Source organism: Sturnus vulgaris, chromosome 1 (assembly GCF_052056855.1).
Source record: "Sturnus vulgaris isolate bStuVul1 chromosome 1, bStuVul1.hap1, whole genome shotgun sequence".
Classification (NCBI taxonomy): Eukaryota; Metazoa; Chordata; class Aves; order Passeriformes; family Sturnidae; genus Sturnus; species Sturnus vulgaris.
This window is the reverse complement of record NC_142243.1, coordinates 111,528,623-111,672,801: the sequence shown is the minus strand read 5'-3', so window position 1 is coordinate 111,672,801 and position 144,179 is coordinate 111,528,623. Positions and strand designations below refer to the sequence as shown.

Here is a 144,179-nt window from a genome sequence, read left to right as displayed (position 1 = left end):
TTACCACAAGGGGTCAGTAGAAATCAGTGAGAAATATTCCCTCCTTCTCCACCCCAGAAACTATGAAAAGCTCACAGCCACTATGTCATTCCCTGTTAATTTCAGGAATCCAGCGAGGGAAAACCAGACGTGATTATTTTTTCCTTTATAACTAGACAGCTTTCTCCACTAAAATGTATGAGTGGTTTTCTGTATATATATATATATATAAAATATAATTTTTTTTCCAGTATAATTTTTCTCTGCATTTGTTCACTACGATTGTTAAAATAAGTGCTTCCAACATGGCACAGATTCATGATCAGGGAGCAAAATTTTTGTTTCTTCTAAACTAGGTTTAGAAGGATTATTCTTTCTTTCTAAGTTAATAAGATTGAATTTAAAATAGATTTTAAATTAAATTAAATCATATGTTCTTGCAACTAAGCAAGTATTTGAGAGCAGTTGCATGTATTTTCTCTCCAAATGCTTATGTAACTCTTTTCTATTTCATTCATGACTGCCCCATGAAAACTATTCATCACACTTGCACTGTATCACATTCCTTTCATTCCAAAGGATGCTGGAGAAAAGTGGGGGGAAAAAAGATCACCGATTTGAGGTTTGATTCTCTGTCACTTCTGTGACAAAGCTGTACACGCAGGGAGCATTCCAGTCATAAATGACAGCAAATTAAAGACCTGCCTACACCTCAGTGGGAGCCTCCATCTCATAAACTTTACCAAATACCATCTGACCATTTTCCTTCAGGCAGGTAGCAGGTCAAGCTGATGTCAGTTAATCTTATACTGCAGTGGTACACTAGGTAGTGTTCATGGAGCCCTTGAAATTCCTCTCACCTTTTCTTGCTGTAGACATTCACCCTGAACAGTCCAAACATAATGCAGGGAAATAAATTTGGAAATATTCAGATTTTAATTTATTGCAGACATGCAGGAAAAGGCTCAAAATACTGTTAGAAAAGAAGCCTAGTGGTTGAAGCTGTCAGGGAATTATGGGTTTGTAGAGTCATTTTCTGGAAGTATTATTGTACTTTGGTTCATTTATTTGATACAGACAGAATAAGCGGTAGAAAATTAAACTAGATGGGGAATTTTGCCTCCAACAAATCAGAGTTTGGCCAGTCCTGTTGATGCTTCAAAAAGAAATTTCAATTGGTATCACTGTGCTTTGTTCAGAGCTGGTGTATAATGAATGTATGTTCAGCGTGTTGTGCAGAAAGAGTATGTAGAGTGAAAAAGGCTGATTTTTTTTTGCATATTGCAAAACCAAAGCAACATTACTCTTTTAACCCAGGCATTGACATTCCCTAAGCCTCTTGTGGCTAATATGTGCAGCAAGCAGAGGCTCTGAAACATTATTTTTCTTTTGCAACACTTGCAATTCATTATGACTAAAATGCATGCTCATCAAAAACAGTTTAAAAAACCTAATTGCAGCTGAATACTGCAGATTTAGAGCTGCATTCTGTTTTGTGCATTGAATGTTGTGGGAAATCCTGCTGAAAATGTAGCAGAAACTGGTCCCAATCTAGGTTGGAGGGCAAAAAGGGCAAATTTCTGCCACGTGCAGTGTGAGAGGCTGATCAGCCCATGGCAGATGGAAGTGGGATTGTGGCATTGGGATGCTGCTTGCACATGCTGCATTCAGCTGAAACCTATAAGAAATCACTTCCTTCCCTCCTCCCAAGGGAACCTGGAGAGTCACCTCTATGGATGATAGTAAAGGAAAAGTGAAAATGAAATCAGGAGGCCCACAGCTATCAGTGGCAAGGGAGTGCTGTGTCTGCTGCTTGTCATCAAGAGAGGTGTACAGAAAAAGGAAGTCATGTCTTGGATACAGAAGATAATAAAATGTTTTTTATTTTTTATTTATAAGAGAAAATACTATTTCCTTTTTTTTTTTTTATTTTTTTATTTTTTTAGTATGATATCCTGGAAAACCTAAACCCAGATTTTTTTGGTCACAAGAACTCATTTCCTCCACTGTGCAGAACGTAATTCTTACTTGTCTGTGAAGATCTAATCAAAGTCCTAGGGTTCAAAAAGCTTTTTAAGGAATGGTTATGTCTGGAGGCCCAAAGTGAGACTGGACCCTTGATATTCTACCTGCTGCAAATAAATACTGGAAGTGGTAGCTCATCTACTATGGACTGAATAACCATGGTGAAGATAAACTCTACTTGGAGAGTCGAGATACAGGTAATGACTAAATGACTTGCCTCAAGTCACATCAGAGCTCGAAACTGAATTTCAACATCCTGAATCTGCTTTCTGCCTCTTAAACATCCTGTCTTTGTCTACTTACCCCTGCAGTCATGATCCTGACTGACACGTGTACCTGACTGAGGAGGGACATTGTGCTGGTGTCCTTGGAGAAAGGTAGAGGGAGACCTCTGGATTAGAGCTCCAGTATGACAGGAGCTCAAAAAAGAGCTCAGGTTGAAAGCTTCAAAAGAGCTGTGAGGTGAGGGAAAAAGAGGAAAAGTTTATACTCGGTAGGGGGGGAAAGGAAACTCTCTTGATAAATACAAACTCAAAGCATATTTAGAAGCTGGGTATGCAAGCTGAACATTCCCTGGGGCTAATTGCTGTAATGGCATGTTAAATAAATCCTTTCTAAACTTGGCTGTGCCACATGAACACTGTTTAAATAACACAGTGCTCATGGACAAATTATCAAAAGTATTAGGCAAAACCAGGCTTTTATTTAACTGGAATTAAAATACATGGTGGGTTTTTTTCCATCTAGTTATTGTGACCATCACAAATCAGTTTTTTGGGGTTTTTTTCTGTTAATCTCGGTGCTTCCTCTCTTTTTGCTGTCCTGGTTAACCACAAATACAACACATGCTTTTCTTCTTTGCAGTTTTGTACTGTTCCATGGCAGACACAAGAATGTTCTTTCTCCCTTATTGAGCAGTCGGTAACTCCTGGGCCTTTCTTTTTCCATTGTGCATACTCAAAACAAGGCAAAGCGGCTGGGAAATGGAAGATATTTATTAAATAGTAGTTTCTATGCCAAGCTTCTTGAGGAAGACACTTCAGCTGATAAGTTAGAACAATCTGTGCCCCAATGAAATATGAATGATGGTGGTCCATTCTTAGAAAAATATAAAAGGAAAAAACAGAGTAGTAGAGGATATTTCTGCAACCTAAAATTCTTAAATACGGAAAGTTTCTCTCATTCTAGGTATATGGAAATAACTAGATTTCTATATACAAATCTATATGTATAAATTTATAAATAATTATAAGCATGAGCTCATAATTTTAGATATTATATATGCAATACATAAATTTATACTATTTTTATCTACTACATATCCATGTATATTTATATATTCTATAAAAATATAGAAATAACTAAATTACCAGTCAAAGATGTCTTGTCATGCTTATTGCAGTGGAAAATGACTCTAAAAAAGAGTGCAGGGGCTCAAACGCCTGAATGCACCTGAGGACTAACAGACTGCTAGTGGAACTCTATGTCTTTTTAAAGGCTTCCCTAGTCAATGAAATGGTAGGAACGACCACCCTAATTGGAGAACCCTAAGTGTTAGTTGCAAAAACACCCTGTAAAAGGAGGTGCTTTGTAGTGGTTCACCCCATTCCTTACCTGTTTGGTGGTCACTTGTGCTGCGGTAAAGCAGCAGAATCACCATTTAAAATATGTGCACATGAAGGGTCCTTGCAAGTGGTAAGAAGAATAAGCTCTTCTGATATTCACCTTCATGATCAGACATGATGTAATCACAGAAAATCTCAAGTTGGAAAGGACCCATAAGGATCATCAGGTCCAAATCTCTACTCCTCACAGGACTACCTCACACTAAACCATGAGAATGAGTGTCCTCCAGACAGGCTTGGTGACACCACACAGAAGAAACCTTGCAGATTCCTATCTTTTAGTGTTCAAAGTTTTTAGTGTTCAAAAGTTCACAACTTTTAGTTTATTTAAGTAAATGTAAGGTAAAATTAGGAATGTATACATCCACAGTGTAAAAATGTAAGTTATGTTTGGTGGCTTTTTTATCTGGGAACATACACAACATTTAATTTAATACTTTTGATAAAATATTTCCTTCAAGTGTTTTCAGAAGACAGAAGAAATAAAAGTATATGATTTTTCTAAGCCTTAGAATAATGTGTTTACATATCAAGGAATCTCTTTCACAGAAATCAATATCTTTTCACCTTGGGAAAAATAATATTAGACATTTGTTGATTCTTGGCTTTCTTAACACTTGTCTGCAAAGAGAAACAAAAAATTTTACAGCAGCTTCCAAGAAAGCATATATTAGATCTTTATACTTAACTGCATTTCCTCACAAACATTGATTTGCTGCTGTTGTTGTTGTGAATGCATCCAGGTGGTCATATAGTTTGAAAGAAATAGGCAATTAAGTTGATGTCACTAAGTTGTACTTGGTATATTTGCACCTGGCTAGGTCTCGGACTGAAAAGCAAATAATTTGATTTTTCTTCAGAAATAGGAAACTCAATTCCCTCTTATGAACTTCTTGACTGTTAACAACCATCAGGAGCAATAGAGAGGGAGGTACCATGGGGCCAGCAGAGTGGTAGACATCCTCATTTAGATTCCCATATACATTCCAAAAACTGCCATTATCCCAGCATGGCTTGGGATGGGGGAAAGAAAGGAGTGTGAAGCAGAGGAGCTGGGACAAGGCATTGTAAAACTCTGAACGTGCTCCTCAAAGTGCTTCCCACTTCCCACTTCCACCAGGAGTCTGGGCACTCTGAACCAGAGGGCCAGGTCCCTTGACAAAATGAACTATAGAAACAACTTTGTATTCCTTCTGCCCAGAGGCAGCTGCAGTCAGTGGATAACTGGTTGTACGTGTACTTTCACCAGGAATTCTTTCCACGCAGAAACTATATATAAAGTATTGATGAAAGCTTTCTTTCAGAAATCGTTTTTCTGTCTGAAAAATATCTTCCTCTAAACATGCCCAGCCAACTCCATTGTGTATTTGTTAAAGATGTGAATGCATATGCATTTTTGTTTTATTATTATTAGACTTTTCTGTCTCTTGACCTTTATTCTGTGTCTGTTCTAATATCAGACTTGCAAAGACCATGTGATGTGAATATTTAAGTACACTACTTAGAATGCATTAAAAGAGCCTGAATTTCAGAAATCTGGGGCTGTGGTTTCCCAACATCAGCCTCATTTAGAAGTTTTGCAGTCCATTTGAGCTTTCAGGCAACTCCATCCATTTTTACACAGGTTGCAGCAAGGACATGAATTTTAGTTTTCTCCAAATATCCCTGTGGATTTTAATTGCAGAGTAATAGGATATGATATTCTTTCTTCTGAAAGGTTTGTTCTTACACATTAACATTGATCACAGTCGTCAGAAGTCCTGTCCAAGAAATAATCATTTAAACCAGGCCTTAAGTCTGTGGTCTCTGGATGAAAACCCGATCAGGTGCAAGGTTATGGCACCTTGTCTTTCTTCTGCTGCTGCAGGACATCTCTGCCCACACTGAAGGGCAGTGTGAGAGGATCAGCTTTGTGCAGAACAAATCTCATTGAAAATTCATGCATTTTATTCTTCCTGCGGGACCGTGATCCTGCTGATAGAACACGCTGTGCAGCGTGTCCAGCCACGGCTGGACACTGAACAGTCTGAGAGCAGGGATGGCTTCCACTGCACAGCTGCCTTGGCACTGCCCTCAGCCATCCATCCTGGCTGCAGCTGCAGCTTGCCACCTGTGCCACGCACAAACACGAGGCTCCATGGGCAGGGGCAGGGGCCATGGGATGAGGTACCATGGGCAGAAAGGTCAGGCACTCCTGCCCGTGGGTCTGGGCACGCAGAGACCACGCGTGCAGCGCGCTGAGCTCGCCGCGCTTCAACTCACTCAGAGTTAACTTCACTCAAGAGAAAACTATGCCAGATTCTGGCCTTTGAAGATTTCGGTAAGCTTCTTTTTCAGGGAAAAAGGGTTGCCAACTGGGATTTTTGCGAGTTGACTGCTTTTCAAAGATCTTTGTGAAGGGGCTTGGTTAAGGGCATTGCTGGGGGAAACCAATTATAATTTTTAAATATGTTAGACTTAAATAAACATTTAATTAAAATAAGACCAGCTTTTTCAGTCATTGCCTGTCTTCTCCTGTTTGTAGAGTTCGGGAGTTCTGGGGAATTCCTGATACTACACATTTTTTGAGAGCATCAGCAAACTTCTCAAACTAACCTTCAATACTTCCTTTCCTTTCTCTTCCCTCCCTCCCAACCCTTTTCCTTAGACACTTTAACCTACTTTTTAGTCTCTCATTTGGCTGTTTTCCCCTATTTCTTGAAATATCAAATTTTCTTTTAACATTTTCCTCTTTGCCCATTTCTCCCTGGTCCTTTTTCCATTAATCTTCTCCTCCAGTTCAACTGAACCTCACCACAAACCATGTTATCTCCCATGTTTTCTAGCCCCTTCCTAATGATGGAGGGAAATACCCTGGGACATCAGATTTCAGCAGCTGGGAGCCAGGAGGGTATAGGTGGCATGACTTTTCATCTCCCACCTCAATCTGTGTAATACTTCTTCAAAAGTCTGCCTACCTTTGGTGGCACCAAGAGATGTATCTGGGCTAGCAAGAGGAAGAATGAAAAAAGAAGATGACTTCATCACTTGAGCAGCTCTAAACCACTGTATTTATTTATGGCATTATCAGCATTGTTACCACAACAGAGAGTGCTGCATTAGATGCTGAGTGTGAGTCTTTGCACTTATTAAAAGCTATAAATATTCTTGATAAAAGCAAAGGGAAAATATTTGCCACACGAGGATTTTATTTCCAAATCATCCAATTGATATTAGTTTGACCTAGGTTGAAAGTTCCCTCACCTGCCAAAATAATTTAATTCCAAATTGTCCTGCTCTTTTCTTTCCTTTTTCTTTTTCCCACTCTTCTTCAGTGTCTTCCACTGCTTAAGTGTTCTTGCTTGATAGGACACAATTAAGGAGCACCATACCACATTGAGATAAACTCTCAACAGTATTTTCTCCCTATTTTGCTGAGAGACAAACATGATATTGTGCAGCAACTTTACCCTTGATGCTATTGGACTATCCTGGTTTTGTCTGGAATAGAGTTAACTTTCCTCCTAGCAATGTGTTTTGGATTCAGTATGAGAATAATGTTGATAAAACACTGATATTTTAGTTGTTGCTAAACAGTGCTTACCCTAAGTCAAGAACTGTTCAGTTTCTCAACCTCTGCCACTGAGTAGGTGTGCAAGAAAATGGGAGGAGCACGGGCAGAACAGGTGACCTCAACTGGCCAGGGGGATATTTCACAGTACAGGACATTTTGCTCAGTAGCTAAAGTGGGGTAGGGGGTGGCAGTGGGGCTGGCTGCTACTGGGAGACAAGCTGGGCATCCATCAGTGGCTGGTGAGCAACTTTTCTCTCTTTTCATTATAATTGCCGACTTTGTTCTATTTTGCTCTCTTTCAGTTATTAAACTGTTCTTATCTAAGCCTGTGGCTTTTACCTTTTTCTGAATCTCCTCCTCACCTCGCTGGGGGAGTGAATGAGTGGCTGCATGATGTTTCATTGCCAGTGGAATTAAACCACAGCAAAGACAGGCATTGACACAATAAACCATCCTAATTTTTTACATGGCTTCAACAACACGCAAAAGTAGAGCTTAGCAAACATGGGAAGCAAATACAAATGTTTACTAACTGCAAACAAATAAAGCATAGCTTTAGCCTTTCCCACAATTTGGAGTTATGGCATTTTTTGCAAAATAAAAATTAATAGCTAAAATAGCCCAATAAAAAGATACAATTCTATTGAAAAGTGAGAATGAATTCTTATACACCCATGCACATTTCTGCTCAGATTTGTCTTTCTTTGGCTCCATGCTAGGCATCAAACATTACTTTTTTCCCCCTATTTTAAAGTATGCAAAAAAAATATACAAAAAGTCCTGTATACTTTGCCTGTAGACCTCAACTTCTAGGCTTTCCTAACTTTTAAATGTTTTCTCTCATAAATGTAGTTTACCACCAATCTCAGCATTCTTATCCTTGTACTGTAATTAAGATTTTAGAGATATTTTGCTTTACATCTGTGGGTATTCTGTGAACTATCACTTTTTCACTTGTCAATTCACTCTTAAAAGCCAAAGTTCTTTTTAAATTTTCATAATGTAGAAAAGTTACTTCAGGGAGATTCAGCAGACTGAGGATTCAGTGGCAGTCTAATTTAATCTGGATCAGGTGAGAAAGTGCTTTCAGAGTCACACCATGAATGCCAGCCTGCTTACAAATTCTGTTTCAGCTGTAAGCAGAGCACTCAGACTAGAGGCATTTCAAAAGCGAAGAAAACATTTAGATCCTACTAAAGATAAACAATTTCTAGGCATCAAGAAAAAATGTAAAATCATATTCAAAGTGACAGGTTCCTCTGCCAATTAAAATTCTTGAATAGAACTGGAAAGAAAAGCCCGGGTGGAGATCACATACAATGTTGTTTGTGTCATGTATTTGATAATGGTGCTCTGAATTTTGGAAAGCTAATAGTTGCTAGATTGGAGGTTTGGCTGCAGGCATCGTTCTCTTTTCACACAAACAGAAAAAATCTGTAAAAAACCCAGCTTTATGATAATTTTTAGGAGATCTATGTTTAGCTGTAATAAAAAATCCAAAATATTATATTTCCCATTAATCTTCTCCACACCACGAGACAAATACTACCAGTTTCTACATAACTCCTGTCCTCTGATAAGGATTAAATTGTGCCATCTGTTAAAATACAAAATGTAGCATAATTTAAAAACTCATATAAAAAAAAGACATTAAGCATAACTCCTGTTTTTCAGTTTCAAAGATAAATTGATCTATAATCAGTGTGGGAATTTTAGTCTCATTCAGTTTTTCTTTTCAATCACTTCAATTTTCTCTGCTTTTCAAACACCATTAAAATACAGATTCAGTGTTCTATAAATGGAATTAAATTATTCATTATACCTATTAATATACATATGCATTACCTTGAATTGCTCATACTGGTTATTACATAGTTCAGACAAATCACTAAATATTTAGTATATTGTATTACTTTTTCACCTATGGAAAAAAATCCAATGCATGACATTTACCAAACTACAGAAATTAGATACACTAAGCATGTCTGAAAGTCTGCCCTGTCTGATCAAATCATCAAACTAATGATGCGACCATGCAAAATGTCTCCTTCTACTTAAAATTTTCATCATCTCTTAATAGGCATTTTATATGTCATGTCCATCATTTAGAGGAGATAATTTCCATACAAGCTATGAAAAAAAAACCAAACCATTTTTCTTTTATTTAGTTTTACAGGTCTTCATCTCCTATCTACTCCTTACTACTAAGAATTCATGCATGTGAGTAAAGAATAGCATCCTTACTCAATTTTTAAGACTCTAAACATCTTCCCCAATGTAATGAATTAATGGCCAGTGGGATTTGCTGTATCTTAAAATATGAATTAAGACACAGAACTTCATCTGAGAAATTAGACTTTATATGCCATATTTTTCCAGATTTGTATATTTTTATATCTTTCTATTTTGTTATAAAAGTTCAGATAATATTTTATCCATCTCCAAGGATGTGTTTTACTTTGCTCTGAAGTGTCTGCATTCATATTTCACTTATGACACTTTCCAAAAATAGGAAAAGGTTGCCTTCAGCAGCCTGAGAGCCAAAGCAGAGGGGTGGCTCCAAGAATGGGAATTATGGGAGTTTTCTTTTACTACCCCATAACTGCATTTCAGCTCTCATCGGTCAGAGGATACCACCCCCACCCCCAACATTTTAGATGTGTCTTGCAAAGTTGTAAATGACACTGCTGTTTGTGAAGCCAGACTTTTCGATGGTGAACCCTGTGTTGTGAACTACAGAACAGTCTTTAGCTATTAAAAGGCCCACTGGGTTGTCAAATCACTAAACTTGTGCTAAATTCTGACTGCTGGCAGAAAGGCATCTCAATCAATGCTCATGTGACTCTAAGATTTTGTCCTTAAAAGAAGAGGTGATGTTGGCTAAGTTTTGTCTTAGTCATATGCAGTAGTGACAGATGTTCTTGGCAATTGTTAAATGAGCTCCAGATGGTAGCTTAGAAGCTTGACCTTAAACATTTTCTCTCCTTCAACCATAATTTTTAAATGAAGAGATGTGTAGAGCTTGTTAAGTTTTTCTCCAGGATTTAGACTGAAGATAAAATGATGAGGCTCATCAAGAAGATGGATGATGATATTATCTTGTCTTGAATTCATTGCAAGTGAAGTTTGACAGAATCATCTGTTCACCATTATCTAAAAAAAGATATTAAGGGAAAAGAAACAGCTCAGTAATTTTGTTCTTTTTAGACCTCTTAGAAACAAAAAAAAAACATTTTCTGTTTGAATCTTTTATTCATTGTTTGATAAAATTTCGTCTATTTATGCAGATTGTTTTCTGCTAGGCTGCTCAGGGTAAACCCTAACATGATGTGTTTATCCTAACAGAGAACAAACGACTCTGCTCTGAGATTTAAAGAACTCATGTAAAACTTCCTTTCTACTTCAAAAGACGATGTACGTATTTTTAGATCATTTACTACTCTTATCACAGTAATCACCAGACAGTTTGTCAGAGACTGCAAGTTCATCTCCACAAGAAGCTTTATAATTTAGAAAATAACATCTTAAATCATGAAACTCTCCTGCCTGCTGGATTTATTTTCTACACCCAAGGTTAAAGGAGGACAACTCATTGTTCATTTCCTCATTAGAAAAGAAAACAACGTGTCATTGCAGTAAAACTTCGGTATGCTACTTCTAGAATGGGCGTGTGTGATTTTTGAATGCACAATAGACGTGTGCTGTAAAATCATCATCTGATTTAATTTTCTCCAATAATTTCTTTTCACTCTAATGGACACACAGTTGTACAATTTACACTGAAAATTGTACTCCAGAGTCACATATCTTCTGGCAGAGAGTAGGTAAAAGTCCATCTCAGAAGGGCAGCAGCCTCAGGGCAGGAGTTGAATCTTTTTGGGGCACAGGCACAAGATCAGAGCTGTGGGGGCACAGCTTGGCTGGGCTCTGCATGCCCCACTTCCCTCCCATGGATTTGATGGTGGTGCAAGCAGGCAGGGCTATATCCATGTCTTATCCCAAGGTGGGCTTGAAAGCACAGTGGAAATGTCTGTATGGACAGGACTCTACATTAATAACACATCTGGTTGTTTAGATATAGTCATAAAAATAAAAACATCAGATATGGTGTGGACTTGCAGAACTCCTTGGCTAACTTGCTCTCCTTGTAGGACAGGATGACACACTTAGTGGATGAGAGGAACACGGCAGATGTTTTCTAACTACAACTTTGGTGAAGCCTTGACAGTATTTCTCACAGTGTTCTTCTGGAGAAACTGGTTCTTCATGGCTTGGATGAGGAATGCTTTAGTGAGTCACCTGGATGGCCAGGCCAGAGTGGTGAAGAACAGAGTTAAATCCAGTTGGTGGCCACTCACAAGTGGCAATCCTCGGGGCTCAGTGTTCGAGTTGGTGCTGTTTAATAACCATCAGTGAGTTCACAGAAAATACAAGTTGGGTGGGAGATGTTGAGTGCTGATGTCCTGGAGGGCAGGAAGGCTCTACAGAGGGATCTAGATAGGCTGGATTGACGGGCTGAGGCCAATTGTATGAGGTTGAAAAGGCATAATGTTGGGTCCTGCACTTGGGTCACAATAACACCATGCAGAGCTGCAGGCTAGGGGAGAGCAGCTGGAAAATTATCTGAAGTAAAAAGCCCTGGGAGTGCTGATTGGTATCCAGCTGAACATGAGCCAGCATTGCTTTGACTGGCTTGTATCAGAAATGATGTGTCCAGGAGGACCAGGGCAGTGCTTGTCGCCCTGTACTCAGCACTGGTGAGACACATGTTGAATTCTGTTCAGTCCTCTCTACAAGAAAGACTTTGAGGGCTGGAGTGTATCCAGAGAAGGGCAACGGAACTGGTGAAGGGTCTGAAGCCCCAGTCTTACAGGGCTGAGGGAGCTGGGTTGTGTAGCCTGGAGAAAAAGAGGATGAGGGAAGATCTTATTGCTCTCTACAACTACCAGAAAGAAGGTTGTAGTTAAGTGGGAGTAGGCTTTTCTCCCAGGTAACAAGAAATGGGACAAGAGGAAACGGCCTCCAGTAGCATCAAGAAAGGTTTAGATTGGATATGGGGAAAAATTTTTCAGTAGAAGGTTTACCAAGCACTGGAGCAGGCTGTTAAGGGCCTGAGATCTCTGAAGGTATTTAGAAGTCTTATAAATGTGGTGCTTACAGATATGGCTTAATGGTGGACTTGGCACTGCTGGGTTAACTGTGCAACTTGATGACTTTAAAGGTCTTTTCAAACTTAAATGATTCTATTATTCTATATCCTACTGCTTCAACCATTTGTGGCACCAGAACTTCAGGACTCAAATTAATGAACTTTAGAAGAAAGAAAGAGAAGGCTAAATAAAGCTGGCAAGTAGAATCTGAACCTTCAATTGTGAAACACTTCTAGGTCCTTTTGAATGAATAAATCCCTGGAAATATTGACTTGGAAATATTTAAAGGCTGTCATTGATCATATATATGATCTATAGATAATTTAAGAAAATAAGATCTAATAACATATCTTATTAAAGCTGAGGAATGTAATCAGTAGTTTTCAGCCTGACTGAATATTGAATATTCCTTTAGATAGCAATAACTCAAAAGAGTAGGGAGTCATTGCCCAAGGTAAGTGGAAATAAAACCATGAGGCCAAAAAGGATTCCTTAAAGTTAATTACAAAACAGTCGGGCTGTGGTATTGATTTATGCAAATGCCCATTCCTGTATGTGCATCAGACAGGCAGGGGTACATTTCCCAGAGAGTGACCCTGGGAGCAGGCAGAGAGGTTTGGGACAATCCCAGGTGGCTGGAACAGGCACCTTGGTGCCTATCATCCATGCCTTATGACTTCAGGGGGTAAAGGGGGGCCCATAACACCAAGTAGCACCTGGATGTAACCTGCAGGTAGAAGATTTTTCTGGTCTTTGATGAAATATAAGAAAAGTACAGTTAATCTAATCACCATCCACTGTAGACATACTCATCTTTGGGTTCAGACAAACAAAATTAACTCTTCTTTTCTGCCTTTTCTCCCCAGAGTTGTCATGAGATGCAGGCTAAGGCCAGCTGACTGCTACAGTACAGTGAATATGACACAAGTTTGGCCTGTGCAGAAGGGAAAAAAAGCAGTTTGTTTCTTTTTCAAAGTGCTGGAGAATAGAAGTTTGTATATCGATAGCCATGATGAATTCATCTTGTGTAATTTGAAACCAGCCCGATCTAAAATGGTCCAGAAGACTGTTAAAATCAATGTAACTATGGAGTGAATAATTTGAATTCAATCAACAGGGAAACGTGCTGATTCTTAAGATACAGAAATCAATATATAGTATGGGAGAAATCATAAATTGTAATGGCTACATTCAGAAGGCAACCTGCTCTGTACTTTTAAGATTACCAAATAAATACATCTTTCACTCCTTCTGTGGGTATCTACCCAGTACACACAAAGCTCTCTCTAGATATACTTCGAATTTTTTTCCTTAATCATGGAAATTTGGCTCATGATAAATGTTTTTAATGTTCTGGTCAACTTTGGAAAAATGTTAATTTAAAACGAAAAAAGCAAATAGACACAAAGACAGCTTTCTTCATGCAAATGAAGAATTCACTCATGAAAAATTTAATAATTATGTTAACCATTAAGGTAAATACAAGGATTTAGTCTGAAGGTATCATATCAGAAAATTTGTTCTGTAGGTATTTCAGTGATTCAGAGCCCTGCCTAGAGGTTCTAACAGGTCTATAACGGGCCTAGAGGTGTGGAGATGGTAACTAAAATGGTTACTACCTCAGAGTAGCAACTTGGGTGTAGAAAGTCATCAGAATTTAAGTACAAAGCATGCAATATCTGAAGCTGTTAAAATACCCATCTTAGATTTCAGGAAGAATGTATTGAGAAGCAGATGTTTTCATCAAAGCTTCACAGTAAAGCTTTGACACAAGCTTCTGTGGTTTATTTTTGGGTTTTGATACAAATCCCACTTACAATAAAAGCACAGCAAACCATGTGAAATAATAAGCAAATACATTGTACTATCTCTATTAAGCCACCTCATTAAAGATGAGCAATAATATATTTGGGAGGCTTTCTGAGAAAGGCCCACCAACTTCAGTGGCTAAAATTAAGCTCTGGAATGCAGCAGAAAAGCAAGCAAACAAGTTACTGGAATAAAATAAGCAGAAAAGAGAAGTGACATGTATTATGTTGACCTAAAAAATTGCTAAGTAATAGATTTTATTTCTGTTATCTGTAGGTGATCCTCAGTTCATCTGCACATGGTTTTGCTTATAAAACAAAAAATCCATTTCTCAATCCTGCAAGCTAAGCTTAGCAGCTACTCCATCTGCTGAGCTACAGCAGCAGGCAGAGGCTGTACTCGGTGGCTGGGTGTTATTCGTATCCAGGGTACAGTGTAAGATTGGAATTGCAGGCAGTGACCTCCTTTCCGGCTCTCTGCATGGGAATTTGTACGAGGGACCTCCAGACAGAGGCAGCATTTTGTAGGTGGGCCCTGCCATAATTTTTTTTTTTCCATGGGGACAGGGGAAAAAAAGATCAGTGGGTTACAAGTAGGTGCTGAATTTCTGTCCTGGGCTGGTCAAGTGATGCTTTCCTTTAGTCCAGGGTATAAAGCCTTGCTTCTTTGCAACTCATCAGTCTCCAGTTCAGGTCAACTGCGTGACCAGAGGCTGCTCTGAGCAATCATGGGAAGTTATTGCTGATCCCAGGATGCCCCGGTTTGGTATAAAGAGTAACCATTTTAGTAATCTAATATAAATCTCAGTTTTGTGTGTGTCTTCAGCTTTGTCCTGAAGAGAAGCATTTAAATCCTTTATGAGTCTCTGCCATTTAATATTATAGTATATAGGCTCAGCTTGCAAAAAGGAAAGTACATTGGCAACTAGTTCCTTTTTTATCACTGCTAAATATCAGGCTGACAAGACGGATAATCTTTCTTGATTACTTCCCTCAAGTTTTATTAGAACATGCTCCTGCATTCATTCAGATATTTAATTTCACTATTGATGGCTGCTTCCTAAAACATAAACAACTCTGTCTTTGTTTGAAAAAAGGTTTATATGATATCCAATAATTGCCTAAAGTGCCAGAAACTACTAGCTCAATGCATTCTCCAAGGTTACTGGACTCCACAGCATTTTCAACTACTAATTGTTTTTCTTCATGATTCTTCGTTTTTCCTTTAGTCTGGTAATTAATTTCATCATTCCTTCCTCAGGTTTTCATGTTCAAACACTAATTTTCTCCCTCAAGCTCCTGAAATCTTTTTGTATACCTTAACCTTTGGATAAAGACACCATCCTCCTGAGCATGCACCCCATTTCTTATGTGGGGCTCTGCTAAATGAAGTAATTCTAGGGCTGTCGTGAAAGCTCAGAAGGGATCCTGCAGATTTACACAGGTATGATTAAATGTGGGGTTAGTTGTTCACAGATAAAATACTTTTTCCCTTGCAGTTCCATTAAGCACTTGGCATTTGATTGCTACATGAACTGGTAAGCTCTAAACTTTTTACACTGGCTTCCTGGCTGGCCACTATCTCATCGGAGAGAGCCTGAGGATCTCTTCCTTCGCTGCTTGAGAAAGGAATTGACAACAGCTAAAGGGAAATTCTGAATAATCATAGCATCATCAGCTGGGCTTACACTGCCTCTGAGAAACAGATAGAGATCTAGATGCTCTCAAAGAGGAAGTAGCAATGAATTGCAGTGGCTGCCACTTTCTGTGGAAATAGCAACTTGGTCTCTATGAATGTGGAGGAGGGTGCTGGGTTGGGTGGTGGCAGTGAGACACAGCCACCACTGGCTTCAGGACTCTTATCCCAAAGGTTCTGGCAGCATTAACCTGACAGTTACTCATGCTCATGCAGGAGAGCACAGACATGTCAGAACAAAATGCCTTGCCTGTGCCCATTAGAAGCTGTTAGTTGGCATCAGGATCTCATTCTCCCAGCACCATAAACTGCTGCTTCTGCCATGACATGTGCTCCCTATGGGTTTTGCAATAGCTGTTTGTAAAAATTTCAAAATGACTGACTTACAAGACCACTGTAGGCAGTGAAAATCAGAAATGTGAAATTTATGACGTCAAATTCAAATTCTGATAAGTGCTCAAATGCAAAAGTGTGTATTTCTGGAATACAGGATGTTTCATTATCACATTTAGAGGAAAAATGTTTGTTATGAAGCATCAGTGTTGGTCCTTGTGACTAGAAGAAAGCCATTTGGTCTGAATGAACCTACCCATACACTGTAAGCTACCATACATGAAACAGATGGAGAATATATTTCATCTGCTCACTTCAGGATACTAAATTGTATGTACTTGATATAGCAGCTTTTGCTGTCAAATTATCCCATCTTTTGGTGGTGATAGGGGTAATGGTGGTGGTTCTGGCTTTCTAGCACTCTGCTAGGGGAAGAAAATACCTTAGTGAAGCAAAAAGTGCGACCATAACAATGTAGAAATGAAAAAGGATGTTCAGGGGCAAGTGTAATACCTGAAAGGTGTTATAATTCAGTTATTGAAAATGACCAGGTTTCGTGCTCTCATCATCTTCTTAAAGTATTGAATTCAGTCCTCTTTGATGGCTTAGAAGTCTCTTTTTCTATACAATGTAACCTTTATAGGCAGCTGCTACAGAATGCACCATAATGAAGGCAGGTGCTGAATATAAGATACATTTATGTTATAAGGTGAATTTCCTACATTTTATTTGAAGTTGATCTATCAATTGCAAACCATGATCTGATGTAGATAAATGAGAGGCCCCATTTTGCTGGTGGGGTGGCAGAACGGAAATTGTAACTACAGATTGCAGACCCAGAATAGTATTACAGCACTATGCATAGTTTTTGGGGATGAGGAGGCCTGAGCAAACTTTGTTAACTCACTTGTTCTGACTGCTTATAGAGGATAAGTTACCCCTATGTTAAAAATGTACTCTAAAAGCATATATGCAGAAACTTAGAAAGAAAAGATTATCTGAAGAACAAAAACTGTCCCCTATCTCATTTGCTAAATATCATATATTTCCTTTATTAAAACCTCTCTTCTCTCCCCCATCCCAATGTAAATTTGAAGTTGGTGATAGTAAGACCAGTGGTTCAGTGAGAGCCTGAATTTTTCCATCTTCTAAGTTCCTTTTGATGGTTTGAGGGCTGTCCACTGTAAAATCTGGTTGTTTCACAGCTGGCTACCAGCGGCTGGCTAGTTAGCCCATCTGGAAGAAGGGATGTGGCAGTAATTTTGTGCAGGTCCTGGACTGGGAGAAAAGGAATCAACTGGGAGAAGAGGAAGAAGGTGAAGAATCTGGCTGAACACACAACAGTTTTATGTTATGGAGCTCAGAAATTCTAGGTTAATAAATCCAAACTGTAGTGAGAGAATTTATTTGCTTCTGTGTCATGTATGGACCTCTGACAGCAGGGTGTCTGTGGGATTTGCTAATAATGGTTTCCCTGTAAACTACCTAACATATGGAGTTTTTTTAACTGCAGATGATCCTGAAAATCCTGACTACTTCAATTTATTTGCTTTTGACATAACTTGGCAGTCAGTGTTATTACACTGACACAAGCAGCAACTGTGTACCTCACACCAATTTGAAATTAAGGAAAACAAAAAAATTCCTCATATTTTAATTCACTGCTGGAAATTTCAATTGTTTTTATAAGCTAAGCTCTTTTTAGATGACTTGCAAATCTGAAACAAAGGAACACACAGTTCCTTGGATACAAATGCATCATGTATGCATATAGACTTAAATGTGCTGACTTTAATATGCACAATAAAAAATAGTTTGATGTCAACTCACGAATGTTTGGTCAAGGATGTTCCTATGTGTGTACAGGGCCCACATTTCTTGCAGTTTCTGCTCCTGTCTAATGTTGAAATAAAAAGACTTCCAGCTCTACTGACCAAGAAATTCACAGTTTATAAACAAAATAAATAGTGGTATCTGTGCTTTAGTTCTACAAATACTGTCATATATCTGCCATGATGACTGTAAAGTTTTCCTGAGCAATATATTTTGTACCTAAGCATTTCGCTTTAAAGGAGTAATTACGAAGCAGAGTATTTATTTGTAAAGCACACAAGAGAATAACAGGCTGCTTTGTTTGTTCTTTAGCTGTTTTCCTATAGTAATTAAGATAATCCCAAAAATTACAAAACAGAAACATTAATGCTTTTCCATTTCCAAAATTAGATTTAATTCTCAAGCACACATTATTTTAAAAAAATACTTACAGCAAGTATAAACAACCACTGCATTTATGCAGCCCAGATCAGGTGTGTACTGGGAAAGGCACTTGAGAATATGTCCCTCAGGGTCACAAGTCTTGCCAGCAAACCTGCTCCAGTTTGGAATGTGGGCTTCTCTCCATATTTCCACAGGTCCTGCCAGGAGCCTGCTCCAGCACAGGCTTCCCATGAGGTCACAGCCTCCTTCAGGCATCCACCTGCTCTGGTGTGGGGTCCTGCACAGGCTGCACATGGATTTCTGTTCCACCATGGATTTCCATGGGCTGTAGGGGCACAGCTGCCTTACCATGATCTGCACCATGGGCTGCAGGGGAATCTCAACCCTAGTGCCCAGAGCACTTCTTACCCCTCCTTCTTCACTGACCTTGGTGTCTGAAGAGTTGTTCCTCTCACATATTCTCCTTTCTCTGTTTTCCAGCTACAACCTGCTCCTATGAAGCAACTTATTTCCCTTCTTAACTCTGTTACCCCAGAAGTGCTACCACTCTCACTTATGGTCTCAGCCTTGGGCAGTGGTGTGTCTGTCTTGGAGTTAGCTGACATCCGCCCTGTCAGACTTGAGGAAAGCTTCTAGCAGCTTCTCACAGAAGCCATCCCTGTAGCCTGCCTCCCCCTGTCCCCAGATACTGCCATGCAAACCCAATGCAGGGTGACAGATCACATTTCCCTCTCCAGATGTGGAGTAACAGTCTCTAGCAATGAAAGCACTGCATGAGTGTAGTTGTGGAAGTTCATGATCTGTCCCAAGTTACTTATTAAGTATTCTTACATTTCATTCCAAAGATAGAAGGGTGGAAAATTATGATACCATCTGGAAAAGATGAGTTTAGTAGCCGAAAGCCTAAAGAAAGTCCTAGAGAATGGGTTATTTAAAGCATCCTTAAGAAAGTCACCTTTGTTCAGCAGCTTACAATGAGACACGGACAGAAAGAAGGTGGCTTGCACTGGATTAATGAGATAAATTCATTGCAGAATTCAAACATAAGGTGAATGATGCTTGTTTCCTATAAAGGGAACAATATGCTGTGAGCTGTGGTTTCCTTGGTAGGAATTTACCATATAATATTCTCACAAAAAAGGCAGTGAACTATCCTGTGTCCTTTGGGAACAGAACAAGAAGAAAAGTGCATGAAATAAACAGGGGGAAACTATATTGGTTATGAGGGAAAGTTTCCTAAAAATAAAGAAAAACCTTCCTGTGAAACTTAATTACTAAGAGAAAGTAAGCCAAATCCTGGAGAGCATGGTTTATATACAGTTGAGCTGAGCCGAGCCAAGGGAAATTAGCAGGAATCCTGTGAGATGTGTTAGGATTTTATGATCCTGAGGCTCCATCATGGCGTTCACTTGCATTTTTTTTTGTACAGCATTTTGCAGCAGTGGGGCTTGAAGGCAGGAAAAACGGCTGTGGGTATGTGACAGAAGGGAAATGCCGCTGGCTAGAGAATTTTCTGCCATTACCCACATTTCCAGAATTGCTGCAAGCCTAGCTCCCAGCCTGAGCTGACATAGCTCTTCCACATCTCTTTCTCTTTGAAGAGTCCAACATTAGAGGCATGTTAGTTTTCCCAGGCTACTCTTCCATTTAGTGTGTGAAGTTATACACTTTAGTGTTTGGAAAGCTTGATCATGCTGTTATGAAGATGAAGAGTTTTATTGCCCGTGCATGCTGCTGACTCCCAAATCCATCTCATAGCCCAGTCTTAATGAAGAGTTTCAAATTCACGAGGCTATTCCCAGAATGAGGAGCACAATTCCAAACTAGGAACTGGCTAGGAAAAGGGTTAAGAGAATGAAATGTGCAGCTTTATCTACCCTGCTAGATCTTATGTTAAAGAGCACCACATGATGGTCAACCACCAAATATTGCCAGCAGATTTAGCTACATTAGCACAGTTAGACTAAAATTTTATAGCTAAAAGAAGATGACCCACCAGAGAAATCATCACTGTCTCAGTGAAATATCTTCATCTAAAAACCCAGCTGTGAGAATATTTTGGGGGATAAAACAGGCAATAATAGGTTAAGCATCTTGGTTGTGCCCCTTGAAAAATTGTCTTTTGTTTTATATGTACCTCAGGCTCTAGCTAAAGGGAGGTGTGTGATAAGCAGTGAAATTACTTGCAAATCTTAGGCTGGCCAGCATGTGTCCTACATCTGGGATAGAATATTTGACCTCATTTTCCTTAGACTGACAGTGTAATAATACCTTGTGGAGTACAACATTTGGCCATATATGAACCATTAGACCACGACCAAACACTTGGAACCAATGTTCACGCGAGATTTTGGATAATCTTTAATCTCTAGTTATTTTTCTATCTCTTACATACTATGGTTGCCAGTCTGCCTAGTATTTATTCTACTTTCCACCTTCATTTGTCTCAGAATTTCTCAGGAACTTTATTTTTTTATGGCACATATGAATACCATAATGTCATAATTTGCTCAGTGTTTGAATCCAAGCTGTCAGAATGGGTTCAAGATATGTCCATTGGTCTCAATAAACAATGCAAACATTGAGTGCATAGTCCAATGCTGACACTGGTGAAAAAAAAGCCATCCTGTTTTATTTCATTCAGTCCTCCTTTATCTTCAGGACAGCTGCTAGACTGTCATGTCACCGTATTTCTGCTTTCGTTCCAGGTATTTTAGGGTGCAAGAGGAACCAGAACACTGGAATTGTTTACTGGTATGGTGTCTCATTTCAACAGATTGTGAATTACTTTGGAGGCACCCCCAGTTTCATGAATCAATTTGTTTCTCTGTCGATTTATATAGACAGCTTGTCAACAGATGTTGAATTAGTGTAGAACTCTGTACTATCAAGAGTGCTATTGGGAGCAAGGGAATTTTTTTGTCTCACATTTGGGGGATGTGCAGAGACCAAAGGGCAATATGTAGAATTTGCTTCTCTGACATTTAGTAGTCATGTGAAAGATAGTAAAATTGGTCTAAAAGAAGTTTTTGTAAGGGTTTTTTTCAGTCTTTGTAGTATCTAAGAGCAATCAGTTGTAGCTGAGAAATCTGGATGCCACAGTAAAGATGGAGGTCAGCAGTATCCCTTAGTGAAAACTGGAACACAAGAAAATACCCTTCAAGATCTTTATGGATGCTTTTAAAGCATTTAAATTACACTGTTAAGGATTTTTTTTTCAACTCATTTTGTGGGGCCACTATGATACCAATAACTGAAAGACCAAAGAAACTGTCTCCCAGCTCAGCACTCTGATACAATAGGCTATTCTATTCCAGGAGGTACCATAATCAAGCATTATTTGGTGGAACAAAGATGAATGTTTCATCTTCTTTAGAACGAGACAAACTAGAAATTACAACGTTACATAGCTTTTACAAACATATTTCAAAAGGCCTGGAAGAATAGACTTTTTTTTTTTTTTCAGAGGGACCTCCTCCTTTACAAACCACATTTCAACAGAAATCCTTCTGACACTAATTAAGGACCTCATTCAGCCATTTCATCCATTTGTGTCTGTGATTCTGTGGAGGGTATTCAAACATCACTTTTGTAGTGAGATGAGACCATTCTGGGGAAAGTGTGACCTGATTTTTAGATGAGTTATCCAGGAAAAGAGCATAGGACAACTCACGGAGGATGGGATCATAGGAAACCTCCAGCACATGACTGGGTCAGCCATGGGGTCAGGCTAGGTTGCTCAGAGGTTTATCCAGTCAATAAATGCATCATATAACAGCATGAATTTTCACATAAACCCTGCTCATGAAGAGCTGGGGCAGAGGGAGTAAGACAAGGGGAGCTAATCTCAACTTTTCCATTTATACCTGTTAATGGAATTCCTCACCAGTCACTCAAACACAGAATTAATTAACTTTTTTTTTCCCCCCAGAAATAAAGTTCTCAGGACATCCTAAGGCATTTTGCAGCCCTGAAGAACCTGACAGAGTAGCATCTGCTATTTGAAGAACATTTTAGAATTGGAGTAAGATAATGCACCAACCTTCAGAAAAAAAAAATTGCTCCTACTATTTACTTTTGGCTGCCTTCTGAGAACAGGAGACCATTAGGATAAAATAGCTTCACAGAACTCATTGAAGTGTTTAAGTTAAGTTTTTGGAGACTGCTTAAAAACAAAACTTTGTAATAGCTGAAGCACCACAGACACTTTGAATTGCCTAATATTTTTGAATGAGCACACAGCTTGCTTAGAAAGGCTTTGATAATTACCCCAGCATACGCTACTGAGCAAATGAATTTTGTACCAAGTTGCTAGCAGTTTTTTTAAAGAACAAAGCAAATCCCCCATAGCAATGCTTGGTAGAGGCAAATTTTAGCCTCCTAACTGAGGAAAGGGGAATGTTTTAGGTGGTGTATTTCTAGCTAATTAGCTGAAAATGAAAAAAGCTCAAGGAAATAAAATGAAACTACTTGCTGAAAGGTTTGTACCCTGGAGCAAAAGACACCTTCATAATGATAAAATGTTTTTAATCACCAAAGGCTTGTTTAATGGGCTCTATATTTATATATAACACACTGAAACTATGCCAGTGTGGCCTGTCCTAAAAGTCAGTGCAGCAAATGATAACAGCACTTGGAATGAATTTGGCTAATCTAAAAATGTCTCTAAAGGTCTAATCCTACTCCTTTGGAAAAAGATGAGGCCAAACAGGCACAGTTTTGTCACTGCTGCTACTTGAGCCAGAGTTTTTCTATTACATTTTTCTTTAAACATAAGAATCTCAAATTCTGACTCCTTGAAATGTGCAGATGGCTGTGCTAGCTTTGCAGAAAATTTTGAAAAATGACAAATGGAAACCTAGGCTGGCTGGAAAGTTCAGCAAGTGAGGAGCATTTCTTAACAGCTTACAGCAATGATATATATGGTTTCTTCCCCATGGCTTGAGCACCCACAAACTTAGGGGTGCCATACACAGTGCACATTCCACAGAGAAGCAGCTCTGACTGTGGATTACTGTGACCTACCTACCTACCTACCCTCTGCACCAAACTATCTTCCATGGCTGTTCTTGAGAATCTACACAGGAAATGTGTGTAAAGAGCCTCAATTGGTCTCATTGTAGAGTAAAGGTGGTTTTATTTCAGAAAATTGACCTCTAATTTTTAGCAGGTGGCAGGTTTGATTCACAACCTGTTGCCTTTCTTCTCTAAGTGCAGTGACTGCTCCTGTTCCTGCGAGAAGGCATCAACACCTGGCTGTTGTCTCACTGCTTTCAGAGGATGCTGCTGCTTCTTTAACTCTTGAGCTACTCGTCTACCAGAACATGCAGAAACCTGCCAAGAATAGAGTTTATGATGTAGGCGCTGGCTCCACACCAGCCCTGCTGACACAGACAGACTGCCGCCACCCTTTTGTAATTTGTTTCTTTTTTGCTACATGTCAGGCTTCAGAAGGCGCTGATCACAATTACGTAGATGATAAGTTTCCTAATCTAGTGTCTAATTTCACCTGCATGTTGAATTTTTAATCTTTAATCTGGTAAAGATTCTTATATCAATGGCTGGACTATACCCTCTGCACCACGAGAATCTGCATGGAGCAAGTATTATCAAAACTAAGCGCACTAGTCTGGAATTCTTTGTGGTTTGGCATTTTTTTGTTCGGTTAGTTTTTTTACTTGATTGTAAAAGAAGACTTGGCTTTATCCCAAAGGAATTTATTTATTCTGTTAACTGAAGAAAAATTAAAAATAAAGACATCCAATCTATTCAGTTTTATACATAAATTTAATTAGTTGATGGATGCAGGCTGAGTAGATCAATCTGAAAAAATATGTTTGCTGCATGTACTTACTGAGTGAAATTAAACCTATAACACCCAGAAGGTTAACCTGTATATCCTTACTAAAAGCTTCAGTGACCTTCATTACAATCTTCTGAGTGTATTACATCAGGAAACTAAAATTCAATTGTTCTCCAAAATCTCACTGGCCATCAGGGATTAATAGATCTGTAATTTAAAAATTAGATTGCTTTTTTTTTTTTTTTTTAAGGCATATGGTTAACATAGAATCACATCCCTGCCAGGTTGTCTAAAAGGGGAAATGTGCTCAACTCACCTGAAATTGCAAAAAACTGCCATATTCTACTTCACACTACCCTTCCTCTCCTTTTATTTCTACTAGGCGCCCAGACAAGCTACAGGTGTGAGGGATAGTCTTTACTCACTAGAACTTTAAAATGGATCCATGGTTGACTTTAAGGGAAAAATCTTTTCTCCCTGGCCTTTTTTCTGAGCTGCTAGCTCCTATAATGAACTGTGACTAGGGAGACCCTTAAGTGAGATAAACCAGAGAAAATTTATAGCACCACGGTGAGGTTATATGTATTCACACAACCCAAACTAAGCAGGAGCAGGGCAGTTTAGCACCTGGATTGAAAATCCAAGGGAACACTCCTGCTCACAGGTCTTGGCTGCCTACGGCTGTTACAGATTCTGGAGCACTTTCCAACCAACATCTAAGCTTTGGACAGGATAATTACACTCTGCCTGGCTAACCCCCCTTGGAAATCTGAGCAGCACCCAGCTCTCTATGCTCTGCTCTGAAACACTTGATTTCAGCTGGTGGGGCTTGTTCAGCTCCCTGCCGAAGGCAGTGCTGCTCTGGCTGGGGAAGGTAAGGAGTCTGTGCGCTGTCTCAACAGTGCGTGAGATGATTTGGGACCTGTTGGAGTAAAAGATGTTGCAAAAACATGAATGGTTACATTACTGTTACTCCAGGAGAGGCCTCAATGCCGTAAGTGAGCAATGGGCAGTGAATCCAGGAGCATTTTAGAAGTATGTCTTCTGGGGTAGTTTTAGGAACACAGCAATGCAGCGAGATGCCTAAAGGAGAGAGACAGAAGGACAGAAGTCGTTTGAGCGCAGCTTTGGAAAGTCGGAACTCCTCTGTGCTTACCCCACCTTAGCAAGGGCCAGAGCTATTTCTTCCCAAGGACTTCCCTGAAGAAATATAAGCAAAGAGATATTCCTGTTAAATAGAGATAATGCCATTTATTTACGTGGCTGGTCTATTGTCACAATATGCAGATAAGGTTTGCAAGGCACACGTGAAGCTCCGATTTACACTAATTAAACATTTTTCTCTGTCATCCTATTTCCCATAGACGACAATAAAGTTTCTACGCTACCTGTTTTAGTAGCTAATTAAAGCTATGAGTTGCCTCTGCCTGGCAGCTCAGACATATTTATTCGCTAGCACAGGGAGAGCTACCCCTGGATGTGTAACAGCAAACAAAACCTTTTAGCAAAGCTCTTCATCCCCGGGCGGCGGGGCGGGACCGCGATGTCACGGGCGGTGCGGGCGCACACGGGGGTGGCCGGGGGGACTCACCTGCCCCGCGGGGACCCTCCCGCTGGGGCCGGGGGTGTCCCTCGCCGCCGGGGCCCCTCCCCAGCCCGCCCGGCCCCGAAGTTTGGCGAGCAAAGTTTGTGAGTAGGCGCCGCTGCGGAAGCGCCTCCCGGGAGCGGCGGGCAGGTGAGGGGCTGCCGCCGAGCACCCACCTGGGACGGGCGTGGGGGCGAGCGGGAGGGCGGGCGAGCTTGCGGCGGGATCTCCGGGGCGGCCCCGGCAGCAGCCGCTCGCCGCCGGCACCGCCCAGCCCCGCGGAGCAGCCGGGACTCGGAGCGGCGGAGCCGGAGGCGGCGGCACGGCCGTCCCGGTGCGCTCGGCGCCGACCGGCCCTGGGGACGAGGGTCAACCCCGGTTCCCGGCGTGTCCGTGGCGAGCGGCTCCAGCGCCGGGAGCGGCCCCGAGGGGTGCGGCGCGTCCCCAGAAGTTGGGGACATTGCAGAGCCCCCGCTGCGGCACGGCGCGGGGCTGCGCTCCGCACAGCGAGCAACTTTTCTGCTGACTCCCTACGGCCACACACCCCCCCTTTCCTTCGTCACACACTGGGAATCGGGAATTCGTGGCACGTCTCCAAAATAAAAAAATGGGCTGGTGTTTTGCCTGTGCGTTTTCTAGCAGTAGAGTGAATGACTGGGGCAGGCTGCGGGTCCTGTTGGCATGCTGATAGCGCTTCACTTCACTGCAGCCCGTAAACAAGACCGTGTCATTTCAACAGTTCAAAAAAGGGGAGATCTGGCTTTGACACACTCCTTTTGCTAATGTTCCTTATCCTGAGAGTGGGAAGAAGTCCCACCTATAATCTTGTTAAGAAGATTGAAAGCCATCAAGTTGCTGTCTTGTGAGCAGTGGTTTTTTTTAACTTCCCAAAATCCAGGCGACTTTCATGGGACTGCTTGCTGGCTCCCAGGAGTGCTTCAGACAGGTAAGAGCTAAGCATGCCAAACTTGCCTTTTTCTGCTGAGGTCCCTGAGTCCTGACTGGGAAATGTTCCTAGGAATAATAATTATTTTTCCTTTTTGAAGCGAGATGTCCAGCAGCTGTAGGATGAAACCCTTGAAACTGAATATCTTGGTGAACTGGTGAAGTTCCAGACCTGATGCTTTCAGTGTCTTCTCTGTTGTCTGTAAGTAACCAAAACTTTCCATGATGCTGATGTGTCAACGTGCATAAACATGGGTAGGACAACTTGGCATTTATCTGTTCTTAACACAAGCACAACTTTTGTTTGTTTAAAACTGCAGCTTTAAATTAATCTACAAGTGTCTGAGGCAAGTTGCTATGTGCATTAAACCAACATGGTCTAAAGTTTAGTAGGGTTTGTGGTTGAGGAGCAGGACCAGGTAAGTGGTGTGCATGTTCTCAGAAGCAATGATTCTTGCTTATGCCCATTGTTTCACTAAATTGATTTTTTCCCTTTGGAAATATATCAAAAGGATAATGAGGAACTAGTGATGTTAATAGACTAAAATTGCAAAATCAAATGCAAACCATATTTTCTTATGTAATTAATTTTGTATAATATTTTGTATGTTATAAAGTGCATTTAAACCAAAATGTAATTGCTATAACAGCATTGTGGTCTGCTGTATAACCAGGGAGAGAGAACTTGAAAAATGTTAAATATGTACAAGTTAACTGGGTGGGAATTACTTTGGTGATCTAGGTATTTAGAATTTCCTGACTGCTGTTAAAATTTAAATTTTTAAGCTCTATTTTTAAAGGGGCTTTATTGTTTCATAACTGGCAGTGGGTGAGTGAAGAATGCTCACTTTGATAAAAACAGGTCTCTCCTTTGAAGAAAAATCCTTATATATGTCATAAAAAAATATTTCATTATTTGTGTCTTATGGAACTCTAACAGAATTCTCTTAAGTTGATTTGCAGTGTTGGTAGGTAGTAATCTTCTATTATTGCCAGTAATAAAAGTTGTGCAGGCCAGATGGTGTCTTCAATTATACTTCTACACAGCCTTCTTATAAGCAGCTCTTCAGGTGAAGAAGTTGCTGAGGTATCAGCAGGAGTGATGTAACATTGGGCCTGTATGCTGTCTGTATACAGCTAGTAAATTCCTATGGACAGGAAAAACTCCATTATGGGCATTTTGGGTTTTGTTGTTTGTTTGGGTTTTTTTCAGGGGGATACCTGGTGAGGGGTTCATTGGTTCAGTTTTTTTTATTTTTACAGACTTTCTCAGCACCACTGTTTGACTATCTTGATCTGCTTACTCACTTAATTCAAATTTCTGTAAGGCCTTTGACTTCACCCAGCCATAACACTCAGTGTAACTTGCTGGAGATAGAAAATGGCAAATACTGTGCGTTTATTTCTGGCAACCTTTGTAATACACCAGAGCAAGAAGCAGTACTACTGCCTGGTATGAGGAACTGTGCGAGCATTGTTAAGAGCTGGAGCTCTGCCTTGTGCTAGTTGTTGTGAAGCCAGAAAGTTGAGATGTGGACAGTGGAAAGGTGATCCTGGAGGATCATCTGCGTGTGAAGTAGGACATGAGCTAACAGATGAGAAGTGAGGGAGGAGGGGGAGCGTTGAAGTGAGAAGATATCCTTGCCTCCTTCTACTGACTGAGCTGCAAGTAGTCTGGGCCAGTGTCCAGCTGAACATTCCTCACCGCAAAATTTTCTTGCCATAATAACATCGGTGGAGGTATCAGAAAGTGCAGTGCTTCTTGAGGTAAGGAAGGAGGAAAGAAAATGAAAAAAAAAAAAAACCAAAAAACAAAACCGTGCAGTTGCAGTAGTTTTCTGTGCTCTTTTTCTTATTTTGTTTTCATTAATTCAGTAGTGTCTAAGGAGATACTGAGTAGGTGGGAATTTGTAGCATCCCACAGTAATATGAATGTTTTGACCATAATATTGTCTGGGTTTTTTCATGTGTATTCTGCTGGCTAACCCTGCATCTTGATATACTTTATTTCCAGGTGAAGGAAAAAAAGCTGGAATTAAAAGGAAAGGTTTCTAAATAGTTGGAGGTAACCTAATGTTTCATGTTTGTATGTACTTGATTTTGGAACTCAGTGATGGTGAGGGTTATGGTGGCAAGAAAATCTAAAGTTAGCCATACATACTGACCAGATGCTGTTGGTTTTGTGTGGTCTAGAATAGGAAGGAGCCTGGAATGGTACCTGACTGCTGAGGTGCCTCTCCTCAGCTGCAGGTATATTTGACTGCAGGGAAGAAAAATTGGATGATGTCCTGAAAGGAGGAACTATGCCAAAAGCAGGAGGTACACTCTTCCCCATTTTTATGTGGCTGTGTTATTTCAATTGGTTGTGTTGGCCCTGTACAGGAATGTACCTATTTGAACCCAAAACACAAAGGGAAAATGCAAGGCTTTTATATCAGTAGAATGAGGATTCTTGAAACTCTTAATATTTAACAAATGTTAAACAATTTTGTCTCAGAAGTGAATGACTATAGACCTGTAAAATTTCTAAATTTTTGCTGTGTTTGTCATCTAAGGCACATAGCACAATTGTCTCCCAGATTTACTGCTTCTCCAGGATAGATAAGGATAGGTAGTAGTCTCTCTTCAGTACTCAAAAGAACTTGAAATTTTAGGGTGTGTGGCTTGAGTTGAAACAGGTGGGACATTGGGGTCCATGCATCCCAAAGAGATGGGGTGATGTTGGGCAGAAGCAAAAATCTAGTTCAGCATGTGTGGAAGGCACAGAGCATTTTCTCAGGCTACATTAGCTCCCTCATAGCAAGAACCATCCAGCAGGATGGTCAAGGTATCACCCAGGGGAGCCATGTCACCCAGGACTGGAAGCAAAAAAAAGATTCACAGCTTTAGCAGGGATGCTGAACCTCTGTCTGGAAATGGCTAATTTCCTTTGAAAATACTTGGGTGGGTTGAAAGTAATTGTTTCTTGGCCTTTCACAGTCACCAGAAAGCATTTATCTTGATTAAAAAATATTTGCAGGTATTTCCTCTTGCCCAGGATGCCTGAGAGTGTAATCCATGACCATTGCTTTTTAATACAAAAGGAGCAAATTTGTCAGTGTTGTGCAGCCATTTTTCAAGTTCTACAAGAAGATTCACAGACACGGACTTTTTAAAATGTCACTATAATTTTTTCATATGTGGGTTACAAATCGCTGTGTTAAATAAATTAAACTACTCATTCAAGCTGAAAAGCCTTTAAAATCTTATAAGGTAGCAGAATAGTTTGGTTTGATGTATTTAGATTCTAACCGAAGCTAAAATCAGTCGTCTTAATTTAAAGTAATGTTACTCTTGTTTAAAACTAATCTTAAAACTTAGCCAACATATAAATGAAGAAGACAGTTTCATATAAATTAAATTTAAATAAATTAAACTAATTGCAAGCAGCATGTAAACTCTTGATACAAAGATAATTATAGCGACTGTGATGGTGGAGTGAATCTGCCTTAGGGTGTGTTTGGTAGTTCAAAACAAAAAAAAAAAAAGAAAAACACCTTGAACTGTTGTTTCCTTTTACAAACCTTTCCACTCAAAACCAAAACTAACCTAGTAGAAAAACATCTGTTTTCTTATTAACAGATTAAGTTGCTTAAAAGTGCTCCTTATTTTACTGTGCATTTTCATCATCACCTTTCAAGGCTTATAGATGATGCTGCTGCATGCAACCACGATGGTGTTTGGGCAAGGCCTGCTCTATATCCTGTGCTGCCATGGGTCATCGATGCATGTGATACCAGCTACTGCTAAAGGAAAAAAACACTTGCACCGTTTCTTGGGTAAATCCTTTGTGGGCTGTAATTTGGTTAAACTTGGTCAGAAAGCCCTCAAGAGCTGGGCAGGCAGGGAGGATGAGAGCAAGTGGATGGAGAGAGCAGCAGTGCCAGCCTACAAGTGTCAGAAATGTTCATGGAGGCGTGGTGTGACATACTTTGCTTTCAGCATCATCCACGTGGCCTGAGAAAGCTTTCCTTGCCCACTCAAGGACACAGTCTTTCAGGAAGAAGGGCTGAATATATGGGAGATGTGTTTAATCAGAGATGGAAGAAAGTAGCATCATGAAAATTGGCTTATTTGGAAGCATGCATACTGTCATTGTATGTGTCTGGATTCCTCACCTTTTTATTATGAGGGAAACTTGTGAATCCCAAACAGCAAGAAACTGATTCCTGCTTTCTAGTACTAATTTAAGTAATTTATTTCAAAGATAGATTCAGACTCTCATATCTTATTTATTTCTTGGGGTTTTTTTTCCTCTTAATCCATGTTGTCAATGTCCTGTTACATGAACAACACAGCTTTTGTTTGCAGGAAAACAGAAGAGGTTTGTATTCATCGATTGTATGACTGGTGGTTCTTGAAGCATTGCTTATGCTGGGAAGCTTCTGTCTCATCAGTAGAGTGACTTCTAAAGACATGCAGACAGTGCATTTGCTGCAGCACTGGAGTTAGGTACAAAGCTCTAAGTAGCCTTGTAGCATAGATAAAGAGCACTGCAAGTCTGAGAGTGCTGAGAGGAAGAAAAGATGCAAGTGATAACAGCTAATGAAGAGCAGGGTGAAAGGAGGCTCCACTACCCACACATATTCAAAAAGTATTTTGCAGCATTCCACAGCACTTTCTTTGTTTTTGCCCAATTTTCATTGCTTCCTTCCAATCATGTGCATCATCACAGCAGCTGCAAACAGGTACTTGTATATAACATATAGGAAATTCCCTCTCTATAGAATCAAAGCAGAAAAAGCAAGGTTAAGAATAAAGCCTCTATCACCTTCCTTTCATGTGCCTGGTTCAAACCAGTTGCCTTATGACCCTTATGAAAAAGACTTCAGACAGAATATTTACATTCTGTTAATGTCTAGCTATCTATCTTCTACAGAACAATTACACATCAAATTATTAATATTTAAACCGTGGCTTACATTTTCTGCAGGCAAGTTTGTGCTTAGGAGAATTGTATAGTTTAATGGTACATAATTGGAAAAACATCTGAAAGTCCTGAACAGTTTTGTTGTTCTTGAAACCTATTGCGTCTTTCTAACATAGTTACTTTGTTCATTCAACAGCTGTTTTTAATGGGAGTTCCTGCTGAGCTTTATGTGTACTGTATTTTTAGAAACTCAGGAATTATAGATGTAATAGCGTTGAGTTATTAAAAAATGCAAACTGTGGAAAATGAAGTACTTGTATGATTCAGAATAACTGTTAAGCGCCTGCATTTTCTTTTCTGTGTATTTAACAGATTTATCTTTCAAATACCTTCCAGTAAGCTGTATTCCTTTAAAAACTTGAGTTTTCCTAGCATTCTTTGTGGTTGTTCATCAGGCACTTCTGTCATATGCACTGGCAACAGTGTCCATTATGTTGAATTTTCAGGCATTTTCTTTTGCTGTGCAGGCCAGTTTCAACAACTGCTCTTCAGCTTCTAGTAATGCACTTTCAAAGTGAGCACATTCTCATTCAGGTTAAGGAGTTGTCCTCAAGTGATCCACAGTGTCTTCATGTTCTGATGTTATAAAATGAATTTTATGACACCTTTGTGGCAGATGCAGGGTATCAGGTAAATTACTTCCTCTGGGCCCACTGCTGTTCAATAAAGTAATATTTTTGATAAGTTTTTACAGTTGAGCTCGTTTCCATTAAACTTAGTAGCAAGAATTGAGTTCCTGAAAAGTCCCTCTCCATATTGCAAAAGAGAGCTGAATAAAAAGATGAGAGCCATTAATTAATTTTCTGCTCTGTTACTGATACCATCTTATGCTGACATTTCCTAATCCTGCAAAACTCAACTTGGGTTCATATGTGAGGTTGAACAGCATTGCAGGACTCCTCGATGCACAGGCTGAACAGACAGCGAGACTCTTTGAGCAGAGTGGTCGTGTTGTGGGGTGACCCATCCTTAAGGACACATGATCATACAGTCCAGAAGCAGAGCTGCTGGGTTGCCCATCACAGAGGGCTGGCAGCCTCCTGGAGTGTGACCCAGCCACCTGGGAGGCTCCAGCTCCTTGCTGTAGCTTCCCAGCTGTGATGGTTGGTGGGCAGAGTGGGGCATCGGTGTGACACCCAGTGTCCTCGTTTGGGTCATTGCCTCCCTCTGTATGACAGCAGGTGATGTTTGCTCTTCTGGAGGTAGAATGGTCTTTTCAGCCACTCTGAGAAACACATCTGCTTGGAACTCATCTGGGAGTAGGAAGAACATCGAGACTGTGAGCAGAGGTATAAGCACTGAAAGCAATAGCTTGTGAGAGTTCCAGCTTGTATAAAGTACACTGTTAACACAGTCTCTGGTGAAGACTAAAAATGTAACACGAGAGCAACCTCCCTCTCTTGTTATTTCAGGTTGGTGTCTGTGGGGAAGATACCAAAGAAGACGCAGACATGATGAAGACTTGAGAAAAGTGAGCAATGAGTCCTTCTGAAAGCTGAAAAGCAGCCCCCTTGTAGGGTCATGAACCTAAGACAAGTCTTCGTGTCTGTACTGCTATTTGGAGTAGCTGGTCTACTCCTCTTCATGTATCTGCAAGCTTGGATTGAAGAACACCATACAGGTACACTAGGTTTTCTCTCTCATTTTAAATTCTTTTTAACGTAGTTGCCTCTATTATTTTAAGATGACCATTAAACATATTGAGGACAGTTGGGGGTGGAGTCCCTCCCCCCTCCTTTGGAAGTAAAATGGCATTGAAAATAGACTTGTTTTAATTGCTGCACTTCATTAAGAAATTTCTTCAGTCACATGAAAAGATGCCCCTAGCTACCTAATTGTATTGTATCAGCTTCATTTGCAAAAGCAAGTGTTGCAAAAGCATTCTGCATGTCCAATTTAGAAATTATTCTCTATGATGATTTGGTGTGAGTTTTGTACATTATGTTTTGTGTGGTAAAGCAATCTTTGGAGAATAACTGCTGTGTTTTACAGACAAAAGTGGTCTTTTAAGCAGCAGTCCTCATGGAATTATCTTTTCCCTTTCTTTTTTGTTGTTGTTTGAGACTGAGCTTACAAGACTTTTCATATATAGCATCAGAGTCATAAAGAAACTTTAGGTAAATCTGTGTTAGCATTGGCTCAGGATTACTCTTCTGAATTGTATTTCTGTTGTTTCCCATTTATGATGTTTTGAGTTGATCTAGATTCTCTTATGTACAAAACTAAACCAGGTTATTTACTTCAACCCCTATTGGAAACTCAGTTCATGGGACCAGTCTAGAGCAAGTCTGAAGTAACCTTTCACAAAATGCATAATGAGGGGAGTATGTCAGTAAGGTCCTCCATGGTTTTGCTCTGCAGGTCCATTTCTGTTACGTCACTTTATTGAGGGCATATCCTTGATTTTACTTGTATACTTGTACTGGGGGTTAGGGTTTTGTTTTCAAGGTTTGGTTGGAGGTTTTTTTGGATTGTTTGGTTTATATGCTTGGGGGTTTTATCAGTGGTTTTTTGTTTGTTTGCTTCCAACTTGTTAAGTCTTGATTTTTTGATCCTCTTGCCTCTCTCATTCAGCTTTCATTTCCTCTGTAAACTTTTATTTTATAGCATGTTGATACTATTGTGAAGAAATACATCTAATAAAACCACATTAGTCTCTGGCTTTATTGATCTGTGCTGTTATTCCATATGAGCTGCAAGGCTCCAGTGTGTTTTAGAGAGTAATGTTGAGGGGCAAATACAGTGCATCATTTCTGCAATTATTTGACAATGATCTTGAGGTTTTTTTTTCAACTAAGTGCAGTGATCACAGCATTAATTTTAGCTTGCTAATTTTTCTGGGCTGTCCCAAAGTATTCACAGGATTGTATTAGCAAAACTGTTTCAAGAGGTAATACAGGCTCCCTTTGGAAAGGTTCTCTTGTAATCAGTTGTTGACAGAAGGGTGCTGGCAGAAACTGAGCATGCAGCAGAGGCTGGGGGGTCTTCCTTGAAAATCTCTGCTGTTGTGAGGAATGTTAAGGGCAGCTATCCTTGCTTTCAAGTAGTTCAGGAATGTAGATGATGGCTGTAGATTATTGATTTATTTACTTGCCGACATTCTTCACATTCCTTGCATCTTTTCTTATGCTGTAATTAACCTTTCTTTCCTTGCAGTGCTCCTTGTTGAATTTTTTTGACTCCTTTCTTTTGTATGTATCTCTCTAGCAGTAAAAAGAAACAGGAAAAATAAAATAAGGTTGAATTAGGACAGACTCTGTTCTTTCAGCCAACCATATGCTTTCTTTGGGGTTTTCTTTGATATACTGCTATAATCTTCTTCAGGAGAGAGGCTTCTCCTCACACACATAAGTCATTTCCATGTGGAAACATTTCTCTAATAAAATGGAAGCTATCAGAGAGTAACAGAATGGTTAGTGAGCTTAAAGTGTGACTGCAGTTTTGAGTGCCCTTTTATCTCACTGGACTGCTGTGACAGCACTTCATCAAGAGCCAAAAAAAAAGAATTTTGGCATTCTTTACAGTAGCAGTAGAGAATGTATATGGTCTTGCACATTGGCAAGAGCATGGCAAAAACTCATTCTTTGGTGTCTGCTCTTGCTTATTCTTCCAATTTAACATTTAGAGAGCCATTCTTTTTTATTTCAAACACCTGTATCTCCCCTAAAAACCTTCTGTGGCTCAATTCTCTAATGCTTCCCTCCTGTATGCTGCTTTAGAGTTGATATGAAATAGGACATATTTGCATATTCACAATATACATTAGTTTAGTTATGGGCATTTTGCAAATTTTTTTCCATCTTCTGCTCTGTTTTTCATAGTGCCATGTGTTGTGCACTGTGGCTTTTTTGGGGATGAGCTGTATCTGGAGAATCCTAAACTGACAAGTATCTTTGCAAGGATTTTATGTGTTCCTTTAATCCTCTCACTAGCAGCACAGCTGTAAGACAGCTAGTTTTAATCTGCAAGTGGCTGAGCATGTGAGGTGAAGTTCTGTTAGGAAATGGAAAGTGTGCCTCATGCTTCTCAATTGCCATGCTATGAGCCTGTAGAGATAAGTGTTTGTTGTAGGCAGAACTATTTTTATCTTCCACGGTGCCCTGCTCAAGACATACAGCATTCATGTTTGCATTTGGTTGCTGAAGGGATGGAAAGTTGGATGTGTTTGAGTTTAGGAAAGTTATCTGTTTTGCACCTGTGAAATGCTCCTCCTTACTACCCCATTCTTCTGAATATCTGGAGCTTTTATAAATCACAGTCTCTGGAAAAGTTAGTGAATTTTGCTCTGTTGTGGTTTGTAGTGTTCATGCTTATTTCTCAGGCTCTCCTAACTATGGTGTGAATTATTCCCAATCAGATGTAGATTTCTGGGGGGGAACTGGAAAATTATATGGTAGTTTTCAATTCCCTTTTTAATGTTTGTCCTACTGTTAAAGTTGGATTGTTTTCTTTCACACTTGCCATTCTTATTCCCACTTTTTCTAGCTATTCTAGAATTCTAGCTATTCTAGCTATTCTATAATTTTTCACACTAGATCCAGTGCCAATTTTATTCATAGTTTGCTTTCTCTCTTTTGGGGTCTCTTATTTCCACTTCCTGTTCACATCACTGAGATCTCAACTGTGATTTTATTCCCCTCTTTGTATTATTTTGCTCTAGACTGATCTTATCCAAGCATGTTTTTCTCTGATTTATTTCTACAAACTTCCCTCATTACACAAATGTATCCAGCCCAGGAACACCTCTAATTTTTCATCCTGTCCATCTACTCCAGATGCACCTGCAGGCTTAGCAGCTGGATGCACATCTCAGCACAGCCATGTCTTCTGCTCCCTCCCACCATGCTTGGACTCTTCAGAATATTTCTAGTCATGTTTATCATCCCTACACCTTAAAAAAGGGAAAATCTTTCATTTAAAAATGTCTAAGAAACAGCTGCTAGCCACATGGTGGTCCTCTCTGATGGCTTTTCAGAGACATTAGCAGACTGAGAGAACAAGGGAGTTTCTTGGTTTGGCTTTGGGCATGGAGTGCATAAGGACAGGATGATCTATCTTCTCTTGGGTAGCTTCAGCTCACCTCAGTGGAGTAATTGGGAACAAATTTGTCAATAGTCAATGTGAGCATCAATACGTACAGACTACATCTAGATGAAAATTTAACTGACAATATTGATAATGTGGTATATGTGGAGCACTTCATGTTCTCCCTATATTAATATATTCATTGTATATAAATTCAAATACATGAATGAAGCTTGATGTGAATTCAGCTGGATCCCACAGCTTTACTTGACAGTTCTCAACAGGGTCTTGCATTATGCAGTGCAAGCATCAAATATTGTGGCACTGATTAAGAAGCAATCACTATTTGTTACATGTTTAGAAATTTCCAGTGCTGTTGATCTTCTTCAAGTGAAACAAACTTCTGGGTCTTCCAGGGCTACTTTGAGTTCTGTACTATGAATCACCTGAATTAGGGGATTGTGGGGTACAAAGGATACTTGCAATTTAATCCTGAAATATTAGAGATATTAACTGGAGTTTTAAGTTAGGGATTCTAATTTTGTACTTTAAAACTCTTCCCTTTTAGGGAGACTGATGTGATTTAGCGTGACTGATTACTACAAAGTAATCTGAGAATATTTTGAGATTAGAACTGTATGCTGGGTTTGTTGTTTGGGGGGTTTTGCCGTGTGTTGTTCTTTTCCCTTCTCTTAAAGGTTGTGTAATTTATTTTTTTTTTTGTGAAGTGTGCCTAGTAAATCCATTATCATGAAGGACTACTTTAGAATAGTGTAGTCTTACCACTAACTAAAGGGCTGTGCTGCCCTCCCATCGATTTCTGGTTCCCTAGGATGATAAAGTCTGCATGCCCTCTTTCCCAGCAGTTTTGTATCTCACCTTATGGATACCAAGATTTTTCTGTGTGCTTTCTCTTCACTTTGCAGAGTATCAGTTCTGTAGCATCAGTGATTGTCCAGGCATCCTTCTACAGTCCATGTGCTTTCCTGCAATTCTGTACATCTACCTCCTGAGGAGCTTCATGACACAGACCCTATACCCATTCCTCAGGCCACAGGTCTTCCTTTTGTAAAGAAACAAAGTAAAAATTCCAATAAAAATCACATCTTAAAAAATTTGAAATTCCATGAGCTTTCATGCAATTCTTTGCATGAGCTTTCACAACTTAGTCTGCTATTGCTGTAGCCATCCAAGTTGTATCCATTATACATATTCCTTGGCATAAACAAGTGGGCTTTTTTCCCCACCTTGCCATATTTGGTAATCCATGGGGATCTTTTGGGTCCTTTAGTAATCTGGTGAGATATTTAGAGTCCATAGAGTGCCTTTCTTCCTTACCTTGGCACTCAAAGTAGCAATTAAATATGTGTGCACACGTGATAATATTTACTCGTTGTTGTTTTTATGGGTTGATTTTTATTTAAACTTTGTCTAAGTGAAGAAACATTGATGTAGCTTAAAGAACCATGCATATGTGATGAATTGCAAAGGCAGCTGTTTAATGGAAGTCATAGTTTTTCTAGACAGTCATCAGAATGCACATTAAAGTAAAATATTTGTAGGAAACAGTCTTGTAGATAAAGATGGAAAGAACTCTGTTTAATAATGATTGTTAATTATGAAAAATTTAATTCTTGGAGTAAAATTGAAATATTTCTGCTGTCAAAGTCCTGGGTAGTTTATGGGAGTCTTCCTAAGTCTGCTGGAGAACACTGCTTGTATGGCAAACAAATCTTCAGGTTTACAATGCCCAGTCACTAACGAGGCTGTTCTAATGAGTCTGGGTGTACTTAGCTTTCACCCTTCTGTTTGGAATATGCTGTGTTTTGTGTGTGAAATGTTTCTATTTCTTTGTTGTTTCCGTTTTTTGCTTTTTTTTTTTTTTAATCTGCCCCGTTATTGGACTGAAGCACAAAAGAAAGAAGATTCAATAGGATCAGTAATTGCTGCTTGGTGAACAATTACACAGGTATTGAAATCCCAGAAATGCTACAAAATTTTATTAGGTCAATTTCTCCATATAACATAGAATGGGTTTCTTTTCCCCTCACCCAGCTTTTGGTAGATGGAAGCTGTAGGGAGAGAACAATTGCCTTTGCAGGAAAAAAGCTCTTAAGAAACAGGTGGAAATTGATATTTTCTTAAACCATAAGGGTCTAAAAACACAAGTAAAAGCTGAATATGAGCGAAGATGGTTTTCTAAGATGTTTGTAGAGTCTCACTCTGTCTTCCAGAGTTGCAAACCCCAGAAGCTTTAAGAAAAAGTGTCATCTTTTATAACACTTGAGGCTGTATTTATCTATTTCTGAGGATGTTTCTTCCCAAGTCTGCCTGTTTAGCAGCATTTCATTCTTTTTTTTCATTCAATAATTTTTATGTTGCATTTCATTCCTTTTTCTTTTAGCATTCCTATAGATAAATCACATTTAATTTTATAAATCATTCTGGTTTAGAAGAAATCCCAGTTTCCATATTCTGGTGCTATAAAACAAACTAAATAGGAGGAGGTTTTGGGACTCCTCTTAGCTATATATTCAATTTCATGTTTGAGTGGAAGCTGATGACATTTCATGTAATATTGTGTATAAGCTTTAAACAACCCAGAAAACCTTGCTCATACCTAGACCACACAGATCTACTAGAAAGGTGTAGCACATACCTTAATTTTATATACTAAGAACTCCTGAATATACTCTTTCTTGCCTGTTTTCAAACAGAACTTTCAGAAGAGGAATCTGTAATTTTCTTGTATCTATGGACATGCAAATGAATTCGCTTCAAAATTTGAATTATAGATGTCCCTGGAGGGCTTTTTGGCTTGATATTGAAACGTATGAATTGGGGTATCCTCCTTCCTGGAAAGGCTGAGTAACAGTAACACTGTTTTCAAAATGCTCTTTTGAATTGGATACAAAATATGTAATGTGTGTTCTTCATGCTGTTTTCCAGTTAGACCCTCAGAGCAGAATATCTGGCTGATATTCAGAAATGTGATTTTACAGAGTCCTTAGCAGTCATTCTTTCTGTTAAGTAGTTATGCTTTTTCTTTTTTTAACATGATACATGAATTTTGTTTTCCAACTTCTGTTTAATTTTCTGACAGTCATTGTCATTTTGTGCTGTCATTGAATGAAGTGGTTAATTTTCAGTTATTGCCCACCATTGTTGTTGCTTTAAATAACATTCAGTTCATGGCACTTCTTCAGTTCCAAGAAGTCCTTTCCTTAAAAGCTTGTCATTCAGGCACTACAGCCCTGCAGTCTTGTCTCTTTTGGGCATGGATTGTATGATGCAGTACCATTTAAGACAAACATAATTTTACAAAGCAAGAAGGGTGGAGAGGTATTTTTCACCTGGCAAATCATCATTTAGATGTAACAGTAGAAAAAAATTCAGATCACTGAATCATTTAGGTTGGAAAAGACCTGTAAGATCATCAAGTTTGGCCTTTGGCTAATAACTATGTTTTCAGCTAGGCTATAGCATTAAGTGCCATGTCCAGTCTTTCTTGAACACCTCCAAGATGCTGACTTCACCACCTCTCTGGGCAGCCAGTTCCAATTCTAAAATACCTTTTCCATGAAGAAAATTTTCCTGATGGCAAACCTGAACATCCCTGGTACAGCTTGTGGCCATGTCCTCTAATTCAGTCACTGATTGCCTGGGGGAAAAGATCCATCCCCATCTGTTATACTCTTCTTTCAGGGAGTTGTACAGGGATAAGGTCTTCCCTGAGCCTCCTTTTCTCCAGAATAAACAAACCCAGCTCCCTCAGCTCTTCCTCATATGACTTATTATCTAGGAATGATGATGAAAAGATGAATGTTTTTCTTTTCTTGACTTGCTCGATTTTCCTTATGTGCACTGCACATTTTCAGAAGAGCAAATAGTTGCTGCTGGAGTACATTAAAGGCTGCTTACCTCTGTGTCTGATGTTGAACTGCTTTGATATGTAGCTTGATTGCAAACAGTCCTATTAAAACATGTGATGTGGTCTCTGCAAAATTCCAAGGAAAATCTTTGGTTTCTTACTGGAGTTAAATTAGAAATTCTGATGTTTGTTTTAAGTGTATGTGTATACATATAGGTATGCATATATATATTTACTTAAGGTATCCCCTTTATTTTCCTTCTTTTTTGTGGGAGTAGAGACTGCTGGTAGGAGAAATATTTTAGATGGAAACCTATCTTCTAACCACAGTCAGCTACTGGGATATATGGAGATGAGTTTATATTGAAGAATTTTTTGGTATCCACACTCTAGGGCCTTCATTTCTATCTTTTCTATTTTACTCATTTGGTCTTACTGTAAACAGGTTATTGCTATTAATTTGGGATATTTCTGGATCATCTTGCAATATGTGAAACAAGCATTTAAAGATCAGGAGGCTGAGATGTTTAGAGTAATGGGGAGCCATTTTAGTGTACAAGGGGCTAATGTCTCACAGATGATGTGTATAATTCAGCTAGAAAAAAACAATTTGTGTCAAGGAGCAAAAGGTTCAAGGAAGAAGAGAAGTGCCTTCAATGTCTTCTTGTGGGTTTATTTGTTGTTTTGGTTTGGTGTTGCTTTTTGTTGTTTTTTTTTTAACCTGAAAAAACACTGGGGTTTTTTTGTTTGTTTTGGGGTTTTTTTGTTGTTATTTTGTTTTTTGTGGGTTTTTTTAAAATTATTTTTAAAGGTAATCATTATTTCACAGCAGCAGGAATATTGTCTGGGCTTTCAAGTTTGGGACCCTGCTTCTTCAGACAAGTGTCTCACTTTTTGTAATTTTTTAAAAATTTATATTAATAGCATATTCAAAGAAAAAGAATGTTTCTACATTCTATTCTATTCCTGTGCAAGACATTTCCTATCTGTCAGTTTGAAACTGGGAAGATGCATGACACATCAGCATACAGTGTTTTTCTATGCAGCTCCTTCAACCTTGAGCCTCGTGGCTATATATGTGGGAGTGAATATTACTGTCTTCAGCCACAAAGAAGAGAGAGCTAGCTGGGTTCTATCAAATGCTATGTTTAAACAACAAAATCTAAAATAAACAAAGCAAGTCCCTCCCAAAACTCCCGTATTTACTCATTTCTCTTGAAAGTCATGGTCAATAATCAGATCAGCTTAAAGATTCTGCTCTGTTGTAAAACAGTAAATATTCATTACTCAAGAAAACTGAAAAATATGCTGTATTTTAAGTATTGCCCTGTGTATAGATGAAACCGTTCCGAGGCATGCATGAGCCTCACTTGATGTAAAGTGATGGGGAATAGAATATCACACACATCCATTGGCTTTGGATTTTGTTTGGTTTGATCTTGATTTAGTGAAGATGTGCAGCAGCAACATCCTGTACTGCCTGGAAAGCCATACTTGGCAGTGAGTGCAATCTAGAAAATATTATTGCCTACAGTGGTTCTTTAGGAACTCTCACTCCCTCCAGTCCCACTCATATCATCAAAAATGATTGTTTCCTTATCACTTGAGAGCCTCCCCCTGGTAACAGCATCCAAGACTATCACTGACCTCTATAAAACCTGTGTGAAACCTGTATGCCAGAAGTACAAGTTGTCCCTCACAGCTTTGTTGTTTTGAATTATTTTGTTTACATTGACCACTCAGCTTTCTATCACACAATCCTGCCAGGAATTCACAGCACACAGTTCCAGAAAAATCAGGCTGAGTAGGCACAGATTTTGTCTCTTGGCATCATCTACAAGGGAAAATGACATGAGTTATCAAAATATTTGTGGAATGATAGACGTATTTCCTTTTTTTCTGGAGAATGGTAGTAATAATTTTTGTGTTTACAGTTCCATAATATTCTAATTAAAAACAAACAAACAAAAAAGACTTGGTCACTGTTAGACTTTTCCAAATGACCAATGATTCCATTTTGTTTGGTTGAGTTTTTTGATTGGTTGGATGATTGGTTGGCTGAGGGTTTTTTTGTTGTTCAGGGATGATGGAGTGCAGACAGTCCTGGAATGGCAGGGATGGGGTACAGTGTTCAGTCAATGGCTGCAAGGAGTTCAGCTCCCATGGACAAAAACTCCTATGAGCCAAGCAGACAGTGAAGAGGGATGGAGAGGAGGAGCTCTTAAGAAAGTCATTGGCTTTGAAAATCTGACTTTCTTAAGTAACAGTGATAGCAAGGCAAAACTTGTCACTTAGCAAAGAAAATAATTGCCCTAGAACATAAAAGATGATGGCCTAATAGCCACAAATTTTGACATGCACATCATGGAATGTCTTCTGCATGTCATAGACACTGGGTAACATCCAGGAAAGTAACTGAAAATCAGCAGTGTAAAGTTAAGTATAATCAGAACCAATATTAAATTTCACTGTGGGTAAGTGCCAGGTGAAAGACGAGGTGTTAACTGATTTTATATTTAATGTGATTGGAATGGAGCAGCTCACTTCAGTACTAATTATAATCCAACAATAGAAGAACTTGACCAGCTTTGTGTGCACATGTAAGGTCATAGATGGAGGAAGAAGTTGTTAAAAGTTTGCAATACTTCATGTGACAGATGTGTTATAACCTAGGTCTAACACAACCATGCACTTAGGATCAGCTCAAGTAAACTTGGGGCTGTTTAGAGTCGTATTGTTGGGCCCTGGGTATGGGCATATTGCCTCTCAGTAAATTATATGCAAGAGAAATGAGTGTTTGGAGGTTTTTGGTTTTGATTATGGTCAGCTAGGGAGATGTGGTGTGTGAGTTCTGCTAGCTGCAGCTGGAAACGTTCCATTGTGTTAAATAGGAAAATATCAGTGCCTGATGCTTTGTTATTCATCCACAAAATAGCTCTGTTAAGAAAAGAAAATATGTCTAACAGGAAATAATAAGTATAGCAAACGTTTGAAAAGACAGTTTTGATTATACTTTCTATTCTTGCTTAAATTTTTTTAAAAGAGGAACTTCTTTCTAGGAAGAGTGGAAAACAGTTGTTCCAGAATTGTTGTCATACCTCCATAATGTTTCTGCTGTTCAGAGGTGTATGTCATGAGAGGTTACTTTGACTTTGGCCTTACAACAGTGGCAGAGAAGCAGCTTTAGTTAGCAAAAGCTTAATAGAACTGGGTAAATAGTATTTCACGTTCTGATCCACTCATCTGTGCAAAATCAGTTTTTTATTCCTGAAAGAACACTTAGTGACCAAATAATGCAGTGGAATCTATTGCAATGATGTTATTGCATTAAAAAAACATACTACTGTGTATTTCACACTACACTTTTTGAATTAATTCTGGCAATACAAATTAGGAGAATAATAGATGTATTAATTTTATTTTGTTTTTTCTTTGTTTCTGGCTCTTTCTTGTTCTCATTAAAGAGTCATTAATGCACAGTATGCCTTGTCCATTACTGAGAACGAATGGGCTACAATCTGTTAACACAGGTCATGGTATTTGAATTGATTGCAAAATGCAGCCTGTTACTTTAAACATTATGCATATAATTCATTAAATGTCATTGCTTTAAGATGATTCTGTACTTGCAGCCAAGAATTATGGAGCACTTTCCAGAAAGCACTTCTGTTCTTGATTTTGGGCCAAAGCATCAAGACTTTTCATGAATTTCAGCTTGATTTATAAACTATTTGGAAATGCTCAAGCCAAGTAGCTCTACAGGACAGTTGTTAATCGAGGTGAAAGATTTTTTTTTTTCCCCTAGAAACTGAAATTTCTATGGAAATATAAGATTCTCAAGTTCTCTAACCTTTTCTGCCTACCAGCAGTCCTCAGAGAGATCATCAAATATGTAAAATTCTGACACTGGTGAAGAACCAGATCTGTCATGTTCTGTGATGGGAAGGAAAGAAGCAGCTCAGGCAGGCTGGTAGAGGGATGGGAATTTACTTGGATGTGTTTTTATCTTTTTTGCTGTGCGAGCTGCTGAATTATTAATGCAATAATAAAGTCCATTTGATATGAATAGACTCCTAATCACTAAAGAAATTACTTGTAGGATCAGAATCATTAAAGTGAGAGTTGGCTGACTGCCCCCCGATTAAATTATATCCAATGAAGCAACAAACTGTAAAAAAATACGCTTTTTTTTCCCCAATAATTATTTGATAAGTTTTCTTCTTCCTTTGTGCAATTTTATGTTAAGGATTTGCCGTTGCAGTCTGATGGCAGGTAGAAGACAATGAAGAACATCTCAAAAAAAAACCCTGTCTTTGTTCCTGGATTTCAAAATTCTTTCATGGAATGGGGGCCAACATAAAGTATATGTGAAATATAACAAATAATATGGACTTTGGGGATTTTTTTTTTTTAATTTGCTTTATTCTCTTACAGATGGCAAAATTAATTTCACCCTACTTCTTTTCTGTTACAATCTTTCCACTTCAGTGTGCCTATTTTGAAGATGAACAGGCGGATGAGACTGAGCTTACGTAGGCTGAGGTAGTTGCAGTGAGGTATAAATACTTCATGATTTATTTAACCTTTGAGCAGAAATTTCTTTCTGGTAGAATTAATCTGCAAATAGCTGAGGTGTGCTACCACTTAAGTTATGATTGATCATGCAATATAACAAAACTCTATTGGCATCAGGTTTAGGACTGATGTACATATAAATGTAATGCAGATAAAGCTGCCAGATGCTGTGACTGACAGGTGGGTTCAAGGTATTCTTGGCAAGAAGACTCAGCCTTGACTCTCCAGCTAATAAAATGTGCATATTGGACAGCTTGTATTAATAGTCTGTAAATAAAATACAGTTGAATGACAGTTGGGAAGCAGTTTAAGCAAAGTCTAGTCGGTGATGACCAATGCTTACACAAATTAAGAACTGACTTTCGGGAAAGTTGGAAGTTAATCTTGGTATTTTAAATGAGCTAATCCATGTGGACTAGTATCCACTTAAGGCAATCATAGTAATTACTTGAGGGAGGTCAGATGTTTATTTGCAAAGCTTTGCTATCATTTCAGCTTTCATTTGGGGCTGAGGACCAGGTATTTCACCTGGTCAGAGGGCTGCCAGAATGTCTAACTCTGGAGGTGGTAGAACAACATCTTTTTGATTTCATCTCTCCATAAGGGTCAAAGACCATAGAAAGGATCAAAACCATCTGTTCAATGTGTTTCTTGAAGCTGACACATTCACTAACAAATGTGCTTTGTTACTCTTTATCCCCTGAGGTAAACCATAGAAAAACAAGAGTAATTGGAAAAAAACGTCAGAGGAAAGCAAATGGTTTCTGGATCCTTGATGATAGGAAAGGATAGGAGGGTAGGCCATAGATGTTTAAATCTAACTTCTGTTATGACTTCTGTTAAAAGAAATGTACTAGGCTTACTTTATATTATTGCATATTTGTTGTACATGTTTATGTTTTTCATGATTGTGTTTTACTTTTCTCAGACTACTGCTTGGAAGTTCCTATCACTAAAATATTTTTGTCCTTCAACTGTGTCGTTTCTCACATATCAATCATTAGTTAAACTCTCTATCATAAAATCATTCTTTGGTGACACCATCTAAAGAAGGCTGTCATCACACAATCAGCCATTCGTTATGAGTATCCTGGCCACAACTGTGATTTTACCTTGAAAAAACTTCTGACATTTCAGGTTTTTCCAGAACTTTGGTTCCCACTGATATTTCTTTTCTTGCCCTCCAAATATTTGGAAGCAGCTAATGTGGCTGCAGTTTGTAGAAGTTCTTAATGGGTGGATTTGTAGGAATAGTATTTCCTTTTATGGTGCAATTTAAAAGTATCTTCCTCATGCTAAGATAACCATTTGCCAAAAGGCATGTGCTTCAGAAAATCAGTAGAATTAATGAAAGCTTCTTGTGTGTGTGAGGAACACTAAAATTTGACCAATTGAAAGTGCCCAAGTGTCTGTTCCTGCTTTTTTTTCTAAATATTCTTTTTCTTTGGCTTTTGATGTTTTCCTCTGATGTGATATTGCACATCAGACTTGCACAACAGTGTTTATGGCATAGAGGTAATGTTCCAGGTAGTTTTATTGCTACAGACAGGTACAATTTGTTTTTAAATAAATAGCCATAACACTGAGCAAATAATTATGTTTGCATTTGATATAATGCCAAATACTGTATTATCAAAAATGTTAACTTGAAACTATACCTATGTAGGAGTGTTTTCCAGTTACTAATAAAACAAAATATTTGTTGTGAGGGAGCAATGCTTAATCTTATGTCTAAACATCCAAAGTAACAGTAAACATTTGTATGTGGAGGCCTTGTTATGGTGTAATGGTGTGAGCTGGGGAAAGAGGAATGGTGGAGAGGACGGGAGGCAGAGCCTGAAGAGGAGCTAAAATAGTTTTGGTGGCGTGACATTCAACAAGTCAGTCCCAGAAAAACAGCCAAATCGTACTGCTCTGAGTTTTCTTTTCTGAATAGGAGGACAAATGGATCATAAATACTTTTTTGAATGAGAAATGTCTGTAGGATCTAATGGCTTAATCTTAGACTGCTGTGAATACCAGCGAGGGAAAACATTCAGACAGGAAAAGACCTAAAAATTTTAAATTTCCAAGAGAAATGCTACTTGAGCCAAGTAAGTATGGTAGCAAGATATTCACCCTGTGTCACGTAGGACATATCAGGTCACTTCTACCTTCAGGTAGCTCAAGCAGAGGCTTAGTAATCCAATTTTCTGTGGCAGAGAAAAAGAGGTAATAAATCAGGTCAGGTTCAAAGGTCTCTCCATCTTTGTATATTGTCTCTGCAAAGAGTGCTTAGAGTAGACTATAAACTAGAGAAATTTATAATAGTAATTCAGAGAATTTTCTTTGCTCTTTGTGTTTTATAATTTAGAGGCCTTCTAGATTGGAGAGGTGTTCAGCAGCCCTGAATTATTCCTTCTTCCATCTGTTTGTACAGTGCTGTCTTAACTGATGCCTTTCCTCTACGTTTCCTCTGATGAAAAATCCAGCTCGAATAGTGGATTACTACTGGAAGCATTTTTCCCATGATGCTCTTTAATTCTATGGAAATATTCTCCAGACTGTGTTATCATTGCATCACTAAAAAAAAATTTCCACTTTCTGTCCCTGTAAGATCATAAAATCAAAAAGTGACTAATGGATGGCTCAGCAGAACATCCTGGCTACATTTTTACATTTTTGGTACTTTTCTGTGCATCTCTTTATCAAACACTAATCAGGAAAGATTGATTGTATCACTTCAGCTTTGTACCTATCAAAGTGTTGATAGTAAATTGGAGAATGTTGTTTTTCAATAATTTTTTTTGTAAGAGGAAAGGAGATGTCTGTTTAACTGTGCTCATGACTGTTCTAGGATTGACTTTGCACATGTATAAATAAACTGTCTTTCAGGAAGAGAAATTTTGATAAGAGCAGATCAGAGATGTGGTAGATGTTTGAGGGGAGAGGGGTTTAAGTATTAAGGACTTTCTTCATAAGGCAAAGTTTAACCTTTTTTAAAAATGAGTAACAAGCGAGCTCACTTCTCTGCCAGTCAGGTCAGTAACATGACTGAAATTATTAGTTTTTTATTAGATGTATATTTTCTCCATACATTTGACAAAACACGCATATCTTAGTGCCTAAGATTGAGAGGAAGATAAATAAGTGAGGATTTCTGCTTTTTTTTGTATAAAGCATCAAGTGTTCCAAATGCCACGTTTATTTAATGTTACTTATACAGTGATTAGAAGTGGAGCTGACAGTCTGAGCTGGGCAAAACGTTTGCTGGGTAAGGATAGCAAATAGAATTGTGTGATAGGTTGGGGTTTTTATCACTACCTAGAATGAAATTTTAGCGTATCAATCAGCTGCAACACCTCTGGGAGCAGAATAGCGATTAAGCAGTGTTTGTGAAGGCATTTCCATTGCCCTGTGGATTGCTTAGAGGAACTAACCTGCTGCCACTCCGTCTCAGAAGAGCTGTCTGTCATTAGCAGCTATAGGTACGCCAGTTCACTTCTGCAGCTCAGAGAAACTGAGCAGCTGACAGCAGCTGAGGGTGTTCTACCCATGAAACCACTGCCTAAACTTCAGCAGACAAAAATTCAATTTTCTTGTCTTAGTCGACAATTAATGGGGAAAGTGGCTGTGCTGTCAAGTGCTCACTGTTGAATGATTTTTCTCGGCTGAAATGGATGCATGAATGGAAAAATAACTTTACTAATTTCAAGCAATTTAGCTCTAACGACTTTTTAAAAGCCCCACAAGCTAGGTGGTCCAAAGAAAGGCTCTAGGAGAAGTTATGTAAACACTAAATAGATGCAATTACCTACATTTGCTTTCATTAAAAAATTCGGTTATTTTCCTGGCAAGAATTTATGGTTGAAAAAAAAATTAAAAATTAAATAGTAAAGATATATTAAATAATTTTTTAAGGATATGGATTTTGGTTTTTTAATCCCAGAAGAATAATGATTAAATAACTTAAAGTTAAGTTAACTTGAAAACCTTCGGAATGATTTTTCAGTGGAAAGTATAATTTTATCAAAGTAGAAACTAAATACAATTTTAAAAATAAGATTATTTCTTGTTTATTTCAAAGAAAAAATTAATAAAATTGTTTTATTTAATATTGGACTTTACTTTTTAAGGAACTTTTTGATTCAAATAAATGTATGATATATAGCTTAACTAAAGTGTGCTGTTATGAATGGATAAAAACCAGAATGTCAGACTTTTCTTCAGAAGAGTAATTGAGGTTTTTACTAGCTATAACAAAGGCTCCTTTAACTCATGCTGATATATTGGAGATGCATTATAGATTACTGAGAAGGCAAAAGATAATGTATCACTTAATTTTTTAGACAAATGTACTTTCCGTAATTAGCTACAGTATTTCATAGACTAGTAGCAAATATTTTGCAGTCTGTCCTTTGAAGAATGATTTCACATAAAGAGCCCTTGCAACATCAATCGATTAAGTCTTGATTTGACATGAAATGTCCTCAGAATTTTGTGAACAAATTCTGCCTGTGCAGTTTCTTGAAGCATTAGTTGGAGAGTTTGATGTAGAAATCAGATTTTTTCATCCCTTATTAAACCTGTGAGTGTTTTCTTTTAATTCTACTAAGTTATATTTTCTGATAGAAATTGTACTGTCTTTTGTTGGAACTGTTAGATAGATATATGTTCCATTTTAATTCCATTCCTGAAAGTTAGGAAAAGACAGCATTCTGTCACAGATTAAATAATCTCCAAAGCAGACCTAATCAAACATTTTAAAGCTTTCCTTATAAAAGCAATATAAACCATCTCACTCTGTTATTCCTTTCTTTTATGCATTTGTTGTTTGGAGGAACCTTCTGTTTGTAACAAAATATATCCTCCTTCAAGAACAAACTTTCTAGGAGGAAGAACTTATCAAGAAGTCTATTTTTGGTCACCATCCAGTTAGGAGGTGCAATAATGCATATTTTGAGCTGCTGAATGTCTGCCAAAGAAGTTCGGTTATTTTGTTTGTTTAAAAACACAAGTCTAGCTGCTGCCTAAACACATGGCAACTGTTTTGAGGGTGAGTTCTAGCCTGATGGTTTCCATCAAACAGGCTGTCCGAGTGGGCATTATTCTGGAACAGTAAAGGCTCACTGTTGAGTATAAAACACCATTTGAGAAGATACAGAGCATCCTGCCTTCTCTATGTGCAGTGCAAATGGATAAGAGGAGAAAGTGACATATGCACTTGCTTCTCAGGGTACGGTGACAAGCAGGAGATGGGACTGCAGGTTTATGCACGCTTCACACTTTTTTGCCTGACAGTAGAAATGCCAGTATGAATTTGACTCCTCTCTTGCTTAACTTGCAAAATGTCAGTCAGTAGCTGCAGTGGTTTATGGAAATGAGGGTAATGTCAACTTACTTCAGTGTTATGCTTTTCATGCTTTAAGCAAATAAGATCCCTTCCATAGCTCACTTTTAGTCTGAAAAGTTCGAGATATTTTGGATTTCAGCAATAACTCATTGTAACATGTTTCCCACGTGATACTGGACATGACATGGGTGTTGCCAGCAAGATACTTTTGATGAATGCTTTTAGCCCTGGATTGCAGAATTCCAAAGTAAGTGACTCTGGATGATCAAATAAATAGTTCTGTAGTGGATGGCACTCCTCTTCCTGCTCAGGTACGTGCTGTTAGTTTTACAGGTCCTATGGAATTTATTTTCTTTTAATGTACCTTTGCTGTATTATTTTAGCCTCGAACATTAGTGGATTATGGTTGTGGAGTCCTTTAACCTTGAATTTAATTGCAGAAGATCAAGATCTTCCATGCCCTGTTAAAGCATGATGGTGATATACGAATAAGGGAGAAGATTTGTGTTGGTCTAAGGGAATTTATGTAAGGCTTTGTAAACTCAGTATGGAGATTCATCAAAGAAGATGTAAAAATGAGTGGTGAGCTGGCAGGTACAGCTGCAGGTGTGTGACTGGTTTCAACAGGGCTTCCTTTCTTTCCTTTCTTTCCTTTCTTTCCTTTCTTTCCTTTCTTTCCTTTCTTTCCTTTCTTTCCTTTCTTTCCTTTCTTTCCTTTCTTTCCTTTCTTTCCTTTCTTTCCTTTCTTTCCTTTCTTTCCTTTCTTTCCTTTCTTTCCTTTCTTTCCTTTCTTTCCTTTCTTTCCTTTCTTTCTTTCCTTTTTTTATATTTACAATTACAAATCTAGCTTAAATATCCTTTTCTGACCATCTTCTATGGAGTCATAGAAGATGACGAGCTTAAGGGAAAGTCTAGAAAGAGGCTGGTTTCCACTGCCTAAAATTAGCCTTGAGCCTTAGAGGTACTACAGTTTGTGTTCTCTATAAATTTCTTAAAGAGGGTGTGTGAAGGAAATCTAGCCAAGAATAGAAAGGGGTTTCATATTGCTAGTCTATATAAAACTGCAAAGGTTTGCCAGGTTCTTCTGCAGTTCTTGAGCTTAGTTAACCCTGTGTATGTTGTGTAGTTCTGTCCTGGTCTAACCCCAGAAAGAAACCAAACACCACATAGTGAACTTCACCCCACAGCAGGATGAGGGAGACAATCAGAGAAGCAGCAGTGGGAAAACTCGAGAGTTGAGGTGAAGACAGTTTAATGGGCCAGAAAAGGAAGAAAATAATAATACTCATGAAAGAATATGCAGAAGAAGTGATGCACAGTGTGATTGCACACCCCCCTGCTGACCGATGCCTGGATAGTTCCCATGCAGTGGCCCCCAGCCAGCCTTCCCCTGGCTTTATGCACTGAGCATGGCACCATGAGCTATGGAACATCCCTTTGGCCCAGTGTCCTGGCTCTGTCTTCTACCACCTTCTGCCCCTGCAGCTTTCTTGCTGTCAGAGCATGAGAAGCTGAAAAGTCCTTGTCTTAGTATAAACACTCCTTAGCAGTAACTGAAAACACCAGTGTTTTTACATCATTCTCATACCAAATCCAAAACACAGCACTGTACCAGGCTCTAGGAAGAAAATTAACTCAATCCCAGCAGAAACCAAGGCAAGTCCTAGTTAACACTTTAAGATCTTTTTGAAAGACCAGTTCAGGTGCTGATCAACAAAGTGCAGATACTGTTCTGTGAATATAGAAGAAAAATAATGGAAAAAAGACCCGTGGCATAAAATGCTGCAAGTGTTATAGAAGTGTTATATGATGTGTTGCACCCTCTTTCAGCCATTATACATTGAGGAATTTCTTTCTGTTTCATGGAGGTTCCTTTACATGTGATATGCTTACCTGGTAAACAGGAAATGGAGATATTCATGGCATCAAACTCTTTTGCCTCCCTTTCCCGTGGGACAAGGAGTGATCTCTTATTCATGGTCCCAGATATGGTGGAAGACAACATGTTCTGTCTGAGTTTGCCAATGATTTCTTAAGAAAATAATACAGAAAGCCTATGCCCTAGTTCCCTGTCTTCAAAGCAGAGGTGATGCTAGGTCCTGCTTTGAGGGCTTATTCTGGTTTTAGAATCCTGTGCTAACAGAGACAGAGAATTTCAGGTTCAATGGAAGCTTGTACCGTGTTTGGTGTGCTTTGAGACCCTTCCTTACAAAGGCAAGAGAACATTCCTTACAGGAGGATGAAGCTCTCTTTATTCCATTTCTTCTTAGTAACTCTGAAAATCTGTGTCATTATGAATTTAATCCTTAGATACAATTTTGCCACTGCTGAAGATTTATGCTCTTGTTCCATGGCTTACAAAATTCTTTTAACCAATTCATTTGTATTATCAAAATGTCTTGTCTAGTCAGATAAAATGATTTCTTGTAAATGACATGGGTCACTGCATCCAGAAGCTCTGTTTGCAAAGCAGACAGGAGGTGTATAAAATCTAAACTATAAGAATACTTTCCAATTTATCCTAGTTTAAGATCTATCACTCATCAGTCTGTTAGTATGAGTATTTAGTTTGCTGCATGTAGAAACAAAGTTTCTTCACTGTCTCAAATTTTCTGGGTCTGTATGTTCTTTTATATATGGCTTAATAAAGCAAAATTGAAAAGTAAAAGCAACACCCTCAACAAATACTGATTTAAAACATTAAGTAATATTGAATAGGTAATTAAAATAATAAATTAAACATTGAACTAAAAAACTTACATCTAATAAATTCACAATTTATAATTTTTCAATAAATATTATGTCAGTACCTGTAAGGCAGTTGTATATAACTGAGTATTCACATATTTAAGAGCCAAAAGAAGTGGAAAAATACAATTTATAGTTCATTAACCTTTTAAGCTAGAAATGTATACGAAGGTTACAGTCTTGTATTACAGCATCCATTCCCACCAAAGATGTGGTGAGAGATGTTTCAGGGCTGTTTATATTAAAGGTATTAATGCTGATCACCGTGGTCTAACCACAAGTTGTTTCATAACCTTGATCTATTCTTCTTCATATATCATAGATCTGTATTTTATGTTTGCTTCTCAGGTTAAATGTTAATGTTTAAACATTTTGCATCTGATATATTAAGAGTCCTCATAGAGCCTGAATCTTTCTGCATATAAGTTTTTGCCATGTTCTGTTTGTCTTTTTGTTGCCTCTCATTATCAAAAGCAAAGTAGATGAATTTTGATGGGAGCTTTTGAGTCTCATATAAAGATTTATTCATGTTTTCTATGTACTTGAGCTGTAAACTGCTCAATTGTATGAAAGATTGTTCTAAAGAGTGAGGTAAAGACAGTGGAAAAGGCAGTGTGAGAGATAGTAATTTGTATTAACACATCAATTTGACATGACTACAGATACTTCTTGTTATCAAGGAAATACTATCCCAACAAAATTATTAATTATTCTGTGCAATATCCAAACTACCCCCCATAATTCTTTGAGTATTCTTTTTATCCGAGCTTGTCAGATTCACTGTTTCTCTTTGTTCTCACATTTTTCTTGCAATCCCTCAGGCAGAATGTTCTTTCCTTATAATTTTAATTCCAGCTGCTATATACAATAAGGAGAAGGAAAATATTGAGAACCAATAGGCACGAATAAACAAAGGAGAGCAAGTTAGCTTAAATGCATTAACTTCCTTTGCTTTTCTTATTTGCACCCAAGAGCCTCAAAATACTTCCTTTTTGAAGGTAATGTAATGATTTATTGCTAGGATGTTCTTTTGTACCAAAAGAACCTAGAAACCAAATATTTATAATATATGCTAAAGTAAAACAGGAGTCCAGTTATACCAATAATCAGAGTGGGGAAAAAAACTATGCTCTTATTAGTGGTCAAAGATACAAAGCATGGCTCTCTGTAGTATTCTTGTATGCTATCCAAAGCAATGTCATCATAAAGCCCTGATTTGTTGCACAGGACAACTAATTCTGTCATTGAATTAAATGCATACATACACAAAAATACACACTATACACACTGTGGGTTTTTACACTCTTTCTTGTCCCTTTCACCTGGATATGCAGTAGGATCTCAGGGTGCTGTGAAGAGAGTATCTTTTTGAGATGGAAAACTTTTTCCAACTTTTTGGCTTTTCTTTCCAGATCAGCTTGGGTTTAGCACAACTGTTATGGTTTATTTTCTCTCCTCTGGTGCATCCATGACTTAAAACTGCTCAATGTTTTGTTGTATTTTTACTATTTTTGTGTAGAAGTGGTCAAAGTTCATTATCTTGTCATGCTTAATGAAGGAAGGTGTTTATTCCCTATCAAGCATTAGGTAGTTTCAGTCATGTTTTTAATGTTTTATATAAAGAAATAGAATTAGTGAAGTATTGCAAGTGATGTAAGAGTTAGAGGCTGGCAGGCAGAACTATGCTTGGTTCCTTTTGGCTAGTAATGGCCCACACCCTTGCTTTATGTATGGAGCCTGCAGAAATGAATGTAAGATATTAAAAGATTTAACTTCTGGTAGTTTAATGGTTGGCTGGCTGACATGAAGAAACAGAGTACACTTTGCTCAGAGGTGCTATAGAAATAATGAAGTGTAAAGTATTTTTGTGACTCCTTATAAAACCAAAGAGCAGAAAATGGAGATGGAGTTATCTGCAGATGCTTTGTTATATTGTACTGCCTTCTCCATGTGTTACTGAGCTTCTCTGCTCTCTTCATTGGAGCATAAAAGTGAAGATATATAGAAACAAAGCAATTACTGTTTATTCTTACTCTTTTTGTGTCTCCAAACATAAATCATTTCTCCATTCAGTACTATGGCATCTTAAAAATATGTAATTTGGGTAAAACTTCGTAGTAGTTAGAGTCCGGCTCTCCAAGACACTTGAAAACCTAAGTCATCCCAAAAATGACACCCATGTTTAAAAGAAACCTGAGGAGCAAAAAACAACAAAGTTCATGCTTGCCTATACGTGGACATAAAGTTTCTAGGCTGATAAATTCCTAATTGGATGTTGAAACTTCAGAATACAAGTCTTCTCCTTTCTTTCCTTCAGAAGATGGTGGCACAGCCCTTTCTCTCTTTGGGGAGCAGCTAAGCCATGGTATAAAAAGTGGATTTCTTAATGTTTTGTCAGTTATTTTTCTTGTTTTATTGTTCTTCTCCTACGTGCTTGTTAGAATGTCTTCAACAGTCTATAGGGGACTAACTGTGTTGGAAAGTTTGGTTCTAATTTATATATACTGTTTTTAGAGTTGTATTTTTGCAATACTTTATTTTTCAGAGTTGTTTTTATCTAAATTTCTGTGGTTTTTGCTATAAAAGCAGTGGAAACTCTCTGCTTGGAAAATTTTGTAGAGCACTATAGAAATTTGTTGGTAACACTTATTTACAACTGGCATATTTGATTTTCAGCAGAGTTTCAAATATCACTTGAAGGCAGGAATCTGCAACATAGATGTTGGCCCTAGAAATTTTCTTTAAAAAGTACTTTTAATCAGGCTGAGTCCTATTTTTTTTTTTTCACTTATTTGGTGCACAGGTTGGTGGATGCTATTATGGAAAAATTCCTAGAAAAGTTGAAAATCTTTGCACTTTATGCATTTTTGTTACTATTAATGAATTATAGAAATGTTACAGAGGAAAACTGAAAAAAATGGCTCTGAATCTGAAAATGTAAGAAGAGAAGGAAATAATTGGGAGAAAAATAGCTGCAGCTATGACTAATTAAGTTATTCATCAGTGCTATTTTAATAAACATTTGGAAGATGTATAGTCCATGCTATGACCTTCATGTTTTGCAGTTAACAATAATTGAAATTAAAGTGTGTTTCAAAGCATGTCTTAAAACTTGTATCCTTGTAGAGTACTGCAGAGATAAAAATCTTTTTTTCATTAATTTTGCCATGTGGAAGAGTTCTGTTGCAGCCCTCTGCCTGTTAATAACAAATATTTATGGGTAGGAATTAATCATCAGCTCAGACTGCAATTATTCTGGTATGAACAGTTGTGCATGACCATCAGAGCTCAAATGCCATATCTCGAGGCCAGATCTCTTGAGCCAGTGGAACAGAGGTTGTTTGGATGGAAAATACAGAGGGATGATGTCAGGTGGAACCAGAGTGGAATTCAAGCGGAAGTAGTTTTCCAGATGGGGAGACATATTTCATGAGGGATGAAGATAACAAAGGTTAAGAAGGACAAACTGTATTTTAGATAACTCATTTTCAATTAGAGGTAGAAGAAAAGAAACACTTCTCAAACTTGGAGCATGCCAAAGTATCTGGATGTTGCTGTAAGATGGGCATGGACTGTAGCTCTGGAAAATACACTGGTAATATTAGCTAAAATCTTACTTCTGTGACAGAAAACTGGGATTTCTTGAGATGCTGAGCTGCTTGCACAGAGCTAGCAGGGCAGGAGTTGACAGTTGAGGCTCCTGTACATCCAAGGAAAGAGCAAAAAGAATAGATCTGAAATGTACTGTAGGAGAAATGAGAAACAAAGACTACCCACAAGGAAAGGGCTTGTGTGTGAAGACTGAATGCACTGCTACAGGAAGCAGAATTATGTTTGATTGGTTAAATGAGGAGTATAAAGAGAAACAAAGGTGGAAAGATGTCTCTATGTTGCCTGCGAAACAAAAGCTGTTCTTGGCCCTTAGGAAAGAGTAAGTTGTCATTTTTAGCAAAAACAGCAAAAAGTTGAATGTCAGTTTTAAGGTGAGAAGAGTGTCATGAAAATAAGGCATCATTACTTGTGTGGAGACCCTCAATGCAATAGTGTTAGCACAGAATTGAATCCTTGCAGGTAGGACATTGAATTGTAGAAGTGATCACTAAAATTGCATTCTCAGCTTAGTGTTGTAAGCAGCTGAGTGTAGGAGTAAAAGGTCTGGTTATTAAAATTACAAGCAGTAGGAAGATTACTCATTAATCCATTAATAATTCATCTCATTAGGTGAAATAGCAGGTGTGGTGTGTTTAGGTTCTTAGAAAACTACCTGCTCATTAGGAAATTAATTTCAGTTAGCTTTAAATCACTCTCATGTATACTTGATTGAGGGATAGTTTTTTGAGAAGCCCCTGGCCATAAGTTGAGCAGTTCTGGAGGGATATAGAAATTACCACAATGATCATGGGCTACAGAAGACTCTGTGGGACACTGCCTAGAGCAGTGCTTCACTGGTGTGGTCCCCATGGAGGGCACTGAAGAATGAGAAGTTATCTTCTGGCTGGGAAGGAAACTATCCACTGCTTTCTCTCTATTGTATTTGGGCATTCTGAGGCTGCAGAAAATGTAACTTTGACGGACCTGCCCTGCATGCTTCAGTTAGGGTGCCTTACATCAGGATGCTGCCCCGTTGACATTTCTGCTTCATGACAAACTGATGTTTCTTGGTTTCACGAGAAGAGCACCTGCTCTTTGAAGTGCTCTCAATCTCTGCCACCATAATATCTTTCTGAGGAAACAGCTCCCACAGTTGTAAGATGGCATGGTAGCAAAAAACCTAAATTTAAGGAACAAGATATAAAATTTGCATACAAAATCTTAGGGTTCCCTTCTCCAAACTAGTAAATCCTTTCCAATAAAAGGTATGTTTAGTTTTTCCCACACAGGAAGCAGGGTGTTACTGAAGTGGGGGGGGAGCAGCCTCTAACTTTGGAAAGTTTTACTCTGGATCCAGGCTGGTTGCCCTCTATACCAGAAAGAATTATTCTTTGGCTTTTTAAAGAGCAGGTGACCTATCCAAAACATCTGGTGGGAAAAACAGAGGTGGCAATTCAGAAAAGGAAGGCCAAGCCAAAAAAAAGGGATGAGATATCAAGTAGTTTTCTCAAAGTGTGAGTGGAAAGTCAGGAAAAGAATATGAAATTAAATGGTAGGTCTGTTATCTATGCTGTAAGGATCTCCCTCTGTAGTACAGAAACATGGAATTTGTTGCTTTTACAAGAGCTGAGGATCAGAACACGTGGACCAGGTATGTTTCACACCATAAGTGTGGCAGTAGTGGTTATCAGAACGCCAGGCACAGCACAATCTTTAAATTATTTCTTTATTTTTTTTTCCTTTGGATGAAATGTAAAACAAATGCCATAGTGCATTTGTTACCAACTTCAAAACTAAAATGAGGTTATACATTCACAGATACCCTTTTCAACTCTTACAAGGGGAATCTTTCATAACACTTTATAAAACTGTGATAAGCTAAAAATGAAGCTTTTTTGTAATTGTAGCTCATTTCAAGAAAAGATGTTTTGGTTTGGTTGGTTGTTTTTTTTAATTCCCCTACCTAGCTGAAATCTAGCTGAAGTAAAAGTGAAAAATAACTTGGGTGGCAACGTGGAGTTAGTACTGCTACAAAGCATTATTAAAGCAGAGCTACCAAACCAGAATGCAGTCTGGTAAACCCAGAGCAGCAGCACGTTTGTCCTGGGTGGTTTTTTTCTCTCTGAAGTGCTTGTTCTTCTAAATGAAGCTGAACCTTGTCTCCCTTGAATCAATTTTTTTAAAATGCCACAGTGTTAAACAATTCAATTGTAAGATTTTAAGCAAAATTGATCTTCATTGAAGAAACAGCTGTCTAGTACAACACTTACCATAGATAAACAGTGACAGAGGTACAGGTCCTGGATCTTATGATGATAGCAGCAGCACTAACTTTGTCCTCACCATTGTCCATTTGGCTTCATCTCAAACTTCTCATAGGAAAACACAACTGCAGTTAGAAATCTTAGACCAGAATTGGTGCTGGAAATGTACCTGCTGGCTTTTAGGTTTGTTTTGGGAAATATTTTATTGTCTTTCTACATAAAGAATAAATAGAATTTAATATTGATTGAAACAAATTCTTCTTAAGCTAACCAGTACATACTTCAAACTCCAATGCCATAGATCCAGCTTTTTAAAAAAAATCTCTACTTATGGACTTAAAAATCCCATGCTTAGTACTTCTGAAAATGCTGAATGCAAACTTTTCTATGTCTATAATGTTAGTGCAGAAACGAAAGTTAATTTGAAATAATGTCTCTAATAAAGAAACTCTGAAAAATCACTTACTCTTCTATACTACAGCCATTTCTGTACTCTTTTTTTTTTGCTGACATATCCATGCACTGCAGTAATGTCTTCCAGAAGTATTTTGCATCTTTTTTTCACATGAAGAATCAGAAAGAGCATTGCTTGCAGTTGTCACTTGGAATGCACCAAGGTAGCAGGAGTTTAAAAAGGAGTCCAGTTTAACTGCTGGTCTCTGAAAGTAATTTTTTGTTTTCTTAACTCTGTAAAGAGTGAAGATTACTTTCATTATTGCACCCATGTGTGTTTCTGGTGATAACCAGAATCCAAGCCAGGAATCTGTATTGAAAACTCTGTAACACTGCTTACTGTCATTCTGTCAAAGTGCTATGTTAGCTTGCAGGTCAAAACTTCAGAAAACAGCTTACTTTCCCCAGAAACAGAAAAGATTTGCCAGTCTATACTGGTATTCAGAATTTTTACATTCCATCAGAATGGATGAATTAGGAAGTTATGAGGGACCACGATGCTGAATGGGTGCTGCTGCTTATAAGTTTTTAAGGGCTACAACCCAAATTTCCAAATGAGTGTGTACACCAGATATTGATACTCTCAAAGTGAATGCTTTCTGTCTCCAGTAATGGAAAGGGATCCAACAAAGAATTAAAATGAGTATCAGTATTCCAAAATACTTGAAAAGTCATTCAAGTGTGTCCAGGTTTTTTTTAGACAGGCTGGAGCAGACTGGAAGGGAAACAATTTGGACTGTCTTGCTTTAGTTCCCTAACGTGATTAAAGCTGTAACATAGGCAAGGCCTTTTGCAGAATTTTAAATGAGATAGTTGGTTGTATAGAGACCTTAAGAGAGTCAGAGAACTTCATCCTGCTGTCTTGGAGTAAAATTCTACATGGCCTTGTCTTTGCTGGGATTTTGCTTCATGTTTTCCAATTCCACTGAGAGACTGCTACTCACTAGGTTAGAAGAGACATTTAAGTCACATCCCACTCTTGTGCTGCTCCATCTCTTGTTACAGAGAACTTTTTAACATGTAATTTAAGCCTGTGTCCTTGGTAACTCTTCCTAGATGTGGCAGATAAGAATGGACATGAATCTTTATGCAGAGGTGTGAATCTTCATGTAAGATTGAACCAAAAACCTTATAAATAGTATGCTAATTTACATGGACATATATGGTATTTTTCTTTAAATTGTGTGTAATTCATACATTTCTGTTTATTTCATTGAATATTAGATAATGCTCTCATTGCAGAATATTTCCAATAAATATATTGTAGTGTCTTTAAAGCTCTTCCAACAGCTACGAGGCTGAACACTAAACCTCAGTTTTAATTCTTATTGTGCATCACTTATCTAAAAGGTTCATGTGCATCAGTTATCTAAAAGTTTCATGTTAAAATAAAGCTCTACTATGCAAACTGTAAACTAAAATAGGGTTTTTAAAAATTATTTTTCTTGGTAATGCATCTTCTGTTATGAGAGCCTAGATTTTATTTTATGTTTTAAGCAGCTTCTGCAAAGTAGTTTTCTTGTCTCAGATCTGTGTGTTCCTCATGGCACTTTATAACAAAGAGAAACATTAAGCTTAAATGAACATCTCCAGGTAGCCTAGCAACAGGATATGATTAATAATACCTTTCACCTAACTGTATGCAGATAAATGTCTGAAAGTGAAAGCAAATTCAGAATTGGCTGGCCAGAGCCTGGCAGTGCAGTGAGAGAGAATAGGTAATATGATAATATCTTGTGATCTCTGTTGAAAAAAGGAAAGAAAGTAAAATATATATTTAGTGGGTTATATCTGCCTTATGTAGTAAAATACAGAGCATAATGGATTTTTTTAATAATAATTGAATGGTGTACAAAGAAAAAGTATAAATGCTCTTGCTTCTCATTTTTGGTTATCATCACTAATTCACCAGCCATGCTTTTTAATATGTGAGAGATCAGAAACAATCAGTAGTAATTACTGGGCCGTCACAGCTAAAATGAAATGTAGTATAAATGAAATGTAGTATAATTTAACATGGAGTTAATGGTTTTATAGCACCATACCAAGGTTTTTAGGCCTGAAATGGACTTTTGTATTGAGTGCTATACTTTTAAAATATACAAAATATTGGATATGGCAGTAAGCTTATAATTACAGTTTTCTAGCAGAGAAAAGGAGAAGCTGCAATGGACGTTTTGTCTGAAATGGCACTGCATTTTTAGCTTTTCCTTAAAACTTCATGTGTGTATATATACAAAAATAAGAGGACTCTGAATGTTATCTATAGTTATTTGAATGTTATATATTTATAAAATGTTGGAGACATTTACTTTTCAAGCACTCAAAAGGTGTTAGAATATGAGTTGGCCACATAAGCTTAATTCTTTCATATTTTGTATTCATTGGGTATAAAGAGGCACTGTGGGAGTAGGATGAATATGAGATTCATTGTATGCTCATTTCGTAATAGTGGGAAATTGCTGTTTGTATAGGAATAAAATGGAGTAATGTATTTGTGTGCTGAATGCAGAAGAACTAGTTATCTTGAGACAATCCCATGGACTGGCATAATATCATAAACATTTGCCTTTAGAGAAGAAATAGCCTATTACAATGCAGAAGCACAGATTTCTGTCCTGTGCTTTAAAACCTGCCGAACCTGCTTTTTTCAGTTTTCAAATTACTTAATTATACCGGTCATGCCCTGTCTTCTATGTGAAATCCATAGAGATGTTTATTCCCCTTCATTGGAAGGTATATATTTATATTTACTGCTCAGTGACAATGTGAACCTTTCAGTGTGTTGCAGAAGTTGTAGGGGAGAGGCTGTGGAAGGTTAGCTGCTAATTGTGCTCCTTGTAGCTGTCCTGACGCATTTTCATGGGCTAACATCCATCAGCAATCATTTTTGTTTTCTCTTATTTTTTCCTTTACACTGTCTAATTCTTTAGTGCCTGGTAGTATTCCAGGTTTTGTTGCCAAAACAGAGAGGGCAGATTTTTGCATTTAATAGGCAATTCCTTGGTTTGTTCACAGCTGGTAGCCTCCTGTTAAAGTATGGTGTGTGTTTTGATTTAGCAAGGATGTCTGTTTAAGACCAGACTCCTTTCAAAAGAAAATTGCTGCCTTTTTCTCTAACCACTGCCACCTGAACTTATCACACAAAGTTAATGTAGGTGTAGGTGGGTTATGGCATTTTATGGTGTAGCAGGGGATCTCTGACTCATCCTTCTGAGGCTTGTCCCTCATTAGTTGAAATTCCCTCCTGCAATATATTAGGCCTCAGTTTTTGACTTTGGCTAGAGCTGAGGGTGTCCTCCCTTGGAAAACTGATTCTGTAAGATTCCTCCTGCCTCCTTTCACCTCAGTTGTCACCTGAATCGGTACCACCTGCTACATTTCATTTTAATCCCTTGTGAATATATCACTTAGTGTGATGACATTGGCATAAAGACATGCCTTTAATTTTTGTTTGTTTGTTTGTTTGTTTAAATAAACATCAAACCCATCATTTTTGAGAGATTTCTCTAACATGTTTCTCTAGTATCAGTAGAGAGAATTTCTGGTTAGGAAATAAATGCCATCCTTACTCTTGTGATCCAGGACTTCTCTTTTTGAAATCACCATAAGTTGTGCCACCAATTTACCTGAGATTTACCTGATGGTGCCCTTTATCTCTGGTTTTGCTGAATGAAATCTCTTAACTCTCTGCTTGCAGCCTATCCTAACTAACTGGTTATGCAAACAGCTTTTGGTGCTTTTAATTCTTTAAAAGTGCAATCAGCAAAGATGGTTCACAGAACTAGTTTGACTTGTATCTTGGGTAATTATTTATTTTCTAAGAATTACAGCTTCTAATCAGTATAAGATATTCATACAGCTGTTTCTCAGCTTTACTGACCTTCTAGCTTGAGTCAGCTGTGTTTCCTTAGATCTTTTGCCCTTAAATACATTTTTCAGTTTTTGGTTGAAAACCACCCAGCAAGAAAAGAATGAAAATAAAATGCCCCTTTCTTCCTGCACTGCAGTTTTAGTGTAGCATTTATTTAACCGGTGAATTACATTTTCAGCTCGAATAAGAGAGGCTTTCATAAGGGGTTCTGTAAACTTAAATGAGTTCAGAAATTATTGTTTTCAGACAAACTTCATTTTCCAACCAGTCAATTTTAAGATGGAGTATAAGCAACAAAACAGCTGTGCACTGCAATTTTGCAAATGCGTAAGATTTTGTTGTATAATGCAGCTCTGAAACATAGTATGTCTAAACAAGCAAAACACTTCTACAATTAAAAAGTACTGTTGTTAAAAAAATATATATAGCTGAGCATTGACTAAAGCCAGATTTGAAAGTTTTTATGTGTGGTTATTCTTCAGAAGCTCCTATATTTCTAAAGGTGGGTGGAATAACGATAAATGGAAGAGAGTGTAATTAAATTCTATGCCTTCTGAATAATTAGTAATTAAATAGTGCTTACATGTTAATTACACATTACCTAGTTTAAATTTTCAGAAGTCCTATGTGTCCTGGAATGTCTCTGTCTCTTGTAACTTAAAAGAGAAAGTGCTGTAAATCTTACTTGAATCTTGAGGCACAGTGATGTGTGAAGCTACATCCTTTATGCCTTTTTGTCTGAATCATAGTTCTGAGTCTTTTTCTCTCACAGAGCTGAAAAGAGTAAGGAGACTTATTTGGCTGAGAAGCGTAGAAGGAATTATGAGTGGGATTTCTTGCATTATCAGTGTGTGTGTGTGTGTGTGTGTGTGTGTGTGTGTGTGTGTGTTTGGCCCTCTCTGCCCTCTACCTCAGCTGCCAAAACACATTACAGCATGTATCTCCGAGTAGCACTGAAAAGCTCTGCACTTCCATGAGTGAAAGAGGTATCCCTGTGTTTCAATTAGCAACTGCTGTGTTGCAAAATGCCCTCGGGCTCCCTAGGCTGTTGAAGGAATTGCACCAGCCAGGTGATCCACTTCATAAATTGCTTGTTACCTGTTAGCATGACCCCACTAGCCATGTGTCTTAAATAGAAGGAAATAGAATTAGAGCAGCTCCTCTCTTCAAAATCTGTTCGAGGGTCTCCTGATCTATTTGGTGGTGTAACACTCATGATGCAATCATTAATCTTAATATTTTCATTCTTGTGGAGGTCAATGACATTCACAGAAGTCTGAGCAAATCCATTTTGTTCACTGAACCCTGTTCCACATATCCACAGTGTTCTTGGATGGCCTCACAGAGTTTTCAGTTTCAGAGATGTCTAAAAGTTTGAATGTTTTTTTATTTTCCTTTGAAATAAGCAGAAGTGGCTTATTTAATAAAACAAAAGGGAAGGGGAAAAAAAGGAGAGTAAACACAGTGATTCAAATTGCTTCTGCATCCAATTCAGGCTGAACATTGCTGTTCCTCTTTTGTCACAGCTTGTTTGTCAGCATTTGCTTTAATATTCCCTGATTTCAACTGTTCCTGCACTGTATTCCCTTTTATTTTGGTGCATTTTCTTCTGGAGCAGCCTCTATCATGATTGTTTTTAACATCATGATTTTTTTAAATGTCTTATCATTAAGAATCACATCTCTTTTGACTTCTCCTCTTGACTTTTCTTTCTCCTTTTACCTCCCCTACTGTGTTCATGCTTTTTTTTTTTCTGAACAGTTTCAGATATTTGCTGTTGTTGCTGAAAATCCAGCTTTTGGTCAGGGACTTTTTAACTGACCTATGACAGTATCATCTTTCCACTACTGAGAGGAGAAGCTACTTTTTCATGTGAAACTGAATTGGCAGATGTTGTTACCTTTTCAGCTGCTAAAAAACTATTTATTTATTTTATTTATTTTTTCCTTGACCTCTTGTGAAGCAGCATCATAGAATTATAGTGCAGTAATTGTGAGTTGGTTTTTATCTTGGACCACTGGAGTGGATTTGGGAATTTTAGCAAGGTTGGTTTTGTGTATGTTTTTTCTGAGGTGGCTTGGGTTTTGCTGGCTTGAGGCAAATGTACCTAAGGAAAATGTTGTAGGGATACTCAGTAAGTCTCCGTGTGTAATGGGACTTGGAAAATGACATATAGAAAAATGCAGTTCCTAACTATCTCACCCAAAGGTTCTGTGGACAAAATTGAGATGCCTATTTAAAACTTTTGATATTTTTTTTTAGTGACTAAAGAACCTCTACTCGATCTGCAGTATCCTGAGTAACGTCTCAAACCATTTTTGCTATTTGCTGGTGCAGAGGGCAATTCTGTGTATCTCCACTTAGTAGCAAGGGGAGAGTATAACCTCTTACAAAAGGTCCTGCCAGGGAATGGCAAAAACAAAGCTCAGAAACCAAACAGCAAATAATAAAGAGAATGAGGAATACGAAAGAATGCTGATCAAGAGGCATAGCAGAAAAAAGCCCAAGCGCTGGCTTGTGCAAAGCCAGGTTTAGAACTCAGAGCCCCTCAGTGACACCAATATCCATGCCTTATATTCTTGCTTCCTCCATCTGCAGGATGTAGGCCCTCAGAGCTAATAAATGAGGTTAGTGATATACTGTGGCTGATTTTTTTTCCTTCTGTGAAGCTTGTGCTTAGCTTGTGACACTTGAGTAGACCCTGAAGTCAAGAGGGACTTTTCATGTGGTTAAAGCTAAGGCAGTGCTGAAGTGCTCTGGCTGGCTGATTTGTAGTGCTGGCTGCAGAACTGAACTTTAGCATACACAGTTTATTGTGGTCAGAAGAGGCAGATTTAGGATCAAAATTTGTTATACCTTGTGTTCTATTTCTATTTCTAATTAATTTGTGTTTCTCCTTCTTTCCACAAACCTTATCCTTACTGTGCACATGTTTCTTTTTCCATGTCAGGGTCCATTTTGAGAGTGTTTTGTGACTACAACAGGAAGAGCCAGTGAAATTAGAACCATAAAAAGCAGGCAATGATAAATGCATTGTGAGGTCGAGTAAAGAAGATTATTTTCCTCAGCTTTAATAATGGAACCATAAGCAATAAGACAAATAGGCTTAGAAAGGATAAATCTAGCCAGATTGCTTTTTTACCTTTCTGATAAGATTACAAAATAAGCAGATGAAAGGCAAGTGGTATAATACATGCATTTCAGTAAACCTTTCGATACCATCTTGCCAAAGCATACACAAATAACTGATACATGTTGGCTTAGATAGAAACATGGTCATACGGACTGTAAATGAGTTGAAGGGGCTATACATAATGAGCAGTGATGACTGGTGATGAATTGAGACAAGGTGAATTGTATTAATGAGGCTCTGCAGGGGTCAGGATTTAAGTTCAAGTTTTTATTCTTTAACATCTTTATTATAGCATCTTTTCAGCCTGCTGTTGATTTCCCCCCTGCCAAAAATGACAGTGAGGCAGATAAGTAAAATATTGCTATTTATTAAATTAACCTCAGACAGTAAATAATAAATTTATATTTATTAGAAATGCTTAGACCTTAGAAGTAGGGAGACTAAAGAACACTTCCTTTCAAAATTATTATTATTTCAAGAGAAAAGGCTTAATTTGCACTAGTGTTGATAATCACAGAAAGGCGAAGTGAATCTGGGTGACTGAGGAGTAGCAGCAGTGTTCAGCTGGATTCCAGAAATCCTTAAATTAAAGGGAGATTAGTTTTCTGTCAAAGATATGTTGCAAGCTATGGAATGATTTCCTAAAGAAAGCTTCTCAAAGCTCTGCTGCTTGAAACATCACATGTGTGTACTGGGGGAAAAAAGCAACAAAATGTTTAAAGAAATCTTTAAAGAAAGATGGTGTGAGTAACTTCTGTCTCTGTAGCTTTTTTTTACACCTTCTTTCTTGAAGACATGGGATGAAACAGAAAATGGCAACATGTATTCAGTATTTCATACATGCTCTCTGCAGCAGAGCAGAAGTGCTCAGCTTTGATGACCAGGAAGAAGTGTAGACTGAATTTTGGAGTGTTGCTGCTCAAAGATGTTGACAACAAAAATATAGCAGAATGTCTAGAAAGAGAGCCTGTACTAAATGCCATCAAAGCAGCCAGGAATGGATTAGGCCTGCTCCAAATTCTTTTGTCAGGTTATTTCCAGTGAAATGAGCATTTCTTGTAAAAGTCAGCACTGCTGGAAAAACTTTCGGGGTTTTCTTGACAGATTGCCACCAAGTGTTGAAATTATTTCAGCTGTTCTGGAACTTGTTTGTATCTCCAAAATATTGTAATACATAACTTAAGATGAACACATAATGGTGTGTTAACAAGCAGTCTAGATAAAAGTCTGTGTGAATTGGACAATGGTAAAATAATCAATACAGTATTAGCATTTTTCTCCTAAATCTGTCCCCCCTAGGGTGCAATGAAAGGTCATCACTTGTATCTAAATAACTGTGTAAAATTGCAACTGATATGTCATGAAATAATGAAAATCAAAATTTACAATAAGAATTCTCATAAAGTTGTTGTATGGGATACTGTGGAAATACACTTTTTTCAATTTCTTCTCATATTCTGTGCCCAGAAACCAACTTGTTTCAAGTTGCCTCTGTGGATGAAATAGTGTATTTCAATTAGTTTTGAAATGACTGGTTTACTTATGTGGGCATATAGACTATCTTCTCTATGCATTGGGAATTAAATAAGATATCAAAGGATATAACAATAGCAATATTTTATCCTGAATTTATAAGAAGAAAGAAAGGCAAACCAGTTGCTGCAGAAATCAGAACTCATAAATGCAGGCTTTCAATTCCCTAAGCTTCTTGTGGAAATGCTATGTTTATTATTACGAAATTCATCAAACTAATTCAGTTATCCATTTCTTGTGGCAGTTGTGATATGTATATCAGCCTGAATAACAAATGCGAATTCTGTATGCAGGCAGTAAGCAATTAATAGCACTTCTGTACTAAAAGTTTGGGAAACATGGTTGATAACTTTTCTCTAATGATGAAATGTTGCAGGTTCTTTCTGCCACTTCTTGTAATTAAGCCTGTATGAGATGTAATTAAGCCCTATTATATGTGTCTCGCGCTGCTGCTGCTACTTGTCTTCTTAAATCTAAATCCCAGCTAAAAGAAAAATAAAACTGTTTTCCTCCACATTTTTTAGGTTCAGTTGTAGCAGACTTAGCATAAATGATAATGAAATTAATCAGATGTGAAAATATATCTTTAGTCTTGTGTGTAGCTTGAATTTAGAAAAGGAAAAAATACAATTAGTAAATGATGTGAATTGCATACAGATTGTGCTTCACTGTAATGCCACAAGGAAACTAAATTATTAGTTTGAAAGACTGGCAGACAGTGGCAACGGGGTTGTATTTGAAGTGTATCTGGTAGTACCATACACGTCTACAATTTGGGTTGTGAAATCAATGATTTGTTTTGTGATAATTTACATTGGCATCATCAGAAGCAGTTGTTCCTTGACTTTGTAATGCAAACAACTTGATGTCTAATCCAATAAATTAGCATGAACATTTTGCTTTATTTTTAATGGATATTAAACCAATTATCATCCACTGTCATACCAATGGCAGACAGTAACTGATGCAGTCCTGTTGTGTACCTTACCCTTGCATCCTTCAGAATTAAGGAGAAAATTACCATCATTGCTACAAATTTCGTTCTGGTGATGCTGTTCAGCAAAGGAAATCCTGTATCTATAATTTCTGAAGAAACTGAAGTATACAGTAATGCACAGACTAGTTCTTTACCTCTTTTGGGCTAGAGAGGCTTGTGAATGAAATGCCATTTGAGAGCAGCTGGAGTTGTGGAGTTGTACAACAGCTAGTGATCAGTGTGCCTGTCTGCTTGTGCAAGCTTTGGAAAAAGTCTTCCCAGTTTGGTGTTGCATAAAAGGAACTGGCTGTGCTCATTCTGGTCTTGGCTCCAACAGCAGGAAAATCATATTTCTTAAACTAAATCTATGAGAGCAAAAGGAATATTTTTTTATATTCGTGCAGAGCCAAATCAAGCTTTGAGCTACAGCCCTAAGGAGTGTCACAGTTCCAGTATACACCTTTCATCTGATAGGAAGGTGCTTTATTTCCTGGAAATCTTTGAAGTATCCTTCTTTGCAGAACATGCTGCAGAGCCCTGGCCAGAGGAGGCATGTCTCATTCAGCACCACAAGCTGTGCTTTCCCAGATAAATCTGAATGTCTCATGACCTGGGTCGTGTGGTGGTCATCAACCCATTTGCCTGTACTGCATCATCTTCCCTTATATTGAACCAAGTTTGGAAGTGACAAGTTTGAGGTGAGAAATAGGCTTTCCTAAAGCAAAAAAGAGTTTATTCAGAAAAGAGGAAATGTTATTTATAAGCAAGCTACGTGTATGCTTAGTTAAGAGTAGGTCACCTGTCTTCTGAAGTAGGAGAATTAATAAATACATAATGAATAATACATGTCCTTGTTGTAGACCACTGTGGGTATGATACAGAACCTGCCTTTTCAGGTATCAGTATCCCCAACCCACTCCGATCACTTTTTCCTCTGGTAACTCATCTCCTGATCACTTCGGTTGTAATACAATCACTAACAAGCCCATGTGGATATGTATAACACTTCTTCTAAAATTAATATAGTAATATTCAAATGTTCAGTGATTCCATAGCATCTGTCACGTAGTGCCCCTAGCCAGGCTGCCTGGTAAGTGCTTAAAAATAGTATTGGAAAATGTGTTTTATCAGGAAGCCACTAGATGTACAGATTTACCAGGAGGCTATAGGATAAACAATGCAGTAAAATGGGAATAATCGGGTAAGATTAGACCATTGACACATAGAAGCATGCAGATCAAAAATTAAGTATTCTACAGAAAGATTTTATGGGGATGATAATGTTTTATTCATTCATACATCGTGAATACCTACTTTAGCAATGGGACCTGAGTTAAAAGTACACAGATTAATATTTGAGATTATAATTGAACTCCCACTGCAGTCAGTTTAGTTGTCTGTTTGGTGCATTTTCTTTTTGAATACTCATTAGTTCCAGAAATAAGAGAAGAGAAAGAAAAGGTAAGATGCTGTATTTTTCTTCCAGTCCCCTAAGTACTTTATACTTTCTCATGTTGGTGTTTTTCTCTTGCATCCTGCAGCAGCACCCATCCCCAGTTCAATAACTGCATCTCAGCCTGCACCTCTCCCATTCTTTTCTTGTGTGGCTCTAGCCCACTTTCTCACACCCCTGCCTCACAAATTACCAGTTTTCTCAGAAATCTGAGCCAAGGCAGCACAGCTGTGCTGGACCAGCCCTTGGCTTGGGATCACAGGCAGCTGGACCCCAAGGAGGAAGGGTTTTTCTTACTTTTCAGTAAGAAAACATCTTTTCAGGCCTTGATTGTCCTGTTGCTAAAATACAAGTAAGCACATTCTCCTTCAGAAGGAAGTGCTGATCCAGTGCAACTGCAGAACAGTGTGTGGGAAAGAAAATTTCAAATGAATTTTCTATTTAAATTCATTTCTTTGTAGAACTCTGCTGACATTATTGTTTTGACATCTTCTGAATAAAAGAATCCTTTCTTAGTTATTCTGAATTTGTCAAGAGTCTGCAGCCTAAGAAAAAGGACAACATGTTTTGAAATTGTTTGGGAAATTCAGCTAGTCAAAAGAGTGAAAAGTACTCTTTAGTTAAAAAGTCATTCTGATCTTGTATTCTTCCTTATTTAGAGTAGAAAAGTTTTTGAAAAACCCCAAATATTTTCCCAAAGTAGAAGTGTTTCATAGCTCTCAAAGTAACTGATAATTATCAATATTCTTGATAATAATGCATTTTTTCAAAAATAAACAAGGATGTTGAATCTGTATTTTTGTCTAGCAGATGACAAGGGGATTAGAGATAAAAAATTCTACTACTTTAAAGAGAAAGGAGGAGGATAAGACACACATATGCAAGCCAAGAGGCTCAGAAAAAGAGGGATCTTTCTCAGGATGATGATGGAAAGACAAAAGGCCAGCCATGGCTGTGCTCATTTTCATATTATAGCTTCATCCCAGAGCATTTCTGTCCAACATCCTGTTTTCCTTTACAGTCCTGTGTATTTTTTCTCTTTTTGCAAATTAAATTATCCTTTCACATTTGATTACGTAAGGAAGAAGACAACTAACACAGGGAAAACTGGGTTACCCTGCACCTGTTTGTGATACAGAGACTGAAAACTGGGAAGATGGAAATGGCTGCAAGAAAGATCAGCAGATTTTTGTCTAATCGTGCCTGGTGTTCCCACCCAAGGGTAGTAGGGGCTTTTCTATGCTGGGCTGACCCAGCAAGGCCCATGGCCACAGGGGTCCCAATTAATGTTTGCAAAAGGAAGTGTCTTTTCTATAATGGAGCTATTGATATGCAGATGAAAAAGCTTAGCACAATGTCTAAAACTGCCATCCTTTCAGGGAAAAAGCAAACCATTTGTGGTCACATGAACATTGTATGATCTATTTTAGATTATGAACAAAGTCTATATAGAATGCATGGGAGATCTTAGACCTGTGGTGTATATCGTGCCTGCCAAGAGAACTTTGAATTTATACATACTTGTTTCTTGAAAATATATCCTGTTACTGCTAACCTTTTCTAAATAAACAAAAATGGCTTATTTTTCCAGATGTCTTCAAAATGATTAAAGTATATTTTTAGTCACCAAAAGCTGCAAAGGCATACATCTTCAGTGAAAGAATGCATCCATTTTATGACTTTTAGAAGAGTTATCAATCCAGCTGCATTCTAGGGAAGTTTAGAGCCTGATTGTTAAAGCTATCCTCCTCTTTTTGCAGTCTATGTACATTGAAAGCTACCTATCAAAGAATCAGCCTCTTAAGATGGAGATGCATTTATGCTAATGCAATTTACTTGTTGTATTTAAAATAAACACAAGGGAATTTTTATTGTGATTTGATAAGAGTATTTCCTTGGAAAGGTATGCCTTAAAGGTCAAGTGCAAGAGCCTGTTTTGGAAGAAACCAGTACCATTTGCATTAGCATCAAGATAATTTCTTACCATAGCTTCTGTGCCCTCTGTACCCTTTTTCAACTTGGCTACAGAAAGGCACTATTCCCGATATTATCTCATGTTCTTTCTACTTCTAGTCCAAAAATTATGTCCCAAGGAGTTATATCCTCAGAATAGTGTTGGAGAACATGGGTTAGGCTGCTCAGACCAATGCAGTGGGCCATGCATGGTGAAGGGCACTTCATGCTCTGGTTTCCTTTGCTTATCTGTCACACAATTCCTGAGGCTGGACTCCAGATCATGTTTCTCTGCTGGCTTTCTGCCAGGTAAAGGGATTAGATGTAATTTTAGGTCAGTGCTGATGAAGGGAAGGGTACAAAAGGAGGGCAAAATCAATATTTCAGTGCTGGGATAGGAGGCTCGTGGCTCTTCTTTGTGGCTGGTGCCCTGTTACCAGAGTTCAGGGGAGCACAGGCTGACCTGATGGGGTGGGCAGACCTTCAGAATGCACTATGCACACATCCCTTCATCTCTGTCTGGGTTTGAAAGGCTCTGTGTAGGTCACATAGACTCGCCCATGTCAGTGGCAGTGCATCCAGGACAGATGTCGCCCTACATCTGATATCTTGCCCCTTAGAAGAAAATAAGAAACTGTCCAAACCAGGTCTGGATTTGACTCGAACAACATCCACTTACAAACTCAAAATTAGGAAATCTGCTGAGCTCATTGTCCAGAAATATTATGAAATCATTAGGAAATTGTTGAGACCATTCTGGTTTTTTTATTTAATATTTCCATTCCTTCTTATCAGAAGGAGGAAAACTTTTATATTGTTTTTATTTTTACAGCTGTACTCTGGGATTGTAACCTACAGGTTTCTATCTGCCTCTAATGTCTGAAGCCACAAGTTTATAAATGTGCTTTAAGGTAACAGAGGTGGATTTCTTTTTGTTGAAAATGTGGCTCTGGAGCACCATTTTTTCTATTACATGTTCCTTTGATGATGACTTGTCTCCCTGGCATTACATTGGAGAAGCAACATCCCAAAATTCTTACACTGGTGAAGGATTTTTCTCTCAGACTAGTAAAAATGACAGCATTTTTTCCCCCTCATCAAATTGACCTCTTTCTTCTGTATCCAAATATAACTCCTCTTGCTTTTTTGAGTTAAATTATGCACAATTACAGCAAAACACTATTCTGAATTTTGTCATGCATAGTAATTTCATGATTAGTACTTAGGTTGCCTTCACACTTGGGCATTTACAAGTTGATTAAATGCCTTGGTTACCTGCTTGGGTAGCAGTTGTTAAAAACTTAGGGCATTTTGAAGGGAGAGGGATTCTTGTTTTTTTGTAAAAAATTCACAGTGCTGCAGAAAAGGTATGAATGTGGGAACCTTGGCTGTCATGAAGAACCTGATGCAGGCAGTAGTTTTTCTTCTCACCTTTGCTTCTTTTTTACAGCATTTCCCTGGTTGGGACCTGTGGTCCTCTGCTCCATGGTGGCTGGGCTGTAGTTGTGTTGGGCAGTGCCACTCTTCAGACGTGCCTGTGGTAGGACAGGATTGAAAAGGAGAGTGGGAATGATGCAGTGCAGAGGCGCTGTCAGTGCTCACTCATTTTTTCCCTCCCCGGTGGGAGCTGTGGTGGGATGTCCAGCTCTGCCTTTAATACCACCATGGGCAAGTCTGTGTCAGTGCTGCAGGCACAAGCATTTAAAAGGTCAGTCTGCCAGCAGTTATAAAATGTACTCCTCTCTGAAACTGCTGGCTCAGTTTTCTGTCCTTAAGAAATCCAGATGTAAAAGCCTGCTTTAAGGAATTCCACCTTCTACTTTCCTTATCAAAGATGGCAATCGAGGCTTGAGAATGCTTCATCCCTCCTACCTACCACCCCAGCAGTGCCATCTGTTTATTTTCTTAGGAAGATAGAAAGTGTCTCTCCTTCCCATAGAAATATGTAGCCATTGCTGTTAAAAATGAGAAAATACTGAAAACAACTTACATATATGTATGTACAAATATATGTATATAAGTACATTAAATGGAAATAAGTCACAAATTTGAGAGGGTTTTATTTTAGCTTGCTGCCTTGGGTTGTTTGGTGAGTGGCATGTTGGGCTGATTTGAGATCCTTTATGCATGTTTTCCACCTTCTTTTCAAAACCAAATAGAATTTTAAGGGTCTATGTGGAGTTTGGGTTGCTTTTTTAAATTTTTCAGTCTTTCAGTAGAATTAATATCCCTTCCACTGTCTGTACAGCGTGGCATCAATATTCTATACCTTACTGCATTATGTACAGTTGTCTGTCACTGAAGACAGAAGTTCTCAAAGTGTTACTACTCCCCTTGCTGGTGTGTTGTAGCCATGGCACTCAGATACTTGACTTTCCAGTGCCAAGCTGCTTCTTCTTATTTGAATTCATGAGGATGATTTTATGAAGAGACAGAGACAAATTTAAGAATATAGGCTTTTTTCTCCTTTCTTATACCGTGTGACTGTTAAATGAATAGGATGGCTTTCACACATCTCTTTGATTTATGCAGACGTGGTCCTTGGACGTGTGTAGACTCGTCAGCATAGTTTTATTTGTGGTGGAAGCCATTTAAACAGTGACATGATAACTATTTTACCCGGTTTGTTTTTCAGAACAGTTTCTTCTCTTGAATGAAAAATTTTTAAAAAGGCTTGTAGACATCTGGGTAAGGATTTACCAATATAGCTCTATTAAGGGATAATAACAATAATAATTAATTTTCCAAAATTTAAAAGATGGAACTGTTTAGCACGGTAAAAGCAAGTTTTTTTCTGGCCCCATGTAACTGATGAGGTCAAGTGTTACTGCAACCCCACTTTCAGGTAAAATCAGTTCTTCATCATGCAAATAGAATATGCTACAATGCTCTTTTGTCTCACTGTACATCTCATTAAAATATTAATTTTCACAAAGAGATTATAAATAATATAGACCAGTTTTTTTAGGAAAATCTGGATCTTCAGGAGAAACTTGCTGAATTTTTGCTTCCTTTTTTTTCATACCTTGACAAAAATACCAGAAACAACACAGATCTATATTTCAGGAATTCACCAGCTGAAACCCAGAATAATGATCTCCTCCTGCATCTGGTGTTGCACTTCCATAGGATTTTATATAAGCAGGTTTCTTGTCTGCCCAGTTCTAATGGGCCATGTGGAGCCAGACCAAAGTTCTGCTGACTACAGTTATCGGATCTGCAGCAGGTAACCAAAAGCAGATTGCAAGTGAAGAATGGAAGGAAAAAGCAGTAATTCACGGTCCCCTCCCCCCGGGCTCTGCCAGTTCCACTTAGGTAATGCTCTAATGATGTTACAGAGTAAATTTTGGGGAAAATAATTATTCTTCTTCCTTAGAGGGCCCAAAAGGGAGAAAAGCTGGTGATGTTTGTTGGAATGGCCCTAGAATGTAGCAAAGCTTTGAGGAAAGGTGGAGGCAGCTGATTTTCTTTTATTTTTAAATTGAGAGGGTGGGTCTTTGTCTGAGGGATAGCAGCGTGGAGACCTAATGAAACACTAAAACAGAACAAGAACAGAAAAATACACTTTGTGCTCATCTCTCTGAACAAGATCAAGCCAAATGCTGAGTAACAGTGGATAGGGGTCAGAGCTTGTGATGTGCACACCTCTGGTTTATGAATACTGAGTCTGAGATGCAGCAGCTAATTCTCAGCCATTTATTTTCATCGTAGTAAGCCAATCCATTTCATGCAGGGTGCTTTGCTTGCTTTTGTATAGGCAGTCCAGGTGAGGTGTCCTAACCATGTAGGTGCTTGGCAGGGAGATTTTATGGTTGAAACAAGTGAAAAGTAGGGGGATACTGTCACCCCCATCCTATCATCTCTCACCTCAGTACTATATCCTGCAGGATACACTGCTCTTACTCTGATCTTTGCAGCCCATCTGTTCCTTATGCTTATTTAAGAACATTTGTACTTAAAGAATGACATTTCGTTTTATAATTAAAATATAGGTTGGCACTTTTCATTGTTTTCCTGTCTGGCTTTGTACCGCATACTGGAAAAAAATATTTAAGAGATCTGTGTTTGCAAAGATTTGTTTGAGTGGGCTGCATTACTTCTTTATAATTTTTTTTTAAAGCAACCACAAAACCTCCAAAACATTTTAAAATTAACAACCCTAAGGCTTAATGTGGCTAGTTGAAGACATTGTGGGATTGTAAACCAGAAACACAGAACTAATTTTCTTGTTTTACTTTTAAATGAGAGGATTTTTTTATCGTTAACTAGAATTGAAATGTTTCAGTTATGAATAATGCCAGGAAGAACCAGCACACTTGAGTGGGCTTAATGAATTGCATGTGTTTTTGCTGCTTTGTGAACGTGTGTGTGGTGGTGGAGTTTCTGAGACCTGTCACTTAATATATACAGAAATGCATGTTTTATTTATGATGTATTAATTTTAACTATCCTAGCTTTTTTGTTTTATGAGCAGGGTTTCTGCAGAGCCCTAAGATCATTTTAATATGATCAGAAGAAATTTCCACAGACACTGAACTGCAGAGCTTTATGTCTCATGAAAGTGTAAGAGTAACATGTTTCTTGTCTACATTTATTAGCCTTAAGAAGGCTCTGGATGTTTCTGTCATGACTGAAAAAATACTTAAGGGTAGTTTATTCCTTCCACTGGGTAGATAGGTCATTTGCATTTACAATCCTTGATATTTTATGTCGATTCTAACCAATATTAGGCAATGTTGAGTATGGACAAAGAGGCAGAAATGTAACTGCTGAGATAAAACTTGAGAACAGGTACTAACAATAAAACTACCCTTTTTTTGACAGTAATTTGAAAGGTCAAATTGCAATTCAGAGCATCTTAGTATTGGTGTTTGTTGTTTTTAAGGAAGCAAAATTTCCTTAGGAGATTTGAATTTACTTCAGTGCATTTTATGCTGTGTGCATTAGAAAAATTTGTCTCTTGCCACATCCTTTTTTGGTTTATGAGCTGTTTTTTATCTTCTCTGAGAAACTGCTTACTGAAAGGCTGTATTTTAAGCCTTCAATTTAATGTTCCAGAGGAATATAGGAGTACTTCTGACTAAATCCCCAGTTTCATAGTAACTTAGGGCACACTGGCAAACTGTTTTTCTAGCTAACATCATTGATTATCTTAGTGCAAAGACAGTGAGTACAGCAAAGAAAATTAATGTGGTAAGGTTATTACTTCATTAGAAAAAACAGAAAATATAATTAATGCTCATTAAGTGTGAAGACAGAAAAGCATGTTTTCATTGAAGTGTTTTCATTTTTTTAAAAAATGCATAGAAGAAAACAGTTTTACTTAAATCATTCACTGTTCGTCTTTTAAAAAATGACTGAGAGCTGTTTTACAGGCTGAAGTGTAATTGTCAGTGTGAGATTCTTCACATTAGAAAATAAATGACAACATTTGAATAAATAGGAAAACTGCTATTTACAGAAGAGTAATTAATAATTTTGAAGTGGTATCCAAAACTCTGATCATGGAAATGCTATGGATGTGTGTATATATATGTGTGTGTGTGCATGCTACATTATTTATAATATGTAATATATTAATTTATATATTATAACATAGTATAGAAAATATATATTGTGTATTATATATATTATTATTATAATAATACTATTTTCTTCTCTGTTAAGAATATATTGTAAATTTTCAGCTGTCACCTAAAGGAGTAGCAGCACAAAGTAAAGACATGGGTTTCCTTTCTATGATTTCTCTAATCTCACAAATTTAAAATGACTGAGGGACAAAAATATAGGATTCTTTTCTTTTGGAGGCTTTTTTTGTTCTCTGAGAGCTCATTAATAAGCCAGGCTTCCCAAAGTACACGTTTTCCACGTACATGTTTGGAGGAGATAATGGAGCAGGTGAAGCTCCACGCCTGCCTTTCACACATGTTTGCTCCAGCATGTGGGTGGGCTGTTCTGGGGAAGGAATGCCTGATTTAAGGTGGGTTTCTGTGTGGAGTGAGGGATTTGTAACAAGGGGCAAGGCTTGCCGGGCTAGCCCAGAGTTAATTCTCTCTTCTACTTTGCAGCATCACCACTCAGTGGCAGAGAGGTCTTAGAAGCAACAGCAGTTCAAGCAATGTTGAGTAATTTAAACAACCCCCCACAAAGCTAGCTATGTGTCTCCCTTGAGTTATAGGAATAATGACATCGACTTTGATGCCGAAAAATACTCATCAGGTTTCAGTAAATAAGGTGTATTTTAGACTAACACAATCATTGATGTTTATTTTTTTATTGTTATTGTTATTATTACAGATAGAGTTTGCTTGCGCGTTTTGCTTTATTTTCTTTAAATAAAACAAAACTAAACAACAAAAAAAAGAAAAACGAAAAACAAAAACAGAATTTAAAAAAACAAACAAAAAACCCCACAGTTTTTCAGATACTAACAACCAAAACTATGTAACACATGGAAGTGGCTGTGAAAGTTATATGGAGTAGGACTTTGTCACTAGAGGGCACTTAGTCACATAAAATTAGCCATCTTTGGGTTGGGTTGGTTTTCAGTTTGTTTTTTTTCTAATAACTTCTTTCTCTAAAACATCTTCTGAAACATTTGTTGATTTTGCTGGATTTTATTGTTGATTTAGGAGTATGCAAATATAGCCATAAATATCTGTAAACCTAAGAGTATCAAGGCAGTGATCTGCAGTGAAACATTTCCTTTGGGACGGGAGATAAAGGGGGAAGCTAAAGAGAGGTTACAGTGTACAGGATTTAGTGCAAAAGCCACTCAGGCTAAAATGATACCAAAAGATTGCTCAATTAGTATTAATTTAATTAATAAAACCTGAAGTGGAACAAATTATCATACTTAGCAGCAGGGGTGTATAATCACAAACACAGACACAGTTCTCAAGTATCAAAATCTCTGCTGTAAATTGACAAATGAAAAAACTCCAGTTATTGAAAACAAACAAAGCCAGAGCCCTCGTTTATGCACACCACTTGTGAAGTACCTGAAGTACCGAGTGGAGTGCACTTTTATAACTGGGTTTAACATACTTGACACTTCACTGGAGACCACCTAGCTTATTATGCTCCCGTGGTTTGCTTTGCTGGACACCAAACCTCAGTGATTTCTGATGAGATGTTTAAGGTTCACAGGCAGCCTGGCCACACGAGGGCATATTGGCAGCTCATGGCACACCTTAAAGCTGCCTTTGTGCTGGGAAGTTGTGCACTTTACCTCCTGGCTTCATGGCTGTGATAATTTGCCATGGGACCTCTTTTCTCTGATGGATAAGCAATTCCAGTGAGCTGGAGAGCTGATGCCCCAAGGGGTGTCCCAAGAGGGTGGGGTTTGCTTTATTTTTTTCCTGGCTGTTACTGCCAATCACAGAGAGAAAGAAGGTCCTGAGGGACCCCATCTGCCAGGCCTGTCTAATGCTGAGGTATGCAGAATGCCCCGTATAAATTTACACATGCTTTCAGCAAGCATGGCATGCAGTCATGGTATGTCTGTTTGTCAGCTCTGTCCTCGGCTTCTGACCAAAGCCTCTCATAGAAGACCATGGTCCAGTGTTACTTGGGGTTTCTTAGCTGTCTGGGCAGTCTAACAGGTTAATCATCAAAATAATCAGCTGTTGTGAGTGGGTGGAACCAGGGGTGAATATTTCAGGTGTGAACCTGAATGAGTCTGCAAATGGGAAGGGATGGGAACTGCCAGACCATCAGTGATAGCGCTTGTGAAGAACTAGAAGCAGTGACAAGGACCAAATATACTGAAAGTACATGGTTTGTTTTATTTCTAAACCAAACTGTGTCAGGTTAAGCCTTTGCTGGAAACTTAAGCTTGGAAATTCAAAGAATTTTGAAAACATATGTTCAAGTAGCTACCTATGTAAATGGGCTTTTATATTTTCCTATATTTTCTGCCTTACATGGAGGGAATGCTACTGGGGTGCATTTTGGAAGACATGTAGGTGGGATAATAAAATTGTAACAGCTCGCCAGGATTTCCTATGTCTTTTCTGTTCAGAACTGTAGCTCATGATTAATGGGCATGTATACCCAGGGCTACAGAACTGCCTTTGCATTCATGGACTTGAGGCCAGGTCTGACTCTCTGAATGCCATTTGCATGGCTTCTGTTCCTCCACAAATGGACATGAAATATTTTCTATTCTCTAGGTCAGAGAAAAACAGTTTAAAAGTCCAGAGGTTAGTGTAACCTCTAATAAAACCCAAGGCAATAGATTTCCTGTAGATTTTCTGTATCTAAGGAATTCCAAGCAATCCTCCTGGGCAGAACTGAGAATTTAAAGTGCAAGTCAGAGTCGATGACTGTGGATTATCGCTTAAGCTGAATACAAGGTCAAAACCATTAAGACAGAGATTTTCTGAGTCCCCATTCATGGTGCTATGGTTTATAGGAACTTTGTCCTTGATGGTGCAGTCTTATCTGTATAGGCATCAAGGTCTGTCCCTCTGTAGTATGTGCCAGGTACTCAGATGGCCTGTATAAGTGTTTCAGTACGTAGATCGTATTGCAGGGCAAGGATTTACAAGCTGGAATTTTTTTTCTCTCTGTCTGTCGTGATGAACTTCACTGCAGTACACCTCCCACATTTCCTGGAAAGATAAGGTGAACCTCTGATTTCATAATCCCACTAATTGCTAAGAGAAATTTAAAATTATGTTTTATGAAAATAGGATAAAATTATGCAAGAAATATATATCTGCACTTTTTGTAATGGCAATTCCTACCTAGACTGCAATGTAGGGGAGAATAACACTTTCTATTCTTGCAATCAAAAGAAATAGATTAGAAATCAGTTCCAATCAGAGTGATAAGACCAAGCATTTTAAAAATTGGAAAGTGACGTTTTCTCCAGTTTTGCTGCCTAAGCTTTTTAAGTGGAGCAGGTAGAGGGCAGTAGGTGCTAACATTCAGGATCTCTCCTCCATAGTCCCAGTGCTGGGCAAACCACGAAGCTGCTCCTCAGCCTGGATTGTAGGTAACCTGAATTTACATGAAAATAGACCGGGAGCGCTCACACAATCTGTTAACATAACTCAGCAGCTGGAGCTGTAACAGCTTAGAATGCTAAAAGTGAGCTTCTTGGCAGGACTTTAAAATCAGCAATGAAAAGAGTGTAGGCATTGGCTGGGGATCTCCAAACAGGTGAACTTCGAAGCATACACTGATTTTGTCTAACACAGCTGAGACAATTCATGTCTTGCCCAGATTTTTTTACTTTTAAAATAAATTAAGTGATAAGCATTATTTGCCATGAAAATGAATCTCTAGAAAAAGAGATTAATTTCTTCCTCTAGAAGAAGAAAAAACATAGGAGGATGATGGTATGAACAAAGCTTAATTAAAATATAATTGCATTTAATCAATGCAGTGTAATTAGAAATAGTGTTTAAGAGTTCATTTTAATGGCTGTTGGGCTATTTGTATTCTTTAAATTAATATCTCTTCCTTATGAAAAAAGATCCAACACAGCTCACTTCTCAAACAGACTCATTTGTTTTTCTCTAGTGATTTTTGTGTAGTTCCAAGGAAGCAGAACCAGTAAACCAGAAAATTGATAGGTGTTAAAAAGTTCCTGTAATGCCTTCTAAACCCGTTGTGTTTGCAGCCTGTGGCATAACAGAGTGGTCTGGTGTTAGCATCTACCTTAGGAAACTGCAGGTCAATCTTTTGCTCCCAGTAAACTTTCCAGGGAACACTGGAAGTCACTGAGATAATTGTGTTTGTTTCTTTTTCATTGTACACAGAGTCTAGTTCTTTTAATATTCAGTAAGCCTATTCTTCCTGTTTCTTGGAAATTTATCTAAGTACTGGTCAGTTCCCTGTGGTTGGAGGCTCAACAGGAATAGTCAATAGCATGTGCAGGTGGTGCATGTGGTGTGTCCAGACTCTGGAGTATTTCAAACCAGTGCCTTTCTTTTTTAGCTGTCTTGTGTTACACATGCACACAGCAGCAACACTGCTTGAGACCAGAGCTCTGTCTTGCTCAATATCCTGGCAGCAAAGTGAAACCTTCTCACGTTACTTTCCCAAACTCCAGCAGTTGGTGTTTCAGAAACTTCCTGTGCCAGAGGTGGTTTTTGTTTGCTTATCAGCCCCAAAAGGATTTCCCGTCTCTTAGCTTGTTCAGTTGTCCCCTGAATCCATGTAGAGTTTTAGCATCTGTAGCATCCCCTGGCAAAGAGTTCCTGAGTTTCCTTTCTCAGTTGCATGGAGAGCTGCTTCCTCATGTTTGTTTTCCACCTGCCATCTGCCTGCATCATCTGATGCCCCCAGCCTTGTGTTACAATGGGCAGCAGTTCATCAGCCCATTTTAGCAGTTCTCATTCCATGTCACACATGATTTTACAGACCCCTATCATATCTCCTCTGGATCATTGCTTTCCCAGGTTTCATAGTTGTTGCTCCTTGTAAGCCACTTTATACTTCCAATTCACCCTCTTTTCTTCTTCAGCTCTGTACATGACTGGAAGGATCAGAATTGCAGGTAATATTTAAGATGCAAGTGTGTGAATATGAAGAAACACAATAGTTGCCTTTTGGGTTTTCTCTGGTCTTGAATTTGCTTTCTCTACTTCAGGAACATGACGTTTACACAGGAGTTTTACCACCCCAATATCTCATTCCTGGGTAGCAGTGTGCTCATAACTCAGTTCAGAGTCCACTACTTTTGAGTCTAAATTAAGCTTTCCCCTAAAAGATTTCTAGCATAATTTTGTATAAATTGTGCTTCATATGTCATTTTATTATGAACCTACTCTCATAGAAAGTTCTTTAGCCTCGATAACTTCTACCCCAAATAGTTTAATATCATCAGCAAACATTCTCTCTTCCCTGTGATTTCAGAACAGGCTGAAGAGCATCAATATCCTCAACATGTGGCAGCAGGATTCCACTGGCAATTTTCTTCCACAGTGAAATTGACTGTCCTCTATCATATTCCTATGCCCTGTTTCCTGTCTTTTCAACAGTTGCTTTTCCAAATTTGTGTGAAGGTGTTCACTTTAGTACTGTGCCTGCTAGGTTTCCTTAAGAAACCTTATGAGAGAGATCTTTTCAAATACCTTTTGGAAAGCCAAATAGATGATGTATCTGAGTATTAAAAAAAAAGGAAAAAAAAAAAGCAGAGTCCTATACAATGCAAACCCTAAAAGAAAATAGCTGGCTGACAAGAGAGTTGTTATTATTGTGCATCTGAACTATTCAGTCATTTGTGACAAACCTGGGTATTCTGATGCTGAGGGATCTGAAGCAGCTGGACAGATAAGGGCTCTGAGGACATGGAATTATAGGAGGTTTATGCTGATCTACATATGAACTTCCCTAGACAGGGACTTCTCATTGTCCCCACTGTTGTTTCCAACTAAGTGTCTTGATCTGCACAGCTGATGTGGCTGCTCTGAGCTCATATGGTTGAAAAGCAGCCTATCAGGCAAAGTGAGAATTTTTAGCAGAGTCAGGACTGTGATGTGCCTTGACCCTGCACTGCAGTTGCACTAGTGCCAGGACATGGGAGGAGGAAGAGCACAGAGCAAGGGCAGCTGCAGCAAGGGCTGGGCATTGGGAAGCTTCAACCAACCATAAAAGCAAACTCTAACAAACGTTGTTTCTCTGTAGCTTGTATAAAGGGGTATTTTTAGCTTAAGATTATTTGGGTCTTGAGTGTGTGTAGATGTCTGCATGATGGCATAAGTTTTCCAGTAAAGAAATAGATTTGTAGAATTGGTCTAGTCTCTTCTCAGAAATGAGAATTAAAAATGAAGGGATTTCTTTTTATTTTTTCTGTCTGTCTTGCTTTCTCCTGTGATCGATGATCCTAGCTTCCATTACTACAGTAAGTTTGTTACTATGTTTAACCTGAGCTTGGTTCTATACAATTGCAACCAGCGGTGTTTCTGGTTTTTAATGTGATTCTGGGAGCTTGTGATCTGTAATCCATGGGATAAAAAGTATTGAAAGTAGGAACATTATTGGTATTTTTGTATGAAGAGAAGAAATATTAACGTCTGAGGTGTTTGCATCTCTGTTCTTCCAGAGTCTCTGACTGTACATCTAATTAACCAGCCATTTAAAAATATTAAGCACTTCTTTCAACCCCTGCCAGCAACATCAATATGTAAAATTAATTTCTCTGAAGATTTGCATCTCACATGCTTGCAACATTTGGACCTAGACTTCAAATTATAAACAATACACAGTATACAAATTACTTTAATTATAGCAATAGGTCAGTATGTTAGTGATGCTCAAAAGTTACATGGGGAGTGTATGCTCATTTATCACATTTTCTTTTTTAGATCCCTAGGAAGGCAGGACGTTCAGTCCTCTCAAAACTGCTTTTTTACCCTTCACTAAATATTTAAGCAATAGCAATGGGTGTGGCTTTAGTACAAAATAATTTCTAATCTGAAAGGAATTTTTCCACATCTCATTTGTGTTTCTTTTCACATTCTTTAATCAGATTTCATATGAAGTATTATGTCCATTAGAACCAAATAATAATAATAATAATAATAATAATAATAATAATAATAATAATAATAATAATAATAATAATAAGCTAAACAGAAATATGCATTTTTCCCTTGGTCTTTGGACATATGTGAAGACTTTGTCCCTGCAGTTAGCAAGAAGTCATTGCCAAGCTGGTAATCGCATACAAAAATGACTGTGTTCTCCTGTCAGAAGAAAAGAGAAATGTCTCACCCTGAGTGCTCACTTCATTAGAAATCAGTAATTTCTATGTGAATAAAGTCACCATATTATGGTACTGTGTTACTTAGTACTTGCTGAAGCTTACTTTGGTCAGTAATTCTCATGCTGATTCACGTCAGGCTTGCAGAAATAATTTTAATGCTTGGAAAAGAATGCAGTTCACTAGGGAAGAATAAACAAGGTGGGCTTTTTCAGTCATAGAAAACCATGTTGAGTCACTTGTGCCGAGGACTCTCTCAAAAATTTTTTCACTTTTATAGCTGACACATTAATCTTGTCCTCAGTTTGGGGTATCATCAGAGCTACCAGTATAAGTACACACCCATGCTTTGCAAACCAGGACTGGGTAGGCTTGTTTCTTAAATCAGTCTGCCAGTCATGAACACAACTGTAATTTCAGCTGTGAATTCTGCCTCTCCTTGCTGTGCCTGGCATGGCATATCCTATGGAAAGATTGTTGTCTGAAGGCTGCTGTGTAAGTAGTAGTTGTTTGCTGTGTGGTCACATTTTTCTCATAGGTCTCCCCAGAACTGCACCTGCACGTTTATGGATGCAAATTGTACCTTAGTACCAGCTTTTGGTATGTACATATGGTCCTTTGCAAGCAGCAGCAGTATATTTTGTGGGCAGAAATTGCTGGCATGTGCAAAACCTGCAGGTGTGGTTTTAAAGCCTATTTTACCCTCTGTACATGAAAAGGATGCATTATACCTGAGAGCATCTACTTAGACTCTGCTCAAGTGATCAAACTGATCCAGTGCAGCATTTATGCTTTTGGTTTTGGGTACTTTTCACTTTCTGAAAACTTTACTGTATACCACCTTACTCCTGTTATTTTGAGTCTCTGTTTAATTAAAAAATAATTTAACTGCGTTTTCAGTGGCATATGTTGAGTTCATTTCTCATAAAGATTTCTACAGCTGAACTTGCTTCATCACCCCTGCTGCTTTGCACTTTTGAGCACTGCCAGTATCCTCATTGGTGTAGCAAGGATGGCACACAGAGGGAGACACAACAGGCATTCCTAAAGTGAGCAAAAGGCTCCTCCCAAGCAGAGTATAGTGCTGTTTGTGAGGCTTGGAGCATCAGGGTGTTTCACCTGCAGGAGAGGAGGCAGCTGCAATTATCCATAGTAGGTGCAATATATACCCAGTTGCTACACAGCTGCCCAAAGCTAGTGGTAGGGAAGATTGCAAGCCTGGGCTACAGGTTTGGCTTTAAAGACACAAAGCATAAAAGAATTTTTTTTTGCATAATTTTAAATGAGCTCTCTTATAATGGTGGTGAATCCTTTACAGACTGGCCTTCTGAATTGATTTTAGGTTTCTGGAGAAGTGTTGTCATGAGATCTTGGTTAAATAACTCCTGACAGTTCTCTCTAACATGAATTTTCTTTTACTTCTACACATAAATTATTGTATATTTTTTCTTTTCCCTAATCAACTATCTTGGATGATACAGTTTGAATTTTCTGATCTTCAGAGAACATGACTAAAGACCTTTATTTTAATATATATATATATCATTGCACTTTTCTTGTTGAGGATTGCTTGTGCATAATTACCAGCTTTTCTTATGAGCTCCTTAAAATATCATACTTTTAGTGGGAAAAACAAGGAGAAAAACACCAAAACCAAACAGTGCTAGGGTCTTGTATGCATATGTATGCATAAAGTCAGATAAATATGTTATTTAGGGCTACAAACGATCTTTGCCTAAGAACCTTATTTCTTTATAACAATAAAAACTGAGGGTCCATAATCTTTTCTTGTAGTGGAGAATCAGTGGGAAGAAGAGGTTCTACCATGCTCTAGACAACAAAAATTTACTCAATTTACTTTACTAAATAAATAACCTTGTTTGATAATATAATCTCCTTTGGTAATATTTAAGTAATGTAGTCATAAATGACAAGCATAAAAACTGTGTATCCTCTCATAATTTGCATTCACATATTGGAAATTGATTACTTAATTACTATTGCCAAACTATGAATCTATTTGAGAACTGAATCTGTAGTAGTGGATGAGCTTCCTGACTTCTTTTCTTTCCCTAAGTTCTTTTGAGTAGCACAAACCTGAATCCTTGTGCATCTTGGATTCATATTATGTTCTCAGTCATGGATGACCTTTTACAAATGACTTCCAATAGCTGCAGCTGAAGTCAACCACAAGATTTGGTTGTAAAAGGTCATATTCCAGTTATACAAAATGTAGATAAATTTGCACTCCCTGCAGCAACTGATTGCTGTAGGTTTTTGGTTTGTATCTGACCAATTTTAATTCAAAGCCATGCATTAGAAAAGGTTATGTTCTAGCTTTGTTTCTCTTTGCCTGTCTTTACTTAATTTCCTTTCACTATAAAATTATTTGGTTTAAAGAATTTCTTTACTTTTCCAGTTGTTAAAGTTCTATTTCATAGGGTTCTTAATTCACCTTTTCATTTTCCCCCTCTCTTCTTTACTAGTGGATTGATTACAGATTATTCCTTCTAAATGTGAGTAGTGTCTTTCTGTTACTGTCAGGTTCTCACTGAATATTCTACTTCTAACTGGAATGATTTCAGAGAAGTTGTTTGAGGCCATTCTGCTATGAGCATGCCTTAGAATGTCACATTTAGACTTTAAACAAAGAAACAAGGAAGATTTAAACAAGTGCAGTTTATGTAGGCATAACTCAGAATGAGTAGTAAATTAAAAGAATATTTGCTCTCATCACCACTGGTCACTTTCTGGCCTTATGTTGTACAGACAATTCATCTTCTTTTTTATTTCTGAAATACAGAAACCGTAGACTAAGATTTCCCATGGTGACTTTGCCATGGGACTTTGCTTTGTAATTAGTGCCAGGAAGCTGAATTTCTCCATCCCTGTTTGGGCTTGCTGTGTACTTTACTCGCTCACACTACTGCTTCTGATTCACACTGGAGAAGCTTTGTAGCACAGCTGTTTGTGGTGCAGTTGTCCTAGCAGGTGAGTCAAAATAAGTTTCTCTGGGCATGTGTGCTGCTTCCCATTGGTACTGGTACCTTCATATGCCATTTCCATGGTGTTCTAACCAAGATTATATTGGTATAGTGTACTCCAGAGGTGGAGATCAACTTATCTTTGCTGCCAGTGAAAAACCAATAGCTTACCATGATGATGACCAGGATGATGATGACTCCATGAGGTTTTGCCTTGAGCTGGTTAATTGGACTGCAAATTTCAACTGCACTCATATTTCTTATCTGGACAGGGGCAACCATACGTTCTTTATATGAACAAAACCCAAGCAGGAACCAAAACCAAAGCCAGACTACTGCAATGTTTCACTGTGAGCCCAAAACAAAGGTTCAGTTGCCTAAGACCATAGCAGGGTATATTAAAGAGAGCGCTATAGGCCCACAACTTTATTTCTGTGTGGGGTCTGAGCATGTGAATTCAAACTCCAGCTTCTCTCCATGGTCTTTTCTATCATGACAGCTCCTACTGTGGTGTTCTTAGAGTAAAAAACCTGGACAGTTTTCCTTTGTTGGAAAAAAATCAGTCAATCATCCAAGGCCATCTTGGTTGGAGCTCTGAGCAACCTGGTCAAGTGAAAGGTATCCCTGCCCATGGCAGCAGGGTTAGAACTAGATTTTTAATGGCAATTCCAACTCAAGCCATTGTATGATTTTATGATCTCTCACAGAATGATGTACTAAGAACCCTGATATAGGAAACTGAAACAGGTAGGTAGAAAAACTTCCTTTGTGTCAAAGCCTGGAAACCTATTTTTTTTTCATACAACTGCATAAGCAATTGAGTTTGACATGGGAGCACAGTCAAAAAGGTATTTGAACAGATTATGTGACCTACCCTGCAGATGGATGATCATAATATAAAGCAGAATAAATCACCATACATAACTAGAAACATGAAAGGGGAGACTTTGTGGTTTGTATGAGTTCAGATGAAAAAGCAATGGCCCTTGCAGTGTGGGAACTCAGAATTTTTACCATTGGATTTGGATCACATTGTGGTAGGATTTGAAAAATGCACCTACTAAGACATAATTAATTGAGCTTTGCTTGTCTATTACAGATGAATAGGAATGTGTGATTTGCTCCATTCAGTTCCTTAAGAGTGCAGGAATGTGAAAAAAGTAGTGAAGCAGTTGGATAAAAGGAAGAAAAAACATTTCAAAGCAGTTGCACAGTGAGCTGTAAAACAAAATTGAAACAAACTACTCTTGTTGTTAGACACAGGATGAATGCCAAATAGGCATTGAAAATATGTGCCATGTGCAGCTGGAAACCATCCAAATCATGATATCAATATTGTGTTGATGTTACAACCAAATACACTGTCTGGCATGTTTCCATTATCTCAAATCTTCCATCCTTAAAGGAAAAATATGACAAATTTTTGCTTTCCCTTTTCCCAGTTATAGAAAGCACAGCCTTCTAGAAGAAAACTGGCAAACAAGGCTGCTTACTAATTCCATTAGTGGGCATCCTGGCAATTCTGTCTCATTTGAAAATTTTTATCACTGCTGATGAGGCAGAGAGCAGGTAAAATTTCAAATTTTTAATTAATTTATGTTGTAACATCTCCTCACTCTAAGTACAGTTACACAATATTAGTCAATGCAGGATTTGGTCCAGGAATGGATTTGAGTTATTCCCCCACCTCCTTTTTACACTCAACAGAATTAATGAATGAGAGCCCTCAGTCTTATTAAGACTAATGTTCCTTTGTCAGTCCAATTTTGTTTTTTTTCCTTTGGGGTTCCTTCTTGTTATGACTTCGTTAGGTGGAAACTGAATGGTCTATGTTAATCAGCACAAGACATTTGGCTACTCAAGCTTTCGTAAATGTTTAGTTTCCCAGGGTCCTTTGAACCTCCCAGGGAACAGTTCTGCATCCTTATTAGAGACTGACAATTAAAGGTCTGTTTTCATATCAAAAGTAATCACGAAAAATTAGCCAGGGAGACCTTGGAATGCTGTGAGAGTTTCAGTGTTTTGAGATGGCCAACTTTCCTTCATTTGCTTCAATCAGTATCAACTTGGGTTTCTTTTTATGTTTCCTTCTGCCAGGGCAACTTATGAGTTGGCATTGTGACAACTGAGAAGGATTATGCAATACCATGAAGATGTGATTAATATATTTTAGGCCACTGTAATCATATTCAGTTGCATAATTATCATGGAGGTGCAACAGTAAGCTAAACTGGGTTTTGAAGGCAAGGGTATAAATGAGCTCTTTCAGTTTATTGAATTCCTTGTTAGAAGGAGGAAGAAATTATGTGCAGACCTGCAAGAGCTGTGTTACTTACAGACTTCAGATATTCTGCTGATAATAGATAGGAAATGTATGGCTCTGCCCTAAATATTTTAATCTTTGTGTGCCAAGTTACAGGCTTTCACAGAAGATCATCAGTTAGTGTCACACCTTGTCTGTTATAAGCCTGAAAAACAAATCTGAATGTTTCTTCCCCAGGCTCTTGTGCCATGGGTATTTGCTGCAGAAGTTTATAAAAAATGAGTGCTTTGATTTACTTACACTTCTCAGAATCTGTGCCGGTAGATCAGGACTGCAGTAGTCAAAGTGGGGTGGGTCACAACTTAATAGGTTGCATATGTGTTTCAATCGAGAAACACGAAGTAAAAGATGAGGTTGGTAGGGTTTATTTCACAAACTGGAAAAACAAAACTAAACTGGTATTAGAGCATCAAATTTCCTCTTCACAAATAATTTTTCTAGAAGTACCATTCCCACTTGAAGTTAAGTGAATGTGTCTGTTCCAGATTATGCATATAGCAGTTTCAGAGCAAGGCTGAGCGTTCCCTTTGCCCTTTGAGATCTTCACACTATTCTCAGTTTTTCTGGAAATCCTCAGATACCTGGGAACAGAGAAATGGACTCAGCATTTCTGTTCATCTCCTGCCTTTCTGCCATGCTTCAAATATTAGTAGAATTATCTGAAGACTTAAGGAAGCAAACTTTTTATTCCAAAGCTTTTATTTTGACATTGATGATGAAAGTATGTAAAAACTTGAAGTATATATAAATTTGGATTTGAGTTTTGGAAGGAAAAAAAATCCTTTGTTGCTAGGTCTTATAGCAGTCACGTCACATAAATTGGCAGATCTGTATGCTTAAGGGATTTTTCTCTCTAATTAAATGCAGTAGTAATGTCTTACCTTTTGAAATGAAACCTTTGTTTTTTCATCTACATACTTGCAGAACAAACATGCTGTCAAAGTCCTTAATGCATCCAACTATTTGAACATAAAAAACAGCATCAAGCTGTTATTTGTTCTGTTGGAGTGTACTTATATTTCCAATCTGAATCTTTTGTACCTGGTGATCTTAATTATATTTGAGCTGGAAGTAGTTTAACATTAAAGGGAATTACAGCAGATTAATCTGTAAACCTGCACAAATATCACATTCCTTTGTATGGAGGTAAGCAGGGCATAGAGTGCATAATTACGTATTGTTCCCTGTGTAGGCTGTGTGCATAAGGCTGAGGAATTGGTGTTGCCATTCCTTGTGACAGTAGCAATTATGGCACACTCTCATGTCTTGCAGTTGTCAGTTACATTGGAAAACATACATTATTCCTCTCAGTAGATAATCTTTTAATCGTGGACAAGCAACCAAAAAAAATTTTGAAAAAAACAACTTGCCCTGGAAACAGGAATTAGTATACTAATTAGTGTATGAACATACAGAGAAATCTTTTAAACAATGTTTGTTGTAATTTTTTTTCTAAAATGATATAGCTTGAGGTCAACCCAAGAAGGCCATTTATCTCAACCACTCAACCACCCATTACACTTTTTGCAACAAGAGAGATAAAAGAAAATCACTAAAAATTAGTTGGGAGAGATATGTTTCTCTGATGCAAAAACATCACTGGAATCCAGTTGCAGCAGTTTGGCCTCAGCTAGCACGGTAGGAAAGCACAGTGTCAGCAAACAAGAATGATAGTTCTCACCTGTAAACATAACTTTTGAATCACAAAGTATCAGTTATTTGTCTATGATTAAGATCTTTGAATTTTCTTGTGATTTTAAGGCTGTTCAGGTGGCATTATTGAGCCCATTTAGGAACAGTTTGCAAGATGACAGGTAGAAAAATGAAGTTTCAGAAGAAATATAGAAGAGCAAGCTGCTCACAAGCAGTCTGAGTTGCAGAAGTTATGCTCTGGGACTGCACTGGCTCCCTACTGGGCAGCTTCCATGTAAGTTTTCAGATGGCAGTAAATTTCCCAGTTGGTTTGATGTTGTGGCATAGGCTGCTACCTTATTGCAGCAACTTGGGAAAAACTGTCAAAAATTTTAAATTTAGCATGTGTACATCTACCAGAAATGAAACTTCTTGCAAGTGTCAAATATTACCTGCATTTCATGAGACTGATGCAGGTGTTGCCTGTAGGAGTGGCTAACATGTTCTGACAGTTCTGGTTTGGTCAGTGTCCCATTGATTCGTGTCCTTTGAGTTAGGAGCACTCTTTCCAAGGGTGTTTTTTGAAACCTGCTGGTAAATATTGATACTCACCACACAAGGCACCAACAGGAACATCCTCCTCAAAACTGAGAGTGCCAAAAATACAGCAGATTAGCAACTAGTTGTTATGAGATAATTCTGGGAATTAAAAAAAAAATAGAAAAACAAACAATCAAAAAAAAAAAAACCACTGAAGCAGGACAAACAAAATTCTGCCCACTTTCAGTGGTTTTGTCCTGCCCTACAGTTAGCAGCTGGAAACTGAACCCCCTTTCAGCACTGTAGGTGTCATGTTTTTTCACTGCTTTTTGTCATGTTTCTTTTAAAACAATAGTACAGTCCACACCAGGACTTTGCAGGTTTCCCCATGTAATGGTGCCAATATATTTCCACCCTAATTTGCAGCGTGTCTGTTATTACAGACCTTGGTCCTTTCTGAGCACAAGTGCTGACTCTGCCAAATGCACATAGTTGTTCTGTGATGAGGACAAGGATCATCTAGCGAATAAATGGAGAACTCAGTATTCAGTTTAGTGGTGACCTTGAATTTGATCTCTCTTCTATCCTTAACAGCCCAGTCAATCTCTGTCCTGTTTAACCCATGTCACCATTGCTGTCGTATCACACAGCCACTCCTGCAACTGCCTTTTTCTTGATGCTGTACATTTAAATCACCAAAAGAAAGAGAGAGAACAAGGAAAGAATTACCATAAATTCTTCTTCACCTTTTTCTTAGTAGTGTCAGGAATGGCTGCACAGGTCTTTCCCAGTCTTTCTGTTCTTTTTTTATATTTGTCTGAGGTAGAAACCACAAGTCTGATTGATAATGCAATTTGCATCTTGAGGGATCATTGGAAATACAATGGCATGAAAGGCTACTCTGGCAGAGCACACTTTTCCCTCAGGGCTGACTTTAGAAACTCATTGATGTCACTTCCTTCCTCAGTCAGCAAGTGAATTTTCACTAATTCTCAAGACCAGCTGTCCATGCTGTCAACAGAAAGTTATTAAAATTCCTTTAAAGTGAATCAAAATAGCCTAAAAACAAATGTACTGGGAAACAGGAAAGCATCAGTATTCAAAGTCCACAAACCTTTGAGCAAAATAGTGTTGATCTAACCAGAGATTTCAAACACTGTGCTTTCCTAGCAACTTGTATATCATTAGAGAATGCTAAAACCACATACTCCTTTAATCTTCTATTACCAAAAATCTATTTGGCTAAAATATTTGTTACAAATATAAATCTTACTTCTCCTAAAGAGGAACTCAGGGATGAACAAGGGAATGCATTTTAAGAAGTCTCCCCTAAATGACGGTTCTGTGGAGTTTTTTAAAAGTACAATTTTTATATTTAGCGAATAATAACACAACACAAGCATGCAGGAAGTAATTATCATAAGAGACAATCTTATAGCCTAAAGTAATTATCTTCATCTGAATAATCTACAACGCTTTCATTGAAAAGAGGAGTAGTCTCAGGGATGGGAAGAAAGGATCATTTCCCTTTATTTAAAGTCTTTATACAGTATTTTAACACTTTATATATTTTTACCTCCTTTTAAAAATTCTGTTTATGCCACACTTATTAATATGGAAAATTTTTGTTGAAATGGAGTATCCTTTCCAGGGCTGGAAATGGCAGCCACCCAAGCTAGACAGGCTCCTGTGACAGTTAATAGTGATACTGACAGGTTGTAAGTCCTGTCCTATCATTATTATTTTTAAAAACTCTATGGGTGCACGTAGCCTAGCTGGATAGGCAAGTGTGAAATTCCTGACTTTCCCCAATATGTGTGGACAGTCTCCAGTAGCAAACTGATATCAGCTGCCCTTTTGACAACCAGTGCATGGGAGCAGTAACTGAAGCAAATTACTGCCCCTTTTGGTCGAAAAGCAAAGAGGTTTGAAGTGTCATTGCTGCTCGAGTCCAAGGCAACTAGACTTATGTAGAAAAGCAGTGTTCAGCCTAGGTTTTGATTTTATCTCCAGGAGCACACTGAAGGACGCTGCAGAAGGCCAGAATAAGGAAACAAGACCATAATTCAGCTTGCCACTTTGTGGATAATATCAGGATAGAATTTCTCCCTGGGCCAGCTGGTGCTGAGCCTCAGTCTTGACATAGGCATTTAATTTTATTTTAAGGTAATGGCAGAAGTTGCTTTTCTACTCCAGTGGTCAAATCCTGAGCTGGATGCTACCAGCATCCAGGTCATGTAGTACATCTTGCAACATTAAGAGGCTTCATACTACATATTAGAATTTTTTTTTCCACCCATTTGAATGTTTAAATTTCTCGTGGCGTTCCAGGTTAGCAAGATTGGCTACCTATCTCAATCTTCTTTCTATCACACCTTTTTTATAAGTGAGGCTTGTGTTTCTTTTATTTTAGGTGCATTTCCAATTCAAACTATCAAATAATTTCTACATGCTAAATTCTGTTTCTTAATTATAAGTTTTGATTATTTTTTTACTAATTTACTGTTTGTTGCTCTGCATGTCCTCTATCATATTGATTAGAATATATGCAAACTAATTATTTTCTTTCCCTTTCAGAGTCTGGAAAAAAACTGCAACAAGAGACAATTAATCAGGTATTTGGAAACTGTCATACTTTTTGTTAACTTAATTTTTCAGGCAGAAGAGTTGTGGCAAGTAGAAAGGAGAACTTCACAAGACATACTAATATTACCAATATAGGTGTGCTAAGGAGCACGTGTTAGACAACTGGCTGACTCTGCAGATGTGTTGAATTGACAAGAGTAGCCATCATTTTGATCTAAGATTTGCCATTTAAGCAATTTAGTTCATCTACTTCCCAGTGTGTTAGTGCTGAGGACAAAACCCAGAGGTAATTTGTTCATTGGTATCAAATTTTGTAGCACAACATTATGCTTTTTTTTTGTTCCTTCTGTTTGCTAGTATTCCTTTTAAAAGGAAGACAGCTATTGACACCAATACCTGAACAGCACATGTAAGCAGTGTATTTCAGTGTTTCTTAGGTTATTTCTGCCATGAATTTTCATTGAGGCTGCACTAAACTGTGACATTGCTTGCAGAGGCGTTTTACGCCTTGTCTTTATTACTGTATCAAGAGTAATTACTTAGGAAAAAAACTTTATATATTGTAATTTGTCTTTTCAGCATCAGGAAAAGCATATAGGAGCTAAACTGAACAATTTTCTAACCAGAAAGAGAGGCGGAAACACAGAGTTTGCTTTCCTCAATTATTGCCCTTGTGGATCAAAAGGACCTGGCTCCACAGAAGCAATGTGCTTGCTTGTCATTCTTTGGCTTCTTGTCCTCTTGCTGAATACTGTTCTCCAGATGGCATATAAATGGGCATCTGGATTGTTTGTGAGATTTATTTTGAAATGCTGCTTAAAAAGCAGTCATTAAAATATTTGCAGTCCAGCAATTACCCTCCCTTAAGCCATCTTCCTTCTAAGCTATTTATCAAGGCATTGGCGTAATTACATCACAGTTATCTGTAAACTGACGGCCAAGATGAAAGACTAACCTGACAGGGGACTGAGCACCGAATGCAGCCTGGTTTGGGTCTAACACCAAGTCCCCTGCTGTGCCTGAGCATGGCACAGATGTCAGTGTGTCACTTTCAGTGGTCTGAGCTGGCACCACTCTGCACCAGGTAAACCCTTACATGTCTGTACTCTTATGGGAAGCCTGGTCCTGTGGCACAATGTAATATTCAGAGTTTTTACAATATTCTCGTAATAGAGAAACTGATGGATAGATATTTAATCCAGAACATGGCATTGCATAAGAAAAGGAAATCTTCCACTTTTTAAAATAACTGTAGAAATATTTTGGAATTTATTGGGAGTTCTGTGCTTTGACTGAGAGTTTATATCCCAGAACAAGTCTAATTAACTTTTATAACCAAAACTGCATTTTAAAATTAGCCTGAAATGTCTTGCAAAGCCACTTTTGGGAGTCTTTGTTGGCCAGAAGGGGGGGCACTTGTATTTTTAAACCACAACTTGAGGCACATTGGCCGTGTGTGAATGGTTGATTGGAGACCTAATTCTGCACATTTTCCGTGTGACAAAATCTGCTCTGTGCATGTCACTACCCTTTTCTGAGGAAGAGTGTATTGTGATTAAAAAAAAAAAATGCCACATTCTGAAAGATTGGGTCATGAGCTGTACTTTGTGTGTCCAGTTTTGTTCTTTTCCTGCATGCCACTGTCTTGCTTTCTTGAATGATTCACCTGCTCTGTCTCTCTGCAGTTAACCTAAGAGTATATAATCTTTTGAGAATATTGAGCTGTCTTGATATGCTGAATGTATCTAAACAAAGCTGTAAAAAGTTGATTTTTAGACATTCCCATTTAAATAGATACTATTTAAGCTGGTGATGTCCCATTCCATAGGAGTTTCCTTTGGATATCCAAGAACCGGAAAAGTGTTTCAGAACAGAAATCAATTTCAATTTCAAGTCTGTCATTAATAATACAATTAGAGAAGCACTTCATATTTGATTTGTACTTTTATTGCTTCAACAAAAATATGTAAACTGGTGTTGATCCTGATGGAATATCTGTTGTGGAATGATTCTTTTTATTTCCAACACTGAACTTAAAATTTTACATGCAGAATAAGATCCTTTAGTCCCCTTTAAGTTCAGTTCAGCAACAGTGAGTTAAACTGGCTGCCAGAAACTTAAGTGAGGGAGAAGCTCTCTGCAGAAGATGGATGATGTTACTACTTGACAGGAACAGGAGTGCAAAGGGGCAAATAGCAGGAAATATCTTGTTGAGAGGTGAGTGAAACAGAGAGGGGATGGAGAAATAATAAAGCTGCTGTCCCAGTGATCTCCTGCAGGGTAAAACCCCGACTGTCTGTGTGCATCTGGGACCTTTCTAATCTTGAAGACCACTGTGGTCTGTTTGGTTCTTAGCTCTTCTAAAGCCTAAGTAAAGTTTAGTGAAACATGACATAGACAAAACACTGAGGGAGTATCTGCTTCCAGAAACCTTCCACTACACTTATCATCTTCACTAGCTTCTGTTCCCTTTCATCATAAGGCATCTGCTGGTTTTCTTCAAACACCATTTTTGTCATTTATATATATAAATATGTATGTTCATTTGACAGCAGTGGTCACCTACCACCAGCAGTCTACCAGATGTAGCATACACTCTGCTTTTCAATACCTGTTTTTAACTACCTTTGCAACTTCAAGGGTAAGTGCTAGCACCAATGTACAGCCTGCTTACTGTTTATTGTAGCATGATAATGGCTGCTGAGGAAAATGCAAGGAAACAAGAAAAAAACCTTGTTTCTATGTAACAGTCTTGGCAAAACAACACATTACAGACCACCAATCAAAATGTGCTGGGGAAATCCTTTATGTTTCATCCTTACCACTCATACTTGCTTGTGTTGTCATCTTAATCTACTCTCCTACATACAGTTTTGTCCTGTGCCTCTGAATCTCTGAAGGACTGACAAGAATATATATAATTGTATTTGTAAGTTGAAGTTGCTTGAAGAGTCAGACTTTTAGGTTAAAGTCCCAGCTGTGTTTGAGCTCAGACTTGAGGCTGTCCCTTCTGCAGGCCAAGCTGGGAGACCAGTGAGAGTGCTCCACAATATCTGTCCCCCTGTTTTGTCACTGAGGAGCTTTTTGTCAAGGCTGATTCTCTTGAAGTGGCACATCCATCCCTTAGTCTTTTAAGTGCTCTGTCAGGGAGCATTTCCCTTTCTGCACATGTGTTCAAAGCAGGAACACAGAAAGGATAGTGATGAGGCAATGTACTTGCTAGAGCTGGGGTTGGACCATGGGTAACTGCAGCTCTGACATACAGTATGTGTACACCTTGTGCCAAAGAAAAGAAGTCACTCAAACCTCTGTTAAATGACAATATAAGTTTGTTGCACAGACCATGATGAGGAATAGCTTATGACCTGAAGGTTGCATCAGGCACATGATATAATAAATCTATATTGATAAGAGTGAAAACTTCACAGTTCAGACCAAACTCCTTGGTTGCCCTTGTGCACTGCTGTAGTTTACTCCAGTTCTCTCCTCTGTCCCCTTCATCGCCTCAAATGACCTAGCTAAAAAAAATATCAGTCCATCTATGCCAGCTTCCAAGTCCTGCCACTTTGAGGTTATCTGATAGGTATGGCCCTTGCCTCTGTTTTCCCAGTTTGGGGTCATATTCCTCAGTGTTATGTACTTTATTCCCCAAAAATTAAGAGTTTGAAAATCTATGAGAGAGCAAATGCATGTAGCCCACTAAACAAACTGAACTATTGTTTCACCCTCATATGCTTTATGGAATCATCAAATGGAGATGATCTCTAGAGACCATCTTGTCTAACTCCCTTACTCACAAAGCAGGTTGTCCAGGATCACATCTGGCTGGATTTTGCGTACCTTCAAGAATAGTAGTTCCTCTATTCTTGATATTCATGGATGCCTGTGCTTGATATTCACGCAGTAGAAATGTATTTTGTTATATTTATATGGAATTCCTGGTGTTTCACTTAGTGCCCACTTGCTCCTGTCCTGTCACTGGGCACCTCTAAGAGGAGTCTGGCACCATCATTTTTACTTCCCCCACTTCTTCCCTCCCAGGCTATATACACTGATAAGGTCTCTTCAAGCCTTCTTTTCTCCAAGCTAAACAGCACCAGCTCTCTTAGCCACTGCTTGTATGTCACATGCTCCTAACCTTTAAATACCTTGTTGCCCCTCCACTGAACTCATTCCAGCATGTCTACCTCCATGTCCATTTGTACACTGTAGGCATCCCAGTATGCCCATGTCTTCTGCACTGGGAAGTCCAGAACTGGACCCAGCACTCCCAATGTGTCTGTGTCTCACCAGGGCTGGGCAAATGTGAAAGAACACCTCTCCTGCTCTGCTGGAATTGCTCTGCCTAATGCAACTCAGGATGCTGTTGGCCTTTATTGCTTTGAGATCACGTTGCTGGCTCACAGTTCTTGCTCTCCTACCCTCAGGTCCATTCCTACAAAGCTGCTTCCCCACTCTGCAGCCCTCAGTCTGTGCCGGTTCCTGGGGTTGTTCTTCCCCAGCTGCGGGACTTAGCATTCCATTTTGTCAAATCTCATAAAATCCTTGTTTAGCCATTTTCCAAGTCTGTTGAGGTCCTTGTCAATGGCAGCACAACCCTCAGTTGTATCAGCCACTCTTCCCAATTTTGTACTGCCTGCAGACTTGGTGAGGGTACATTCTGTCTTCTTGTCTAGGTCAGTAATAAAGATGTGGGACATTTTTGGACCCACCATCGACCTTGGGGCAGTAGAGAATGGCCTCCAGTTGCATTTTGTGCACAACTATTTAAGTTTTCATTCCAACTCACTGAGCACTTACCTAACCTGTACTTCATGAAGGTGTTATGGGAATGCCAAAAGCCTTAGTAAATTTGAGATAAACAAGATTCAGTACTCTCTCCTCACCACTGATCCAGTCATCTCCTTGTACAGGGCTATAAGACTGGTCAGGCTCAATTTCCCCTTCATAAATCCATGCAACATGAGATTCAGCTGGAGGACAATCACCAGTGGAGTACCCCAGGGGTCACAGCTGAATAAATACCACTTAACTTCTTCCTTACATACTAGGATGATGGGGTGGAGTGTATCCTCCGGAAGTTGTCTCAGGATGTAAAACTGGGCTGAGGAATTGCTGATACAACAGAAAGCTGTGCTGCCTTTCAGAGGGATTTCAACAGGATGGAGAAATGCACCAACAGCAACCTCATGAAGTTCATCAGGGTGAAATGCACCAGGGGAGAAATAGACCCCTGCTCTGTCATGATCCCAGGTAATGAGGTGAAGCTGATCAGCCTGTAATTTCCTTGCTATCCAACCTTAAAGATAGGAGTGATGTTTGCTTTTTTCCAATCCTTAGGAAACCTTCCCCAATTACCATGATCTTTCAAAGATAATCAAGAATAGGCTCACAGTGACATCTTCCAACTCCTTCAACACTCATGGGTGCATTCCATAAGCTCCTTGTTTCTGTTCCATAAGGATGTGTTTCTGCCTAGTTTGTTTAAACATTCCCTAAGCTGATCCTTCTCCACCAAGGGAAATCTTCCTTGCTCCAGACTTGCAGTGTGGCCTCACCAGTGCGGAGTACAGAGTGACAAACCTTTTCCTATTTTTGATTTTTGATACAAACCAAGATTCCATTGACCTTCTTGGCCACCTGGGCATACACACTGGCTGAGATCCAGCTGCTGTTAGCCAGCACTTCCAGGTCCTTTTCCACTGGACAACTTTCCAGCCACTCCTCTTTTCCCTGATCCACTAGGTGGGTCACCTGGTCATATCCTGTAGGTTCTCACTTGTTCACTTGTTTGAGGTAGACAGCTCTGAGCCCAACCTGGTTACATATGAGATCCTTCCTGCTCCCCCTGCATGTTGAAGTGCAGAAGTTGCACTTTAAAAAAAAAAAAAATCACTTTTTCTCTGATATATTATCAGATAAAAATCAGTTTGGAAAAAATGTTCAGTTTTTCCCTACATATAACATTTTCTTTCTTCCAAGCTGATAAGGGCTGCTTCTGACAACATCCTCTGCCCCCTCTACGTTAGATAACATAACAGTCCTTCACTGATTAATGCATAATATATAATAGCAAGATGGTGACTCTCAGAAAAAAATGCAGGAGGAACTATTATCTAAATAAGTACAGCAGATACTTTTATGTGAGAAACTTTTCTCTCTTGTGGAGGAAACTGTTTCTCAGGCTATATAGACAGGAACATTAGTGCAGTGTCTGAAGATAAAAATATCTTAAATTTTATGAAGAATCATTCTTTTTGTGAAAAAAAAAAACAAGCATTAGAATATGCAACAGATTGGAGGCTCAACAGAAGTACTGAAAGATAGGGTGTGAGGTTTGAGCAATGAAGGGCAATATGGACTGGGAAGTTGTGTTACAATCCCAATTATCGGATTTCTGTGTCTTTTCTTCCTCTGTAAAATGGCAAGGTTTTTCTACCGGTGTTAATCAGAAAGTGGGAATCACAATATTCACATGGGCTAGGCAATTATTATCTTTCCTTGGTTTACAGACATGGAAAAATGAAGTGTGAAGGTCAAGGGACTTGCATCAAGCCAAACACTGTGGCTCTGGTGGGTGCAGCTACCCTTAAACACAGTGCTGCTCGTAGGATTCCTGTGCTTCAAGGAGGGATGGTGCTTGAACTAGTAAGTGTTTGGGTGGCACACTGATCAGCTGTGGCACTGCTTGCATATTAATGCATATTGAGTGGTGGATAGCCTCACAAAAATCTGCTACAGAATAAGCTGGTGTATTTTCTTTTGCCTGTGATAGACATGACTTAGCCCCAGTCAGTGAAACAGGGTCAGTCAGTGTGAGGATGGAGTGTACAGTGAATAATGCCCTTTGTCAATTCAGTCTGATTTTTTCCTATTGTAATTTATGAATGCAATCAATTCTCAAGTATTATTTCTGTCTAGAAATGAACACACAAATTTGTTTAAAAGTGTACAAATGTAGGCAAATGTGTATTTGAGATACTTGCCAACCTAGAGCACATTTATATTTCTATTTCCTTTTTATTTACCAATAAAGTCATCTAATTTGAATTAAATGCTAATTGTGATTGAAGGGAAAATGCTTTGAGACCTCTAGAGAACTTAGTGTCTCTTCCAAAGCAATTTGGGATAAATTGACTTCTTCATGCCTGAATATACATTAATATTCTTCATCTGAACTTAGCTTCATTTGAAACTTTTCTTATTATTTCTAAAAGAGCAAGATGACTTGTTTATGCTGGAAGATAAGTGTGTTTACCTGCAAACAAGATAGAGATGGATTCTGTTTACCAGAAAAAAAACCCTGTGAATCTTGCCACAGCCACTAATGTGAGGAATTCTGCTTTGTGTGCAGAAGCACAGCATTAGATTTCAGGCCTCTATTCTCAAAGCACTTGCTGGAAAATGGGAGCCAGGGTTTCAGTCCAAGCATGCAGAGTTAACCTCCAGGATTAACACCCAGGACTTTGGTCAGTTTCCTGCAAAATATGTCTATTCATGCAGACAGGGAAGTGGGGACAGGGTCTCTCCTGCACAGGCTGGGTGTTGATCAGCGAGGGCTGAGACATGGTCCCTCTTTGGATAAAAAATATTGGTGTCCCTTTTCTTTAGAGAGGAAAATAAATGTTGTCTGAAATATGAAATGTGCTCAAAAATTCCTGCCTGATTTGAGTTGTGAACATGCAAAAGACATTATTTGTTTTCAAATATGTGTTTCAAATACACTTGAAAATAGCAATTTTGGGAATTGCATTTGTCAACAGCAGGAGCTGTTTAGGTCATTTGGTTTTGCTTCTGTGCTTGAAGTTATGAAAAAGTAGGCACATTAGTATTATTTAATGAGTTAAAATAAGAGATCGATATGTAATATACTGAGATTGCCTGAAAATGTCATCTTCAGATTTAAGCTCCCTCTATACATAAGGTAAACCTACTTGTTATGAAGCCTTATGCTTCATAAAATGAATATTGCATTCTTGGTTTAGTCAATTTTGAATTTCAGGCTGTTTAAATTGCTTTGTTGTGAGATTGCTCTGTTTAGAAATGTTAGTGACTGTTGGTGAAGATTTCTGGCTACTGGCCACAGTGTTTGACTTAGGTTTTACTAATACAGTGGAGAACTGAGCTCAGAATTAAACAATTTGAACACACCGGTTTACCTGTACCCAAACTAAGTGTTTCTAGGTAGGAAGGAGGTTGGGCTAAATATGGCCAAGTGTTAAGAGGTCCATGACCTGAAAACTGCCTTTTATTAACAGTGCATCTCAGCTGCACATCTAGAGACATGCACTCCATGCAAATTGGCTGCAGACTCTGCCCAAACACTAGCTGTCTGGGCTGCAGTGACTCTGTGCTTATTTTCAAGTCTGTAAGTTATAAAACAAAGAAACTGCACCATAGAACTGTTATCAGGAGGTAAGACAAGAAGCATCAGCACTGCACTATCCTGAAACTAAATTATTTATTTATTAGTAATAAGGGAGTAGAGTACTTTTTTTTATTTGCTATACTTGGTTGCAGTTGTATTGGTGAATCTTTAATCAGACACACAAAACTTAGTTTCTGATAATAGTAGAATCTGTATTGCTACATTTTTATTACTTATGCCTTGATCTTTCTTATTCCTCCCATTCAAAGCTTGCTTTGGAGAATCCAAATGCTTTGACTGTGAAGGTGGAAACAGGAGGGAGTTAATTCCAGATTTGATCAAGAATTGGCAAGTAAATTAGAGCTTAATTTCTTTCATCCAAGTTTCTGACCATGTGAATCAGCTTGTGGAAGTGGCTCGTGCAGACTGTTTTGTCTCATTAGCACGACTTTGTGCTTTCTGTAGATGAAGACAGGGCAGGGAGAGCAGGGGAGCCTGGTGCAAAGCCAGGAGCTGGGTATCTGTGAGGTCTCAGCCACAGACAAATGGATTTCTCCTGTCTCTTATTAAGTGGGGATAGTACACTACTATACTTGTGTTTATATTACCCCACTGGGCCTCTCCACTTTCCCCACTGCCTGTGGGCCTGGGTTGTTCTCCTCCAAAACCATCTCTGGATCAGGGCTCTCTGTTCAAATTTTTCCACACCGGTCGCTGACGCTTGGCCACACCATATAAAAACAAAAAAACCACCCTCTCTTTCCCTCTGCCCTTTCCTTCTTCACTGTCTTGGTCTGTATTCTTGCCATAACTCCAAGTCACTGTGCAATGAGGTGCTGGACTTTCTGCTAACAGATTCTAGGAGCAATAGTCACTGATTCACAAAGCTGTGTTTTGAAAAGCAGTATTTAAAATCACTGGTATCTGTTAATTAAAATTTACCTGCAGTATTTTTTTTTCTTACTATGATCACTTACTCTATTTTGTGTCTGGCTCAGAGTTCACAAGGATCTCCTTTGAACCTAATTGTAATTCAGCTACAAACTATGAGGTTTGCATTTTAGTCTCTGAAGGAAGTTCTGAGTATCTTGTATACTCTTTTTTTCTTATTTTTTTTTCCCTCAACCCATTTAGTAATCTTAGAGATCCTTGGTACAAGTACATGGGTTTTAGGGATACATATCTCATAGGCAAATGTGGTGTCTGTGACAGTAAGGTCTTGCCTCTGGCTTCTGAGAAATGTAGCATCAGTGATATGCCCTAATAAATTAGATAAGCCAAAAATTCATGGCTCTCCTGGGAGGTGAGGGGTTAGTGGTGCCTATTATCTTTGGAGTAGCTGATACAAGCACAAGTGATGAATCAAGAGGTTTATCTCCACTGCACAGAAGGTGAAGTACCTCATCAGCAAACATTTTCTGTCACTTGTGGCCAGCCTGAATAGTCTCTCCATTGGGAGATCCCGTGGGAGTTTTTTTAGCCCACCAACATTACACTAAACAATTGCTATGATATGATATGAGAGAGCTCTGACCATATTTATATGTTAGCTCAGGTAGCATAGTAGTAGTAGAGGAGTCTGGCCATTCTGAATTACACTTTCCAAATAGTCTCCTGGCACAAAAGAAGTTAGGATAATCTCTCCTTTTGGCAGGCTTAAGAAAACTTGCACATACAAGTACAGCTCTTCATGTTTGTACAGCTGAAGTGAGGTAGTAACAGATCCAGGCTTCACTGGCTTGCTGAAAAAAGGAATCATGCCAACTTCTCCTCATATTTAAACTGCATACCAAGTCTAAACTATCTGCCACAATCGTGGTCCTCTGATTAAGAGATTCTTCTAAGTGTGCCCAGCAATTATCACAGAACAGTTTGAGTTGGAAGGGACCTTCCAAAGGTCACTTGTCCACTAATCCAATGCAATGAACAAGGACATCTTGAACTAAATCAGTTTGCTCAGAGCCCCATCCAACCATTATGTGAAAAACTTGAGGTTTTAGGCTGAAACTATTGGTTCCGAAGTTTTCAAAGACTCATAGATACATACCAAGTAAGAGGATGTTTGTTTTATAGTCCTCCAGTATTCAAGCTGCCTTCAGCTAAAAACCTAAATTAAGAGACTCATCTCTATGTGCTCCTTGATCATTATTGAGTCAGAGTGTGAACTGAAAAATGAACCTTGTCTCAAATTACTCTTTGTCATTTTTCTACAGAGAGATCCTAGGTAAACAGGTGAGTTGGCAGCAGAGAAAAGCACAAGAAAATAGAATGTTTCTTTACTATCCTTCATGCTATATTTTCTGTTGGGCTTATTTAATTTTATTATTCCTGTTAGTAAAACTGAATATCCAGCACTAAGGCATTTAGGAAGCACAGCACTGTCTGCACTGCAGGCCTTTAAATCTTTGCAAATCAGCCCTGGAATATCAGCCTTTCCAATACATCATTATCTTTTTGCATGGTGAGTTGCTCTAATTGCAGACTGCCTAGATGAGATCCCACCCATGCATTGTAAAATCACCACAAAGCATAATTGGATGAGTCTTAACCATTCTTGGCAGTAGTCAATCTCTTCTACCCCAGTAGCTTGTAAAGGTATTAAAGGAAAAGACAGTTTCAATAAGTATAAAAGAAGGTATCGGCCGCTTATTTTTACACTGAGGAGAAATCATTTTGTGAATGGGGAGGAACAGGGAATCTCCAGCAATAAAAATATATATTAAAAAAAATCCATGAACCCATTAATGACTCTAAAATGTCTTTTGTTTCAGCAGCTTCACTGAGTTGCTTGCCAGTAGCTAAACATCACACAAATACTCTATTCAATTCCATTTTTTCCTCAAATTTAAACTCATTTTTAAATGTCTTCAGTTCCACCCTAGCTAAAGTGAGACAGAGGAAAAGTGCATACTCTTCTACTCTTCTAAATTGGGCTCATGGCCACTTCTTAACTTCCTTTCAAATGTGTTCATGCCAACAGAGGACAGGGATCTCTGCACAATTACTGGCAAAGGTGGAACACTTCACAGGGTTTCAATTCTCAGACTAAACGTACACAACCTGCTGCACAGGTTGTCAGCATGTCTCAAGGACAGCCCTGCATCTTTCCAAGGTAACCACGCAGTTCATCTCCCATGTCAGGCAGCTGGTTCCCAAACTTAGTAGCTCTTGGGAAAGCCATAAATGGGCATCCCTGTCCTTGGACACTTGGCTCAAAGAGTTTGGTAAGGGCTGTCTGCATGAGAAGACCTGAATTCAGAGTCAGTATCTGATACTGCTTGCATGCTGTCTGTTGTTGGTTTATGTTCAGGTGTTTTCCAAAACAATAATGCTCAGCAGCTTGTGGGATGGACTGTTAGGAATGTAGATACATGGACATGGATGTTTTCTGAAAGTGTTTATTGTTTTTGCAAGTTTTTGTTTACCTGTTACTGCTGTGGGGGAAAAAAAGATAAAGCTATAACATGGAGATGTTCAGATCTTTAAAGTGTTATAACATGCACAACAAAAATCACTGACACCAAGAGCAAGCTAAAGAAGGCACTTCTCTTTATGTAAGACTGGTGTCATGAACTATTTAAATCCTTTCAGAGTGTGTGGCTTTCAGTTCTTTCATGCAGATAAGTGTCAGACTCTCAGGCAGCTTTGCTTAAGGAACATGGCACTATCTGTTAAACAATTTCTCTTCCTTTCCTAAGAAACCAGTCTAGTCAAATATTTCACATCCAAAATAAAGCTTGATTCATCTTTTCATTCATCTCATCTATATTAGGTACTAACCTAGTTACTCAGGCAAGGGTATGAAAAAGTTTGATCTCTTTGTTTCCTTTTTTTTAATTTTTTTGAGTTAGAAAACTTCCATGGCAATGTACCAGCCATTTATGCCTTTGGAAAATACCTCTATCCATTCCTGTTCTTAGACCAAGTTACAGCCAGCATTTACTGCAAGGACACTACCCCTCATGGAGATCATAAAAATATATATTAGCCAACATAAGTGGCATAAGTATCTCAGAGAGAAAGAGAAGAGGAAAGCAACTAATAGTATTTTACATACTCCGATAACTTCTTGGTCATCAGATCTTCCTGCATCATTGCTTTGGCCCCAGAGTTTTGGGCTTTTGTTTGGGGTTCTTTATTTTGCTTAGAGAGGGAGGGGTAGGCTTGTGGGGGTTTTGGTTTGGTTTTGGTTTCCTTTTGGGAGTTATTTTTTTAATTTTTCTTTCTGTTTGGGCCTTTTTTGCTAGGAGATTCTTTCTCCTTTTGCCTCATCTCACTAGGAAGGAGCCCCTTCCAACTGACTCCAACTATGGATATGTTGTTCCTTTATGGTGATACTGGGATTTCCCTGAATAGTTCTGTCCATCCTTCTCTGAAGATTTTAATCCCACAAAAAATCTTTTAGTAGGGATTCCTACAGCTGCATTCACAGTTTCTGCAACTAAAATACAATCTTCCTCTGGTACCATCTTGGGTTACCATCGAGGTTTGTCCTGGATCCTAGACAGACTCTTTGAAATGGAACAAAATCAAGACCACACACACCTTTCAGTCTGTCCTCCTGTTCTAGTGGAACTAGGGCATCTTCCACTAATTCAGGATGACAGGATAGCTTGAGAAGGCTGAACTTTCCTCTGAAGTACAGGGCTCATTTTAGTGGCTTTAGTTTGAAATGCAGATGGTTTCAGTTTCTTTGCACAGAAATGAACTGCTAAATTCAGGTGACATACCATAGAAAATCGTGATGTACTGCCCTCTCCCGAGTTTTCTCTGCATTGGAGAACACCAGTACAGACATGTATCACTGGAGACTGTCTTCTAAATTTTCAAAATCACCAGACTTGCACTGCTGAACTTACAATCTTTAGTTACTTTAGCACTGTTGCAATTTTATTCCTACTTCTGTTGAGCCTTGTATTGTGTAGCTGGTTTCTGAGTGTCCCATATTTTTCATCTCACCTTTTAAAGTTCCAGGTTTCCCTTTTAAGAAAAAACATTTAAATTATTTGTAAGTCTGTGTTTCTGCAGCAGCAGTTGTAAGAATGTCACTTTGCCATTCACTGTGATGCTGAAACTCCCATTAGGCTCATAGTCATACCCTGGTTTACTACTACCACTGCTTTCTGTTGTTACACACTGACTTAGCTCTTGAATTATTTCCATCCTAGGGCAGAAAGGATAAATCTCTAGACGCGTGTTTCATTTGTTTTAAAGAATAAAATATTAGAATACATTTTTTAAAAATACGTTAGAAAAGCTGATCACATCAAATCCAATGAATTCAAGTATCCTTTTGCATCTCTAAATACACCAACATGCCTTCTCTTTCACAGACATACAAGTCCTGCATGACTCTCTTCTTTTATTTGTTTTCACCAATACAAAAATCAGTTCAGTGGCATAAAGACCTTCTTGTCAGCAGCTTGCAGCAGTACAGAAAAGCCTGATCCCCTGGGCTTGTTTTTGTTATGGGAAATTATTACACTGCAACATATGCTAACTGTTCTTGGAACTGCTTGTTTTTTCATAGGCTTTTTTTCAAACTGGAATTCAAATTGTGTTTCCATTCATTACCATTTCTTACATTATTCCTCTGAATTTTTAACAGCTTTATTTGAATTGGCCTATGAACTTTATCAACCCCCCAAATCAACACTTTTGATCTGCCAGTCCACAAATCAACTTTCCAGTAAATGTTTAATCAGTTTGTGTCAGAAAAGCCTTTTTATGTAGATTTCCAAAAAAGTTAGACTTATGGAAGCAGTCAGGTAGTCTGTGCTTGTCTGTCCATCTAACCGTTTTCCTGTTGCTTGCAATAAGATGTTTGAAAACCTGTCGATCAGCATCCTCCCTCTCCAAATGTGTAATGAAAATAAGCAGCTGTGGAGGTGTCCCAATGCATCAGGCTTGCCTACTAACAGGAGAAAAAACCTATAAGGCTTAGCAGACACATGAGAATCCACTCAGGAATGAATGAGCAGAAATACTCACATTGCAAGAAACTCTTCAGTCAACTTGCATGATACAAGACCCTGAAGAATTTGGCATCAAAACACAGATGCAAGCTTTGCTGTTCCTGCAGTTTGTGGATTGCACAATGACTGGGGACATAAAAAGAGATGTTTAGGAAGAAAGTCTCATCTTTTCACATTCTTTGCAGGGTCACTAGTTGATGTTTAGTTAGTTGGTGTCATTAATGTTGATGTTTAAATAAATCAGACAGAATAGGCTCCAAAGGCATCTATTTTTCCTTATCAGCTGTGAAAGCAGCTCAGGTGCAGGCATCTGTGTTACAGACACCTGTATGTACATTCAGTCCAGTGCATTCGCTTCCATCATCTCTCTGTATGCAGATAGGAGTAGGACCATTTTGGAGAGATGATTTTGTCTGCCACTACACCCTGCTCAAACCAACTGATGTCAACTGTTTAGGAGCCGTGGGTTTGTCCCCTACCACCACGGGGGGACAAGGGCTGCTCTAAGTCTCAGTGGTGGGAGTAGATCCAATTCCTGTTACTGTGATTGTGCCAGTCCACTCCAGAGAATGACTGTGCAACTCCCACCAGTGCTGGTGGTGTCACAGGGGAAGATGTGTTCAGTAGAGAAAAGTTCCTGGCCACCCCTACCAGGACTATCAGCCACCCGGTGTGAACCATATTTGATTTCTTAAGAGGTGTGACTTAAGATATTTTTTTTGGTAGGAAGACCTACTGTGTGCTAACAGGTAATCTTCAGAAGCATGTATTTCAGTAATTAGTCCAGCTTGTTCCTAAATTAGGTGTGTTGATTGAGCAGTTCAAAAGGGACTTTGTAGTACCAGAGGTGGCTTGGTTATGAGCGCACCCCACCACCCTTGCTGCTGCTGCAACTGTCACTGTGCTCTAAGCTCTGATCCTTTCCATGTTTGCAGGATTTCACACTGCAGCCTCTGGGGATGCCAAGGAGAGCAGCGTGGAGGAGAAGTGCTCCTGTGGGCCTCAGTAACCACGAGATGGCTGTCTCAAGCAGCAGGCAGTGGCAGGGCAGGGCTGACCCTTTCGGTGTGGCAGCTGTGTCCTCGGGGAGCCGACTGCCTGAGCAGCAGAGGACGAGTGAGTCCCCTCTCAGCTGGTTCAGAGGGGTGTATTTACCTCCTGCTCTGCACCCGTTAAACAAGACATTTGTCAAGAGTGATGAGTGGCAGGACATAGATGGCACCCAGGAAAAGCGCAGGGCCTTCCTGCAGGACTTCTGTAGGAAATACAACAGCAGAAAGAAGCTGCAAACCCACCTGGTGCACCTGGTGTCAAGAATTTACGTGGAGGACAGGCACAAGGTTCTGTACTGTGAAGTGCCGAAAGCAGGCTGCTCCAACTGGAAAAGGGTCCTCATGGTGCTCAGTGGACTTGCTGCTTCAGCAAACAACATCTCCCATGATGATGTGCACTATGGAAAGCATCTAAGGAAATTGGACAGTTATGACCTAAAAGGGATCTACACACGCTTGAACATGTACACCAAGTTTATATTTGTACGTGATCCTATGGAAAGATTGGTATCTGCCTTCAGGGATAAGTTTGAACATCCAAACAGCTATTACCATCCGGTATTTGGGAAGGCAATAATTAAAAAGTATAGACATAATGCAGATGAAGAAGCATTGAAATCAGGATCGGGAGTTAAGTTCAAGGAGTTTATCCAATATTTGTTAGATTCCCACCGACCAGTTGGAATGGACATTCACTGGGAGCAAGTCAGTAAGCTCTGCTATCCCTGCCTCATCAACTATGATTTTATAGGAAAGTTTGAAACCCTAGAAGAAGATGCCAATTACTTTCTGCAGCTGGTAGGAGCTCCAGCCAATTTGAAGTTCCCTAAATTCAAAGACAGACATTCCTCTGACGAGAGAACAAGTACAGAAGTAGTGAGGCAATATTTAAAGGAACTGTCTAAGGAGGAGAGACAGCTGACCTATGACTTCTATTACTTGGATTACTTAATGTTCAATTATACATCACCACTTGTATAGCACTAGAATAGCTTCAGGCTTCTATTAGATATTTATCATTTTGGGATTCAAAACAACTATTTTGGTATTAGCCCTGAAAGGAAATGAAGTTACTGCTAAGTAGAGTTGTCTTGAATTAGTGGGGATTTTATAAGCTAGAGTGATATCAATTGATATTAAATTATGGAGAATGCAAAGAAAAAAAGGCCTGTAAACAGCATAAATTGCACTAAAATGCCTGAAAAAGCTGCTTTTACCATTATGGATTATTCTATGGAAGCAGTAGCTCAGACAGCTGTTGCATTAGCTTACCTAATGTTCTTTTAATGGTTTAAGAAAAAAATTCAGAGTGGCATGATTTTTTTGTGTGTGCGTTTGCTTTAGAAATGGGTTTTGGAAAAACTTTTGAATGTATTTTTACTTTCTATCACTTATTAATAAAGAATCATTGGCTAATTTTCTAAGATGTTTGCAATGTTCTCAGCTGCAAGGCTTGGTTTTTTGATTACTATTAGACTGTAGCCAATTTTAAACTTGATTTTTTAATTGAAGGACGCTCTTGAATACAAATGCATCAAACTAAAAATAACACAGCAGCTCAGTTGATGAGCTGAGTAAATTTGGGTAAGCCTGTGAAGTACCAGTCCACTAACTCAGTTTGATTGATGCACTCGAGTTGACAGGTATGACCCTCCTTTCAGAGAGCTGCTGTATTCAGAAAATTAAGATTTTAATGCGCAGTGGATACATCATTACACATGATACTGTGGTCACAATATTCATGGTAGTTTTCATTTTTGGTGAAATGGACAAAGTTTCAGCACGGCAGCTCTGGGATATTCTCTGTACTGAGAAGCAACTGAGATGCAACTGCTGTGACCAATCTCAGTCTGCTGGGGTCTGATTATCAGCCCAGCTCCCAGCAATCTGTTACAGAGAAGGTATGCCCATTGCCTCCCAAACCTATAAACTGGTTCTGCTCCCAGAGCTTCCTGAAGTCACCTGTGTTTTGCTGTCCTGCCTGCCTTGCCAGTAGTCACCAAGCCACGGGAGTGGGGTGCATGGTGCAGTTTTATGTGGTGTAATGTGTATTGGTGATTTGTCCTAGAGAAAGATTTGTCCAGAATCCCCCAGTCCTGGTTTGAAAAGGAAAAGGCAGCTTCTACCCTTCCCTTCCCTCTCCTCCCACAGGTGCTGCCTGACCAACACATGCAAGCTGTCTTGCCCAATGGGTGGGCCAAGTGTCCCAGGAGGAGGAGAAATCTCTGCAAAATCATAGGATCATGGAACCTTTGCGAAAGGTGTCTAGGATCATCGAGTCCAATGATTAACCTAACACTACCAAGTCTATCACTAGATCAAATCCCTAAAATGGATAGGGAAAAATCTCTATGCCCTCCCACAATAAAGATGTCACCTATGCCTTTCTCTCTGAAATAGTTTTGGAACGTCTTGATATAGCAAGTTGTAGTGTGAGAAAACAGCCTGATGGGAAAGTGATGCAAGTAAAATGTCCTTTTCCTCTGTTCCCAACCATTGGTCACAACTATTAATAATAATAATGCACAATAATAATGCTCTTATTGTTGTCTTTCCCTTCATCTCAGGCAAAGTATGATGTACAGATTCAGTCCTTCCACAGGAGAAATTGTGGGTCCCAACTGAAAGGACAGACCATTTCCTAGGTACCTTCACTGCTTGACTGTCCAAGGGGAAAAGGTAAAAGCACACTGGGCAACCCAAGTCAGGGGTTGTGCTGTCTGCAGCTAGCAACACCCATAGCTTAAACCACCCTGTTCCCTGGTGCCATGGAGCAAAGAGGAGAAGCAAAAAGTCATCCATCAGCATGAGAAATCCCTCCTGGTTTTCCCTCCTGGAGTGTGCCAGAGCTGCAGACTCTGCCTGAGGCACGATGGGAAGCACAGACATTCCATGACTGAGTGCTGAGCCCTTGGCTGGAGAGGTGATGGTTCCTTGCATTCCTTGTCATGCTGGACACCAGCACGGAGCCACTGCACTGCCACACCAGCCATGCTGGTTAATGGCTGTCACTGAGTTCCCATTTGTCTTTGCCCTGCAGGATTTATTTTTTATGTAACTTGACCATGCATTTCCATGCTGTTGGATACGTCATGCATTTTGTGCTGTTGCTCTCAAGTGCGACTGTGCATCAGGACATTAAAGGAGAGCTCTTGAAAGTTTTGATTTTGTACCGTGCAACCTTCTAACTCATGTGAAAACTGCCTTGGATTTGACCTCTAGATTCTCTGCTCTTTTAAGTATTGGATTCAACCTCAAATCCTGAGTGAATCTCTCTTGCTTTATAGGAAGATCACTGAATACAGTAAATTTAAATAAAAGATAAATGTCCACTAACTTTTGGGTGTCTATACATTTGCTTCATCTTGTCTGTTGTGTGATAATTTACAGACAAAAAAACGGCACACTAGTGGTACTAGTATTTTCATAAAAGCACATGAGAAAAAAAAATGCAACATGCTAATGAAGAACAGAGGTCAATTTATAGATGAGTTAGGTATGAATACTTTAGTTCAGAGAAACAAATTAATATTAGTAAATGGCAAAGTCCCTGAAGAACTTAAGCCTCACACTGAGTTCATTTTAGTGGCAAACTTTCTGCCTATCTGATCAGAGAATGACAGAGGTTTAGGGGGGCAGCTTTAATTGCATTGAAAAAGCTGCACAGTCTCATAAGAGTTCATCTACTAGCAGGTCTTAGATAAAGCTACTGCTTGAGTCAAGGAGGGGGTTGAAAGAAATTATTAGCAAATGTTTGGTTTCTGCAAATTATAGGGAAAATGACACTGATTTGCATACATCCATGGACATGGACATCAGGTCCCCAGACTGTTATCTTGAAAATCTGGTATGGTTTGCATTTGTGATTTAACAGGGGAGGACACTAGTTAAGGCCTTTAAAGCATGTATGTGCACAGAGGCATAATTGTTTTAGCTGCACTGTTGTTCTATGGCTCTAGTGAAAGTAATTTAACTTCTTTATATGCTCAACTTCAAATTTCATAGCCCCTAACTGCACTTAAAAATTCATTTTTTGAAAATCTAACCCAGACTTTTGTAAAGAAGAGCCTCTCCATAGTCATGTTCAGCGACCTAAGGGATTCAGATGATCTCAATAGCAGAATCTAGATGGTACTTTGCCTCATTAACCACATTTTGAAAATCACCAGCCTGCTTTGCCAGGAATTAAGTTACATGATTTAAAATTAACATAAGAGTTTAGCATAATTGAAGTGGGACTGTGATATCTGACTTATGGGATTATAAGAGATAAAGGGATAATTTGCAGCATAAAAGATAACCTCTATTTTTAAAAGTAAAATTTGAAAGGTCAAAGTGGGAAGCTGCATGGTAACTTTGTTTATATTTTGTAAGAATCCTGGGCAAAAACAAAAACTGGAGGTCGTCCATCATAACTAGCATAAAATCTCATCTCCACAACTGTGCACAGATGTTTGTTTTACTCAGAAAATTATATATAATGTATGCAGAAGAGGAATGAAAATACACTCCACAACATTCAGTGAGATTGCTTTTACACTAGAGATCAGTTGTGGCATGCAGAGCCTCTTTTAAGGGGCTTCATTACAGTAAATGCTTTTTAGTTATGAACATTTCTTCATTTGAGGATCTCTGAGCACTTCTCTAATGCAGGTCAGTTGTCAGAGCAAGTCAAATGTGCTGTAAAGGCATTACAGGGAGTCTGTGGGAGGGCTGGCAGGGCAGGAGAGTGGTCCCTTGGCTCATGTGTCTCTTCCAAACACCAGACAGTCATGCATCTCTCCTGAAACTTGATTTTTGGAACCTAATGTTCTACATCTGCCTTTCGTCTAAAATGCATCAGTATTAACAAAACCAAATTATTTAATAACGACATTTTTAAGTAATGATAAAAAAAAAAAAAAGTCATAGGTGTGCATTCCCAAATTATGATGTATACATCAACATAAGGCAGCTTCTTTTTTCTAGGTAGGATTTGGCTTGCAAAGCTCAGACATAACCATTGAGCCCATCTCTTCTAAAAGCACTGCTAAACTGTTGCTTGCTGAAAGTCAGAGGTATGCAGTCACAGTGCAATCAAACACAGCACATATTCCTGGAAATTTCCTCTGGTGGAACTCCCCCAAAAGGCCAAATTTATTGGAGCTACTCCTGCCTCAGGCTGTTTTATCTTGGTGATATGTCATTGGAGAGCACTGCTTTAATTTTAAATGTAGTTTAAATTTAACTGAAAATTGCAATGTGACACTTTGCATAAGTCTGAGAGGAAAATATTTTTCTAGAGCTTGGTATTGTATATGTAGGTTACGTACAAGCATCTTTGTTGTATGTGCCTTAAGGCTAACAATACATCACAAAAGTCTCTTAAACTATAATGCTAATACCAGTTTATCAACTTTATAACTCCTGTGATGCCTTCAAAACTAAACCAATTTGGTCTTGGAACATAAAGTCTGAAATCTGACCATAAATCATTATATTTCATTAAAAATATGGATGCACCTGTCCTGGATCAACCAATTAATGTACAGTTCAGAGGGCAGGGCAGGCATGCACTACTGGGAGGTGGAACTATCTGATTTAGCAGAGGACATCTGTTTATATCCCCAGATACCTGGGATTGTTTCTCCTTCAGAAATGTGTACAAGTGGGTGGATTCAGGAAACAGTCATATTATTTAGCTTAATGAGAATGTCTTAGATTGTTTAGTTATCATAGAAGTATGTGTTTTATGGGAGAAAAGTTGTGCTTTTGGCAATGTAGCTAAACGAAGTGAGTTCCACATGTCTCTTCAATGTTAGATGTAGCTCTGCTTGTAGCTGGAGTGACAGACTTGGACTTAAGAGATCTGGATCTTCATCCAGGTTTTGTAACTTCATGCACTTGTTGGACATGAAATGCTCTCTGTGTTGGTATCCCCACTGGTAAAGTGGTCCTGTAAATGGAAGTAAATTATACCATGTGTCTTCTCCTAAAATCATTACACTGTGTGGCTAAAGAGCAGTGGTTAGAAATTCGGTATTAGTACAGAATTTAACTCATGGGATGCTCATTGCCTTCCCTTATGCTTTACTTCCAACAGCTCGGAGGAAGCTGGGGACTTCCCAGCTTTGCTCCAGTCGAGAAACACATCATTCAGCTCTGTTCTGGGCAGTTGGCAGCCTTAAGAATGCGAGCTCTGTTTCAAAACACTGTGCATCTGTCAAGCCTATCCAGGCACTGCCTCAGCATAAAACCAGTGCCAGGATGTCTGACATGGGGAAAGTGTCCCTCCAGTTCCTTTGGGAGAGCAGACAGGGTGAGAATCTTGCTGTCTCAATTTATTCTGAGCCCAGATGAAAGAGAGTCTGTTTTATTTTGGTGCAGTAGCTATAAATAAAGTGATGCTCAACTAGAGAGTTCTGCAGAAGCAGTGGATCCCATCCAGGTATGCAAACTCCTGCCTAGTCCTAAACACCAGAGTTGCATGACCCAGTACCCAGGGCTATGTTCCCCCAGCCCTTTCTGAGGTCCTGTCACCCCTTGTGACAGGCTCCACTTTACCTGGCATGCTAGAACATCTCAGGATTTATCTCCTACTAACATAGCCACGGTTTCTGTGACCCTGTGAAGGCTACAAATAACATGGGATGGCATTGAGACACTATGTTGCTTTCTTCCTTTTGTCTTCAAAAAATTATGATTAACAACCATGAGAAAGGGAAGAGTCCTTACAAAAAGGAAGGGAAAATCTCAAGGCCATGACCATAATTATTTTTTTAATTTTAGTATGTGCAATTATCACTTCCTTTCCTCTGTCTCCTCACACAGAATTTCCCTCCCTCTCTATGTCAGCACAAATGGGTCAGACCAATTGCCGGGTTGTTCTCAGCTGACAAGTGTAAGCTACCTCCAGTCCAGCACATCTAGGTTATCATGGCACTGAGGCTGCACTAATAAGCCTGCCAGAGAGTGTGGTACTGTCAGCCACCATCTGTGCACACGTATCTGTCTTGATCTTGCCGTGTAGAAATTCCTTTTATCTCAGGGTTCGGGTTTTTTTCTCTCAAATTCCTTGCAGAAACCACATTTTCCACAAAAGCTCACACTACTGCTCATTTCCCAAGATTTGTAAATTTTGAGTGGCCTGTAAAATTTTCATTCAAGAAACAGCATTTTGACATGTAAGGTATAGGAGCAAAGCAGGTTTATCAGGGCATTTCAGCACACAGAGAGGTAAATCAATACTCAGTGGATTGTAAGTACATGTCAGTAGGATATTAAATGCTAAAGGTTTAATTTTCTCAGGGTTGTTACTTAGATGTAAAAACTGGATGTCTGGAGAGCAGGACCTGCATATTGAATTATCTCATATTTTACAAAAGCAGATGCACACAGAGACAGATTTTCAAGGTCTAGGAATGATCATAAGTTACAGTTCATCTGAGAATAAATACATGTTTCTCAGTGTGTTCAGAAAGCTGAGTTCAACTATATAGTTCCCTCCCTATAAGCTTGCATAAATGCAATATAAATGCATGCACATGTTTTATAAATGCATGTGCACACACACAGTATTTGTATGTCAGTCTTATAACACCCAGACAAAGGTTTTGTAACAATGGTAATGGGAGGGACACAGTTAAAGACCTGCATTTGACTTTAAAGACCTTAAATGTGCATGAAAACATATGCACAGAAACATTCTGTTAGCATATTGCAGAACCACATTTTTCCAAACAAACCTAAACTACTTGCAGGGACTGTAAGCTTGCCTCTTGCTCAGCTTTTGTTTTTGCTTCTTTAACTTGCTTGGAGCTGGATGCTGCCAGGTCTATGGGTCTGCAGTTTGCCAGCTGTGCCTGCTTCTGGTCAGGGGTACAGCTACAGGTTCTGGGGGGCAGTTTCCTGGTGGGACACTTGGTAGAGGGGGGAAGTAGGCAGGGGTTTACAGCATCTGTCTGCTTCCTAGGAAGTTATGGTGTTATCCCCATAGTGCACTCCAAGCCACACACAAGCTTCACCTTTGCTATGACTTCTGGTATTCTCTTGAAAAAAAAAAAAAGTGAAACAGAAAACGGACAGAGAAAAAACCTCTAATGAGAAGGGGAAATGTTAATTGTGGCTGGAGGTGACAATGAACAATAATAAATTGCTGGTTTGCTATTGTATCTCTGATCAAAGTACTCTCAGGCTGCAGCAGAGCAAAAGCTCAGCTCCAAGGGAGGATGATGTTTCTCAAAATCCTCGTGATCCCTGCAGGTCCTCCTGAATAGCAGAGAAAACACAAACACTGAACCAAAGTTAGATAAAATTTTTCTCTGTCTCAGACTGCCAATAAGGCTCCTATTTCTCCCTGTATCTTTTTGTCTGTCTCCAGCCTAGTGGCTACAGTGGGTCCAAGACAATGCGCTGCCCCTGAGTACAGAAACTCCTCTAATGGAAGCACTCTTACCAAGCAGATTCTGGCCCACAATTTATTTTCTGCCTTGCTTTATTTAAAAGTGATGCTAAGACTGAAATTTTCAGTTTAAGCTGATGTATGTTAGGCTATTCACGTTAGCAGGCAAAACATTTTAAGTGGGCTGAGCCATTGCTGCTGCCAGGCACATCCCTGGGAGGTGCAAAGGCCACCTCTGAAAAGCAGGATGGCCCTAAGGGATACTCCTAAGTGTTGCTGAAGAACCCAGTTCTTAGGAAGCCGTGCTTAACAGACTGTTAGTATAAAAATATACCCCTAAACATATTTATAATTGGAAGCAGCAGAAGCTACTTTGCCAAACCCATACCTTTCCAAGCAAGACCTGGAGAAAAAGAGGAAATATTTTGGTACATTTTCATTCTTTCTAGAATTTTCAGTTTTACTTTCTGTGCCACCCTTGGCTCCCAAGCATCAAGGAATTTCTTTAATTTACCAAAGGAAACCAAGTTCTATCCCTTGACACATTTATAGCTAAAATCTGCTCTCTGTGCTGTCTTGATTGCAGAAACAGGCACAGGCTGAATGAGAGAAGCTGGGAACTTGTTATGTAAAATCTGCAGCAAGTGAGCTTTTCTAGTGCTATTATGCCTTGACCCCTTATTTTGGCACAGTAACAAAACCACTGAGACTGGACAGTTATAGGGTTTCACAGGCTTTTTTTTTTTCCCTTTTCCCTTTTTGGCCTCATCACAAAACCCAAGTGAATCAATGGTGTGCCCAAACTTCTGAAATAGTCTAGGACTTTCAGTATCTTCTACACACAAAGAAACAGTGGGGAAAGATTTGTCTTTTATTTATTCATTACTTAATCAGGGCAGACTACTGTCTAAAAATACCTTGCTCAGGATCACGATAGAAATCTCTCACACATTTTTCCAATTGCTTGGGCTACACTACGATCCCTACTGTTTTACATTCATATTGTTTTCTCTGTGTAGCTTAAAATCTGCATTTTTCCCAATAAATTACACTTGCCTGTAATAAAAGGTGATAATTTTCCCCTTCAAGACTTGATTTCTGTTCTGCTTTAGCATCATCACTTGAGTAAAAAATAAAAGTAATAAAAACTAAATAACTAAATAAATCAAACAGGACTAGATAGGGAAGGGAAGGGAAGGGAAGGGAAGGGAAGGGAAGGGAAGGGAAGGGAAGGGAAGGGAAGGGAAGGGAAGGGAAGGGAAGGGAAGGGAAGGGAAGGGAAGGGAAGGGAAGGGAAGGGAAGGGAAGGGAAGGGAAGGGAAGGGAAGGGAAGGGAAGGGAAGGGAAGGGAAGGGAAGGGAAGGGAAGGGAAGGGAAGGGAAGGGAAGGGAAGATTAGCTTTTTTGGCTACAGACTACAGGGACTTTATATGCATTTTATACCTCTTTGTGATTTTGGATACTTGGAAGTATCTACAATTTCTCAGGTATACAGAGAACAACTCTTTGAGGCAATGCACATGGGATCAGGGTGACCTTTTAGAATGGGTTACAATTTTCTGACATTGCACAGCAAAAATTGCATTGTGACACTGTGTGGAAGTGCCCTCTTGTGCCTTTTGCACTAAGTAGGTTTGGTTTGGAAGCAAAAACTAATTGTTGAAGAGGCCATTCTGCAAACTGCACCCTGCAACACTGAGGTGCAGGCTGGGTGGTTTTCCATCCCCTCCCACACCCCAGAACCAGCCAAGCCACAGTGGGAGTGGGGATAAGGGTGCCAGTGAGGCGTGTAGCTGAAAAGAATCCTTTTCACTGGTGTGTTGGTTCTGCTGCACTGCGGGTGAGGCAAATGTGCTCGTGTCAGTCAAGTGTGCAGGGTGACACTGAAAATCACATAGGTGTTGGACACGCTGAGCTTACACAAAAGGAGCCAAATTAAACCCTAAACCCCTCAGAAATCTCCCTCTGTGTGCATTCTTATAAAGTTACATCTATTTTTAATGAGGATCAGACTATTTGGACCTGGAGAGGTGTCCTAGAATCATACAATAATTTGGGTTGGAAGAGGGCCTTGAAGATCTTCTAGTTCCAACTCCCTGCTTTGGAGTCCCCACCAGCCTTGTCTCTTTCATAGACACTAATTCAGTACAATACCTGTCTGCACAAAAATTGTTTTCTCCATAAAACTTTAAACAGCAACTTATAGCAAGGCTATCTATCTAAAACATGAATTCAAGAAAAGAGATGACTGATGAGTTTAAAGAGGTAAGCCATGAAGAATGGTCTCAGACTAGTTAATCTATATTATGTCTGCAAATAAGTTAAAAAAAATACTTTTATCCCCAAAGTCTTCTGCAATAAATGTATTTTTGTGTTGTTTTTAGTTAAGGGATTGAATAGCTCAAGTTGCCATTTCCGAGTTTGAAACCTTTCTCCTAGTCCAGAAAAAATGCAGTACCTGTATCACTAGCTTGATGTGTTGGAACTTTTCCAAGCTGTAAACACAAAAATCTGTCAGAAATAAAGCTACCATTCTATAAAGCATTTTGAGAAAAACATGCTATCTAGTTTTCTTTAGAAGGACTTGTAAATATTCATAGTCAGACCTTACTTTTTTGGTTAGTTCAATGAAAGATGCACCACTGCATGGGAAAAGGATCAACATCTTCACATCTGTCCCCCGAGGTTTTAGCTTTTAGAAGGTATTAGTGTTGAGAGGGAAGATAACCCTTGTAAAATACATAGTATTAAAACAAAAGTTACTGTAGTAATGTACAAAGATAACCTGAATTATCTGAATCAAAATTGTCTTTCTTGAAATGTGCTGCACAAACCCATTCATGGCATACATGTCTATTAGGTATATAAATCCTACAAATATGAAGTTATGTATGCATTACACATATTTTCATTATATTGTATAAAAAAAAAAACTTGGACAAAGAACAAATTCCTATCGTTTGGCCACATGTCAAATATACACCACTGAGGCCCAGCCCTGCTGAAGGAAAAAAGAAAGAAAATGAACAACACAGGACAGATTTAATTTTTAAAATCCCACAATGGTTGACAGAGGTAGCTGAACAGAGCAGTGTGTTTCAGTGCTTCTAGCGCCTTTGCTGCTATAGCAGTTATATTTGCTCAGAGCATTACCACTGTTCATTAGCCACAGAACAGTAAATGGGTTCAGACCTGGCTGAGAGATCTCTGAAAGTATATACATAATAGTATAATGCATATACATAATAGTATATCAGTGTATAATAATATATAAGATATAAGATATATAATAATAGTATACATATAGTTTATTAGTGATATACTAATTATGGCAGTGTTGGGGGATCTGAAGGGATCACTGTGAGGCCTCGTGTGCTTTAGTGTTTTCCTCACAGCAGGTAAGTCTGGAAGTAAATATAGAATCACTGCCAGTATAGTTGGAACACGACTTAAATCAGTAGATTGAGAAAAGGATGGCCAAACACAGCAGACTGGATTGTGCTCCAGTGTGATGCCTGTCAGAGAGAATGTCTGCAAAATTGCATGCCTCAGAGTGAAACAAGACTTATCTACAGAATGAGGGCTATATCCCCAGAAGGTCTCAGGAGTTATTGTGGAAGAGCAAGAAAGAAGGCTTCCTCGATGCAATACTGTGGCAAGAATGACTAATTCAATTCCCAGGTGTGCTAAAAGAAATGCCTTTGCTTCAGAATGTGCCTTCTGGGAGACCAATATTAAATATGCATTTTAAAAAGCATGTTGAAATAGTGGAGAAGGCATAAACAAGACCTGAAAAAAAATAAAGTTACTGAATTTTCTTTAGAGGGAAAGCTCAGTCTGCTAAGCTTATCAAAAGGATGATGAAGAGATGAACTGCTCACATTATATAAGTATCCTCATGGGAGACAGTAGAAGTATAAGAGGCTTTTTAATCTGGCAGATAACAGCATAATAAGAAGCAGCATATGGCAGATGAATTCATACAAACTTAGTTTAGAGACAAAGACCATTTTTGGTGATGCAAATTATTAGTCTTGGGAGAAAGCTACCAAGGGAATGGGTGGATTTTCTTTCCCATGAGTTTTCAAATCCAAGCAAAGACGCTTTTTCAAAATATGTTTAACCAAATATAAGTTACTGAACTCATGAAATGTGTCTTGAGGTAAAGTGTAATGGTCTACAATATACAAAATTAAACAGAAAAATGTTATGTTATGTTATGTTATGTTATGTTATGTTATGTTATGTTATGTTATGTTATGTTTGTTATTATATGATCTAGCCTTGAACTCCACAGTTCTTTGACTGATACTCATTTCTGTAGGAAACTGAAGTGGTGGTGAGGGAAGAAGCTGAGCATTTCAAGCTGAGGAGCTTAGAAACAGCAGGACTGTAAGTGAGAGTAACAGAGATTGGTGAGGAAAGCATGGCTGGATGTCACAGAGTATATAACAGTGGTGTTTACCAAGTACTACATTTTCTGTGGCTGATAAAATCTGTGAGTGTTTAACTGAATTTCAGTGTCTCACCTAGCAAAGTCAGATAAATCTCTTTGGTCCCACTGATTAAGGCTACACAGCCCTGGCACACAGACCACCGGTATGATGGGCTGTTTTTCCCTCACAGCAAATTCAGAGCTGACTGCACCTTGCTCTGTGCTGCTGCTGCATATCACTGCCCCCCTCCCCAAGAGATCTTACTTCTCTATTTTCAGTTGACCTGGGGCTGCTCCCCTAACTTTCCTGTGTCCCCACGTGTGTCCAGGGCAGCTTCCCTGCCCCTTCTGTCCAGTTTATCAAATCCTGCCAGGCTATGCCACTGATGCAGCTTTTCGCAACTGACATTGCAGCTGTTTGTGGCAGGAGGAGAGAAAAATATTTTGGTTTTGTTTGGTTTGGTTTTTTTCCTCCAAGAAAAGGGTCTGTCCATGCCATGTTCAAATTAAACTATTTCTAAAGATGAAAAACCTCCAGGTGGTTCTCATACTACCTAGTTCTTAATTTTGCTTTTCCAACAGTAATTGAAGCCTACTGAGGTGGGGGAGAGGGCAAAGAAAAAGCACTCAATCCAAATTGTCTTGTGAGGGAGGTAATAGAGCAGGGCTAAGGAAGCTCAGCAGTCATTTAAGTGCATAGCTTCTTGTAAATCCTTTCTGAAAAGCCTGAATGAATCCCCCAAATGAATGGCCATTTTGTCCCTTTTAGTTCTCCTTCTCTAGCACAGAACTCAATGTGCAGCTTGTGGACAGACAGATTCCACAATAAATAGAGAAGGAGAGTAAAACTAAACCTACTGGAGCTTGGCCAGCAGCAATGTCAAATCTCTTGACTGATTTCCCAGGGAATTCTTGCTCTAAATGTCAGAAGAACATAGCCCCGCAGCCAAACCTGGACCAGACTGATACCAAGGCGTGACAAAATGAATGACCTAAGTAACAAGATTACACTGCAGGAAAATTAAAACTTCAGAAATGTGCAAAGATCACATTTCAGTGAGCGGTGTTTTATGTATGATCCTTCTAATATACAAAGCTTAACATAAACTTATAAATTGGTGAGGGGAGGGGGATTTATTAGTGGCAACAGAATGAAACTTTTCATCACTCAGGAAAAAAAAAAGCAAATGATTTCTGAAAAGGCTCACAGCCCGCACTTAAACGCTCTTGTCGACAAGAGCCAAGGAAGGTCAAAGGAATTTGGTCTCCTAGGAGTCTGCACCACTTTGAAAACAGCAACTAAGTCCTCCATCACTAGGGCACTTCTACAAATCCTCTTGGGAGTCTGCCCTGCCAGTGACAGCAAGTGTCCTTTTTGCTGTGGTTACCTGCAGCCACTCATGCCCATGGGACTGGCAGAAGCCTAAACAGCTTTGGGATTTCTGATCCTCCATCGGCTGTAGTTGAAACTGGCTGGTGGGTTCAAGATCTGTTGAAAAGGGCAGGAATACCCAGAACAAGGAGAGGGAAGAGAGAGAGCACAGGAATGTAAACCTCCTTGCTTTTGGAAATGAAAAGCCTGAAGTGATGCTGAGAGGAGCTGAGCAAGCTGAAGAGCTTAACAGTAACATAAGGAAGGACAGAGTCCAGATCCACTGGGTACAAGCAGAAAAGGACTAAGATACTAAGAAAACACACAGTGCTTCTAAACTGTGGGGGTTTTTTATGTTTTGGTCTTTATTTTAATCTCTTTCAGTCTTTGCTGACAAACCCCACAGTCTGACAGAGTTGCCCAGGATGGATATCTATGAGATTTGCCATAGCAATGAAGGGACTCTTCCCACACTGCTGTTCAGTGACATGACAGAATCTTGTGCTGAGAGTTTTTCTGCCCCTCTCCCTCATATTGTTTTAGCTGGAATTAGCTGTTTGCACATTCCTCTCTGACTTTGGCAGTGTGCCCTCTCCTCCATAACCGACCAAACTGAAATCCCAGATCCAGCCTGCTTCAACTATCTGGGAAGTTCTTGTTCAGAATGGAGATGTCTTATGTGTTGCAGCATCTTCTCACCATGGCTTAAGTTCCTACAGAGATCTTTAATTCATGATGCCCTAGAAATTACTGTAGAAACTCAGACTTAATGTTCAGTGAAGGAGAAGCAGAAGCACAGCAAGATTCCCCTGCACATTTCCCCCCACCCTGATATGGATTAAGTTTTAACACCATCTTTAAATTTTTCATAATACTCTTTTGTAAGTTATTTTCATAACTATGTTGAGCACAATAGCAGGAGTATTTCACTGTTGGATAGAAATCCAAAACAAGTTAACCCAGCTTTTATAAAGATGACAATATATAAGGAAAAAAAAGAAGAAAACTATGAACAAACACAAAAGAAAGAACTTATATGGTCCCAACACTGACAAATTTACTCCTGGACAAACTGGGGCAGCTTTCCTCTGATTTTCAGTGCCATCTCAAGGGATATCTTCCTTGCCTTCTGTGCTTTCAACAGAACATAGTCTGTTTGATCAGAGCTGGCACAGTGCACTTCGCTCCAGGTTTGTGCCCGAAGCATTGCCTTTCTCTGTTTTATGTGGCCACAACCTTTGTCTAATCCTCCAGAAGATCTTTCACAATAAGAATGGTAGCAGTGACAGAAGCTATCAGTGTTCTGGCTTCTCTGTGTGGCAGTGATCTGCTCTGCAAATAAAAAAGAGCAGATATACGCTATCTGCCAGAAAAGGAAAAGCAATTACTGGTTTTGCTAAGTGAATTTTGTTTGTGAACAAACAAACATGCCAAAGGAGCAGAGTCCACAAGGTGCCAAAGAATAATACAGTTTTTTTCTGAAATCACTGTAGCAGTCTGTGAAGGGCTTAGATTGAAAACCCAAACACAGCAAAGGAAAGAGCAGGTATGTGTAATGACGACTGTGCACAGCCACCCCCCGCCCATCCCTTGACTAAGCTCAAGACATACACAAATAAACAGAAGCTTGAAAAAAAAAAAGCATCAAGCCTGCAGTTTCTCTTTTTCCATCAAATTGTGGGTGTCTCTTGGCATCCTTTATGACACGGCTTTAGAGGAGGAGAAGGCAAATTGATAGAAATACCTACACTTGTACATTATGATAGCCTGTATTTGCCATAAACTGTGATTGGTAGGCATTTACTATACAGACATGACTTTTTAATTCCTGTATCTACACATTTGTCTAGGGCATCCTTAATTGATAGTGTTATACATTATACTCGCTTTTCACCGTTGTAAATTATTATCTATAATCTCCTAGCAGAAGCTCAGGGAGGACTTTCTGTCTGTGGTTTCCTGGAGTAATTCTTCAGATCTGGCACTGTTTACTCGTGGTTAGAAGGATTATGTGGTACAATGTGTCTTGTACAGGCTGGCTGATTGTGCCAAACTGATTTTTCACTATTGCTGCATGGATGCATGGCTTTATCTGTAGTTTAACCTCATTTTACAGTAGAACATGTTCCTTAGAATGTTTTCTGTATAACTTGTGCACATATTCTTCTACAGCATGCCAAGGTCTAAGCCAGATTTTCTTTATACTTTGTTCCATTCTCAACCATGTCTTCAAGTGACAGTCTCTGTGCATTCTCTAATGAAATAGCTGTGCCTGGGGCCTTAGGCAACTTTGTGGGTTTTCTTATTACATGAAGGGCTGTTTTTCATTGATTTGTTTTCATGCTATAGAGGCACTGAGTAATGACCATGTGAATTTCCTCAACAGATAGCATCACAGTCTAAATTAAATACTACTTTACAGTGGCCTCCATTTAGCATTTCATACTAGTCAAAACTTCATTCAGTTTAGCAACATCAACAAACAAAACACAATATAAGAATTATACAAAGCTATTAGAAAGAATCCAAAGGAGGGCTACGAGGAGGGTGAAGGACCTAGAGGGGAAGCCATATGCAGAGTGGCTGGAGTCACTTGGCTTGTTCAGCCAGAAGAAAAGGAGACTGAGGGGAGACCTCATCACAGTCTAGAGTTTCTTCATGAGAGGCAGTGCAGCGGCAGGTACTGATCGCTTCCCTATGGTAACTAATGATGGGACCCGAGGGAACATGAAAATGTGTCAGGGGATGTTTAGGTTGCACACTGCAAAAAGGTTCTTCACCAAGACGGAGGTTTGGCAGTGGAACAGGCTCACCAGGGAAGCCGTCACAGCACCAGAGATCAAGAGGTGTTTGGGCAATGCTCTCGGGCACATGGTGCGATTGTTGGGGCTGTCTTTTGCAGAGTTGGACTCGATCTTACGGGGTCCCTTCCAGCTCAGGATATTCTATGATTCTATGATTTTGTAACCAGTAGCGTTCCAGTAAGGTACTAATAGGCATTTTAGACGAATAAAAATCCCTGTCTGCTGAGCTAGTAGGTCTTTTCTTCCCTTCAAAACAGCGAGTGGCAGAGAAGAAACTGAGAAGCCTTTGAATCCCCGCCACTGCCGGGCGGCCCCGCGCCGCAGGAGCGCAGCGCTCTCGCTTCGGCCCTGCCCGCTCCTCCTCGCCCGGCAGCCGCGACCCCCCTGCCTCGCTCGGCACAGGCACATGACCGCAGCCGGCCCGCAGCCCGCGCTCCGCCGCCCCTTCCTCGACTGCCGCCCGCCCGCCCGCCGCTCCAGGTAGGGAGGGACGGGAGCGCTGCACGCTCGGGAGCCGACCCGCCCCCGCCCCGGCCCCGGCCCCGGCCCCCGCCCCGGCCCCGCCGCTCACCCGCGCCCGCAGGGGAGGCATGAGCGACGGAGCGGCCGCTCCGCGCCGCGGGTGAGTGCGCGGCCCTGCGCGGGAGGGAGGGAAGGCAGACAGAGACAGGCAGGACACAGGCAGGAGACAGGCAGGCGGGCGGGGACAGCCCCCCCAAAACAAAGATGAGTTTATGGGAAAGGTTCGGCGAGGGGGGTGCGCGGCCGCGGGAGGGGATGTCCGACCCCGGCAGGTGCGGGGCTCCGCGTTGTTGCCTTTCTCCTGCCTTTTGCAACGAGGGATGGCAGCCAGGCAGCATCTCCCCCTTCCCAAAGGCACTAACTATTGGAGCCTGTCGGTCGCTATGGAGTTTTAACATCAGAGGTGCGAAGGGTGCGGAGAGAAGCAAACTCCGAATGTTAAAACTCTCTTGTCCACTTGCGGTCCTGCAACGGAGAGTCGTGTGTGGAGAAAACCCAGGTACCGCACAGCGAAAAAGTTGCGGTACTGCGCTCCCGAGGCTCCCCACCTCCTGTAGATATCCACGCCTGTCGCTCATTTAACAGCTCTTTGGAAAATGAGGCAAAATGGTTACAAGCAAGCCCTGCGGCAGTGCATTGGTTTTGCAGCACTGGCCTGTCTCCCTCCTCCCCCAAAGTTGTCCGGCAGGTGCCCGATGGCCATTTGAGCTCAGGTCGGGCAGCGTGGGAGTTTGCTGCGGAGATGCCACTGTAAATAGCCACTGCACGCACGGAACTTGTGTGTGACAGCAGTGTCGTGTGGAGTGGCTGGCCACAAGCCTGCCTCCAGGATGTGTGCTCTGCTCCTTGAAATTCTATTAGTTAGAAAACGAAGAATTTTTAAAATGCTGTTTGGCTTTTGTACCGAAACCTTTGTTATGATTTATATTGTTATGGCTTTGAAGCCATAACCATGCCTGAAGCCCCGCTGGCAACGTGATGTGCAAAACCCACCTTGCGTCCTATCAGACACAATTTACTGTGTAATCTTGTAGCCCAGACCAGAGAATTTCCAGTGTGGCCACGTGTGAAATTAATGCGTGACGTGATGGTGCAAGTGTTTTTCTGTTGTATTTTGAACTTATCTAAAGAAAACGTGAACAACAACTACTAAAAACAAATTGTTTTGCAACTTTGGTGGCAAATCTTAGCTGCTGAGAGGTTCCCATTTCAGTTTCAGACCTGTCACAGCCATCACTGTCTCATCTCCGGCCTTTAACTGCATGCTGAACAAACAGTGGATGTTCAAGATGGTTTTGATTTCTAAGTTGCTGATTGGCTTTGGACTTAAGTGAAAACCTGGGCTCAGGGCTCAAACACAGTATTAAGCTTTTTATTAACATTTATAGGGAGGGTTGCTGTAGGGAGGAAAGGTATGCAGTTAAAAAAAAAAATTTGGCCCTGACAGCTGCGTATTTTGCTTAGTGTTGAAATCATAGAAAAACAGACTGCTACAAAAAAAACCAGGTATGGATTAAAAATAAATGTTTAGCTCATTGACTGTCAGTATAGCTGACAGAGTTCTATGTAGTATGATGTTCTAGAAAAACAAAAACTTAGATGAGCTGGCTTTTGTGTTTGAAGCATTTGGTTTGCATGCAGTATTTTTGCATTTTCAGGGCTGCAGATAATATTGACTGAATTGACTGCACGTGCTCTCAACTGGAGAAACAACATGAGATCAGTCTTTCATGAGTGGTAGCCTCCTTCTAGTCAGGCCCACCAGCAGTTGAGTAGAAGGTGTGATCTTCCACATGCACTTGCACACATACACTCACTCTTAAGGTGATTTTCCAGGAGGTTCCACAACTAGTGAGAAGCCAACTGCATGATCTGAATGCCAAATACAAACACCTTTTTCTGTCCACTTGCTGGGATGAAAGTGTGTAATTAATTTGCTCATCTCACTGTACAAAAAGAGATGGTCAGGGACATTTGAACAAAAGACATCAGGAGTCACCATGCTCCATAAACCTACATTCCCCCCACAGTGGCCTTGGTGGCTGGAAATTTTTCAAAACTCTTGAATATAACAGCAGGGCTTGCACCGGGGAAATCCAGGTTACACCCCAGCTGAGCTGAGGGATAAAAGAGTAGATGAGTGTTACTTCCCTTGTCTGTGCACCCAAGTCCCAGGTTTCTCTCCCATGGGCTTCACTATATGTGTCATCCCCATGTTCGCCTGGAACATGCCCAGGGAACTGGGAAAATGAGCTTTTTCAGTATGGATATAGCACCTATATCTAAATCAGGTCACTAAGATAAATTATTGGTGTGGAAGCAGTAAGGGAGTCACAGATAAACCTTTAAGTTTCAGTGTGAATCTGGGCATAGAGTTCAAAGGTAAGAACAACCAAATACCTGTGAGCTTCAGCTTTGAGGGAGGCAATGATTTTGCATTCATTTTGTACAAAAAGTCTAGTCTAGATGGTTGGTCAGTAACTGACTGTTAATATGAGATCTTACAAAAACATCTTTCCATTTATCTTGGGTTCAGCCTAAAATAAGAAGATTTAGGGTATTACTTTATTCTCTTTTGAGGTTCGGGCTTCACTTCTCCAGAAGAACAAGTCTCATTCAAGTGTCTCAGATCCTTTCATAAGCAAGAGCCATTTTTAGGAGAGAATGAAACTGTTCTCATCTGAAAGTCTAGAGAACTGAGAGCTTAAAAGACCTATCCAAAACACAGAGTAAATTAGCATAGGAAATGAGTCAGGGAAACAACTTATTTTCTCCAGTCACAGCATTAAATTGCTTTTCCCTAACTCACTGGAACTGTTAAGAAATTCATGGGCCATTCCTCTTGCAATGACTTGAAAAGGGCAGACATGCCTTTTATGCTTCTTTCTGATGTAACTGGTATTAAGTATGCACTGTAGCTCAGTTACCTCAGATAACTGAGCATAAATTCATCCATCTTCCACTTGAAATTCTGTTCCCAAATGTAGCAGTTGAATATTCTTGCTTTTGTTTTCTACTTTTTGGATGGGTTGGATGTTTCTTACTTTTGTTTTTAGAGAAGAATCTTTTTAGCATTCCTTAGAAACTAATTAAAATGCTTCCCTTTTGGCTTATTCTCCTAATTTATTAATACCACAAATAACTTTTCTTTGGTGACCCACTTTCATAGGTATCTGAGCATCTAGCAAAATTGTAACTCATCAGGAAGGCAGTGTAGACTAATAAATAGCATCTCCAGACAGGAAGAAAAGCCAAGACACTTCTTTCTTTGCCATGCAGAGTTTTATGCACCACACATACAGAAAATATTATTCTATTCTGCAGCTCAGTTGGCACCATTAGCCCAAAAGAATGCACTTTATTGATTACATGATTGATTTAAAGGTCAGAATATAGGATTGCATCTATTCTTCTGCCTGAATTCAATTTTCACCCAACATCCACAGTGAAGAAACTGCTCTTTGCATAAATATGAATTGAAATACTGGTCTGTGTGAGTGTTCAAGCAAATAAACTTTCTCTTCTAGCTCCCAAGGCAACTCCCCAACACTACAGTGTCATCAAAAAAACCACTAGGCTTCGACTAAGACACTGCTTTTTATTGAATAATCTTACCTACTTTGTGAAAATTACAGATTTGCATAGAAAAAGAGGATACTCACTGATTTAATGGACATGATGATCAACAGGCCGCTGGAAGTAATAGAGCTATACAGTCTCTAAATCAGAGGCCAGCAAGCATAGAAGAATACACTTAATTTCATGATCCTTTCAAAATACACAGATGTTGCTTTTTGGGTGCTGAAATTATAGCGGTATCACAAGGTGTGATTAATTACCCTGTGTCCTGCAGACACCCCAACACTGGGCATGTTTTAAGGGCAGTCTGCTCTAAGAGTGTAGTCTGTGGTTGTCCCAGCCCAAGGATACTCAGTGTTGCCGCCTTCTCTCTGAAGTCTGCTGAAGAGCAACCCCTAACAGGAGAGCCTAAGGTTTATTTGGTGACTTCTGATGAAGATTTGCTTTCCTTTTCAGTAAGTGTGGACGTCTGTGTAAGTGTGAGAGAATTATGGTGGCGTTTAAAGGAGTCTGGACTCAGCCCTTCTGGAAAGCCGTTTCGGCAGAATTTTTGGCCATGCTCATTTTTGTCCTCCTCAGCCTGGGCTCCACGATCAACTGGGGTGGAGCAGAGAAACCCCTGCCTGTAGACATGGTCCTCATCTCCCTCTGCTTTGGGCTGAGCATTGCCACCATGGTGCAGTGCTTTGGGCACATCAGCGGAGGCCACATCAACCCTGCCGTGACGGTGGCGATGGTCTGCACGAGGAAGATCAGCCTGGCCAAGTCTGTCTTCTACATCCTGGCCCAGTGCCTGGGGGCCATCGTGGGCGCGGGCATCCTCTACCTTGTCACGCCACCCAGCGTGGTGGGAGGCCTGGGAGTCACTGCGGTAATCACTTCTCCTCTGCCTCCTCCACTCGGCTAGCTCAGACCCTCAGAAAATACTGTCAGTGTCACACAGAATGAGGAGAGCTCAGGTAGAGATTTTAACGGCTCACTGGTTTATTTACGGCATCCAGACAGGGCTTAAAGCTCTCCTTAGGATGGGTTTATGCAGTGTAATAGCTGTAGCTGTTCTTTTTATAGAAGCTCTCTTTCCTAGAACTTCCCCAAATCTGATGACAGCAGGTAATGTTAATTTACATACAAAATTTAAATAATATATGCGTGAAATGCCATTTTTATATGGTCTGGGGAGGGGGGAAATTAATTCCATGCTATTATGATGGGGATTGAAAAAACATCAATTTAAAATGACATACTTTTGAAATAGATTGTGGCTTAGATTTCAGCTTTGTTCTAAACTAATAAGGAATGCCATCAGTTAGCCCTGTTGCAGGACTTATTAAAAATGCACTTGAGCTGCACACTGCTTAATTTTTAATTGAAATTTAAATTAATTAAGTCAGGGCTAATTAATGAATTTATAATTGAATAGTAAATTACAGTGCTCCCAAGAAAAAAAAATGGTGAAAGGGAAGTGCAGCATTTGCAAATCCCTGTGTAAAAATAAACTGTACTTCTGCAGTCTAACTTTGAAGTTCCAGTTGGATATTACTGTTAAGCCTTCTGTTCTCAGTCCAGCAGTGATTTTCCATGGCTCTCAAAAAAAAAAAAAAAAGAAAAAAAAAAGAATTTGAAGTTAAAAAAGAAAAAACAAAGGGAGAAGAGTGAAGAGGGGGGAATCTGTACCTCTAAAAGTTCATTATTTTTCACTTTCTGCTATTTGGAAATACCATTCATTGAAATACAATTTATGCATGTAATGGATTACTGATTTTCAAAATCACCTTTTCGTCATTTCTGGTGTTTCTTTGCCTTCTTCCAGGTACACAGAGATCTTTCTGCTGGGCATGGACTCCTGGTGGAATTGATAATTACATTCCAGCTGGTTTTTACTATTTTTGCTAGCTGTGATTCAAAGCGAAGTGATGTCACTGGTTCAGTAGCTTTAGCAATTGGATTTTCTGTTGCAATTGGACATTTATTTGCTGTAAGTTAATGGTTTCTCTTTAAAAAATAGATCCCTTTCCCCTTTATGACTACTTCAGAAGTAAATGGAAACTTCTGTGACCTTTAGAGCAATTGCAGCTATATAGCTGCTGTATTCTTTATGCCAAAAGCCTTTTGGAGTCTCAGGAGTGGCCCCTTGGGTAGGGTGTTGCACCAGAACTTTTCTGGCTGTTCGTGTGATGACTTTTTTTAACTTTGTGTTAAGACTCAGGAGAGTGATGCTATCTGCTGTAAAGAGAAGGAGCTGTACAAAACCAGGGTGTCCCTTATAAATCGAATCACTACCTTCTAGACTTTTAATAACAGGCAACACTTTCTCTCTGCTTCAGATCAATTACACCGGTGCCAGTATGAACCCAGCTCGATCATTCGGACCTGCTGTCATTATGGGCAGATGGGAAAACCAATGGGTAACTCTCCTTTCATGCTTCCTTCATCACAGCAACAAACAGTGATCAGGATTTTTCATACATCATTTGCTTTCATTTATCTCTCCCAGTACATCCCATAGAGACCATCCCCAGGGAAGATAGGCACTGACCTGCCCTGAGCTTAGGCATCATTATGCTCCTCACCTAGGACTGCAGTGCAGCATGCAGAGTGTTGGAATAACATCTTACTATTTAGGGGCCATTTTGTGGAGGTAATAGCTGGGGTAGAAAGGAAATAATATGAAAAGTTCAAAGCAAACAAACAAACAAAAAAAAGCGACCCAGGGAGACTGAAAGAATTGAAATGCTATAAAGAAAAATCCTCCAAGGCAGATTGCAAACCCCGCTGGTCATGCTGGTGAGGAGTTATGGAAGTAATTCTGTCGAATTCACGTTTCACCTGATTCTGCAGCAAACTGGGGCAGATGTATAAAATGAGAACAGGGACCCTCTGTGATCTGGTTCCTGGGGGAGAACCTGCCTTGACAAATGCCTGCAGTAAGAGATGAAGAGGTTGCAGTCTGGTATTTGCAGACCAGGCCAGATGTTACCTGCTTCAGTTTGAAAGTGTCAGCTTAGCCGGGAGCAGTTGTGCAGGAAACAATGTTATAAGCAGGCTGTGAATGATGCAGTAAATTTCTATAGCATCTAACAGTACAACTTATAAAAAAAGTTTCGTATTTTATAAGGGAGAGATGGATCACAGCTCAGCCTCACCTAATTATAGAGAGGGAAATCACTCCTAGGGACACTTTCAGTGCTAACTGGAAGAGCTGCATGTTACAGTGCATATAAGGATTTTCTTGATTTTTAAAGTCTGAAGACCACATTGCTCCCACTGCAGCTAATAATAGAAATAGCATTGTCTTCAGGCCCTAAGGCTTCAATTCTGCAAACACCATACCATGTGTAACTTTGTTCCCAAGAGTTATCCTATTGAGGCAGATTTACCCAGTTATCAGTGAATGGCTTGTTCATACGAAAAACTGCTGTAGTTTTTCACAAGATTAATTATCCATACTCTGAGGAAGCCTGTAATTTATAACTAAAGCTATAAACAATAAACAAATGTACCATGGAGAAACTTGCAGGAGAAGCTTAGTTACTGTCCTGGCCACTTGGAAAGACAGCCTTTTCTCCTCTTCCAGAGCTGTGACATCAGCATACCATCGACAGGAGCCTGTGGGGTTTGGCGCCTACTAATGTTACTGCACTGCTGCCTGTCATGATGAAATAGATAGATACCTAAAAAGTGGTATTATGTGCATTGTATTTGCTTATTCAAATTAGATTATCAGACTGCCTGTTGTGGTTGACTGTCTGTTGTATTCTGTAGGGTTAAATGCCAAATTCGAAATATTTTGGAAACATAAGCCTGAAATAGCAAAGCAGAGCTGTTTGTGTGTACACTAGGAAGGGTTTTTTTCCTTGAAAGTTCATTGTCATCTTGGTTCAAAGTGCAGAAAGAAAATATCTTTTCTATATCGGTGTTTCCTTTGTGTGTCTTCTTGCAAAGAGTCCATACTTGTGGTCTACAGCTGGCAATGAAAAGTTTTAAAAGAGGCCTCCTGTAAAGAGATAGATCAATAAAACTTGACAAAATTATTTCACTTTGAAGAAGTGGGCCTGTTTTCCGTCTTCTTATCGCTTTTAATTTAAAAGCTTAATGGCTGGGGTTTTTCCCACCTCCTTTTTTGCAGGTGTACTGGGTGGGACCAATAATCGGAGCCGTCCTGGCTGGTGCTCTGTATGAGTACGTCTATTGCCCAGACGTTGAGCTCAAGCGCCGCTTCAAAGACGTCTTTGGAAAGGCTACCCAGCCTTCCAAGGGCAAGTACATCGAGGTGGACGACAACAGGAGCCATGTGGAGACCGATGACCTGATCCTGAAGCCTGGCATAGTTCATGTGATTGATATCGACAGGGGTGAGGACAAGAAGGGAAGAGATCCATCCAGTGAGGTGTTGTCTTCTGTATGACTAGCAAGAAGCACTGAAAGCAGAGAGCAGCCTGCTAGCACGTCCATAGATATTGTTCCACCCATTAAGGAAACAGACCTTCTATAGAATGAGCACCTTCCACTTCTTGAAATGTATGGTGCGGGCAGCTGCATGGAGTGGTGTCACCAAACCATATGCCTGCTCAGCTGGAAGATGAGGACTTTGCTGTAATTAGGATTTCCCATCTATTATTCCAAATTTAGATTTATTCCTAGTATTTTCCTTTCCTTCTCTCTGGAGCAACCCCAAAATCAAAAAAAAAAAAAAAGAGATGAAAGCATTCTTCTTTAATAAATCAGTCAATAATGAGATAAAGATAGAGATGTGTAACATTCAGATTGACAGTTAAGACATATCAGGAAATGCCTATAGACATGAAGACCTACTTATCAGATTGTTCTTCTGACACTTAATTGGCTGTTGTCAGCTCTGATTATAACATCTTACCCATTAAGCATTCTCTGTGAGGTTCAGAGACAGCACCAGCACTATTTAAGAGTTTTATCCACAGTCAAGCAAAGAAGTATTGTTTCCACTCATGTACATCACTATTGCCTTGGAACCTACCTCTGAAAAAATGATGCTTTAACAGGTCTTTAAAAAAAATTCTATCAACCCATCAAATTTCATTCATGTGATTTGCCATATAAATACATTACCTTCATCCCCAAGAGTAAATTTGCCAAAATGAAATGTTGAAGTGTACAGTAATAAGGCTGCAAAGCAGTTGATTGTACTTCATGCTCCCTCTTGTCATTGTCTATCTGGTGAAACATTCTCCTGGGGTTTGACTATTGACCATTTGGTGTTAGCAGACTCTCAAGGTCATGCAAAGAGTATAAAGGCTTTCCTGTTACTTAATAACTTAAATAAGAGATAGCAGAAGAAAAGAAGGCATATCTGTTTTCAGTGCACTTGTTTGAATACACATTTCTGTGCTAATTTATGTAAACTAAAGATTTAAATTACTTACCTATTTTCTTACGTGATGGTTGGAGATAGTTTTGTTTTTTTAATTTATTAGTAATGTAGAGGGGTTTTAACTTTTAACTGTATTGAGACACTGATTGGGAAATATATTTTTATAACAGATGATAAAAATATGACTGCTTCTGGCTTTTTGTTGTAACTGATGCCTAACTATTTGAACAGGTTTCCTGCTTGTTCCAATGTTCCTATAGTCATAAAATACACCTCTGGCAAAAGTTTCTTTATCTGTTGTTAGAAAAAGGTTCAAGTGCTTGCAGGGTGTTTTAAGGGGAAAAGGACATGAAATGTGTTTGGTAAACAGTCTTTCCCCTATAGAGGTTTTTTCCAGACATAATCACCTCAGCAGAACATTTCTGTAAAGCCGTTACTTACTTACTTACTGCTTTTGTTTCTGATCAGTGGCTTTGAGTTTTACAATATGCAGCTGCAGAGCAGTCAGGAGCATGGTATTATTACTGTAATTATATAGGTTTTATTTTTAAATTGAAAAGCTATCCCTGCTTATTTAGCAATAAGAGAGGAAAAAAAGTATTAGTCCTGACTGTGGGCTGTATTAGCCTCATCTGTTCTTTGACATACTCTACATGCAATCTTTATTACAGGGAATTAGATGTTTCTAATGAGATAATAAACCACTACAACCCTCAAATCTGTGCACTATGATCCAAGGGCAATTCTAGTATCCCAGCTTGCAGCCTTGCATAGTCTCAGCATGTCCTTTTTCAAGTTTCACATTTTTCTTGTCTTAAACCCTGTTAGTGTGGCACAAGTTTCCTGCACTGAGCATGAGATTCATGAATCCTTCATGCATTTGCAGTTGAGCGTGGCTGGGGACCTGCAGTGGACAATGTCAAATTGCAGATAAGAGCTCCTTCCCACAGCAAGGACTAAGTCTCCCAAGGGAAGGGCAGCACAGGTGTGGTGCTAGACCTCTGCTCAGATGGATAAACACCATGATGGAGAGATTCAATAAGAAAAATCAAAACTTTTTGGGGGATTTGTCTAGGCATTTAGTTGGGCACTTTTTTTTAAATAGTTCCCATCTGAATTTGTTAAAGGGACATTTTGGTTAAACCTTTTGCATGGCTTAAAAAGGCAAAGAGTAATGCACATAGAATTGGTGGATTTTTAAGCAAAAGTTTGCTTTTTTTTTATTTAAAGACACTCCTTAATTTGTGAATTTTGCATGGTACTGTGTTACTTAAATAAGAAGCTGTGATTTTTTTTTATGCTTAAGGGTCATTTACACAAATGGATTGATGTGTGCTTTCCTCACCCAGCCTGATTCTGCTGCTGAGGTGAGCATAATGTGAGCATAGCACCAGTCACCTCTGTTAGGGGGATCTTTTTCCTGAAACACTCTGTATTAATGAGCTATGGCAAGTATTCAGAACCAGCCTCAGAAGCAGCAGGACTCTGTTGAGGATAAGATCCTGAGACTTCTGAAAAGATCAGGGAAGAGATGCTAAACTAGGGGCCACCAGACAGTAAAGGTTGATGCCATGCCATTAGACTTTAGCAGCTAAGCAGTGTGTGGTAGGTCTGCTCCTGATCCCACAGATTAAAACTCGTGAAGGAGTTTGTCACTGACTACAGTGGAAATGATCCTGAGCTTTTTGGGGCCTGATGGCTTCTCTCACACACTTCACTGTGTTTTTTCTAAAATCCGAGGCTTTCAGCAGTATACTTAATTTTGGAAGAAGATGCATTCAATTTGAGGTTTATGACGCACCCTAAAGTAAATCCCTAGGAGTGGCTGTAATCACAGGCGGGTCTGCCCCACCACAAGACATCACTGTTCATGTAAGGGAACATCACTCTTCAGCATCTATTAGGACTTAGTTTATCACAGGGATATGTGGTCCTCTAAGCTGTCTTGCAATGGTATCATCACTGTACAATAGTCATACTTTGTTAAATAATAGACTAGTATGACCTTTTTATGGATTCAAGATACTTTTGCTTTCGTTTTTTTAAATATTACTTTGATACTGTTTGAGTGAGATTTGTGTTCTAAAGCTCTTCAGCCCTATATGTTACCTCGTAACATACTTGATGTCCTCTTAAAACATTTCTTGGTTTTGGTGGGAAATGTTTTTTGATGATGGTGGATGGATATCACAGGAAGACTGGCAGGTCTGTCATCATTTTGGGGTCCCAAAAAATTGGATGAGTCTCACTCCTCCATGAGGGCACGATTGTTTTCAATGCTATATTTGCACTTTAACAAGCACCTTCATAATATTAAGTCACTGGGTTTCAGAAAAGAAAGCATGGAAGCTAAGGGTGATCCCACTGAAGCACACAAATACCTTTTAGATTGTGTGTACTCTGAGGAGTTCATCACCCAAACTCTTAACTATTCTCAGGAAAAAAGAAACCCTGCAGCATTCAAGTTGGCGTGATAACCCTTTTGTTGAAGTGTTCCACCTTTCAGTGGAAGTAGGAGTGAGATTCATCTCATGCCATGTTTAGGCTTGTGACGTGTATTTGCATATCAGCTTTTCAAAATGTGCTTTATTTCTATTAGTAATTACCACAGTATGTGCCTAGAAAGCTAGGTGGCCGTCTACCTTTCTAGTGCTTGATGGCAGAGCAGCTGGTGCTGTGCTCTGAAACATCTTATCTGCTGGCTGTACAACACATTCAGGATATTATACACCATCCAATATTTTTAATCTTTTTAAAATATGTGAGAATTTACATTGTGAGTCTTTCTTTTCAAGGTGAGAGGTGAAAACACCATGCACAATTTTTTGTATCTCAATTTAGCCTGTGTGTATCTGAGTTTCTCAAGGACTTTCTAAATAGACAATATGTAAATATATACTGAAGTATTTGCTACCCACTTATATGATCTAAGTCATCCTGTTGCAGTCTGAAGTTTAGGACAAATTAAGTAAAGCAAACCGTGTATATGGATATTTCCACAAGACTGCTTATTGTTTAAGTGCTTAGTCACCATGATACCAGAACTAATGTAATAGGACTTAAAATTTCCATATGTAATATTTGGAATAATCTACTGAAAAATTCACTATAAAATAATACATAATTATCTGGTTCCCACGTATATTATACTGTATCTCACACTGCTCTTGCAAATAAATATGTGTCCAAAAAAAAAAAAGGCATCTTGTGATCATTGGAAACATTTCATGATCCTAAAGCTCGGGACTGAAATAGGAAAAAACCCTGAATCCAACCCCTAGAACATGTCTAAGAGGAGTCTGGAAGTGTATGCAACAGAGAATGAATGATTTACTGTGGAAAAATATTCATCAGAGAAGAGAGCTGCTTGTGCAAAAGATTTAATATCTTTAAGGAAATTAATTCAACCAATTAAAGCAAAAATCATGCTGGTATGCTGTCATATTTTAAGCCCAGCTGGCAACTAAACACCACACAGCCATTCCCTCACCTCCCCCACTCCTAGCCCAATGGAATGGAGAAGAAAATCAAAACTAAAACTTGTGTGTTCAGATAAGAGCAGTTTACTAAAAAAACACCAAAACACCAGTATGTTATCAACATTATTCTCACACTAAATCCAAAAACACAGCACTCTACCAACTACTGAGAAGAAATTAACTCTATCTCAGCTGAAACCAGGTCATATATGTATATCACTTGGATTAAAAACATCAAATGGATGAAAAACTCATAGGACTAGTGGAGAGACAAGGTTTTGAAAAGTGATAGAAATTATACTGGCACCTCAGATCCCTTTCACTAAAACACAGCTTGTGAGACCAAGCTCCCATGACAATCTTCAGCAATTGAAATCAGATCCTGTGGTATTTACATTTCTTGTTGTCTAGCTCTTTGCTTGGAATGCAAAGTTTAGCTCCTATGACATTAATGGAGGTAAATTAGGATCCTGAAAATGACTAATATGAAAACACATCACATGGGATAGCATCTAATCAGTAGGAACAGCTCATGCCTGATAGTCACCCCTTGCAGAGCTTCAGCTCTTGCCTTCAGCTTCTTCAAGCTCCAGAGGCACCTCATAAGAGGCTTAGGGGAGTGTGTATGTTGCATATAAGTTAATACACACATGATTTGTACCTTACTGAAACAGATTCCCTAGAGAATTTAGGAGGAAGTAGTAAAATTATTTTGGTGTCACAATCACATGAAGGAGGAACCACTCTGCCATTTTGAAACAAGCACAAAAGAGGAATATAGGTGTCTGGAGAGTTACAAAGACAAACACACAGTGATGGAGCTGTCTGCAGTATTAAGATGAAGGGTCCTGGGAAGAACACAAAAGCAACCATGTGGGCAAGGGAAATCTTGGTAGTATACCTCTTACCTGGGCGTTACTGGCACTAAGGTATCACAGGATTAAACATGGTCCCCATTGTATGAGGATGTGGATGAGGCTTTTGGGTCTCATCTGAGCCTTTTTTGGATCCCATGGAGAGGCTGAGCTGTGCTAGGTGAGTAATGTCCTTACTCTAGGCATCAGTGGCAGCACTGGCTTCAGCAGTGACAGCTACAAACAGCAACTGTGACCCAGTCATCTGCTTAAAAAGAGAACTTAGAGAGTAGATATTTCCAATATCAGCTTCCTTTTAAACCCTCATTTGGCTTTAGACTCCTTTATCAGTTGTAGATTGTAGTGTGTTGCAAACATTATACACTGCTTTATTTGTATCAGACTGATAGCTGTTATCTTGGCTATTAATTTCTTTTGACCTTTCTTGCCTCATTAGAAAAACAATCCCTACAAGTACAAGAACTGTGGCATAATCTGACTGAAAATGCTATCAGTGTGTTCTTTGGAAAGGCAAAATGAGCTGTATGATTTGTCTCTCACCTTGCTATGTGGGACGGGGAGAAGCAGAGGTTTTCTGTGCGTGTGCCTGGCAGAGTTCCCAGCTGCTATTCCCCACACATGCACAGCCATGAGCTTCCTGTAATGTTTCACCCTATTTCTCTTCTGATATGAATCTTCATAAAAACCTCTGGAATTCACGTATGCCTAGAGTTTCTTGTTAATAGACATGTGTCTATTAAAATGTGCACATATGTGTGCACACACGTGTGTGTGAAAGGTGCAGGGAGGCACAACATGCCACAGCCACAGTGTTTGCTTCTTCCCAGCAGTGGACAAGATCCGTGGGTAAAACTGTGGGAGATCAGCTGCCATTTGAGATTGCTGCATGCCCCACTGGGATCCTAATGACTTGGTAATTTATTTCCATTTATTTCTGAGCCATATGGCTTTCTGAATGAAATGGGGCCATGGCCATCTCCTACTGCCATGGAGCCAATTGGGTTCTGCTGCTCTTCCTCCCAAAGTTCATTTGCCACAAGGTTTTCTTTCCCCACATTTCAACCATTTAAAATGTTATTACCTTAGGCATTTTGTGACTTTTTATCATGCAAAATATTTTATCATTATTCCACTCTACCTTAGTGTTAATTCCATTTATTCTGTGGGAATTGTTTAATTATTTTAGAACAGCAAATCTCAGGGCTTTGGAGAGTCATTCATTTTTCCTCCAAAATTTCCTTTGACAGTTCTTAGTGTTATCTCTGCTATTCTGTTCCAGTACTTAATTATTTCCATTCGCGTGGTATCTCACTGCCTAGCTGCCTTGTGGTCCCATATTCAGACAGGAATGCATGCATATTTTGTTTTGTTTTGCTTTTCCAGCTGAATGAGCTCATCAGAGCTGGAATGAGATGATTTAGTCTCTAGATCCCCCTTCTGTGAGCTTCTTCAAGCTGCTCTACTGTCACTTCAGACTTGGGGCCACTTTTTCTAGCCAGCAGCAGAGTTTCCCCGGGGTGGGGGGCATTTCATCTGCTTTGACTTTCCAGAGCTGTACAATACATAGGGTAAATCATGCCTTTGCTTCCAGAAGAGATGGAGTAGGTTTGCACCAGCCAAACCCGGTCTTAGACAATTGCAGTAGAGCAAACAATTTCCCAGCAAAGAAGTAATTGGTTTTGAAAAGATGGGATTTGGGCTTATGGCCAGTCCCTGGGCTCTGATTTGCAAGAAAAACATCAATAGGAAAACTGGAACAATGGCTGATTGTCCCTGTAAGTTCTGAACATATGTGCATGAATATCCAGTAAGAAAAAGCCTAATGCTCCATGATTAAAGATGACAGAGCAGGGACAAAATGAACTCTGGAGATCAGGAAGATGTACACAGAGGTTGGACTCTGCTGTTGTTTGCCCACAGGTATTGCTCCAGAGAAACAGCTGCACAGCATCTTCTCAGAGCTGAGTCAGACCAGCTGTACGGGGTAGGATGCACACAAACACAAATGTTTCAGACACAAGGCTTTTTGTTTTTCTCCCTCCTTCCACAGCTGCCCAGCATACTTCAGATTTACTGGAGGCAAACATTGCTAGGGCATGAATGCAGAAGCTTTTCTAGCCTCAAGACTAAAATGTGAGAATAAAGCTTCGTGTCCTCCAACCTTTTAGCTTTGAAAAAGCCCAACAAATGACATGGAGGGAGCTTTAACAAAAGAGGTCAAAAAGTCCATCTGGATCCCTCTGCATCCTAGTCATTCCTAGAGCTACCCTTAGAGAAATGATCCATAGGTTAATTTATCATTGTGTAAATAAAATTTCCCCCAACTTCTTTTACCACTAGCCTTTCTGAGTTAAAATAAATATGCTTCGGTAGAGTAAAGCTGAAGAGCATCTGAGGTTTATATATAGCAGCTATTGCTATTGTGTCTGAGTGGTGAGGAAAAGGTCAAGGCAAAATGATTTTATTTCCCCCCAGTAAGAAAAATTGTTCTGTGTGTTTGGGGGGCTTTAGGGGGAGGGAGCAGTTTGGTCTTTTTTCTTCTTACAGTGTTCTGGTTTTTTCAGGTTGACTAAATCTAGCTTTATTTTTTCTACAGGTTGAATCCTCAAACATTGTATGGAATTAAGTTGAACAACTAATTTTTTTTTTTTTAAGAGGATGAACTTTTCTGGCTGTTTGATGTGTTTGCTGTGCAGATCTGATGGCACTCCATCATATGGTCTCCTTTTCTCTATATTTT

General features: G+C 39.1%; 2 protein-coding genes and 1 long non-coding RNA gene across 5 annotated transcripts; 2 read left to right on the top strand and 1 right to left on the bottom strand.

The window, feature by feature from the left end:
* The first annotated feature begins 26,314 nt into the window (after nt 1–26,314).
* Nucleotides 26,315–112,063, top strand: CHST9 (carbohydrate sulfotransferase 9). 2 transcript variants are annotated; one of them, XM_088174294.1, is made up of 6 exons: nt 26,315–26,720; nt 26,821–26,921; nt 28,734–28,784; nt 33,101–33,309; nt 95,244–95,281; nt 110,531–112,063. In XM_088174294.1, the coding sequence occupies exons 4-6, from the start codon at nt 33,210–33,212 to the stop codon at nt 111,626–111,628; spliced, it is 1,236 nt and encodes a 411-aa protein (XP_088030420.1). In that variant the 5' UTR covers nt 26,315–26,720; nt 26,821–26,921; nt 28,734–28,784; nt 33,101–33,209; the 3' UTR covers nt 111,629–112,063. The 2 variants fall into 2 exon arrangements, with proteins under 2 accessions (XP_088030420.1, XP_014729824.2); XM_014874338.2 differs by lacking the exon at nt 28,734–28,784.
* On the bottom strand, nt 103,718–128,265 carry LOC148225410 (uncharacterized). The gene is made up of 4 exons (XR_015807187.1): nt 128,209–128,265; nt 110,891–111,058; nt 109,612–109,721; nt 103,718–109,534 (listed from the first exon to the last, which is right to left on the bottom strand). It is a non-coding gene; the product is annotated as an uncharacterized LOC148225410 (long non-coding RNA).
* AQP4 (aquaporin 4) lies at nt 127,737–139,534 on the top strand. Of its 2 annotated transcripts, none has more exons than XM_088174298.1 (5): nt 127,737–128,117; nt 132,195–132,609; nt 133,549–133,713; nt 134,063–134,143; nt 135,865–139,534. In XM_088174298.1, exons 1-5 carry the CDS (start codon nt 128,044–128,046, stop codon nt 136,141–136,143), a joined length of 1,014 nt encoding a protein of 337 aa, XP_088030424.1. In that variant the 5' UTR covers nt 127,737–128,043; the 3' UTR covers nt 136,144–139,534. The 2 variants fall into 2 exon arrangements, with proteins under 2 accessions (XP_088030424.1, XP_014729830.2); XM_014874344.2 differs by lacking the exon at nt 127,737–128,117 and adding an exon at nt 128,188–128,259.
* Nucleotides 139,535–144,179: the final 4,645 nt, after the last annotated feature.

What these genes read in the sequence shown, in the direction of transcription:
- CHST9 (XM_014874338.2), top strand. Translation starts at nt 33,210, where the DNA reads ATGAACCTAAGACAAGTCTTCGTGTCTGTACTGCTATTTGGAGTAGCT. An exon ending in GATTGAAGAACACCATACAG is followed by an intron (nt 33,310 to 95,243) that starts GTACACTAGGTT and finishes TTTCCCTTTCAG; the next exon opens with AGTCTGGAAAAAAACTGCAA. An exon ending in AACAAGAGACAATTAATCAG is followed by an intron (nt 95,282 to 110,530) that starts GTATTTGGAAAC and finishes CCATGTTTGCAG; the next exon opens with GATTTCACACTGCAGCCTCT.
- AQP4 (XM_088174298.1), top strand. Translation starts at nt 128,044, where the DNA reads ATGACCGCAGCCGGCCCGCAGCCCGCGCTCCGCCGCCCCTTCCTCGAC. An exon ending in CCGCCCGCCCGCCGCTCCAG is followed by an intron (nt 128,118 to 132,194) that starts GTAGGGAGGGAC and finishes TTTCCTTTTCAG; the next exon opens with TAAGTGTGGACGTCTGTGTA. An exon ending in GAGGCCTGGGAGTCACTGCG is followed by an intron (nt 132,610 to 133,548) that starts GTAATCACTTCT and finishes GCCTTCTTCCAG; the next exon opens with GTACACAGAGATCTTTCTGC.